The sequence below is a fragment of the Antechinus flavipes genome, chromosome 3, assembly GCF_016432865.1.
Source record: "Antechinus flavipes isolate AdamAnt ecotype Samford, QLD, Australia chromosome 3, AdamAnt_v2, whole genome shotgun sequence".
NCBI classification, from domain to species: Eukaryota; Metazoa; Chordata; class Mammalia; order Dasyuromorphia; family Dasyuridae; genus Antechinus; species Antechinus flavipes.
The window spans coordinates 391,325,787-391,469,965 of record NC_067400.1 but is presented as its reverse complement, the minus strand read 5'-3'; the positions used below and the strand labels follow the sequence as shown (position 1 = coordinate 391,469,965).

The following is a 144,179-nucleotide window of genomic DNA, read 5'->3' as shown; positions in this document are numbered from 1 at the left end:
TCTCACCTGTAAAATGAGCTAGAGCAAGAAATGTCACACTTCACTGTCTTTGCCAAGAAAGTCAGATATGGGATCATGAAAAGCCAGATATGATTGAAGTGACTGAATAACAATAAAAATTCCTTACATTGAAATAAAATTCAATTTCTTTTCAACTATGAGTCATGTACTTATATCTATTTTTCCTTTTCTAGGCCAGATGTAACAAGTCTATTCTATCTTTAAAATCACAGTCATTCAGTCAGTAAAAAGCATTTTAAGTGCTTACCATGTTCCTGGTTACAAAGAAAGGTACAAAATCCTTTCCCTTAAAGACAGATCATATTCTAATATGGGAGATACATACTTGATATAGTATACCGCCTAGATATAAGGTAAATGGCAGAGGAAAAGAAGTTGTAATTATGGTAAGGGAGAGCCAAGAAAAGTTGTGTAGAATCTTGGATGTAAGATGAAACCAAAGATACTAAGAGGCAGAATTGAAGTGGGATAGCATTCTGGGCTAATATTCTACTTGTATATACTTAGTATATACAGGATAATTTGGAGAAAAGAGTGCAATAATCTAAGAGATTATTTCTAATTATTATACAAAACTAGAGATTCTAAGAGGTGGAAGAAAGAAGAGTTTCATTCTTTCATTCTAGATATGAGAAAAACTCTAATTAAAAAGAGGAGCTAACAAGCATTTATTAATCAGTTTACATGTGCCATATACTGTGCTAAGATCTTTATAAATATTATGTCATTCAATGCTCACAACAACCTTGTGAGCTAGATGTTACTATGATATCTGTTATGTGTTAAGAAAATTGAGGCAAACAAGAGATTTGAATTCAAATTTCCCTGACTCCTGGTCCTGCCTACTGCTTCTGACTTAAATAATTGTATGCTATTCCTTGACTCTTTCTTTCCATTAAGCCTAAAAATTATTCCTAGAGTCATCTAAGATTGTGAAAAGCTTTATTTGACAAAATAAGTAGTTTACATACTAGAAGCAACATAAGGCTATCAAATATCCTTGGGTATAGCAGTGCTTTGCTTAAACTTGTGCTTTCAACAGTTCTATATGGAATTGATTGCCAATGTCTTTAAAGAAGAGTCAGGAGACTAAACAAGAGCATTTTTGATAAACAAATTGAAAGGGGAGTGCAGCATGAATTATAGTTGACAGTTATGCAAAGGGAGAGAAGGGGACAGATGAAGAAATACTGAGTAAATAGAAAGAACAAAATAGCAACTGCTTTTATATGAAAGTGAGGGAAAAGAAATATGGATGATGATGGCAAGATTGCTAACTTTGGTGACTAGAAGGATTGTGATAAATTTACTAGAAATATGAAAGCTTGGAGGAGGGTGAGTTTAGGAGAAAAGATTCTATTATGTTGGGGTCAATTAAATCTCTTAAATGCCAACTTGAGGAGTTTCAAAATTGTCTGATAAACATATTAACTGTGTGTTAAATGTGCAGTGATATTCACATAAATGACAAGTAGAGACAATTCTGAAAGAAATGATTTATGAAGCAGAAAATTTTAAAGGAGACTTGGAGTTTATTTAGCACATGGACTTTACTAAATTTATTTTTTCATTTATTTTTGTGCGCATTTATTTATAAAAGCTAGACTGACTAGATACTTGTTACAGAAATTTTGACTAAGATTCTGTCAAAGACTCATTTGCCTTGAGTAAATCAACCAACATTTTTTCCTTTATTCAAAGATCATAAACTTAGTAAACTGAGGTATCACCTAAAATAACATATTGTTGACCAATGCATTGAAGAGAAAAATTCATTGAAGGAGAAAGGGCAAATTGACTGTAGCATCACGGAATACAACTGAAGCTTAATCAGGAATGTATAAAATGTTTATGTCTAATTTTTCGCAGGATTACAAAACTTTAGCTCATCACAGAAATTACATCCCACTTTGGATCAGCTTCATCAGCCTTTTTAATAAGTCATACAAAACTTCAGCATAGTTCTGTAATAATGTAACATTTATAAATGTGTATATGTGGCAGACAGAGCCATCTGTGCTATGCCAATCAGAAGTGGAATATATTCTCTCCAATAAAGGTATTAAACAAGCCAATCCAGGAAATAGTGGACCACAGGCTAAAATTATTGACTCATCTGAGGGACTTTAAGACTTAGTGAAATTTCATATAGTATGGAGAGTTGGCTTTATGTGTGTCTATGTGCTTGTGGAAGGAATGTAGTATTTAGAAGTGTAAATATAGTAAATCACAAAGAATGTATATATTATTTCATTCATTTTCCAATATGGAATAGTTGTTTTGTTTCATTTTTTTAAATTAAAAAAAATAGTCCTTTCCTGAAATTTTGTTAAGTAAACCAAGGTATTGATTTCTGTAAAGGCAAACATGTGAACATGATATTGGCCCATTCCATATTCATTTTAAAATAATAAACTTCCCAGGATTTTCAAGCTACGAGAAACTTTTTTTTTTCTTATACAAAAGAAAGAATTTACAACTTTCTTTGAACAAATTCCATGAATCCTTTCCCTTGCAGAGCCACTTTTAAAGCATGCTTCAGAATTAATCCAAAATGAGTTAGACTTCCAGATCTATTGACTACTCAGAGTGATTAAAGATCCCATAGTATTCTTTGTTATACAGAAGTATTAACCCTGGAGTTTGGGCCATATTCCAACTGTAATAATTAAATTTCCCCTACCTTAATTCCCTATATATTTCCAATTAGGTAAATTATTTTTTCATTCCTTCTTGAAATTACTGCAGGGAAATTTTTCTGGCACAAGTCACCTGTGCCTTTTCTCCCTTGAATTCTAACCATGACCCTGCTTAAAGGTTTGGAAATTCAAGATAAAAGATGTTTTTAAATGGATGGCAGTAGCCTCAGATTGTAAAAACAGGCTATGGTAACATTTCCCACTGGACATAAAGGCAAGACAAATAAAACATAGATTCCTATTGTACTTGTCATAGCCAGGGATGTCACTAGGGAAGCAAATAGCCTGAGTGATCATTTCCAGAATATGTTAATATGGAAAGAAAGTAGAAGTTAATGCTTGTCAACACAGATCTAAAAAGTGCCAATGTTACTTTCCCCCCTTCTTCTAGTTTTAACATCCTACAGCTGGCAATGTAGTGGGAGAGCAGATGGGATGAATTATATATTTGAACAGTCTTTGACTTCACATCAAACACCTTGGGTTTTACTTTATGATGTGAGCTCTGCAATTTTTTCCACCTTTTGCTCTTAAGATAAAACTTGAGTACATATATTCACATGGGTGAGGAACAGTGGAAAAAGTATTATATATGATATAATACTTTAAGTCATACACACCAAACAATAAGAAATTGTAAAAGGAAAAATATTTGATTATACTAATTTAAGCAATACTAAATTCAATTATCTACTGTCTATTGATTAACATGATCTTTATTTCTGAAAGAGAAAATGTCATCCCTTCATCTTCTTTTATCATTCAGCCCATGTGTAAACTTTTATTTAGCTCATAGAATCAGAAGGGAACAATATTTGTAACTCCTGCTTATGATGCTCTCTACCAAACTCTGAAGAATAATCACTTGCTAATTGCTAGCACTTATATAGCATTTAAAAGTTTACAAGTTTTTTATTTATTTATTATCTTTTTGAATTTTAACAACAATCCTGTGAGCTTGGTGCCACTATTTATCCCATTTACAAATGAGATAACTAAATCTTAGAGAGCTTAATTGATTTTCCCTGAGTCACACAGCTAGGAAAAGTTTGAGAAAGGTTTTCAACTCAGATGGTCTTCAACTCTGGTTTGAATTCCACACACTGGATTGCATAGCTAATCAAAATTACTTAGAATCTATGGATACCCTTAAAACCCATAACATAGCATTTTCATTCTTTCTGCTATTGTTTGTTTGAATTTTTGTTTTCCTTCTCAGTTTTTTTTTCCTTTCTAGATCTGATTTTTCTTGTGCAGCAAGGTAACTGTATATATATATATGTATATATATATATATATTGGATTTAACATATAATTTAACTTATTTAACATGTATTGGACTACCTGCCCACTAGGGGAGGGGTTGGGGAGAGGGGAAAATTTTGAACAGAAGGTCTTGTAAGGGTCAATGTTGAAAAAAATTACCCATGCATATGTTTTGTAAATAAAAAAGATATAATAATAAAAAAAAATTTTAATTCTGAGAAGAAGTTTATGGGCCTAACCAGACTGCTCAAAGTGTTCTCAATACAGCAAAGGTTGAGATCCTTTGCTTAGAAGAGATGTGGTACTCAGCTGAAGCCCAAAAAACAAAACAAAGGAAAAAGAAAAAAATATATTTTTGGTGAAAGTACTAGAAAGTATTTTTTTAAAGAAGTCAAGAATTTTTAAGAACTTTACTCTTCCTCTTTAAAAAAAAATCATATGATTCAGATATTCAGGAAATACATCTTGGAATCAAAGTATCTCCACCAGAATGGATAAAAATAGTCCATAAATTTAAGAAGGAAACAAAAAAAGATTAAAATTATGTGTTCCATTTTTCAAAAATATAAATAGGAAAAAGGAGCTTGGCCTCTGAGGCATTAGGTTGCAGCAGTTAAAAGAACTGCTAATAAGTTCCTTGAAATGGTGAGGGTTGTTTCTTCTTGCTAGTTCTCCTCCTTGGGTACAAGTCAACTCTCTAGGCCTTCTTCCTCTGGCTCCATTTATGACAGTGCTGAGTGGGTGGGCACAAGGTAATCCAGAAAGAGAGGAAGCATAAATAGAAAGCTCTGAGTAGAACTCTCTCTCTTACTTCCTGCTATCCCCATTGAGCGGATGACTGAATACAGACTGTTTGCACCTCCAGGTTGGGTTATCTCCAAAATTAATCTGGGTATGTCCTTTAGACAGGTATATAAGGACCTGGCAGCCTAGAATAGTGTGCCCAGACAGTCTGGCACAAAAACTGAAAGCCATTAAAGCTAAGAAGCTTGTCAAAAGTATTAAGAGCAAGTATCAAAGGTAACACTGAACTCAGGTCTTCTGACTCAAGAGCTAGTATGAATCCCGCTATATTATTCAGCTTTCTAACTTCAGTTAAAAATTATTGGACTATGGGAACTAAATGTGGATCACAACATAGTATTTTCACTTTTTTGTTGTTGTGTGCTTGCTTTTTGTTTTCTTTCTAATTTTTTTTTTTTTGCCCTTTTTGATCTGATTTTTCATGTACAGCATAATAGTTTTGGATAAATATATAAGAATTGCACCATTTGACATATTATTGGTTTGCTTGCTGTCTAGATAGGGTGTGGCAGGAAGAGAGGGAGAAAAATTGGAACACAAGATTTTGTGGGCATGAATGTTGAAAACTATCTTTGCATATATTTTGAAAACAAAAAGCTTTTATTTAATAAAAAAGGAAAAAAAAAAACTAAGGAGAAACTGTTTATATTAGACTTACAATAAAACACTGGGAATTGATTGATCACTCCCAATTTCAAATTAAAAAAAAGAAGATAGAAATGATTTCATTTGAAGACATCTTTCTCTGACACTAGTGAATGGTTAAAATTAATAGGAAGGTTTTTTTTTTTAAATATATTGATGCAAAAAATGTCTCCTACATTGGTTTCCTAATTCTTTACCCTAAAAGTATTAGAAAAATATTAATAATTGTTTTAATTGTCTTGAAAAAAGCTATCATTTTTCTGCCCACTCACCACCCACCATCAGAAAATTATATTTAAAAAAAAAAACAAATTTAAATACAAGACTAACATGGTCTTCTAGGAAAATAATCTGGAGTTTGTAATTCATAATTCTTGAATACTATTGGATGAGAAATATATGTGAATTTTTCAAAGTTATGTCAAGGATAAAAGGGGAATAGAATATGAAATAGCATTATTGATTGTAATCCAATGGTAATTGATGAGATCATAAGAAGATGTACAATTTTGTAAATAGAAAATTAAAAGCTATCATATATAAGGAAAAGAGAAAACATTTAATTGTTCTAAAGTTTAAGTCACTAGATCCTATGAACCACATCACAAGATAGATAAAGAAGTAGTGCCTCTATTTTCTGAATCACAGTTAATGATCATTAAAAGATGGAACAAAGGAGTAGATATACCATAGGCTATGGACAAAGATGAACACAAGCAGACTCTATAACCCAACTACCCAATAACCCAACTTGGGAGAAACTTGTCCCTAAAACAACATTATGTTTCAGACACAAAAGATAGAGAGATAAGTAAATCAAGCCAAAGAATCAGTGACTATATACACACAGAAAAGGAAGAGTTACTCATTAATAACACTAAGTTGAGACTCAAAGACAAATATTGATCTTTCATAGTAAATATATAGAAGAAATGATAAGGAAATATAAAATGAAAGAAATACTTTGGAATAAAAAATAGAACAATAATTAAGAGACTTAGAAGGCCAAGTATTAAATATTACATAAGAGATAGACACCTTAAAACTCTAACAAACCAAACAGAAATAATTAATTCTAATAACATCCAGAAAAATTAGGATAAAATCAAAACACTTAAAACATCAAATAAAAATCATAAGTTAGATCATAACAAACATACATATAACATAATCTGAAAAAATTCCTGAAGATGATATATTTTAAAAACCATTAGACTCCTTAAAATCCATGAAAACAAGAAAAAAGTAAACTCTCCAGATCTAATAAGCTCATCAACAATGTGAAGAAATACAGAATTACAAGAGAATTGCAAAAGGAAAAGCCCAGAAATATTACAATGAAAATTTAGAATACATATGTAATGTGACATGTGTGTATGTGCTATATCTATGCACAAATATATGTTTATGTGTCCCTCTATAAATATCTATATATAAATACATATAGACACACACACACACACACACACACACACACACACACATATATCTATGGAGAGAGAGAGAGAGACCTGCTACATATATACACATGTATGTATATATATATGTATATGTGTGTGTGTGTTTTATAAGTTTTGTATATATATATATATATATATATATATATATATATACACACACACACACACAAAGTTACTTATATCCAAGTGTTTGTTCGTGTGTGTGTTTATCCAAAAAACTATGGAACTATCAAGCAACTCCCAACTGCGTGTAACAAGGCATGGCAATTTATCCAAAAAATAAAGTAATAGCTTTAAACATAATATTCCAAAGGAAAGTAAATGAACAAGAAACTGAAAATAATTTTAACCACAGAAAGTTATCATGGTAACAGGAAGATCAAAATACCAGCTCAGATGAGGGCAAAGTATCTATAGAGAAAATCTGAAAGAGTTATATGAATTAGTTTCAAGCCCAAAGAGTCTTCTTGGACTTGCTTATAAAAGATTTAAAAAAGCAAATAATAGAGGTTGAAGAAAAAATTGAGAAAAGCAATGAGAGGTATTCAAGAGAAAGTCAACACCTTGGGGGGGAAAGAGGGGAAAATTTGACTGAACAAAGCAATTCCTTAAAATATACAATTGATCAAATGAAAAAAAAAAATCCACCAAAAATCATTTACTGCAAAAACATAGTAGGCCAAGTGAAAAAAAAATTCCCCTGAAGAAAACACCACCTTGAAAAATTGAATTAATCAAATGTAAAAAGAGATACAAAAGTTAACTAAAGAAAATCATACATTAAAAACTAAAATAAGAAAATGGAAACTAATGATACTATGATACATCAAGCATCAATGAAATAAATTAAAAAGAATGAAAAAGGGAATAAAATGTAAAATATCTTATTGGAAAAGGAGCCAATCTGAAAAACAGATGCAGGAGAGACAATTCAGTAGAAAGCAGAAAATTTGTTTATTAAAACCTCTGGAGGATGAGTCATCCCATCATGAGATAAGAAAGAGAAAGCTCAGGGTAGGAGGGCTAAAGAAGTAGTAAAGATACATAGCTTTTATACAAGAGATTACATCACAAGTAAGAGAGCATTAAGAAGGGGAGGGGGAGGCATCTAATTGATTGTTGCTATTTGGAGAGATTGGAATGGAAGCTTTCTGTTTCCTTGAAATCTCCTGATTTCTAGGAAACAGAAAATCAGGCCTTCAGGCTTAATCAAGCAGATAGTGGTCAAGCTAATAGAATAAATATTGATAAATGTCAAATACTGATAAATTAAGTAAATGTGTTTATAGCTCACCAAGGTTCAAGTAAATATGAGCCTGCACTTATTATACAGGTCATAGGGGAAATACAGAGATAATGAAAATAAAATACAGGAAAAGAATTCATACAGTCCTGTAAATTCTTTACCTTATCTCTCCATTCCACACACTGTTTGGGGATAAAATTTTCTATTTACTTCTAATATTTTTCAATACAAAAGACTCTTACTTAATTGAAGCCCTCTTGCTAGTTAATTCTTGGTTGAATATCCATGAATTTTGACTTTTGGAGTACATTATTCCTGGCTCTTTGATCCTTTATTAATGAAACAGTGGGATCCTAGATAAACTTGACTATTTTTGCCTTGATACTTGAATTGTTTTTGACTGCAGCTTGCAGTGTTTTTTTTCTTTTCTTGAAATTATAGTTCTGGCATTTTGCAACAATGTTCCTTGGAGTTTTCCTTGTGGGATCTCTTTTAAGAGATGATTGATGGTCTCTTTCAATTACTATTTCCACCTCTAGTTCTAGTATATCAGGCTCTTTTGTCCATCACCTTTTGGTAGATCAATAACTTTTAAATTGTCTCTCCTGCATCTGTTTTTCAGATTGGCTCCTTTTCCAATAAGATATTTTACATTTTATTCCCTTTTTCATTCTTTTTTAATTTATTTCACTGATGCTTGATGTATCATAGTATCATTAGTTTCCATTTTCTTATTTTAGTTTTTAATGTATGATTTTCTACATCCCTCACAAGAGGATTCAAGAGAGGCATAAAAAAGGCAAAAAGGGTGGGTGGGGGGAATATTTATTATTTAAAGGTTAAATTGTTTACATCCTTGGACAGGAAAATGATATTTATAATCCTTATATCTGTTATTGGAGCATTAGAGGGAGCATCACAAGGTCAGAGGGTATAGCTGTGAATGTACTATGATGTGATATATTAAAGAAAAAGACATTGAGGAATATTAAAAGGATTATACTATGATAAGAGGAAAAGGGAGGCATGATGAGACAAATTGGATCACAAGAAGAGGCAAAAAGACTTATTATAATAGAAAGAAGGAAGGGAGGGGATGTGCATTTTTTTAAAGCTTAATCTCATCAGTTTTTTCTCAAAGAGGGAATATCAATCAGTTGGGAATAGAAAATTATCTTACCCTATAAAGAAATGAGAGGAGAAAGAGGAAGGAAAAAGGGAGGGGCTAGATAGAAGGGATAAAAAGATAACAAGGGATAAAAGGGATAAAAGGGATAAAAGGATAAACAAAGCGGGGAAGGATGATAGAAGGTTCAGCAGGTAGAGGGTGGAATGGGTTAGATATAAAACACTGGATAGGTTGGGCAGGGTGGAAAGAGAGAACAGAAATATATACAGGGAAGAAAATAGAATATAGGGAAATACAGAGCTTTAATCATAATTATAAATGTGAATGGGATGAACTCTTCCATAAAATATAGTGAATAGCAGAGTGATTAAAAAAAACAGAATCCCAGAATATGTTGTTTACAAGAAATATATTTGGCATGGAGAGATGTATACAAAATAAAGGTAAAAGGCTGGAAAAGATTTTATGATGCTTCAGTTAATGTAATAAAAATCAGGGGTAGCTATTCTGATCTCAGATAAAGCAAAAGTAAAAATGTAAATAATTAAAAGAGATTAAGAAGAAAAGTACATCTTTTTAAAGGGTATCATAAGCAATGAAGTATTATCAGTACTAAATGTAGATGCAAGAAATAGTAAAGCAACAATATTCCTAGAGAAGATAGTAAGCCAAGTACAGGAAGAAATGGACAGCAAAACTATATTAGTGTGGCACCTCAAACTTCTCTTCTCACAATTACACAAATCTAACTTCAAAATAAACAAGAAAGAAACTAGGGAGGTTAAGAAAATCCTAGAAAAGGTAGATATAGTACCCACTCTGGATTAGATATTGGAAAAATGGAGAAAATTGAATAGGGACAGAAATTAATATGCCTTTTTGTCAGCAGTACATGGGACCTACACAAAAATTGACTATGCATTGGGGCATAAAAAAACTTTACAATTCAATGCAGAGAGGCAGACATAGTAATTGCTTCCTTTTCAGATCACAATGCAACAAATATTATATTTAATAAAGGGCCAGGGAAAGAACTGGTACTAAACTGGTACTAATTGATACTAAAAACCAATTAAAAACAAGATAATTTAATAGAAAAGAATGAGTGACTCAAATAAATCATAGAAACAATCCATATTTTCATCTAAAAGACTGACAATAATGAGAAAACATACCAAAACCTATGGAATGAAGTCAAAGCAGTTCTTACAGGAACTTTTATATCTCTAAATAGTTTTATGATTAAAAAAGACAAACATAAAATCAATGAATTTGATATACAAATAAAAAAAAAAAACAAAAAAAGAACAAATTAAAGACTCCTAGTTAAATAACAAATTAGACATTCTGAAATGCAAAGAGATATTAAAAAAATTGAAACTAAGAAAACTTTTGAAATAATTAACAAAACTAAGAGTTGGTTTTATTAAACACTAACAAAATAGTTTAAATTTTGGTTAATTTGATTAGAAAAAGAAAAAAAAAAACAGATTACCATAATCAAAAATGAAAAGGTTGAGAAATTAAAGTAATAATTAGGAGCTACTTTGTCCAATTGTATACCAGCAAGTCTTACAATCTAAGTAATATGTATGAGTATTTACAAAACCATAAATTGTCCAGATCAACAGATGAAGAAATAGATTATTTAAATAGTCTCATTTTAGAAAAAGAAGTTGAACCAGGTATCAATGAATTCCCTAAGAAAAAATTTCTAGGCCCAGCTGGATTTAGGTACCACACTTTAAAGAACAATTAATTTCAAAGTTATATAAATAATTTGGAAAAATAGCTAATGGAATCTCTTAAATTCCTTCCATGACACAAATGTGATACTGATACCTAATCAGGAAGAGACAAAACAAAGAAAGAAGATTACAGGTCAATCTCCCTAAAGAATATTGATGCTAAAAGAATAAATAAAGTATTGGCAAAGAGAATACATCAACTTGTCAATAGGATAATATATAAGTACCAAGTGAGAGTTATACCAGGAATGCAGAGGTGGTTCAATATCAGGAAAATCATTCCCATAATCAACCATGTCATTAATAAACCAATAGAAAACATATGGCAGTCTCAATAGATGCAGAAAATGTTTTTGACAAAATACAATACCCATTGCTAATAAAAACACTAGAGAGGAATGACAGAGTGTAACCAAGATGGCAGAGAGGACATATGTTTCTTTCTAATTTCTTCTGACAACTGTCAGACTAACTAGCAAATCCAGCCTCTGAATTAGTTCTGAACTGGTAGGACTCACAAATATTAGGAGTGTAACAAATTACCAGCAGAAGATATTTCAGAAAAGGTCTGTTTTAATCTGGCACAGAAAGAGACTGGCCAAGAGCAAACAGGCTGAGCACAATCATCAGTGCAGGCAGCTTACAGACTCTGAGTGGTTTGGACTCCACATGCTGGAGAATCTATTAATAGCCTCTGTGTTATTGCTATGTGCTTGTGTAATACCTCCCATGCTGATGGGTTTGTGCATAATAAGACCCTTCAGCCCAGAAACCCACTAGCAACCTTCACTTCCCTTTGGTGCTTTTCATCTCCCTTCCTGAGATGTCAGGGGGGTCGTGATCACCTCCTTTTCGGTGCTTTCACCTCCTTTCCTAAGAAGTCAGGGAGGGTGTGATCACCTCCCCTTGGGGGCTCTGAACTCCCTGAGGAGTCAGGGATGGCATGATCATCTGTGTTCTAAAACAAAAGAAAGCGGGAAATGTAATGGGCTGAGGCTTGAGTTGATGCACTGAGGTCCCACGCACATGAGGCTAAATAGTAATTGGACCATACTTTATTAATATATATGCTTAGAGGACTTCCGGGGCGGAGCCAAGATGGCGGAGCAGGCATACACGACTCTCTAAGCTCCTCTCATTAACCTCATAACCAACTATTTAATCCAGCCTCAAAAATAACTCTTCACTGCTTAAATTCATGAAGATAAGAAGCACTTCAACTTACCAGCCGATCCGGAAGCTCGCCAGAAAAGGTTCCTGAGGGGCCAGGAACAGACTAGCACAGGCAGTGAGAAGCTAGCATCCTGAGCAGACCAGGGGCGGGGATGATCTCTGTGGCTAGAGAAGTTATAGAGAGGACTCTGCTATAGGCTAACTGCTCTGCCTTGATTACAAAGCAGTAAACTGGCAGAGAAGTTAAAGCCTAAACAGAGGGTCCTCTAAAAAACACAAGAACCTAATGAGATCTGGCTGTAACCCCTCAAACCCGGAAGTGACTCAGGCAGACTTTACCGCAGCCCTGCGGCCACATCCGGCAGTTTGGGGCTTTTGGGGGGCAGTTACTAATCTGCATGACAGTGGGGCACAGCCTGGGCAGCCACTAATCAGCAGAGTGGGGGGCTCGGCCTGGGGCAATAGAACTTCCCCAGCTGACTGCACCTCCTGGGCAGACACTTCCTGTCCCTGCAAATCCATTCACTGCTCAGCTGCTAATACCCATAGCCCCAGGGCAGGGTTTGGCTTGGGGTAGTGAAACTCTCACTGCTAAATGTCTAGCCCCAGGGCAGTCGTTATCTCACACAGCTGAGGTTCTTTGAAAGGCACTTTCCCAGCCTGACCCTGCAGGCTTGAGTTACTTTCCAGTGGGGTACTCTTTCCCAGAGCACTCCAGTACCTCACTGCTTTTTGTAGCCGGTTGGCAGGACAGCTACCCATCCATATACCTTTCACTGCTCTGCAGAGGGAGCTGGTAACCTCCTGGCTCTGAAGGCAGAACTTACAGGCTTTAACAAAATGAGTAAAAAAATCAAAAGAACGATTGATAGTTTCTACACAGAAAGAGAACAGCTTTTCAACCCTGAAGAGACTAATAGCAGACAGTCTCCAGACGATTGTTGGTCTCCAATACAAAAGGCTCTCCTAGGAGAGACTATTAAAAACCTTAAAAGAGAGCTAGAAGAGAAATGGGGAAAGACACATAACTCACTAAAAGAAAAATTTGATAAAGTGGAAAAAGAAAACGACTTCTTGAAATGTGAATTGGAAAAGGTAAAAAACTCCCAAGAAGTGCAGGGAAACAGAGTTTGCGAATTGGAAAAAGAAAATGACTCACTAAAAAAAAAAAAAAAAATTAGTGAAATGGAAAAAAAATTCCATAGAGCAAAACAACTCAATTGGACATATACAAAAAGAAGTAAAAAAAAGCTAATGAAGAAAATAACTCACTAAAAATTAGAACTGAACAAATAGAAATGACTGATTCATTGAGACATCAAGAATCAGTCAAGCAAAACCAAAAAAAAATGAAAGATTGGAAAAAAATGTCAAATATTTACTTGGAAAAACAACAGATCTGGAAAATAGATCTAAGAGAGATAACCTGAGGATCATTGGACTACTAGAAAATTATGATGAAAAAAAGAGCCTAGATACTATTTTACAGGAAATCATCAAAGAGAACTGCCCAGAAGTAATAGAACCGGAAGGGAAAATAGGCGTTGAAAGAATTCATCGAACACTTTCTGAAAAAGACGCTAAAATAAAGACTCCAAGGAATATTGTGGCCAAACTTCAGAATTTCCAGACTAAAGAAAAAATTTTACAAGCAGCCAGGAAAAAACAGTTCAAATACCGAGATGCAACAATAAGGGTCACGCAAGATCTGGCTGCCTCAACATTAAAGGATCGATGGGCCTGGAACCAGATATTCCGAAAAGCAAAAGGACTTGGAATGCAGCCAAGAATAAACTATCCAGCTAAGCTGAGTATTTTTTTCCACGGAAGAAGATGAACATTTAATGAAATAGAGGAATTCCATCTGTTTCTAAGGAAAAAAACAGACTTAAACAAAAAATTTGATCTTCAACAACAAGAATCAAGAGAAGTAGAAAAAGGTAAAAGGAACTCTTGAGAACTGTATTTCTGTTGTGAATATATATAAAAACCATATGCATAATTTGATCTTACCGATATAACATAAAAAAGGGAAGTAGAAATGGAAAGGGGGATAGCGTCAGAAAAAGGGAAGAAGGGAGATAAAAAGAGGGAAACTACATGCGACAATGAGGCAAAGGAAACCTATCATATATGAGGGAACTTAGAGAGGGGGAGGAACATTGTGTGAATCCTACTCTCATCAGAGTTGGCTCAAAGAGGAAACAATTGACATATTTGTTTTACTCAGATTCTTCTCTCACTTCATTAAAAAGTGGGAGAGGAAAAGGGAGAAGGAAAAAGAATAATAAGGGAAGGGTACAAGAAAGAGGAAGGGATTCAAAAGGAGGAGGGAGGGATACTAAAGAGGGAGAGCTACGCGACGTTAGTGGGACCAATAGGGAAGAAGGGAAGAGGGCAAGAAAAAGAAAAGTATAATCTGGGGATATTAGGATGGCAGGAAATGCAGAATTGGTTATTTTAACCATAAATGTGAATGGGATGAACTCTCCCATAAAGAGGTGGCAGATAGCAGACTGGATCAGAAGTTAGAACCCTACAATCTGTTGTTTACAGGAAACACATTTAAAACAGGGAGATACATACAGACTAAAGGTAAAAGGCTGGAACAGAATCTATTATGCTTCAGGTGAAGTCAAAAAAGCAGGGGTAGCCATCCTTATATCAGATCAAGCAAAAGCAAAGATTGATCTAATTAAAAGAGATAAGGAAGGAAACTATATCTTGCTTAAGGGTACTATAGACAATGAAGCAATATCAGTATTAAACATATATGCACCAAGTGGTATAGCATCTAACTTCCTTAAAGAGAAGCTAAGAGAGTTGCGAGAAGAAATAGACAGCAAAACTATAATAGTGGGAGATGTCAATCTTGCACTCTCAGATGTAGATAAATCAAATCACAAAAAAAAATTAGAAAGAAATTAAAGAGACAAATAGAATATTAGAAAAATTAGGTATGATAGATCTCTGGAGAAAACTGAATGGTGACAGAAAGGAATATACTTTCTTCTCAGCAGTTTATGGAACCTACACAAAAATTGACCATATATTAGGACATAAAGACCTCAAAATTAAATGCAGGAAGGCAGAAATAGTAAATGCTTTCTTTTCAGACCACAATGCAATAAAAACTACATTCAACAAAAAGTTAGGTGTAAATAGACCAAAAAGTAATTGGAAACTAAATAATCTCATCTTAAAGAATGATTGGGTGAAACAGCAAATTATAGACACAATTAATAATTTCACTCAAGATAATGACAATGGTGAGACATCATATCAAAATTTATGGGATGCAGCCAAAGCAGTAATAAGGGGAAATTTTATATCCTTAGAGGCTTACTTGAATAAAATAGAAAAAGAGAAGATCAATGAATTGGGCCTGAAACTTAAAAAGTTAGAAAATGACCAAATTAAAAACCCCCAATCAATTACTAAACTTGAAATTCTAAAATTAAAAGGAGAAATTAATAATATAGAAAGTAAAAAAACTATTGAACTAATAAATAAAACTAAGAGTTGGTTTTATGAAAAAACCAATAAAATTGATAAACCTTTGGTAAATCTGATTAGAAAAAGGAGAGAGGGAAATCAAATTGGCAGTCTTAAAAATGAAAAAGGAGAACTTACCACTGATGAAGAGGAAATTAAAGAAATAATAAGGGGTTACTTTGCCCAACTTTATGCCAACAAATTTGATAACCTAAGCGAAATGGATGACTACCTCCAAAAATATAGGCTTCCCAGATTATCAGAGGAGGAAGTAAATTGCTTAAATAGTCCCATTTCAGAAAAAAAAATAGAACAAGCTATTAATGAACTCCCTCACTAATGAACATTGATGCAAAAATCTTAAATAAAATATAAGCAAAGAGATTACCAAAAGTCATCCTTGGGGTAATACACCATACCAAGTAAGATTTATACCAGGAATGCAGGACTGGTTCAATATTAGGAAAACTATTAGCATAATTGACTATTTCAAAAAGCAAACTAACAAAAGCCCTATGATTATTTCAATAGATGCAGAAAAAGCAACTGATAAAATCCAACATCCATTACTATTAAAAATACTAGAGAGATAGTAACAAATAGACTTTTCCTTAAAATACTCAGTAGCATCTATTTAAAACCATCAGCAAGCATCAAATGTAATGGGAATAAACTGGAACCATTTCCAATAAGATCAGGAACAAAACAAGGTTGCCCATCACCATTACTATTAAATATTTTATTAGAAATGCTAGCTTTGGCAATAAAAGAAGAAAAAGAGATAAAAGTATTAGAGAAGGTAATGAAGAAACCAAATTATTACTCTTTGCAGATGATATGGAGAACTCTAGAGAATCAACTAAAATACTATTAGAAATAATCCACAACTTTATCAGAGTTGCGGGATACAAAATAAATACATATATATCATCAGCATTTTTATACATCATTAACAAAGTCTAACAGCAAGAGATACAAAGAGAAATGCCATTTAAAATAACTGTCAATGGTATAAAATATTTAGGAATCTATCTGCCAAGGGAAAGTCGGGAACTATATGAGCAAATACCACATTCCACACAAATAAAGTCAGATCTAAACAACTGAAAAAAAATATTAAGTGCTCTTGGATAGGTCGAGCAAATATAATAAAGATGACAACACTACCTAAACTAACCTATTTATTTAGTGATATACCAATCAAACTATTGGTTTGAATAGAACTATTCAAGTTCTATTTTACTGACCTAGAAAAAACAACAAAATTCATCTGGAGGAACAAAAGTTCGAGAAGTTCAAGGGAAAAAAATGCAAATGCAGGTGGCCTAGCTATACCAGGTCTAAAATTATATTATAAAGTAGCAGTTACTAAAACCATCTGGTATTGGCTAAGAAATAGACTAGTTGATCAATGGAATAGGTTAGGTTCAAAGGACAAAACAGCCAATAACTTTAATAATATAGTGTTTGACAAATGCAGACACCAGCTTTGGGGATAAAAACTCATGATTTGACAAAAACTGCTGGGAAAATTGGAAATCAGTATGGCAGAAACTAGGCATTGACCCATACCTAACACTTTATAACAAGATAAGGTTGAAATGGGTTCATGACCTAGGCATAAAGAATGAGTTTATAAATAAATTGGAAGAGCATAGGATAGTTTACCTCGCAGACCTGTGGAAGAGGGAGGAATTTATGACCAAAGAAGAACTAGAGATCACTATTGACCACTTCATAGAAAATTTTGATTATATCAAATTGAAAAGTTTTTGTACAAATAAAACAAATGCAGACACCAGCTTTGGGGATAAAAACTCATGATTTGACAAAAACTGCTGGGAAAATTGGAAACTAGTATGACAGAAACTAGGCATTGACCCATACCTAACACTTTATAACAAGATAAGGTTGAAATGGGTTCATGATCTAGAAATAAAGAATGATATTATAAACAGATCAGAAGAACATAGGATAGTTTACCTCAGACCTGTAGAGAGGAAGGAATTTGTGACCAAAGAACAAATAGAGATCATTATTGATCACAAAATATGTAATTTTGATTATATTATGTTAAAAAGTTTCTGTATAAACAAATTTAATGCAGACAAAATTAGAAGGGAAGCAATAAATTGGGAAAACATTTTTACATTAAAAGTTTCTGACAAAGGCCTCATTTCTAAAATATATAGACAATAGATTTAAATTTATAAGAATTCAAGACTTCTCCAATTGATATGAAAGGATATGAACAGACAATTCTCAGATGAAGAAATTGAAACTATTTATAGACATATGAAAATATGCTCCAAATCATTATTAATCAGAGAAATGCAAATTAAAACAACTCTGAGATACCACTACACACCTGTCAGATTGGCTAGAATGACAGGGAAAGATAATGCGGAATGTTGGAGGGGATGTGGAAAAACAGGGACACTGATACATTGTTGGTGGAATTGTGAACACATCCAGCCATTCTGGAGAGCAATTTGGAACTATGCTCAAAAAGTTATCAAACTGTGCATACCCTTTTATCCAGCATTGTTTCTTCTGGGCTTATATCCTAAAGAGATCATGAAGGAGGGAAATGGACTCCCACATGCAAAAATCTTTGTGGCAGCTCTTTTTGTAGTGGCAAGACACTCGAAACTGAATGGATGCCCATCAATTGGAGAACAGTTGAGTAAATTGTGGTATATGAATGTTATGGAATATTATTGTTCTGTAAGGAATGACCAGCAGGATGAATAGAGAAAGGACTGGCGAGACTTACATGAACTGTTGCTGAGTGAAATGAGCAGGATCAGGAGATCATTATATACCTCAACAATGATACTGTTTGAGGATGTATTCTGATGGAAGTGGATCTCTTCGATAATGAGAGCCTTAATTGATCAAAGATGGACAGAAGCAGCTACACCCAGGGAAAGAACACTGGGAAATGAATATAAACTGCTTGCATTTTTGTTTTTCTTCCCAGGTTATTTATACCTTCTGAATTCAATTCTCCCTGTGCAACAAGAACACTGTTTGGTTCTGCACACATATATTGTATCCAGGATATACTGTAACCTATTCAACATGTAAAGGACTGCTTGCCATCTGGGGGAAGGGGTGGAGGGAGGAAGGGGAAAAATCGGAACAGAAATGAATGCAAGGGATAATGCTGTAAAAAATTACCCTGGCATGTGTTCTATCAATAAAAAGATATTAAAAGAAAAAAAAAAAAAATATATATATATATATATATGCTTGGAGAAAAAATGACCCCCACCCATTCTTTGTGCAAGTCCTGATGTGTTGTATAAGAAATGACATTTTTGGTGTGTGGAGGCAAGGGAGTGGAAAGGGAAGCAGAAGGAGAGATGGCTGGTGTCTTGTCTTATCTTGTCTTGTCACAGCTGCTCGCATTGCTATTGCGGCGGCCCTTCATCTCCAATCTCCCTCTGCTAGCTGGCTTCCTGTTGCAGCTGCCCATATTGCTATCACAATCCTTCTTGCCTATATTGCTATTGCAATCCTTTTTCACCTCTTCACTTCAATAAAGATTGAAGATTTTTCCCTTAACCTGAATTCCTAACTCCAGCTGATTTTAAATATGTGGTCATTACATCTATGGAGAGGAATCAACAGCAGTGTTGACTATTCTGCCCTGGTTGCAAGATAGTAGATCAGCAGAGAAGTTTTAAAATAGCCAATACAAACACAAAAGGTAAATTGGGAACCCTGAAATGCCAGAATTTCATAATATCTGGCTATGTCCACCCAGCACTAGAAGTCAGTAAGCACTGATCCAGCACAGCCAGCACTGACCCAGTGCAGCCACTGCCAATGGTATGTATAACTTGGACAATCTCCCTTGCCCTAAAAGCAGTTCTCAACTTTTTTTTTAAAAAAATGAGTAAAAAAGCACAAAAAAATCTGATCATAGATAGTTTTTGTGGTAAAATAGAAAAACAGATTTCAACCCCTGAAGAGACTAAAAGCATTATCATTTCCAGATGAAGCCTTAAAGGGGGAGATAAATTGGTCCCCATTACACAAAGTTCTCCTAAGGGAAAAAAAAATTAAAAAGATCTTAAAAGAATTAGAAGAAAAAAATGGGGAAAGGAATTGAGAACTTGGCAAGGAGGTTTGAAAAGGAAACATAAATTATCTGAAGAAAATTCATGACAACATAGACTTAGTGAAATGAGAAAAAATCTATAACCCTTTAAAAATAAATTTGACAATAAATTTCCTGAAAAACAGAATTTATGAAATGGAAAAAAAATCCATAAAACAAAACATCTCATTTAAAAATTCAATTGAACAAATATAAAAAGAACTAAAAAAATAAGGTAAATGAAGATAATAATTTACTAAAAAGCAGAACTGAACAAATGGAAATGAAAGACTCAATGAGACATCAAAAATCAGTCAAGCAAAACCAAAAAAAATAGAAGAAAATGTAAAATATCTACTCGAGAAAGCAACTTATCTGGAAAATAGATCTAGATCAGACAATCTAAGGATTATTGGACTTCCTGAAAACCATGATGAAACAAAAATCCTAGACATTATTTTTCAGGATATCATCAAAGAAAGCTGCCCTGTTGTCAAAGAATCAGAAGGTAAAATAGCCATTGAAAGAATTTGCCAAACACTTCCTAAAAGAAACCCCAAAATTAAAACTCCAAGGAATATCATGGCTAAATTTCAGAAATATTGGACCAAGGAAAAAATCTTGCAAGCAGCCAGAAAAAAAAAAATCAAATACTGAGGAATCACAGTAAGGATTGGCCAGGAACTAGCAGCTTCCACCTTAAAGGACTGAAGGACCTGGAATCTGATATTCTAGAAGGCAAAGGAACTTGGATTATAGCCAAGAATAAGCTTTCCATCTAAAATGAGCATTATCTTTCAGGAAAGAAGATGAACACTCAATGAAGCAGGAAAATTCTGTTTATTTCTGATGAAAAGACCAGACCTGAACCAAAAAATTAGCCTCCAAATATAAAATTCAAAAGAATCATAAAAAAGGTAAAAAGCAAATAATTCTTGAGAACTCTATCTCTGTTGTGCGTATACATAGAGAGTGCAAGTAAAATTTAATTTTACTGTTATCATATAAAAAAGAAACTAGAGGTAGAAAGGGGATTGTACAGGGAAAAGGGGAATGTGGAGGTAGCTCTCACAAAGAGGCAAAGAAAAACTATTATAATAAAGGGAAAGATGGGCAGGGAATAAACTTAGTGTGAATCTTACTCTCATCATATTTTTCTCAAAAAGAGAATATTAGTCACATTTGGTTTCACAGAGAAAGTTCTCTTACCTTACAGGAAAGTGAGAGGGGAAAGGGGAAAGGGGGAGTGGTAGGTTAATAGAAGGTAAAACAGAAATATTAGGAGAAATAAATAAGAAAGGGGAAAGAACTCTAAAGGGGGTGGGCTGCTTGAGGCAAGTAGTGCTCATAAGTAAAATACTGGGGAGAAGGTAAAGGGGAAAGGAAAAGAGAAAAATATAATTTGGGGTAAATAAGATGACTGGAAATACAGAATTAGCAATTTTAACCATAAATGTGAATGGGGTGAACTCTCCCATAAAGAGGTGGCAGATAGCAGACTGGATCAGAAGTTAGAACCCTACAATCTGTTGTTTACAGGAAACACATTTAAAACAGGGAGATACATACAGACTAAAGGTAAAAGGCTGGAACAGAATCTATTATGCTTCAGGTGAAGTCAAAAAAGCAGGGTAGCCATCCTTATATCAGATCAAGCAAAAGCAAAGATTGATCTAATTAAAAGAGATAAGGAAGGAAACTATATCTTGCTTAAGGGTACTATAGACAATGAAGCAATATCAGTATTAAACATATATGCACCAAGTGGTATAGCATCTAACTTCCTTAAAGAGAAGCTAAGAGAGTTGCGAGAAGAAATAGACAGCAAAACTATAATAGTGGGAGATGTCAATCTTGCACTCTCAGATGTAGATAAATCAAATCACAAAAAAAAATTAGAAAGAAATTAAAGAGACAAATAGAATATTAGAAAAATTAGGTATGATAGATCTCTGGAGAAAACTGAATGGTGACAGAAAGGAATATACTTTCTTCTCAGCAGTTTATGGAACCTACACAAAAATTGACCATATATTAGGACATAAAGACCTCAAAATTAAATGCAGGAAGGCAGAAATAGTAAATGCTTTCTTTTCAGACCACAATGCAATAAAAACTACATTCAACAAAAAGTTAGGTGTAAATAGACCAAAAAGTAATTGGAAACTAAATAATCTCATCTTAAAGAATGATTGGGTGAAACAGCAAATTATAGACACAATTAATAATTTCACTCAAGATAATGACAATGGTGAGACATCATATCAAAATTTATGGGATGCAGCCAAAGCAGTAATAAGGGGAAATTTTATATCCTTAGAGGCTTACTTGAATAAAATAGAAAAAGAGAAGATCAATGAATTGGGCCTGAAACTTAAAAAGTTAGAAAATGACCAAATTAAAAACCCCCAATCAATTACTAAACTTGAAATTCTAAAATTAAAAGGAGAAATTAATAATATAGAAAGTAAAAAAACTATTGAACTAATAAATAAAACTAAGAGTTGGTTTTATGAAAAAACCAATAAAATTGATAAACCTTTGGTAAATCTGATTAGAAAAAGGAGAGAGGGAAATCAAATTGGCAGTCTTAAAAATGAAAAAAAAGAGAACTTTCCACCAAGGAAAAGGAAATTAGAACAATAATTAGGAGTTATTTTGCTCAACTATATGCCAATAAATCTGATAACCTAAGTGAAATGGAACAATATCCACAAAAATATAGATTACCTAGATTAATGAAAGAGGAAATGCATTATTTACATAGTCCTATTTTGGAAAAAGAAATAGAACAAGCTATTAATCAACTCCCTCACTAATGAACATTGATGCAAAAATCTTAAATAAAATATAAGCAAAGAGATTACCAAAAGTCATCCTTGGGGTAATACACCATACCAAGTAAGATTTATACCAGGAATGCAGGACTGGTTCAATATTAGGAAAACTATTAGCATAATTGACTATTTCAAAAAGCAAACTAACAAAAGCCCTATGATTATTTCAATAGATGCAGAAAAAGCAACTGATAAAATCCAACATCCATTACTATTAAAAATACTAGAGAGATAGTAACAAATAGACTTTTCCTTAAAATACTCAGTAGCATCTATTTAAAACCATCAGCAAGCATCAAATGTAATGGGAATAAACTGGAACCATTTCCAATAAGATCAGGAACAAAACAAGGTTGCCCATCACCATTACTATTAAATATTTTATTAGAAATGCTAGCTTTGGCAATAAAAGAAGAAAAAGAGATAAAAGTATTAGAGAAGGTAATGAAGAAACCAAATTATTACTCTTTGCAGATGATATGGAGAACTCTAGAGAATCAACTAAAATACTATTAGAAATAATCCACAACTTTATCAGAGTTGCGTGATACAAAATAAATACATATATATCATCAGCATTTTTATACATCATTAACAAAGTCTAACAGCAAGAGATACAAAGAGAAATGCCATTTAAAATAACTGTCAATGGTATAAAATATTTAGGAATCTATCTGCCAAGGGAAAGTCGGGAACTATATGAGCAAATACCACTTTCCACACAAATAAAGTCAGATCTAAACAACTGAAAAAAAATATTAAGTGCTCTTGGATAGGTCGAGCAAATATAATAAAGATGACAACACTACCTAAACTAACCTATTTATTTAGTGATATACCAATCAAACTATTGGTTTGAATAGAACTATTCAAGTTCTATTTTACTGACCTAGAAAAAACAACAAAATTCATCTGGAGGAACAAAAGTTCGAGAAGTTCAAGGGAAAAAAATGCAAATGCAGGTGGCCTAGCTATACCAGGTCTAAAATTATATTATAAAGTAGTGGTCATCTAAACCATTTGATATTGGCTAAGAAATAGATTACTTGATCAGTAGAATAGGGTAACAGGACAAAATAGTCAATGTCTATATTATAACTTAGTGTTTGACAAATGCAGACACCAGCTTTGGGGATAAAAACTCATGATTTGACAAAAACTGCTGGGAAAATTGGAAACTAGTATGACAGAAACTAGGCATTGACCCATACCTAACACTTTATAACAAGATAAGGTCGAAATGGGTTCATGATCTAAAAATAAAGAATGATATTATAAACAGATCAGAAGAACATAGGATAGTTTACCTCAGACCTGTAGAGAGGAAGGAATTTGTGACCAAAGAACAAATAGAGATCATTATTGATCACAAAATATATAATTTTGATTATGTTATGTTAAAAAGTTTCTGTATAAACAAATTTAATGCAGACAAAATTAGAAGGGAAGCAATAAATTGGGAAAACATTTTTACATTAAAAGTTTCTGACAAAGGCCTCATTTCTAAAATATATAGACAATAGATTTAAATTTATAAGAATTCAAGACTTTCTCCAATTGATAAATGTCAAAGGATATTGACAGACAATTTTAAGATAAAGAGATGGAAACTATTTCTAGTCACATAAAAAGGTTCTCTAAATCACTATTGAGCAGGGAAGTGCAAATTAAGACAACTCCTTGAGATACCACTACAGATGTCTCAGACTAGTTAAAATGACAGGAAAAGGTAATGGTGAATGTTGGAGGGAATGTGAGAAAACTGGTACAGTAATACATAATTGGTGGAGGTATGAACAGCAATTTGAAAAGCAATTTGGAACTATGCTCAAAAAGTTGTCAAATTGTGCATACCCTTTTATCCAGCATTGTTTCTTCTGGGCTTATATCCTAAAGAGATCATGAAGGAGGGAAATGGACTCCCACATGCAAAAATCTTTGTGGCAGCTCTTTTTGTAGTGGCAAGACACTCGAAACTGAATGGATGCCCATCAATTGGAGAATTGCTGTGTAAATTATTGTATATGAATGTTTTAGAATATTATTGTTCTTTAAGAAATAACCAGAAGGATGATTTCAGAGAGGGGGACTTACATAAGAGGAAAGACTTACATAAACTGATTCTAAGCTAAATGAGCAGAACCAGGAGATCATTATACATGGCAACAAGATTATATGATGATTGATTTTGATGGATATGGCTCTCTTCAACAATGAAATGATTCAAATTCATTCCAGTTATTCTGTGATAAAGAGAGCCATCTACACCCAGAGAGAGGACTTTGGGAACTGAGTGTGGTTCACAATATAGCATTTTAACTCTTTTTGTTGTTGCTTGCTTGCATTTTATTCTGCTTCTTTTCATATATATATATACATATACTGGTTTGATTTGATAATTTTTATGTAGCACACTAATTGACTAAATATGTATACATATATTAGATTTAACATATATATTCTACCATGTTTAACATATATTGGACTACTTACCATTTAGGGTGTGGAGGAAAAGGGAGAAAATTAGAATAGATAGCTTTACATAGGCTAATGTTGAAGAATTGTCCATACGTATGTTTGAAAAATAAAAGAAAATTTAATAAAAAAATAATAAAAAATTAAAGTAAAACAGTAGAAAGCACGGGAATAAATGGAGTCTCCTTAAAATTAAAAACAGCATCTATCTAAAATTATCTGCAAGTATTATATGTAGTGGAGATAAGGTAGAAACATTCCCAATAAGACCAGGCATGAAACAAAGTTATCCATTATCACCATTATTATTCAATACTGTACTAGAATTTTTTGCTTTTGCAATAAGAGAAGAAAAATAAATTGAATAAATTTGAGTAGATAATGAGGAAACAAAACTATCACTCTTTGCAGATGATGTGATGGTATATTTAGCAACTCCTAGACATGATCTAAAAAACCAAATACAAGTCATTAACTATTTTAGCAAAGTTACAGGATATAAAATAAACCCACATAAATCACATAGAAAGAAGTAATCATTGTTACTTCTCTATGTTACCGAGAAAAAAAAGTCCAGCATTGAGATAAAAAGACAAATCCCATTTAAAATAACTGTAGACTGTATAAAATATTTGGGAGTCTACCTACCAAAATAAACCTAGGAAATATATGACCACAATTACAAAACACTTCACACAAATAAAGTAAGATCTAAATAATTGGAAGAATATCAATTGCTCATGAGTAAGCCAAGCTAATATAATTATCAATTGCATCTAAATTAGTTTGTTTAATGCCATACCAATCAAACCTCCAAAAAATTACTTTATAGAGTTAGAAAATATATAAAGTTCATTTGGAAAAAAGAAATGGTCAAGAATGTCAAGTAATTCATGCAAAATTTTTCTATGGTTTTCTGAAATCAGACAACTCAATATTTCTCAGAGAGCAACAATATTCTATTACATTCATGTATTGTAACTTATTCAGCCATTTCCCAAGTGATGGGCATCCAGTTAATTTCCAATTATAAAATAATAGCAAAATTACATTATGATCTATTATGACAGAGTTAGTTTTTCTCAGCAATTCACTGATACATGACAATTTCAATAGATCTGGGATGGAAAATCCCCTCCAAAGAGTATAATTGAGAGTGAATGTGATCAAAGCATAGTATTTCATCTTTTTATTTTGTTTGCTTTTATTTCTTTGCATTTTCCCTTTTTGGTCTGATTTTTCTTTAATGACATATCAAATATGGTCAAATGTTTTGAATGATTGTACATATACAACCTCTATTATATTGCTTACTGTCTTAGAGAGGGTGTTAGGGAAGTATAGAGAAACTGTTTAAAACTCAAAATCTTACAAAAAAGAAAATTTTATCTTTATATGTAATTAGAAAAATAATATACTATTAAGAAAAAAGAAAGAAAAAATAGTTAAAGTTGGAATATTATTTTTGTGTAGGAAATGATGTGTTGGTGGATTTAGAAACATATGGAAAATGTTGTATGTATGCAGAAAAATGTTATCCATGTTCAGAGAAACAGAGGAGAAAAAACCATAATGAGGTCTTACAAAAATGCACATGTGTATGTATGTATGTATATGATTACAAAATTTATGCACGTGTGTATATGTAGATGCATGTGAACAAATCCCTATATAAATATGCGTACATGCTTATATATTATTAATACACACACAAACATATATATTCATGTATGTCCCCGTATATATGTATACAGACATATATGCATGTGTATTTTTTACTTTATTAGTTTATTCCATCTTTATTTCCCCACTCAAGAAGGCTACAGTTAAAAATTATGAATCCATGCTTTTTATCCATAGTACTCTTGGGTATGAGGGAGTAAATGAATTTTAAAAAGTACATAGCAGAGAACAAAAACAAAAAATACAAGGAAGCTAAGTAAAGATGGACAGCTCTGAACATAATGTGTAGTATCTATTATATAGGCATTATTGAAATAGAAATGTATTGCTTCATAATTTGAATCCCTTCTTATATTCTGCTGTAAACATGACATCTTAAAAAAAAAAAAAACTTTTCTATTTATGTTTTAAATAAATATTTTTTTTTAAAGAAAAGTATATATTGTCTGTCTACCTCTACTTAGACATACTTATTTCCCTGGTACCAGACTCACTATTTTTCATAAGTCCAACTCTCCTAGATAAAAACAGATTTAAAAATGTTCTATAAATTGTGTTTAAAAAATAAAAACAAATAAAACCGCTTCCTGTTTCAATTCTGTTAAACTTTCTATCTAACTTTTTCTTATCTGCAACCTGCTTCCTGGATCTTGTGTTTGACTTATCAACTCCTTATATCAAATAATTTTCTGATGGCAAATCTCTTGGTCCACATAAGGAATTCAACTTTTTAGCTTTTTGTAAGTGGAAAAATTTCTGATATCTGTCATATTCAATTCCTAACTGAGGAATTTTCAGCTTTACTTAGTAGTGCTTTCTGTTATAGCCCATGACATATATTGAAAATAGCTCCAGTCTTAGATGGAATAGTAATACATTTTGATAAAAATAAATAAAATAAAGTATTATTTAAATTAAAATAATTACATTAAATTAAATCCATGTTATTTTATCAACAAATAAGCCTGCAAAAATGTGCTTTTTTATGTGCATTATAATTATAGTTTTTTATCTTTTTGATTTTTTTTACTCTCTAACAACTTATATTAATATTAAAATATTTAATATAATTATACCTTTTTAATTCTTTCTCTCTGTTTGCTTTTCTCTTCCTTGTAAAACTGACACACCTACTGATTTAGGAGAGCAAAGAGACTTCATTAGATATTCTACCTTATGTCATTTATATTTTAAAAAATAATAGAGACAAGGTTGGAAAGAACAGAGCAGATTCAGAATTCATGAACTACTTCCAACCTCCATGCAGATTCAAAATTTCAATATCTCTTTCTCAATTAATAACAAGAAAAAAAAAAGAAAACTTACAATAAGTGGTATCATTCATTAGCTTAGCTGTGGGGGGAAATGGTATAAGGCAACCTGGATTTAAATGGATAATTTAAACTGACTTCTCACAGTTTGCTTAAAACTGACAGATATATAGGTAGAAAATAGAGGGGGGCAGATCACCAATGAAGTAATGTGTTTCTAAATTGTTGAAGGAAATATGGACATGTTTCAGAAACAGTATTGCTTTCAATTAAAAAAAAAGTTATCATCTCACAAGAATAGTATAGCAATAGTCCTACACTACTTTACTTTTTAGATAATAGATTTTAATAGAAAGTGAATAAACAAAATAAGGAAAGGTATGAGTTAATTATTTTGTTTCTCCTGTCTCATTTTCATTAACATCTTTCACTATTTCCCCTCAGGGATAAACATAAAGCCCTTTGTATGAAGACCAGTCCTATTTGATACCTACTTTGCAGAATCATTTTAGGAGCTGCAAGCCCAAAGACTTATCTAAATGTGACTTCAGACTTGTTAATTAAGTGAAGAAATTTTCTACATTAAATTTCTACTCTTAATTGACCTTTAAACAATACATCTTGAAACTTAAGGTATTTCTAATTAGTCAAAACACCACTTAGGTTAACGTGGTGGTTATAAAGTCCATGTAACTAATATCTGATTTGGACAAAAGGAACTAAAAGAATTCTTTTGATTTCCTTTGTTCAAAAACTTTGAAAAGGGGAAAGAAACCTTATAGTGTTGAATAATGATGAGAGGATTGTTTTAAAAATGTGACTATAACATTTGTGAACAATGAAAAGCTTGAAAATTGATTGGTATTTTTATTTTTAAAAAAAATGTTTTGTTTGTTTTGTAATGAAACAGTATAATAAGAAGAACATGTAAATGGGATTTAGAGAACTTGCATTATAGTCTTATTTATAATTGACTAAATGCATATAGAGTGCATAAATATTCTATTTAACCATTCTGGGACTCACTTTCACATAATAAAGCATAAAATATCTTAATAAGCTCTGTGGTCTCCAAAATCTTTAACTATCCTCAGATTTTCAACACCCTGTTTCTTTAAAGTGCAAGTGTTGACATCCCTACTCTTCATAAATTATATTAATTATAAACTAAACAATTATCTGAATTATATCTGAATTTCTATTTAGATTACTTTCCAGTCCTTCATTATACTGTTTAAAACATTTTATATTAATTATTTCATTGAAAATTGTCATAGCATATAATAATCTTACTATTTTTTTTGATTACTTTGCTATTTCAGTGGATGCCTGAGTCCATCAAGTGTGTTCTCATTTGTATTATTCTTATTCACATTTTCCCATATAACTACTATATAGGGCATCTTATCTATTTTAACAGAGAATTTTATCTCATTCATTTAGTATCTAAGGGTTGCAAATCTAACATCATATTGTCTGTTCATGGTAATTTTCTAAGCAAATGATCAGGCCAATCTTACTCCAATCAAAAGTATGAATTTTCCCTCTTATATGAAAGCCATTGGTATTACTCACAGTGATATCTCTTTCATTCACTATGTATCATGGAACTGCCTTTTAATGTTTTAACAATTTATTAGAAAACAAAAACATATTGCATACATTGAATAGAATGAAAACTTAAGAATACACACACGTGCATACACGCATATATGCAAATATATATGTCAGAAATAAACATCATCTAAGAAAGTGTATGTAATACAAAATCTGGGCTAAAGGAAAAGAAAAAAATTTCTATTTTCTTGTTTAATTCAAATTATTTTCAATAGATATTATATCAATTCAGAGTAAAACAAATACATCATTTAGCCTAAAAAAAAGAATTTGACAAGCAATATAAGAACACATATTCAGAAGAGGACAACTATTTTAAAATAGCTGTATTCAATAAACTGAAGGGGAATTTGAATTGATCTGAAGCCCATAAAACCTTCTTAAGAAAAACTCAAAAAGGATTATACAAATCAATTAAGAAAAGTAGAAGGAAATTTTAGAGAAAATTTCTGAGTTTTGCAATAGTTAACATCTTGGAAAGGGAAGGACAAAAATTGACTGAAGAAAACAATTCTTTTAGAAAATATGAGTGGGCAAATGGCATATAAAACATTGAAGAAAACATCTACTTTAAAAGTAGATTTGGACAAATGGAAAAGGAGTATAAAAACTTCCTATAATAAGCAGGATGATTTCAGAAAAGCCTAGAGAAACTTACATAATTCAAAAGCTAAGTGAAGTGAGTGGAACCAAAAGAACATTATACATAGTAGCAATAAAATTATACAATGATCAATTCTAGTGGGCATGGCTCTTTTCCACCATGAGGTCACACAGAGCAATTATAACAGACTTCTGATGGAGAGAGCCATCTGCAACAGAAAGAGACAGCTGGGATTGAATGTGGATGACAACATAATTTTTTCAATTTTATTTCTCTGCTGTTTGTTTTTTCTCATTTTTTCCCATTTTGATTTGATTTTTCCTGTGCAGCATGAGAAATGCAGAAATATATATAGAAGAATTGTACATGTTTTACATACATTGGATTACTTGCTATCTAAATAAGAGAGTGGAGAAAGGGAGGAGAAAAATTTGGAACACAAGGATTTGTAAAGGTAAATACTGAAAACTACATATAGATTGAAATTTTAAAAAATACTATTATTGAATAAAAAAGAAAATTTCTAAAAAAACATAATTGGCCAGATGGAAGCCAGTGATTCTATGCAATAATATGAGTCAATGAAATAAAATCAAAATAATGGAAAAAAAAAACAGAAGAAAATATAAATTGCCTCATGGGAAAAATAAGTAACATAGAAAATAGATCCAGGAGAGAGAAGTTACAAATTATTGGATTGCTTGAAAACTATGAATAACAACAACAAAAAAATAGCCTGGACAATACTTTTCTAGAACTTATCAAGGAAAACTACTTATTATAGAACCAGAATCACTGAGAGAATCTACTGATCACCTCCTCAGTGTTCCAAAATGAAAATCCAATAAACATTATAGTCCAATACTAGAACTATCAGATCAGGAAGAAAATACTGATAGTAGCAAGAAAAAAAAAATATCGAATATTATGGAGCCACTGTCAGAATTACACAGGATTTAATAGTTTTTTTCTTTTTTAAATTTATTTTTAAATCTTAAATGAAAAATAAACAATAGAAAAAAGAAAAAAAATATCCTATGCCATTAGAACATCAGGGAGGATTCAAAATATGTAACAATAAATTTCAGTTTCAAGAAATCATATAATCTGGCTTCAGACACTTGACATTTACTACTTGTGTGACCCTGGGGAAATTACTTAAACACAACTGCTTCAAAAAAAAAATAAAAAACAAGAGAAATTATATAGAATAACCTATTTGTAAAAGTAAAATACTATTGAACATCTAAAAAAAAAAAAAAAAAAAAAGGAATGCCAGGCCTAGCTGTGCTGTGCTGCTCTGGGAGAGAAGGAACCAACACATTTTGTTTTCTTTGAGGGGAAACTCAGGAGAGCTTGGAATTTTGGGATCCCACTCTGCTATCTTCTCAGAATCCTCTCAGCAGTTTCTACATTAAATTAGTAGAGATCTTAGAATATACTGTTCCAGAAGGTAAAAGAGTTGGTATGCCAATAAACCTGAAAATCTATGTAAAAGGGATGTCTATTTGTAAAAATATGAATGGCACAAATGAACAAAAAATTAAATAAAATACTTAAATCCATTTTAGAAAAAAAGAAATTGAAAAATTCTTAACATTTATATGTAAATACTAATATAATGTAAATAGTATTAATAATACCTTACCTGTATTTCATGTCTCTTTTATACTTTAATAAATTTAGTTGAGCAATAAATTAGAAAACCTAAGATTGTTTTTAAATATTAAATTTAAAATTAAAATATACATTAAAATTTATTAAAATGTTGAGTTGGTTTTTATTTCTAAAAGTATTAAAAGAATTATGCTTTGGAAAAGCCTATAAAGCAATATACTTGAAAAAAAGACGTGTACAAACGCACATGTACACACACGTAAATATGCATATGCACAAGTATGCATTTATACACACATGTATGTGTCTATATGCCATGTATTATTTCCATAAATATGCATGAATATATGTTCATATTTGTGTATATATGCATACACATACATGTATATGTGTTTGTGAAAAAAAATTGGATGTCATTTTGCTTCTCTGAATATTAGTATCTTCACATTTAAAATGGTGGTGATAATATTATCTTAATCAATCAGTTATTTCAAGAAATAACTGAGACCACATATGTCAAATGCCAGAAATAAATATCAGCTTTTACATTTACTATTGTCTATTTTCTGTTGGTTATATATAAAAATATGAGTCCCTCTTTTTAATGCATTCAAAACATTAAAAAAATTACATCATCTTTTCCTTTAATTATGATTCTCCCCTTAAATTATTGAAATTTCCTGCTATTCTAATTTACTACTTTTATCCATTTTCTAGTGAGGTTTTTTTTCCATTAATATTCATTGTTGTAAATATTCATTTCTATTTTTTGAAACTTTATTAAATAATTCTTCAAAAACTTCAAGACATTGTATATCCTGTTTGGAGCATTTGAAATATTTTATCTAGTTTCTTCACATACTTACATCCACATTTAAGGAAAACCACTGAGTCTTACTGAGCCCCCACTCCCATTTCTCCTTAATTTAAGGGAGGGGAGAGGCAAGAAGTAGACATGAGGACTGAGCTATGCTTATATCAATTTTGCATTTTTTTTGCAGAAAAGTATTTTCCTAACACCAACTTCCTCATGTAATTTTTAAACCTGGTATCATACAAATCTTAATCTTTTCTAAAGCTCTATTATTTTCAATCTTGTTTTCCTTAATAGATTATAAAGTGGTTCGTGAACTCCACTTTATTCTTTGTTCTTACTGAATATGTGAATATCATTGGTATCCTGTTATATGATGATCAACTGTGATAGACTTGGTACTTTTCAGCAATCAGGTGATTCAGAACAATTACAATAAACTTGTGATGGAGAGAGCTACCTGTATTCAGAAAGAGAACTATGAATACCGAATGTGGAGCTCAACATAGTATTTTCATCTTTGTTGTTTTTGTTTTTGTTTGCTTACTTGATTTTTTTTATCACGTTTTCCCCTATTGATCTGATTTTTTTTTAACAGCATGATTAATGTAGAAATATGTTTAAAAGACTTCAACGTGTTTAGCATATATTGAATTACTTGCAGTCTAGGAAAGAAAGGAGAAAAATTCAGAACACTTTTTGCAAGGGTGAATAATGAAAATTATCTTTGTATATATTTTGAAAAAAAAAGCTATTATCACATGTAGTATTATACATTATTTTTCTCTATTATTTTACTATTTTCTGATTACACATGTATATTAACTTTTAAAATACACATTTCTTTATAAATCATGTTGAGAAAGAAAAATCAAAATAAAAGGGAAAAACCATGAGAGAAAAAAAAAAGTAAACATAGCAAGTGTTGATTTAAAATTTCTCTCCATTGTTTTTTGTTTGTTTGTTTGTTTTTGTTTTTGTTTTTATACAGATGGTGTTTTCCATCCAAAATTTATCTAGATTGCCTTGGATCATTGAACCACTGGGAGGAACCAATTATTTCATAGTTGATTAGCACACAACCTTGCTATTGCTATATACAATATATTTGAAATTTTGCTTGTTTGGCTCAGCATCAGTTTATGTAAATCTTTCCAAACCATTCAAATATCAGCTTGTTCATCAAATTTTTATAAAACAATATTATTTCATTATTTTCATATAACATAATTATTTAACCATTCCCCAATTGATGGTCATCTATTCATTTTCCAATTATTTGTAGCACAAAAGATTTGCTACAAATATATTTACACATGTAGGTCCTTTTCCCTCCTTTATCATTTCCTTGGGACATAGACTAGTAGTGACACTGTAAGGGTCAAAAGGAATGCACAGTTCAATAATCCTTTAGGCATAGTTCAAAATAGTTCTCCAGAATTGTTGTATCATTTCACAATTCTACCAACAAGGCATTATTGTTCCACTTTTTTCACATCCCCTCAAACATTTATCATTATCTTTTCCTGTCATCTTAGCTAACCTGAGAAGTATGAGATAGAGGACTTCCAGCCAAGATGGCGGAGAGGAGGCACACAGCTGTGTAGCTCCGCATTTTCTCTCACAATCCATTTCATTACAAGCCTCTGAATTAATGCTTGACTGAAAAAAAACCCACAAATAGTTACAAAGAGAAGCCATCCTTGAGATTCTCCAAGAAAAGTCTGTTTTTACTGGAGGGCTGGGATGGTTTTAGATCGGGCACAGATGGCGGGCAGCAGCAGTGAGAGCACAGGAGCAGACTGGAGAGGGGGTGGGTAGTGATCACAGCTGTCTCTGCCGGGAGAGCTTGGCTACAGGACTGGATACTTTGCCCTGGCAGCAAGTCAGCAGCCTAGCAGAGAAGCTAAAAACACCGGGGGTGAAGAATACAACCCCAAACAGCTGGAGTCTCTCTGGACCTGGTCACCCTTCCCCCCGCAACAGTGACTCAGCACACTCTGGGATCTCAGAGTGCAGGCGCAGCACAGTAGGACCAGTGTCTCGGTGTTGCCCCCGCAGTCTGTAGAGGAAGCTCAGTAACACCATCCAGCCTCTGCCCCCAAAAAGCAGACTCCAAATTAGGGGTGATTTCTTTTTCTCTTTTTGCTAGTTTGTCTTTGATTCTTTGACATAATGAGCAAAAAACTGAAGAGGACTTTAAGCCCTGACAGCTTCTATACAGAAAGAGAGCAGACTCCAAATCCTGAGGAGACAAAAAACAGACAGTCCCCAGGTGAATCCCCAAAAGAAGAGATCATCTGTTCCTCAGCACAGATGAACCTCATAGAAGTAATTAAAAAGGCTCTCACGAGGGAGCTAGAAGAAAAATGGGAAAAGGAGAGGGAGGCTTGGCAAGAGAGCCTGCAGAAGTCATCCCACTCAGTTAAAGAGAGACTGGATAAAGAAATAAAATCCTTAAAAAATAGGATTGGTGAACTGGAAAGAGAAAATAGCTCTCTAAAAAACAAAATTGGTGAAATGGAAAAAAATTCCACAGAACAAAAGAACTCAATTGGACAATTAGAAAAAGATCTTAAAAAAGTGAGTGAAGAAAATACTTCACTGAAAATCAGGGTCAAACAAATGGAATTGAATGACTTGAGGAGAGAAGAAGAATCAGTCAAGCAAATCCAAAAAAAATCAAACAATGGAAAAGAATGTGAAATACCTTCTGGAGAAGACAACAGACCTGGAAAACAGATCCAGGAGAGACAATCTGAGAATCATTGGACTCCCAGAAAAGCATGATGAACAAAAGAGCCTGGACAGTATTTTCCAGGAAATTATCAAAGAGAACTGCCCAGAAGTCATAGGAACAGAGGATAAAATAGACATTGAAAGAATTCATCGATCACCCACTGAAAGGGATCCTAAAATCAAAACACCAAGGAATATAGTGGCCAAATGCCAGAACCCTCAGACGAAGGAAAAGATAGTGCAAGTGGCTAGAAAAATCCAATTCAAGTATCAAGGAGCCACAATAAGGACCACCCAGGATCTGGCAGCATCCACATTAAAAGATTGAAGGGCCTGGAATATGATATTCCAAAAGGCTAAGGAACTTCAAATGCAACCAAAAATAACTTAGCCAGCTAGAATGAGCATCTTTTGCCAGGGAAGAAGATGGACATTCAACGAAGTAAGCGAATTTCACCTATTTTTGATGAAAAAGCCAGAACTTAACAAAAAGTTTGATCTACAAATATAGAACTCAAGAGAAATCTAAAAAGGTAAAGATTAATCTTGGGAACTATATTTCGGCTATAAAGATTTATAAAGAATACATGTATACCTTGGTCTAGAAACTGATGTGGAAAGGACATTGTACCAGAAAAAGGGTAAAGTGGGGGTAGTACATCTCATGAAGAGGCATAGGAAACCTATTATATCTGAGAGAAAGAATGGAGGAGGATGAATATAGTGGGTATCTTACTGCCTTCAGAATTGGCTTTAAGAGAAAAATTTGAGACATATTCAATCTATGGTGAAACTTCTCCCACCTCATTGAAAAGTGAGAAGGGAAAAGTGAAAAGGGAAGGAATAAGCTAAGTGTAAGGGAATATGGAAACTGGGAGGGAAAGGGGTAAGATAGGGGGAGGAACTCTAAGGTGGAGGGAGGGATACTAAAAGGGGAGAGCTGTGAGAAGCAAATGGTGCTCACAAGCTTAATTCTGGGAAGGGGGGAAAAGGGGAAAGAAGGGAGAAAAACATAAACCGGGGTTGACAAGATGGCAAGTAATACAGAATTGGTCATTCTAACCATAAATGTGAATGGGGTAAACTCCCCCATAAAGAGGAAACAGTTAGCAGAATGGATTAAAAGCCAGCATCCTACAATATGTTGTTTACAGGAAACACACCTGAAGCAGGGAGATACATGCAGGTTAAAGGTAAAAGGTTGGAGCAAAATCTACTATGCTTCAGGTGAAGTCAAAAAAGCAGGGATAGCCATCCTGATCTCAGATCAAGCTAAAGCAAAAATTGATCTAATTAAAAGAGATACGGAAGGGCACTATATCTTGCTAAAGGGTAGCATGAATAATGAAGCACTATCTATATTAAACATATATGCACCAAGTGGTGTAGCATCTAAATTCTTAAAAGAGAAATTAAGAGAGCTGCAAGAAGAAATAGACAGTAAAACTATAATAGTGGGAGATCTTAACCTTGCACTCTCAGAATTAGAATAAATCAAACCACAAAATAAATAAGAAAGAAGTCAAAGAGGTAAAAAGAATACTAGAAAAGTTAGATATGATAGATCTCTAGAGAAAATGTAATGGAGACAGAAAGGAATACACTTTCTTTTCAGCAATTCATGGAACCTATACAAAAATTGACCATATATTAGGACATAAAAACCTCAAACTCAAATGCAGTAAGGCAGAAATAGTAAATGCATCCTTTTCAGACCACGATGCAATGAAAATTACATTCAACAAAAAGCCAGGGGGAAGTAGACCAAAAAATAATTGGAAACTAAATAATCTCATACTAAAGAATGATTGGGTGAAGCAGCAAATCATAGACATAATTAATAACTTCACCCAAGAAAACAATAATAATGAGACATCATACCAAAATGTATGGGATGCAGCTAAAGCAGTAATAAGGGGAAATTTCATATCTCTAGAGGCCTATTTGTATAAAAGAGAGAAAGAGAAGGTCAATGAATTAGGCTTGCAACTAAAAATGCTAGAAAAGGAACAAATTAAAAACCCCCAGTCAAACACTAAACTTGAAATTCTAAAAATAAAAGGAGAGATTAATAAAATTGAAAGTAAAAAAAAAAAAACTATTGAATTGATTAATAAAACTAAGAGTTGGTTCTATGAAAAAACCAACAAAATAGACAAACCCTTAGTAAATCTGATTAAAAAAAGGAAAGAGGAAAATCAAATTGTTAGTCTTAAAAATGAAAAGGGAGAACTCGCCACTAACGAAGAGGAAATTAGCGCAATAATTAGGAGTTACTTTGCCCAACTTTATGCCAATAAATTCGACAACTTAAATGAAATAGAAAAATACCTCCAAAAATATAGCTTGCCCAAACTAACAGAGGAAGAAGTAAATATCCTAAACAGTCCCATCTCAGAAAAAGAAATAGAACAAACTATCAATCAACTCCCTAAGAAAAAATCCCCAGGACCAGATGGATTTACATTAACTCCAATGCTAAATAAACTATTTGAAAAAATAGGGATTGAAGGAATCCTACCAAACTCCTTTTATGACACAGACATGGTACTGATACCTAAACCAGGTAGGCTGAAAACAGAGAAAGAAAATTATAGACCAATCTCCCTAATGAATATTGATGCTAAAATCTTAAATAAAATATTAGCAAAAAGATTACAGAAAATCATCCCCAGGATAATACACTATGACCAAGTAGGATTTATACCAGGAATGCAGGGCTGGTTCAATATTAGGATAACTATTAGCATAATTGACTATATCAATAACCAAAGAAACAAAAACCATATGATCATCTCAATAGATGCAGAAAAAGCATTTGATAAAATCCAACATCCATTACTAATAAAAACACTTGAGAGCATAGGAATAAATGGACTTTTCCTTAAAATAGTCAGGAGCATATATTTAAAAGCATCAGTAAGCATCATATGCAATGGGGAAAAACTGGAACCTTTCCCAGTAAGATCTTGAGTGAAGCAAGGTTGCCCACTATCACCATTATTATTTAATAACGTATTAGAAACACTAGCCTTGGCAATAAGAGTCAAGAAAGATATTAAAGTAATTAGAGTAGGCAATGAGGAAACCAAACTATCACTCTTTGCAGATGATATGATGGTATACCTAGAGAACCCCAGAGATTCTACTATAAAGCTATTGGAAATAATTCATAATTTTAGCAAAGTAGCTGGCTACAAAATAAATCCCCATAAATCCTCAGCATTTTTATACATCACCAACAAAACCCAACAGCAAGAGATACAAAGAGAAATTCCATTCAGAATAACTGTTGATACCATAAAATATTTGGGAATCTATCTACCAAAGGAAAGTCAGGAATTATATGAGCAAAATTATAAAAAAGTCTCCACACAAATAAAGTCAGACTTAAATATATTAAGTGCTCTTGGATCGGCCGAGCGAACATAATAAAGATGACAATACTCCCTAAACTAATCTATTTATTTAGTGCTATACCAATCAGACTTCCAAGAAAATATTTTAATGATCTAGAAAAAATAACAACAAAATTCATATGGAACAATAAAAAGTCGAGAATCTCAAGGGAATTAATGAAAAAAAAATCAAATGAAGGTGGCCTAGCTGTACCTGATCTAAAATTATATTATAAAGCAGCAGTCACCAAAACCATTTGGTATTGGCTAAGAAATAGATTAATGGATCAGTGGAAAAGGTTAGGTTCACAAGACAGAATAGTCAACTATAACAATCTAGTATTTGACAAACCCAAAGACCCTAACTTCTGGGATAAGAATTCATTATTTGATAAAAACTGCTGGGATAATTGGAAATTAGTATGGCAGAAATTAGGCATGGACCCACACTTAACACCATATACCAAGATAAGATCAAAATGGGTCCATGACCTAGGAATAAAGAACGAGATTATAAATAAATCAGAGGAGCATAGGATAGTTTATCTCTCAGACTTGTGGAGGAGAAAGAAATTTGTGACCAAAGATGAACTAGAGATCATTACTGATCACAAAATAGAAAATTTTGATTACATCAAATTAAAAAGGCTTTGTACAAATAAAACTAATGCAAACACAATTAGAAGGGAAGCAACAAACTGGGAAAACATCTTCACAGTAAAAGGTTCTGATAAAGGCCTCATTTCCAAAATATATAGAGAACTGACTCAAATTTATAAGAAATCAAGCCATTCTCCAATTGATAAATGGTCAAAGGATATGAACAGACAATTTTCAGAGGATGAAATTGAAACTATTCCACTCATATGAAAGAGTGTTCCAAATCATTATTGATCAGAGAAATGCAAATTAAGACAACTCTGAGATACCACTACACACCTGTCAGATTGGCTAAGATGACAGGAAAAAATAATGATGAATGTTGGAAGGGATGCGGGAAACCTGGGACACTAATGCATTGTTGGTGGAGTTGTGAACGAATCCAACCATTCTGGAGAGCAATCTGGAATTATGCCCAAAAAGTTATCAAATTGTGCATACCCTTTGATCCAGCAGTGTTCCTATTGGGCTTATATCCCAAAGAAATACTAAAGAAAGAAAAGGGACCTGTATGTGCCAAAATGTTTGTAGCAGCCCTGTTTGTAGTGGCTAGAAACTGGAAAATGAATGGATGCCCATCAATTGGAGAATGGCTGGGTAAATTGTGGTATATGAATGTTATGGAATATTATTGTTCTGTAAGAAATGACCAGCAGGATGAATACAGAGAGGACTGGCGAGACTTACATGAACTGATGCTAAGTGAAATGAGCAGAACCAGGAGATTATTATACACTTCGACAACGATATTGTATGAGGACATATTTTGATGGAAGTGGATTTCTTTGACAAAGAGACCTAACTGAGTTTCAATTGATAAATGACGGACAGAAGCAGCTACACCCAAAGAAAGAACACTGGGAAATGAATGTGAACTATCTGCATTTTTGTTTTTCTTCCTGGGTTATTTTTACCCTCTGAATCCATTTCTCCCTGTGCAACAAGAGAACTGTTCGGTTCTGCAAACATATATTGTATCTAGGATATACTGCAACATATCTAACATATATAAAACTGCTTGTCATCTAGGGGAGGGGGTGGAGGGAGGGAGGGGAAAAATCAGAACAGAAACGAGTGCAAGGAATAATGTTGTAAAAAAAATTACCCTGGCATGGATTCTGTCAATATAAAGTAATTATTAAATAAAAATTAAAAAAAAAAAGAGATCAAAAAACAAAAAGAGAGAGAGAGAGAGAGAGAGAGAGAGAGAGAGAGAGAGAGGTACGAGATAGTACTTACAGTTGTTTTAATTTGCAGTTCTCTAATCAAGAGCAATTTAGAGCATGTTTTCATATGACTAGAGATGGCTTTGATTTCATCATCTGATAATTGTCTGTTCATAAACTTTGGCCATTTATCAATTGGGTAAAATTGTGATTTTCAATGTTTACACATTGAAATAAATTTTGAAATGTATTTGAAATAAATTACAAATAGAGCATAAATTGTATGGACTTTTATTGAGCAAGTCCTTATATACATTTATAAGAAATACATAGCAGGACATTTCAGTGTTATATGGTTAATTAATGAAGCATCAATCAATAAAACATTACCATTCAGCATTTAATAGAAATAATGTAATGACTGAATCAACAACATTAAATTTATACATCAGTAGAAGGGAGCATCTGTTCATTTATTGCTAATAATTATATAACAACAGTTTTCAATATATTAAAACCTGAAGGCATCTATAGTGTAGATGTTAAAGAAATGTAGAAGTTTAAAGAAATATTATGCTAATGTTATGGATTATCTCTCTAATTTCAATGTTTTATTTTAATATGAGTTAGGCCATGAGATAATATCAAAATGGTGAGAAAATCAAATCTGGATTTATCAACTGTGAAGTTTCTAACCAAAATAAGGAAGGTAAATTTAAAGCTAAGTATAGGAAATGCAGAAATACCTTCAATGCTGCTAGTGGATAAGTAAAAAGAAGAGAGGATAACATATGATTGAAAAGAGAAGACCAAAATAAATGTACATGGTAGGAATCAGAGAGGCCCAACACTGACACCAGTATGGTAATACAACAACATCTCCCCCCAAAAGCTAACACATCTTCAAATGTCAAAAAGTATCTGAACATATTGCAAATAACTTACTTTACAAACAAACTTTATTTGAGTAAGCAGACATGGGGAGATTAAATTAATTGATCCATGTTAGAGTCACAATAATTAAGTGAAAGATTTATGATTTAAAGTCAGGTCTGCAGACACTAAATCCTTTCTACTATGTTTGAGTCATCAAATCACCATATCTCTAAAGAATGGGGAAAAGTCTTACTGATGGCACTTTCTGGTCAGAAATATTTAGTAGCAGGATGAGTAGAAGTAACAAATTTCAAATTACTACACTGAACATAGGGAATACAGCAAATTACAATATTTTTAGAAATTATTCTCAAAAGAGTTGTTTCTTAAACATAAAATATGCAGCTTAGATATGGTTAATTTACATGAAGAATAACATAAAACTAATGTTTAAGGTGGAAAATTAACACATGACTAAGGGCTTTATTTTAACACATCTAAAAAAAACCCTAAAACTGGAAATTAATCATTGTAGGAAAAAATTTGCCACGAAACTTACCAATGCATATTAGCAATTATTCTGCACATGACAGACAAAGAGTTTCATTGCACATTGAAAAGTTCCTGTTAAGAGTCAGAGGCAAAAAGTTTTATGTACAGGATTATATATTAAATTATCTAATATATTATAACATTAAATAATTAGAAAACATATAGAACTTATAATCATTATATATTTTGTGAGGAAAAGGCCAAGCAACAGAAGGAAATACATGTAAAGCTCCACAATTTTTCAAAGGCTTATGTTTTGTTTATTCCCAAGAAACATTCATGGAGCATCAAATGCCAGAAAACTAATGTTTAAAGTAATTCAGAATTGAGAGCTTTTAGAGGGCATGTCCCATATCTTCACACTGGATTTTTATATCTAATGTTAATAAAGATGTCTTTGAACCCTATATAAAAGTATCTTAAAGATTTGGGGAAAAAAACTTATTTCAAGCACAGATCTAATGGTCCATTCCTAGAGAGTTGCAGTGGAACTATACTTTAAAATGAATTTTTCAGAGAGAAAAAAAATCCCATGAATCATTGGTCATTTAAATTTTATTATTTCACGATTTCATTAAATAAAAGGAAACCAGTTAGATATGCTATGACATATCTGTTCCCTTATTCATAAAGCATTATATGTACTAGAATTATTTCTTCCTAAGATGATTTTTGTTTATTACTTCTGTCCATACATAATGGTTGAGTGTCTTAATTTAATTGTTTTTTCTAACAAATCATGTAATCAGAATATAGAGAAGTTTGTATAAATATTTTATATACCTATATCTATTTCTATCTAATAGCAATCATCTATCTATCTATAGACATTGATAAACAAAATATAAACATTTTTGTAAATATCTAAGTGATAAAATAATTTTAAAATTTTGTTTTATGCACTTTGTTTCATTTGTATTTTTCATGATTATTCACTATTATATTTTAATTGTTTTATTCACTTTGGTTTTATTCATTAGACTCTTTAATTCATTTAAAAAAAAGATGAGTTCCAAATTCTTCTACTTCAAGCTTGTTTCCATTCTTTGATAAGTTAAGCAACATGATATCCATTATATGTATTAAATCAGGCAAAACATATTTCCATATTAAGCATGTTAAAAATTTTGGAACAAGCTTGTTTGATAAAAGTCTCATTTCTAAACTATATAGAGAAATAAATTACAGTTATAGGAATACAAGTCATTCCTCAACTGATAAATGACCAAAGGATAAGAACAGGCAATTTTCAGACAATGAAATAAAAGCTGTCTATAAACATTTGGGGAAAATGGTATAAATCACTATGGAGAAGAAAAATGAAAATCAAAACAACTTTGAGGTACCACCTTACATTGATCAGATTGGCTAAGGTGACAGTAAAAAAAAATGATAAATGCTCGAGAATATTTGGAAAATTGGAACTCTAATGCATTGTTGGTGAAGTTGTGAACTGATCCAATTATTCTGGAGAGCAATTTGGAACTACATCCAAAGGATATTAGAAATGTGCACACCCATAAATCCAGCACTATCACTATTAGGTCTGTATCCCAAGGAAAGCAGTAAAAGGGGAACAAGGCTCATCTATACAAAAATAATTAAAGTAGCTTTTTATATGAATTGGAAATTTAGTGCATGTCCATCAATTGTGAATGACCAAATAACTTCTGGAATATGAATGCAATAGAATATCATTGTACTATAAACAACAATAAGCAGTTTTCTGAAAAACTTGGAAATATCTACAAGAATTGATGCTGAACAAAGCGATCAGAATTAAAACATTGTTCAAAACAATAGCCTGGATTGTGCAATGATTAACTATGATAGACTTTCCTTGGAAATACAATAATCCAAGACAGTTCCAAAAGACTCATGATAGGAAATACTTGCCATATCCAAAGAAAGAACTATCAAGTCTAAATGAAGATTGAAGCAGACCATTTTCACTTTTTTTGTTTTGTTTTGTTTCTTATATTCTTTCCTTTTTATTGTTATTCTCCTTTCAAAACAGGATTTATGTGAAAATGTGATTATTATGATTAGGCACATATAACCTAAAAATAAAAATACTAATCATACATTTTATTTTTAAAAATCAGTTTTAAATAATAGCATATTACATATGAGATCCTACTTCACTTATCTTTGGGCATGATATCTTGAGTATCTTCAAAAATGTCAAGGTAAAATTTAATAGCTACTTAAAAAGGGGACCTTCATTTGCTATGATTTCATTGAACATTTGGCATCTTAATATGACAGTTAAGAGTAATCAGAGTATTAGAAAACCATGATAGATTTATGTTTTGTATAGAACTGATAAAACATAGGTTCAATTATTGTGAAAAAATATAGATAATATAAAACTTTCAAGTTTAAATATTGAAGTGCTTGGTCTCCTGCATTTTAAAAAGAAAGTGAAATCTCCATAATTTCACATAAGGAAATATGGTAGTTTTCACATGACTGGAATACAATAGTAAATTACACTTATTTCAGTACTAAATATATTCATATGAATAATATTCTGATTCAAAATGGCTACTAATAGTCACATTATATATATAAAATATGCCACAAATTTTGCAAGTTTTTGCTTTTCAAAAACCATACAATTTTGCCAGATATAAATAATCTTGTACCAATTTTTGAACATTTTGAAAGGAAATTAAATTTACTCGATACTTATACTATTCTGCCAAAAAAAAAAAAAAAGAAAAGAAAAGAAAAAGAAAATTCCCTAAAAAATCACTACAGATTGAACATAGTTCCACTTTCTTCAAACATTGAACTTCTTCATTAAAATAGAATCCAACAAGTAAAAAATAAGCAAATGTTAACATTTTAAAGGAAGAAACTCAAAACATGGTTAGTAGTACTTACCAACATTTAGCCACAATTAGCAGTTTCTAAAATATGTCTGTTATGGTTAAAATTGTTGATGATTCTTGGGTGGTTAAAGCATTGTAAAACATGTTAAATTATAGTTTAACATCTAAAACATAGTTTTAGCATTTTGCAATGCTAGGAGGAGCAGCAGAAACAGCAATAATAACATAAAGAGAAGTTTATACTAAAGCCTAGTTAGCATATGTATTTCTTTATACACAACCAACCACAAAAGTATCACCTTGCTTACTAGAATATACTGATTTTGGCAATGGTGGAACTGTTTGTTGGCTGAGAAAAAATATTTGTTTTGGTGGAAGCCTATAACTCAGAAGATAGATCATTTGAACATTTACCTTCATCAAATAAGCACCACTTGGTGGTCCCTCTGGATATAGTTGAAAACCAGAAATGCTAGCTGATTGCATATAATATTATTAGTTCTGGAATTTTTAATTTTGGGGATTCTTTGGGTCTTTATTCATCAATTTGTTATATAATGAAAGGGCATCCATCATTTTAACATTGAGTTTTGAAAGATTTATTTACTGTTAATAAATTCTAGTTTTTCAGCCAAAGAACCATACCATTTAATGACAAAATGATTCCAGGTAAAACAGCTCTGATAAATATACTTGATCGCCATTTGGATTTGCATTTTGCACCATCTGCTGAAGATAGTCCATTTAGGCTAGGTCAGGCTCAGGCTCTACTGTTTCTACCTGAACTTCAATTACTTCTTAATGCAGTAAAGTCAGATGTCACAAAATGAGAAGGAAACAATCCTATCCCTTAATGAGTTTGACATTTCTCCCAGTTAGGATCATTATCATCAAAAATTGTAATGATTTTTTTCTAGATTAAAAGTTAATTATTTAATTATTTTCAGCAACTTCAATATCACACATATGGCAAATTGCTTGATGGTCATGTTGTTGGTTAGTTAAGAGACTTGAAGGCCTTGAATACAACTTTAAAAGTATGGTTTGCAATTGGCTTTGCTCCTTCAATGATAACTCAATGTTTTTTTCTAGATCTTTCTCTTCCTTTTTGGTGGCCACATGGTCAATATCCTCAGCTTCAAGAGCTATTGTTGCTTTTTCATGCTCTACAATCTGTTATCCAGTTACTGAAAAATGGAAGTTTTTGTTCTTTAAGTTTTGTTGTTGTTCTTGTTCTTTTATCATGACAGATAAGAGACTAAATTGTGGGTCCTCCATGAATTCATCTGTCCATTGCACCACAAGTTTTTAACTTTCTATAAACAATTGCTTAGAAACAATTGCTGCTTGCTTCACTAACAAAAATTTTTGAATGTACCATTAAATAAAAATATTGCCACAATCCAGACAAATGCTATTAGAACAGTCAATGCTTGCATAATTACATGAAATAACTTTCTTTAAAATAGACTAATAACATCTTGAATAAGTAACTTTTAGATAGAAAGTCATAGTAAAAGATTACCTACTTTGTTTTTATTTTTAAAATTTTTTTATTTAATATTCTCCCCAATTACATTCAAAACAATTTTTAAAAATTTATTTTTCAGATTTTTGAGTTCTAGATTCTCTCCCTTAACCCCAGCCACAATTAAGAAGCTACATGTAAAGTTATGCAAAATATTTCCATGAAAGTGAAGTTGTGAAAGAAAACAATTCTCCCACCTTAATGGAAATAAAAAGAAAAATTAAGTTAAAAATGAAAAGAGAGAGAGAAAGATAATAAGAGAATGCTTTGATCTATATTCAGACTAAATCAGTTCCTTTCTGAGTATAGACAGGATTTTTAATCATTAGTCCTCCAAAGTAAGTGTGGGTGATTGCAGTATGGAAAATAACAAAGTCATTTACAATTTATCATCCCAAAACATTGCTATTACTTTGAATACAGTATATTTTATTCTGTTCATGGAGGACTTATCAATTTGTTTTTTTCCTGAAAGCATCTTGCACATCATTTTTCAAAAAACAATAAAAAGTTGCTTCCTAAGAGAAGGAAAAAGAAATTAAAGGAATTAGAGTAGATAATGAGGAAACAAAAGTATCACTCTTTGCAGATGATATGACAGTATATTTAGAAAATCATTTTCTTTTATTTTTAATTAAAGTTTTTTATTTTCAAAATATATGCATGGATAATATTCTAACATTGACCCTTACAAAATCTTATATACCAAATTTTCTACTCCTTCCAACCACTCCCTTCTCTAGATGACAAGTAATTCAATATAAATTAAAAATATTAAATATACATTAAATCCAACATAGGAATATGTATTTATACAATAATCTTGCTGTACAAGAAAAATCAGATCAAAAAGGAAAAAAAAATGAGAAAGAAAACAAAATGAAAGCAAACAACAACAAAAAAGAGTGAAAATGCTATGTTGTGATTCACACTCAGTTCCCATGCTTCTGGGTGCACATGGCTTCTTCATCACAAGATCATTGAAACTGGCCACAATCATTCTACTATTGAAGAGAGCCATGTCCACCAGACTTGATCATCATATAATCTTATTTTCCTGTGTATAATGATCTCTTAGTTCTGCTCATTTCACTTAGCATCAGTTCATGTAAGTTTCTACAAGCCTCTCTTAAATTATTCTGCTGGTAATTTCTTACATAACAATAATCTTCCATATCATTTATATACCATAACTTATTCAGCCATTTTCCAACTTATGGCATCCACTCATTTTCCAGTTTCTTGCCATTTCAAAAAGGATTGCCACAAACATTTTTCACATGTGGGTCTCTTTTCCTCCTTTAAGATCTTTTTGAGATATAATTCCAAAACTTAGATAGAAACACTGCTAGATCAAAGGATGTGCACAGTTTGATAAGTTTTTGATGATATTTCCAAATTGCTTTCCAGAATGGCTAGATTCATTCACAATTCCACCAACAATGGATGTATCTCAATTTTCCCACATCCCCTCCAACATTCGTCATCACCATTTCCTGTCATCATAACCAATCTGAGAGGTGAGTAATGGTATCCCAGAGTTGTCTTAATTTGCATTTCTCAAATCAATATTAATTTAGAGCACCTTTTCGTAAGATTAGAAATGACTAATTTCTTCATCTGAAAATTGTCTGTTCATATTCTTTGAAAATTATCAATTGGAGAATGGCTTGACTTCTTTCAAATTTGAGTCAATTTGCTATATTGTTTAGAAATGAGACATTTATCAGAACCCTTAAATGGAAAAAAAATATTTTCCCAATTTACTGCTTCCCTTCTGATCTTGTCTATATTATTTTTTTTTGTATAAACCTTTTTAATTTAATATACTCAAAATTATCTATTTGGTTTCAATAATGAGTTCCAGGTCTTCTTTGATCACAAATTCCTTCCTTCTCCACAGATCTGAGAATTAAACTATTTTACTTTTTTTTAATTGCTTATAATATCACTCTTTATGTTTAAATCATGAAACCATTCTGAACTTATCTTGGTATAGGGTGTTAGGGATGGGTCTCTGACTAGTTTCTACCATCCTAGTTTTCAAATTTAAAGGAGTTTTTGTCAAATAGTGAGTTGTTATCCCCAAAGCCAGGGTTTTTGGGTTTGTCAAACACTAGATTAATGTAGTTATTGACTATTTTGTCATGTGTTACTAACCTAATTACATAATTGTACTGCTTTATAATCTAGTTTTAGATCTGGCACAGCTACACCACATTCATTGGCATTCTTTTCATTAATTCCCTTGAAATTAATGATGATTTGTTCTTCCAAAGGAACATTTGTTATTTTTTTTCCAAATCTGTAAAATAATTTCTTGGGAGTTTGATTGGTATGGCACTAAATGTCTTATACCAAATAAATTATATATCACTTCTCATCCTTTACAAACAACAACAACAACAAACAACATAGCAACAAAATATAAATTAAATAAAATATATATAAACAACAAATAATCTTATTATTTCAAACCAGAGTTGGCCTGTGTATAATATCATTATTCTTTATTCATATATATTCTTTTTTTTTTTGTCTAGAAATCCTGTGACACATAATAAGGAGTACAGATTCTGATACATACTTCAGATATCTTTATTTTCCCTCAATAGTGTATGACTGATCATCAATAAGGTCCTCAATATTAATCCAACAAATCAAGAAGTGTCTGAACTATGAAACCTTTAGGAATAAAGAATTGCATAGTTCAGTCAAATGTAGCACTGTTATCACCTTTAATGAAGAAACAAAATTAGATTTATAAAGTATTCATGACAGAGATGATTTAACAATTTCCATTTTGTTTTCATAGCTAATAAAATATATTTGTCATATGGAAGTGTAACTTTTAAAATTATAGTTAAGGGATGAAGCCAAGATGGAAGAGAAAAGCCATGAAGTTGCTTGAATGCTACCCAGTTTTCCCAGAAACAACATGAAACCAAGCCTTTGGATAGGTTCTGGAACAAGGGAATCTGCAAAGAAATGGAATGAAACAATTTCCAGCTTAGGATAGTTTGGAAGTAGTTCAGGAAAGATCATTTATACTAGGCTGAAAGGGAAGTGCAGCCAAGGGCACATGGCATTCAAGCAAGCCCTTGAACATGTCTTAATCACAGCACAGATAAGTAACTGAGACCCCTCTGTTATGCCTCAATACAACAGTAACACAGAAAGCCCAGTGCTGGCAAATTGCTAGCCTGGAAATCAGACACGAAAATGCAAACTAGCCAAGCCACAATGCTGTGAGCAAGTGCTCAAAAGAAGAGTTCTCTATGTTTAAAGTCAAAGTTTACAACATCCCAAATCTCAAGGCTGCAGAAGAATCTTGAAACAGTGCCTCATATCCTAGAAGCAGAGCTCCAATGTAAAAAGGAGTAGGAGGAGAGGGAGAAGGAAGAGGAAAAGAAGGAGGAGGAGGAAAAATTGGGGAGTTATAAATAGAGGAATAGAGGCAAGAAGGTAAGAAAGAAGGAGAGGAGGGGAGAAAAGAAGGAAGGAACAGAAACTGTTATAAAAAAGAAACTAGAAGGGAAAACAGGATTGTATTGGAAAAGTGGGAAAGTGGAAGTAGAATGAGGGAAAATACATCTCAAGAAGAGGCAAAAAAAAAAAAAAACCCTAATATAATTGAGGGAAAGAAGGTTGGGGAATGAGCATTGTGTGAATGTTATTCTCATCAGATTTGGATCAAAGAGAAAATATTAGACATATTTAGTTTCAAAGAGAAATTTCTCTCACCTTATATAAAACTGGGAAGGGAAAGGGGAAAAAGGAAATGTGTAGGCTAAATAGAAGGGGGGAAAGAAATAGTAGTCAAAAGGTAAAAGAAAGGATGAGGGACTCCAAAGGGTGAGGGTTGCTTGAGGCAAATAGTGCTAATAAGTAAAATACTGGAGAGGAGGGAAAGGGGAAAAGGAGGAAAAGTATAATTTGGGGTTAATAAGATGGCAGGAAATACAGAATTAGAAGTTTTAACCATAAATGTGAATGGGATGAACTCTCCCATAAAATGGAAGTGGATAGTAGACTGGATCAAAATCCAGAAGCCTATAATATGTTGCTTACTGGAAACACATTTAAAGCAGGAAGATACATACAGAGTAAAGGTAAAAGGCTGGAGCAGAATCCATTATGTTTCAGGTGAATTAAAAAAAAAAAATGGGGGTAACCATCCTTATCTCAGATCAAGCAAAAGCAAAAATTGATCTAATTAAAAGAGATAAGGAAAGGCACTATATCTTACTTACATAGACAATGAAGTAATATCAATACTAAGCACATATGCAACAACTAGTATAGCATGAAAATTCATGAAAGAGAACTTAAGAGATCTGCAAGAAGAAACAGACTGCAAAACTATAATACTGAGAGATCTCAACCTTGCTCTCTCGGAATTAGATAAATCAAAACATAAAAGAAATAAGAAAGAAGTTAAAGAGGTAAATAGAATACTAGAAAAGTTAGGTATGATAGTTCTTTGGAGAAAATTGAATGGAGACAAAAAGACTAAACTGTCTTCTCTGCAGTTCATGGAACCTATACAAAAATTGACCATATATTATGACATAAATACCTCCCATTTAAAAAAAGAAAATAGGAAAAGCTATTAATCAACTCCGTATGAAAAAATCTCCAGGACCAGATAGATGTACATATAAATTCTACCAAATATGTGAAGAACAATTAATTTCAATATTATATAAAAAAATTGGAAAAATAGGGAAGGAAGGACTTCTACAAAATTCCTTTTATGACACAGACATGGTACAGATAACTAAACCAGATAGGCAAAGGAATTTAGAATGCAGCTAAGAATAAACTACTCAGCTTTTCTTCCAGGGAAGAACATGGACATTTAAGGAAACAGATGAATTCCATTTGTTTCTAATGAAAAAAAAAAAAAAACAGAGCTAAACAAACAAAAAAAAAAAGTTGAACTCCAAATATAGGACTCAAGATAAGCATAAAAAGGTAAAAAGAAATTTTGGGAACTGTATTTTTGGTATGGGTATTCATAGAGAGTGCATATATAATTTGATTTTACTGTTATAATATAAAAAAAGGAATTAGAAGTGGAAAAGGATTGTATCAGAAAAAAGGAAAAGTGGAGGTAAAAAGAGGGAAATTACATCTCACAAAGAGTTGAAGGAAATATCATATCTGAGGGATTGAAGGGAGGAGAAGGAACATTTTGTAAATTTTACTCTCATTAGATTTGGCTCAAAGAGAAAATATTACACATATTTGGTTTACATAGAAACTTCTCTCTCCTCATTGAAAAGTCAGAGGGGAGAAAGAGAAAAGGGAAAAGGGGAGGGGTAGGCTAAATAGAAGGAAATACAGAAATAGTAGATGGAAGGTATAAGAAAAGGTGAGTGACTCTAAGGGGGAGGGAAGGATTCTAAAGAGGGAGAGCTTCATGAGGCAAGTGGTGCTCATAAGTTTAATATTTGGGAGGAGGGTAAGAGGTAAAGGAAAGAGAAAACTATAATCTGGGGATAATAACATGGTAGGAAATAAAGAATTAGTAGTTTTAACCATAAATATGAATGGGATGAACTTTCCCATAAAGCAGAGGCTGATAGCAGACTAAATCAAAAGCCAGAATCTTACAATATGTTGTCTACAGGAAACACATTTAAAGCAGGGTGATACATACAAAGTAAAAGTAAAAGGCTGGAGCAGAATTTATTATGCTTCAGGTGAAGTACAAAAAGCAGGAGTAAATCATCCTTATCGCATATCAAACAAAAGTAAAAATTAATCTAACTAAAAAGGTAAGGAAGGAAACTATATCTTGCTGAAGAGTAACATAGATAAGGCAGCAACATCAATATTAAACATATATGCACGAATTGGTATAGCATCTAACTTCCTAAAGGAGAAGTTAAGAAAGCTGCAATAAGAAATAGAGAGTAAAACTATAATAGTGGGAGATCTCAACCTTACACTCTCAGAATTAGATAAATCAAACCACCAAATAAATAAGAAAGAAATTAAAGAGGTAAATAGAATATTAGAAAAATTAGGTATGCTAGATCTTTGGAGAAAACTGAATGGTGACAGAAAGGAATTCACTTTCTTCTCTGCAATTCAGGGAACCTATGAAAAATTGACAATATATTAGGACATAAAGACCTCAAAATCAAAGGCAGAAAGGCAGAAAAAGTAAATGCATTCTCTTCAGATCAAGATGCAATAAAAACTACATTCAATAAAAAGCCAGGGGAAAATAGACCAAAAAGTAATTCGAAACTAAATAATCTCATCCTAAAGAATGAAAGTGAAACAGCAAATCATAGACATAATTAATAATTTCACCCAAGAGAATAACAATAATGAGACAACACACCAAAATTTGTGGGATGCAGCCAAAGCAGTAATAAAGGGAAATTTTATATCTCTAGAGGCTTACTTACATTAAATAGAGAAAAAGAAGATCAAGGAATTGGGCTTACAACTTTAAAATCTAGAAAAAGACCAAATTAACCCCCCACACACAATCAAAGTAAACTTGAAATTCAAAAATTAAAAGGAGAAATTACTAAAATTGAAAGTAAGAAAACTATTGAATTAATGAATAAAACTAAGAGTTGGTTTTAGGAAAATACCAATAAAATAGATAAACCTTTGGTAAATTTGATTAGAAAAAGGAAAGAGAAAAATCAAATTGTTAGTCTTAAAAATAAGGGAGAACTCTCCACTAATGAAGAGGAAATTAGAGCAATATTAAAGAATTATTTTGCTCAACTTTATGCCAATAAATTTGATAACCTAAGTGAAATGGATGAATACCTTCTAAAATATAGGCTTCCCAGATTAACAGAGGAGGAAATAAATTGTTTAGTAGTTCCACTTTAGAAAAAGAAATAGAACAACCTATTAACCAATTCCCTAAAGAAAAAATCCCCAGGACCAGATGGATTTATACATAAATTCTACCAAATTAAAAAAAAAAAAAAAACAAACAATTAATTCTAATGTTATATAAACTATTTGAAAAAATAGTGAATGAAGGACTCCTATTAAATTCCTTTTATGATGCAGACATGGTACTGATACCTAAACCAGGTAGGATGAAAACAGACCAAGAAAATTATAGACCAATCTCCCTAATGAATATTGATGCAAAAAATGTTAAATAAAATATTAACAAAAAGATTACAGAAAATCATGCTCAGAATTATATACCATGACCAAGTAGGATTTATACCAGGATTGCAGGCCAGTGTTAGCCAAGAGAAGGGAAGCAAAACAAGTCTAGTCAAGTTTATAAGGGAAGTAGAAAGCTGGGTAATATTTTTTTTTTAACATCAGTGTAAACCAGTGGTTCTGATAAAGGCCTTATATAGGGAACTGAGTCAAATTTATAAGAATACAGCTCATTCTCAAATTGTTAAATGACCATAGGATGTGAACAGACAATTTTCAGATGAAGAAATGAAATTCATCTACAGTCTTATGAAAAATAGTCTACATCACTATTGATTAGAGGAATGCAAATTTAAAAATATTCTGAAACTAGTGTATTAATTAGGAGTTATTTTGCCCAACTATCTATCAATAAATTTGATAATCTAAATGGAATAGAGGAATATCTACAAAAATATAGATTTTCCAGGTTCATAAAACAGGAAATAAATTTATTTAAATAGTCCCATTTTAGAAAAAGAAAAAGCTATCAATCAATTCCCCAAGAAAAATTCTCCAGGGCCAGGATTTTACATGTGAATTCCACCAAATATTCAAAGAACACTTGATTCCAATACTATATAAAGTATTTGAAAAAAATAGGGAAAGAACGAGTCCTATCAAATTCCTTTTCTGACACAGATAGGTGCTGATAGCTAAATCAGGCAGGATGAAAACAGAAAGAAAATTATAGACCTGTTTACCTATTGAATATTGATGCAAAAATCTTAAATAAAATATTAGCAACAAGATTATATAAAGTCATCCCCAGGATAATACACTATGACCAAGTAGGACTTATACCAGGAATGTAAAGCTGGTTCAATATTAGGAAAACTAATAATCAACTATATCAATAACTAATCCAACAAAAATCATATGATTATCTCAATAAAATCATTTGATAAAATCCAAAACACATTCCTATTAAAAATACTATAGTGTATAGGACATTTATTCCTAAAAATTCCTATATTCCTTAAAATGATCAGTAGCATCTATTTAAAACCATCAGCAAGCATCCTATATAATGGGGACAAACTAGAACCATTCCCATTAAGATCAGGAGTGAAATAAGGTTGCCCACTATCACCATTACTATTCAATATTATATTAGCAATGTTAGCTTTGGCAATAAGAAAAGAAAAAGAGATTAAAGGAACTAGAGTTGATAATGAGGAACCCAAATTATCACTCTTTGCAGATGATATGATGACATACTTAGAAAAACAAGCAACTAAAAGAACTATTAGAAATAATCCACAACTTTAGCAAAGTTGCAGAATATAAAATAAATGCACACAAATTATCAGCATTTTTATATATCACTAACAAAGTCCAGCAGCAAGAGATAAAAAAAGAAATTCTGTTCAAAAGAATAGTCAATAGCATAAAATATTTGGGAATTTATCTGCCAAGGAAAAGTCAGGAAATATATGAGCACAACTTCAAAACACTTTCCACACAAAGAAAGTTAGACCCAATCAGTTGGAAAAAATAACAAGTGCTCTTGGATAGGTTGAGTGAATATAATAAAAATGACAATACAACCTAAAAACTACTGAATTATCATCTAATACCTATCAGATTGCCTAAGATGACTGGATAAAATAATGATATGCTTTGGAGGACATGTCAGAAAACTGGGACACTAATGCATTATTGTTGGAGTTATTAACTGATCCAGCCATTGTGGATAGCAATTAGAGATCATGCCTAAAGAGCTTCAAAACTGTATATACTCTTTGATCCTGCAATGTCACTACTGAGTTCATAAATTATGGAAAGAATAAAAGAGGGAACAGTATCCACATGTGCAAAAATCTTTGTAGCAGTTCTTTTGTGGTGATAAGAATGCAAAAATGAGTGGATGCCCATCAACTGAGGAATGGCTGAATAAATTACAGCATATGAATATAATGGCATTTTATTGTTCTATAAGAAATAGACAGCAGGCAAATTTTGGAAATGCCTGAAAAGACCTACATGAACTAATGCTGAATGAGGAGATCAGACAAAGGAAAACATTTCATACAAACACAAGCAAGATTGAACTTCAACTATGATAGACTTAGTTCTGCTCAACAACCCAGTGCTCCAAGATAATTTTAATAGACTTTGGATGGAAAATTATCATCTGCCTCCTGAGAGAACTATGGAAAATGCATGTGGGTCAAAACATACTATTTTCACCTTTTTTGTTTCTTTTTATTCTTTCTCGTGTTTTTTCTCTTTTTAATCTAATTTTTATTTCCCAATGTGACTCATATAGAAGTATGTTAAAAATGATTGCAAGCGTGTAAGATACATCAAATAGCTTTCTATTTGTGGGGGAAGGTAAGGATGAAAAAAAGAAAAAAAATGCAAATCAAAATCTCACAAAACTGAATGTTGAAAACCATTTTTGCATATATTTGGGAAAATAATATATTTTAATATATTTTTTTAAATAAATTCAATCAATGGTGAACATGTATATATATATATATATATATATACACACATACATATATATATATATATGTATATATGTATGTGTGTATGTATATATCCAGCTTAGTACATTTTTAAGAGACAATGTTGTTTTTTTCTTTGTATTTGAAAAAGCCCAAATGATATTAATGATGTTGGGGCCAAGGTACAGTGTGATTAACTGTGTCTGATCTGTATACAGGTCAGAAAGAAACAATTTGAACATTTGAAGTATAGTATTAAAAATATATTCGGAACTATGCTTTAGTAAAGTAAATCAGAGGCAATCATGATTAATATTTTTTCTTTGTGTATGATAGGAATAAATTTAATTAGTTTCATTGTAGGGTATTTTGGTTTGCAATTATGAGTATATTATGAAATTAATTCTTCACAATTTTGTGTTCAATTCAACACACCTTGTTTTAAGTTTGATAGCTTGCACAATATTCTATGAAAGAGTAGGTATGTACTCCCCCCAAAATTCAAGTTCCTACTAATTCATACACAATACCAGTTTTATTATAAACTTCTAAATAGAGTAGAGACTTAGCAAAAGTTTGTTTTAGTACTATTATGTAATACATTTTCATAATAAGAACACAAATAAAGTCTTGTACACATTTACAGAAATTGAACTCCCAAAAGATAAAAGTTTAATGCAGTTATAATGAATGAAAAATAATACTACATTGTTCATTAGAATACAGGCATCATGAGTCATATGTTTGTAATCTTATCGTACTTGCATTCCTTTCATTTAAAATCCTTTTTTCCCCCTTTTCCTCTTGCCTTTTTATCCAAAAAAAAAAAAAAAAAAAACTTTCTTTGATTTCCTATTTAAGTTTGAGCTCTTCTATACACATCCCTCTGCCTAAACAATCTGCATTTAAAAGAAATCTTCCTGGAGGCTGGACAGTAAAACAGGACCTTTCCTACTTCCAGACCCTTGACATTATCATCATGTTTTTAGCAACACCTTAAACCAATATATCTGGCTAGTCATATTAGAAGTAAAATTTCCCATCCAAATTGTGGAATGTAGCAAAGTTCCAGATTGTCTTTTTTTTACTTCCTTGCTAAACCATGCCTGAAGACATGAACAAAGAATTGCATACATAAAAACAATACTTTTCTTTAGGCTATGAAAATTGGACAGAGCAGTAAACCTGACATGGTTATACAGTTATCAGAATTCAAGTAGCAAGTGGTGGCAGTCTCTGCAAGTGATGACTTATGCATAAATCAAATAAAGCCATAGATAAGCTTTACACACACACACACACACACACACACACACACGCATACACACACACACATATATATACATCATTTGAAAGTAATAGCTGAGAATTCAAAATATTATATTCTAATAAAGGGGAGGATATATCATAACCATGTTTTCAATCTTAAAAGAGATTAAGCTTAAAATGTGGCAGAACTTTGCTATTAAAATGGTAAATCAATATATTGATAACACAAGTGATATTTTTTAAACATATAGAGCATAACATGACCCTAAATTTTAACTTGTGTTAGAATTTTTCTATATCACTCTTCATTAATGTACAAATCTTAAATTAAAAAATTTTTAAATTCTCTTGAAAATTATTACAGTTTTAGAGATGAATAGAAGGTACATTTTGAGATAAGGAGGCAGAAGAGGGAAAATATTATTTCAGGAATGAGAAACTGTACAAAGACCAGGATGAAGGAGAATAAGACATCTAGGTGATACGAGATGGGAATGAGAGAAACATTGAATATATAGTAAAGATACTCATTTCTGCAAGGCAGCCCATTTCTGTGCCATATTCAGAAATAAATTTCTGGGGTCGGATATTTTGTGACAACTGTTTTAATTTTGCTCCTACTCTTCATATGAATATAGGTAGTATGGCAAAGAATGTGTTCCCACATGTGTGAGGGGGGAAGTTTGGTAGTTCTATTTTCTACTACATCCCTTTAGTAAAGTTAATTTATATTAATAAAATAATGCTGAGGAAAGCACCTTGAAATTTCAGCTCAATACAGTAGCATTAGCAAGACACTTTAAGCCCCCAGGAGTACCATATATTCTTTAGCAGAGGGAGTAGTAGTTAGCTATTTCTGGGGACTTGACTTGTCAGTGAGAATGGGAGTTAAGGCTCCTCAAAGTTCATATCAAATAGACAGGAAAATAAAAGAAGGGTGAAATTGAGAATAAAAGCCATTTTATTTATCTGAGTCATTCAGAAGAAGTCATTAATAATTGCAGTATAATATTTTTTTCCTTATTATATAAAGCTCAAATACAGTTTATTTCCAAGAATAGGAAGGATTTTAGTAGGCAGTAAGACATGTAAATCGAGTGAAGATTATTTTGCAACAGCATTTTTAAAGGTAGGCAACTGTAAGGTTCAGAGATAGGAATGTGAATAAACATGAAGCATTAATAAGGATTATACTATATGGTTAGAGAATATTAGATCATAATTTTAAAGATAAAATAATAACAATATGAATAACAAATGAAGATTATGCTAGTCCAATGTATTTTGGGCTTTAATTATATTTGATTCTAAAAGATGATTGCAGTTATAAATTTTATACACACACACACACATATATATATATATATATAAATGTTTAAATATACATATGCATAGACACACATATATATTTATGGTCTTCTATATTGTATATGTGTGTGTGTGTGTGTGTGTGCGTGCTTAAGCTTATTAAATGTTTTTAATGTAATAATCACAAATTATTGAGATTCTCAAATCTACACCCGGAAATATGGAATCTGATTTTAGTCTCAAAAAGTAGGGGGATGTAATCTAGTGATGTTATGATCAAATTAAACACATGTTTCCTTGGCCCAAAATGTGGAATATATATGTGTTGTTAAATTCATACAAAATAAAAGCAATATCGTAATTCAATTTAATCATTTGAAAAGTTAACATAGTTCTTTTCTCTTTTCACAATTTTGTGAAAGCCATCTTGGTAGACTTGGAGAAAAGAAGAGGATAAATCTTGGTTTGATTCTATTAGCTATGTGATCTAAGAGAAGTTACTCACTAACTTGTCTTTCTATCATCATCCAAAAAGTGGACATTATATCTTTTTTTTTATTTTATTTATTTAATTTTTAAATTTTTAATAGCTTTTTATTTACAAGTTATATGCATGGGTAATTTTACCCATTGACAATTGCCAAACCTTTTGTTCCAAGTTTTTCCCTCCTTCCTCCACCCCCTTCCCTAGCTGGCAGGATGACCAATACATGTTAAATATGCTAAAGTATAAATTGAGTACAAAATAAGTATACAGTAGACATAATCTTAAAGAAATTATAAAATACTAAGTACTTAGTAAAAAATAATGTAATATGTGGGTGGAAAACATTCTCTTTATATGCTTTATTCCAGACATAGTAGGTAACTTATAAAACAAAACCCATAAAAATACAACATGGAATAATAGATTTCAGTAGTAACTACAGTGATATAAGAAAGAATTAGGACAAAAATAAATGGGTGGATAGATAGATATTTAGATAAACAGGTGTATAAAATTTATAGATATTTAGGTTATTTTTAATATTTGTTAATTCATTTTACTATCCAACATACCCATTTGCTATACTTATTTAGTTAACATGATTTAGCATGAAATTCACAACATTTTTGACATGTTTTTGGATTGTGATATATGACATTGTGTAAGGTTGTGTTGTATGATTGTATTTCCATTAATGAATATCTGTAATTCTAAAACAAATCAGCTTTTAGTGTTTGTATACATTGAACATATTTAATTTACAATATGCACATATTTACACACTCGTGAATATATATGCATGTATATGTATGTTAATATATGTATAAATTGTACCTTTTCAGTAAGTGATATTATTTCATATAGGCTTGAGTGATTCTTGAAAATGTTATTATCAACACCAACAGCTACTACAGTTATCTCCAACAACCTTTTAAAACATGAAAACATAGTTTTTGACCATTTTCTTGAATATGTTTGTGTGTGTAAAAATCATAGAAATTAGAATGTACATATGAGAAAGCAATGGAAGGTATATTCCACAAAATCTAACACAACTAACAAGATATCAAAGTATAGGTGAAGAAATTATATCAATGCTGTCATCTGATTAAGATCGATGATTAAAAAAAAAAAATCAAACAACAGCAACTACAAAACAGGATCTTTTCAGTTAAGCACTTATATTGTTTGTCCCAGTCAATTTGTACACCACTCTAGGGAATGAGTTTGGTTAAAATATAAACTATTAAAAGTTATGATTCTAAATGTATGGAAATGTAAGTGAAATCCTAATTGTGAAGAACTTTCAATATTTCCCTGCAAGAATTCACTGAGTGAAAACTCTAGTAAAGAAAGAAAGAAGGAGGTTGTGGAGAGATTAAACAGATGTGATTATGGGGGAGGGAAGTGTAGGATATATGTGGGCATATGTAGAAAGTGAAATGATCAATTGTAAAAGCTCTTGGAGGATACACGATGATGTAGGAGGAGATATACAAGTAGAAGTTATTCTTGACAAAGATAAGGGGCACTTCCTATTCTGAGGCTGATGCAAAGGAAGAGAGGAAGGAGGAAGATGTGAAAGGTGCAGAGGAATTGAGAGCTCATGATAAGTGGCTTTCCATTATCAGAGAATGACTTTTAAAAAGAAACAATGGAATCAACTCAAACTACAACTACTACTATTACTACTACCATCACGATCATTTATGACCTCCTTCCACCTTCTCTTTCATAGTAATAACCCAGAATTTAATTTATCTACTTTTTATGTCATTTATTTTTATCCACTAATTGCTTTGTTAGCAAATCTCATTCTGTTTGTTTCTATTTGTTTCTTTTTTATATATGTCACTTAGAATTCAAATCCACTTTTCTTTCTCAAGGTATTGGTCATTTCCCCAAGCTTGGCATGATCTTTAAACTTAATGAACATATTTTCTGTTCTATTAGCCAAGATATTAGTGAAAACATTAAAACTTAGGTTTAAAACCTCACATTGGGCATCTTGTCCCAGCTGACCCAATGACCAAATCGGGGTATACTTCCATTACTTGTGACCACTTATGTGCCCACATAATATCTATGCAGTCTAGACTGTATATATACAAGCATATTAGTACATTTATTATATAATAATTTGTTATATAGTAAAGAATGCAGTGCCTTGCTATTCTGGCTTTAATCTTGAAACATCTTTCATTTCACAATGGCATCTATGTAAGCCTCTAATCCCATGGAGTTTTGCTTGGCAGTAGTTCAGCGTACAGTATTTCTGTCACCAACCATCTGTCAATACAGCTGGCTGAGGGTAACAAGTTCATAACAATTGGGGGAAAGTGGAAACCAATGGGTGGTCATTGGCGACATTTACAAAAAATAAGTTTGGATTGGCATACACTGTTGCTTAAGTCCAAATGCTTCTCCCAGAACATCTGATTAATTCCTTCTTTCTCTGTTGTTGACCATTCCAATAATACATTTTAGTTAATCATCTCATAATAATAGCAAAGCAAACCAATATTTCTCTGTGCTTTCTTATTTCCAGAGGGAATATTAATTGGCATGTCTTCTAGTATATATAAATTTATTTCCTTCCTTGATCTTTTCATTTCACCTTCTCTCATTAACTGAAACATTGCCATCAATAGTGAACAATTTCATATAGTTGAACATTATTCATGTGAGAGAAATTCTTTTACATATTTACTGTAAAATAAAAGACCAGAGGGAGAATAAACATGTTTTTCTTGCCTCCATACCAAACTATTACTCTACTCAAACCATTAACCACTTCACCTTTGAAGGTTATTTTATCTGTTTATGTCATCTTTTCACTATCCTTATTCCAGCCATCTGTTGAATCTCCAGGATACATCCCATCTTCCTCAGCAACATTAAAACTTGGCTTTGATATTTCTGTCCCATTCATTGCTATTGTTCTTAATGACTTCCAATTTTATGATCTTTCTAAAATCCTTTTTGATCTTTTTTTTTTTTTGCTTTTATTTATAATCCCTATGATCTCTTTTCTTCAGGAACTATACTTTCTATGACAATCACTTAGAGGTATTTAATTTGTAAAACAAACTATTTTGATTAGTCTCTTTTCCTATCAATCACTTTTCTAATACTTTCTTCTACCACATTTCCTTTTTCCCTCTTATTTTCATCTTTGGTTTCTCAATATTATTGTAAGCTTTTAATTTTATTTAATTTTATTCTAGCTCTTTTTACCTTTCTAATCAGCATTAATAAATATTTCATTTATGATTAATAATTTTAACAAATCTTGAATCGATAGTCCCACGAAAAGTCTACTGTTTTCAAACTGTAACTAACAAACAAGACCAAATAAATATTACCATATATCAGTCCATTTATAACCAAAATTTTCTGGAGAAAATCTGTTAACTGATTCTATTATAGATACATTTCCTTATTTCAACATTGCCCTTTCTGCACTTGGAAATTCTTATGCTTATATCCTATAAATACTTTTAGGAAAAAAGAAATACCTCTCAGCTGTTTTAATAAAGTTTTATGATTTTCTTCAAGATCATATTTTAGCTTGATGAATAGTAATGAATCTATGTTTTGTTCTATTTTGTTTTTGGACTTTCTCTCCTTAAGTCAATAAAGGACAACTTCCACGATTTATCTTAACTTTCCTTCTGTGCATCTCAAGACCATGATTTCATTGTCCATTTTATCTCTTCCTATTTTAACTGGAACCATAAAATCCAAAAGTTAGAAGGAAGTTGAGAAGTTAATTAATCTTGACTACTTAAACAAGGATTTCTCCTCCACCAAATTTAGTCAACCATGTGACAGCAAATAAGCTGAGTATTTATGACTATATAACAAATGAAGCATACTATCCAGAAATGGGTAAATGCTAATTTCTTCATTTTTTCCCCAGGTCTAGTTTCCTTGTTCTAAGAATGATGCAGTTAAGACAAGATCTCAAATATTTTGGTCACAAGACACATTTATATGCATATATTACTTAGGACCCCAAAATTATTTGGATTATAGCTACAAAAATTTGCCATAATAAAAAATAAAATAGATACACTGAAAATCATGCTTTTATCAATTGCTAAAATGACAATAAAACACACTTATGATAGCATATATAATATTTTTATTAAAATGATTATAAATTCAAAAAATGAAGAGCTAGAAAAATGTCATTATTTTATCTATTCTAACAAAATTCCCTAATATCTTGTTTAGTGCAAGAAAATTGTTTTGGTAGAAACTTATGAAGAAATTCTTTCCTATACAGATAAGTATTTGGAAAAGTGAGAGAATTTTAATGAGAAAAGTTTTGTTTAGTGTTATTATAAAATTATTTTTCTATATTCCAAATGTATTTATTTAATATTTTCCCAATTAGATTCAAAACAATTTTTATGTTTGTTTTTAAAGTTTTTTAATTCTTAAAGATCATTATTGATCATAAATTAGATATTTTTTTATTATAGCTTTTTATTTACATGATATAGGCATGGGTAAATTTTCAGCATTGACCCTTATAAAACCTTCTGTTCCAAATTTTCTCCTCCTTCCTCCCCATTCTCTGCCCCAGAAGGCAGGTAGACCAATACATGTTAGATATGATACAGTATATGGTGAATACAATATATGTATACATATACATACAGTTATTTTGCTGCACAAGAAGAATCAGACTTTGAAATAATGCACAATTAACCTGTGAAGAAAATCAAAAATGCAAGCAGACAAAAACAGAGGGATTGGACATGCTATGTAGTGATTCACACTCATTTCCCAGAGTTCTTTCACTGGGTGTAGCTGGTTCTATTCATTATTGAACAAATGCAACTGATTTGGTTCATCTATTCTTGAAGGGAGCCACATCCATCAGAATTGATCATTATAAAGTATGGCTGTTGAAGTATATAATGATCTCCTGGTCCTGCTTATTTCACTCAGCATCAGTTCATGTAAGTCTCTCCAGGCCTTTCTGAAATTCTCCTGTTGGTCATTTCTTACCGAACAATAATATTCCATAATATTCATATACCACAATTTATTCAGCCATTCTCCAATTGATGGGAATCTACACAGTTTCCAGTTTCTGGTCACTACAAAAAGGGCTGCCACAAAGATTCTTGCACATACAGGTCCCTTTCCCTTCTTTAAGATCTCTTTGGGATATAAGTTTAGTAGTAACACTGCTGGATTAAAGGGTATGCGCAGTTTGATAGCTTTTTGAGCAAAGTTCCAAATTGCTCTCCAAATTGGCTGGATGTATTCACAATTCCACCAATAATGTATCCCAGTTTTTCCACATCCCCTTCAGCATTATCTTTTCCTGTCACCCTACCCAAACTAACAGTGTATGTAGTGGTATCTCAGAGTTGTCTTAATTTGCATTTCTCTGATTATCAGTGACTTGGAGCATCTTTTCATATGGCTAGAAATAGTTTCAATTTCTTTGTCTGAGAATTGTCTGTTCAGATCATTTGACCATTTATCAACTGGAGAATGGCTTGATTTCTTATAGAGTCAATTCTCTATATATTTTGGAAATGAGGCCTTTATCAAAACCTTTGACTATAAAAATGTTTTCTCAGTTTATTGTTACCCTTCTAAACTTGTCTGCATTAATTTTGTTTTGTGATCAATAATGATCTCTATTCTTCTTTGTCATAAATTCCTTCCTCTTCCATAGGTCTGAGAGATAAACTATACTATGTTCTTCTAATTTATTTATAATCTCATTTTTTATGTCAAGATCATGAACCAATTTTGACCTAATTTTGGTGTATGGTGTTAAGTGTGGGTCAATGCCTAGTATCTGCCATACTAATTTCCAATTTTCCAAGCAGTTTTTGGTCAAACAGTGAATTCTTATCCCAAAAGCTGGGGTCCTTGGGTTTGTCAAACACCAGATTATTAAAGTTATTGGCTATTTTGTCCTGTGTACCTAACCTATTCCACTGATCAACTAGTCTGTTCCTTAGCCAATACCAAATGGTTTTGGTGACTGCTACTTTATAATGTAATTTTAGATCTGGTACAGCTAAGTCACCTTCATTTGTTTTTTTTTTTTTCATTAGTTCCCTTGAAAGTCTTGACCTTTTGTTCTTCCAGATAAATTTTATTGTTATTTTTGTAGGTCATTAAAATAGTTTTTTTGGAGTCTGATTGGTATAGCATTAAATAAATAGATTAGTTTAGGTAGTATTGTCAATTTTTATTATATTAGCACTTAATATCCAGGAGCATTTAATAATTTCCAATTGGTTAGATCTGACTTTATTTGTGTGGAAAGTGTTTTGTAGTTTTGCTTTACATAACTCCTGACTTTTCTTTGGCAGATAGATTCCCAAATATTCTATACTATTGGCAGTAACTTTAAATGGAATTTCCCTTTGTAACTCCAACTATTGGATTTTGTTGGTGATTTATAAGAATGCCGATAATTTGTTTGGGTTTATTTTGTATCATGCAACTTTGTTAAAGGGGCGAATTATTTCTAATAGCTTTTTAGTAGAATCTCTAGGGTTCTCTAAGTATACTATCATATCATCTGCAAAGAGTGATAATTTGATTTGCTCATTACCTACACTAATTCCTTTAATCTCTTTCTCAACTCTTATTGCCAAAGCTAGCATTTCTAATACAATATTGAATAGTAATGGTGATAGTGGGCAACTTTGTTTCATTCCTGATCTTACTGGGAATGGTTGCAGTTTTTCCCCATTACATATGATGCTTGCTGATGGTTTTAAATAGATGTTGCTGATTATTTTAAGGAAAAAGTCCATTTATTTCTATATCTCAAGTGTTTTTAATAGGAATGGATGTTGGATTTTATCAAATGATTTTCTCTATTGAGATGATTGTATGGTTTTTGTTAAATTTGTTTATTGATATAGTCAATTATGCTAATAGTTTTACTAATATTGAACCAGCCCTGCATTCCTGGCATAAATCCTATTTGGTTATGTTGTATTATCCTGGGGATGATTTTCTGTAATCTTTTGCTAATATTTTATTTAAGCTTTTTGCATCAATATTCTTTAGGGAGATTGTTCTATAATGTTCTTTCTCTGTTTTCAACCTAACTGGTTTGGGTATCAGTACCATGTCTGTGTCATAAAGGAATTTGGTAGGAATCCTTCATTCCCTATTTTTTCAAATAGCTTATATAACATTGGAGTTAATTGTTCTTTAAATATTTGGTAGAATTCACATGTAAATCCATCTGGTGCTGGGGACTTTTTCTTAGTTGATTAATAGTTTGTTCTATTTCTTTTCCTAAATTGGGACTATTTTAGCAATTTACTTAAACTTCTGTTAATCTGGGAAGCCTGCATTTTTGAAGGTAGACATCTATTTCACTTAGGTTATCAAATTTATTGGCATAAATTTGGGCAAAGTAACTCCTAATTATTGCTTTAATTTTCTCTTCTTGGTGGAAAGTTCTCCCTTTTCATTTTTAAGACTAATAATTTGATTTTCCACTTTCCTTTTTCTAATCAGATTTACCAAAGATTTATTTATCTTATTGGTATTTTCATAAAACCAACTCTTAGTTTTATTTATTAATTCAATTTTTTTATTTCAATTTCATTAATTTCTCCTTTTAATTTTAGGATTTCAAGTTTAGTATTTGATTAGGGGTTTTAAATTTGGTCTTTTTCTGGCTTTCATTGATCTTTCTTTCTCTATTTTATTCAAGTAAGCCTCTAAAGATATATAATTTCCCCTCATTACCACTTCGGCTGCATCCCACAAATTTTGGTATGACGTCTCAACGTTGTCATTATTTTGAGTGAAATTATTAATTGTGTCTATAATTTGCTATTTCACCCAATCATTCTTTAAAATGAGATTATTTAGTTTCCAATTAATTTTTGGTCTATTTACCCCTATTTTTTTTGTTGAATGTAGTTTTTATTGCATCATGATCTGAAAAGAAAGCATTTACTATTTCTACCTTCCTGCATTTAATTTTGAGGTCTTTATGCTCTAATATATGGTCAATTTTTATATAGGTTCCATGAACTGCTGACTTCTTTCTGTCTCCATTCAGTTTTCTCCAAAGATCTATCATACCTTACTTTTCTATTTACCTTTTTAACTTCTTTCTTATTTCTTTTGTGGTTTGATTTATCTAATTCTGAGAGTGCAAAGTTAAGATCTCCCAGTATTATAATTTTGCCATTTATTTCTTCTTGCAACTCTTTTAGCTTTTCCTTTAGGAAGTTAGATGATATACCACTTGGTGTATATATGTTTAGTATTGATATTGATTCATTGTCTTTGCTACAATTTAGCAAGATATAGTGCCTTTCCTTATCACTTTTAATTAGATCAATTTTTGCTTTTGCTTGAGCTCAGATAAGGATGGCTACCTCTCTTTTTTGATTTCACCTGAAGCATAATAGATTCTGCTCCAGCCTTTTGCCTTTATTCTGTTTCTATATTCCTGCTTTAAATGTGTTTCCTATAAACAACATATTATAGGGTTCTGGCTTTTGATCCAGTCTACTATCCACCTCTGCTTTATGGGAAAGTGTGGTGTTCTCTTTTCTCAAATATAATGGTTTTCTAGGAGCAGGTTTCTTGGAGAGCTTCTGGAGGCAGCCTTAATTTCAGTTCAGATCAATAATCATCTAAAATGCAGCCAGCTGTTAAAATCCACTCCTTTATTGTCTCTTCTGAAATAGCCTGGTTAGCTTTCCTTGGTTCCAAGAGCTCTTGTTGCTAGTCCTTTGCCTCTGCCAGCTTCAGCTTCCAGCTCCTTCTGAATCTAAAGCCTTCAGCCAGCACAATGATGGATTATTGAATAGATCTGACTCCTCCGAGAGAGAGTGGGCTTGTGAGAGCTGTGACTTATGAATCTCCTCCACTGAATCCTGACTTGTGAATCTCCTGAAGTCTCTAGTTGGCTTTTGGGAGCTCCTTATATATGATCTCTTAAAGGTGTGAACTCTAAAGGTGTGAGATATAAGAACTCTAATGTGTGAGCTAATGTGTGAACTCACCCAAAGGTGTGAACTCCAAAGGTGTGAACCAAGTACATAAGCATTGTTTCTATCAAACCAGTGAATTAGTACTTTGTTTCAAGTTTTGGCACACAAGAGAAATGTTCATCCCATTCACATTTATGGTTAAAATTACTAATTCTGCCATCTTATTATCCCCAGATTATGCTTGTCTTTTTATTTTTTTAAATTATAACTCTTTTATTGAGAGAACATATGAATGGGTAATTTTTACAACATTTTCCTTTGCACTCACTTCTGTTCTGACTTATCCCTTTTCTCCCTACAACCCTCCCCTAGATGGCAAGCAGTCTTATACATGTTATATATGTTACAGTATATCCTAGATATAATATATGTGTGCAGAACCGAACAGTTTTCTTATTGTACAAGAAGAATTGTATTTAGAAGATAAAAATGGCCTGGGAAGATAAAATAAATGCAAGTAGCACACATTCATTTCCCAGTGTTCCTTCTCTGGGTGTAGCTGATTCTGTCCATCATTGATCAATTGGAAATGAACTTCATCTTCTCTTTATCTAAGATATCCACTTCCATCAGAATATATCCTCATACAGTATTGCTGTTGAAGTGTACAATGATACACTGGTTCATTGTAATTTAAATCACTCAGCATCAGTTCATGTAAGTCTTTCCAGGCCTCTCTGAAATCATCCAGCTGATCATTTCTTATGGAACAATAATATTCCATAACATTCATATACCACAATTTACCAAACCATTCTTCAATTGATAGGCATCCATTCATTTTCCAGTATCTAGTAACTACAAAAAGGGCTGCCATAAACATTTTGGCACACACATACAGGTCCCTTTCCCTTCTTTAGTATTTCTTTGGGATATAAGCCCAGAATTAACACTGATGGATCAAAGGGTATGCACAGTTTGATAACTTTTTGGGCATAATTCCAGATTATTCTCCAGAATGGTTGGATTCGTTCACAACTCCACCAACAAAGCATCAGTGTCCCAGTTTTCCCGCATCACCTTAAACATTCATCATTTGTTATGAGTTCAAATGTTGGAGTTCTTGTTCTTTTCAAAACACAGCCGGTTTAGCTTAGGGCCCTCCGAATATCTCCAAATCCAAAGGTTCTGTCCTTCAGCCTCTGCCTCTGCTTTCTTCAGCCTCCAACCAGCACAGAGATGGAATGAATCTCTTGTTTCCTTCTCTTGGAGCTCGGCTAGCTTTCTGGTGAGTCTTTCAGACCAGCTTGGTCTCAGTGGGGGGGCGTGCAGGAGCCCAGCCACCTACCACAGTGGTGTGAGATGAAGATGAATCTGGTTGTCCACTGAACTCTCACTCGTAGCTTTATTATTGAAAACTCTTCGTCTGCCACCAGCCAGCCAAGTGGAATATATTCTGCCTTGCCTCGAAGAGAGGGCTTCTGGCGTAATTCTGCAAAGTGCTCTCTGTCTACACCAGAGTTACTCCTCTCCAGTCCAGCTGAACTCTCCTCTGCGACCAGCCAGCCAAGTGGAAATAATGTATTCTGGAATAGCTCTCTCGCCTTATATGTGAATCTTCTGAGAGAAAGGGATTATGGGTTTTCTTTCATAGTGCTCTCTGGCCCAAAGAGCTTTAAGGGAGGTGTGAACTCCCTTGAAGTTAGAAAGTTTACTTTGTGAAGTTGGCATACTTGTGAACTCCAATGAGTAAAGGTGTGAACGCTAGCCTTGTATTAGTTCTACTTAGTACCTTGTTTCAGGTTCTGCCTAAAACATCTCCTTGTAAGATTAGATCAACTCTAATTAGTTAGCAGTTTGTAAAGATTCCAACAATCATTATTTTCTCCTGTCATTCTAGCCAATCTGACAGGTATGTGGTCGTATCTCCGTCTTGTGTTAATTTGCATTTCTCTGAGTAATAGTGATTTGGAACATCCTTTTATATAAGTAGAAAGAGTTTCTATTTCATCATCTGAAAATTGTATGTTTATATCCTTTGACCATTTATGAATTGGAGAATGATTTGATTTCTTATAAATTAGAATCGATTCTCTTTATATTTTGGAAATGAGACTTTTATCAGAACCTTTGTCTATAAAAATGTTTTCAAAGTTTATTGTTTCCCTTCTAATCTTGTTTGCATTAGTTTTCTTTGTACAAAGGCTTTTAATTTGATATAATCAAAATTTTGTATTTTGTGATTAATAATGATCTCTAGTTTTTCTTTAGTCACAAATTCCTTCCTCCTCCACAAGTCTGAGAGGTAAACTATCCTATGTTCTTCTAATTTATTTATTTATAATCTTGTTCCTTATGCCTTAATCATGGACTCATTTTGATCTTATCTTGGTGTACACTATTAAGTGTGAATCCATGCCTAGTTTCTGCCATACTAATTTCCAGTTTTTCCAGCAGTTTTTATCAAATAATGAATTCTTAACCCAATAGTTGAGATCTTTGGGTTTGTAAAACACTAGATTACTATAGTTATTGAATATTTTGTCCTGTGAAATTAACCTATTCCACTGATCAACTAATATATTTCTTAGCCAATACCAAATAGTTTTGGTGATCCCTGCTATATAATATAGTTTTAGATCTGGCACAGCTAGGTTATCTTCATTTGTTTTCTTTTTTCATTAGTTGCCTTGAAATTCTTGACTTTTTATTCTTCCATATGAATTTTGTTATTATTTTTTCTAGGTCTTTAAAATAGTGTCTTAGGAGTCTGATAGGTATAGTATTAAATAAATAAATAAGTCTAGGTAGTATTGTCATCTTTATTGTATTTGCTCGCCCTTTCCAAGAGCACTTAATTTTTATCCAGTTATTTAAATCTTACTTTATTTGTGTGGAAAGTGTTTTGTTATTTTGCTCACATAATTCCTGACTTTCCTTTGCTGCATAGATTCCCAAATATTTTATGCTGTAGACAGTTATTTTGAATGGAATTTCTCTTTGTATCTCTTACTGTTGGGTTTTGTTGGTGATGTATAAAAATGCTGAGGATTTATGGGGATTTATTTTGTATCCTGCAACTTTGCTAAAGTTGTGAATTATTTTGAATAGTTTTTTAGTAGAATCACTGGTGTTCTCTAAGTATACCATCATATCATATGCAAAGAGTGATAATTTGCTTTCCTCATTACCTACTCTAAGTCCATTAATCTCCTTCTCAACTCTTATTGCCAAAGCTAATGTTTCGAATACAATATTCAATAGTAATGGTGATAGTGGACAACCTTGTTTCACTCCTGATCTTAGTGGAAATGGTTCCAATATATCCCCACTACATATGATGATTACTGATGGTTTTAAACAAATGCTATTCACTATTTTAAGGAAAAGTCCATTTATTATTATACTCTCAAGTATTTTTATTAGGAATGGATGTTGGATTTTATCAAATGCTTTTTCTGCATCTGTTGAGATGATTATATGTGTTTTGTTAATTTGGTTATTGATATAGTCAATTATGCTAATAGTTTTCCTAATATTGAACCAACCCTGAATTCCTGGTATAAATCCTACTTGGTCATAGTGTCTTATCCTGGGTATGATTTTCTGTAATCTTTTTGCTAATATTTTATTTAAGATTTTAGCATCAATATTCATTAAGAAGATTGGTCTATAATTTTCTTTCTCTTTTTTCATTGTACCTGGTTTAGTTATCAGTACCATGTTTGTGTCATAAAAAGAATTTGGTAGGACTCCTTCATTGCCTATTTTTTCAAATAGTTTATATAGTATTGGAATTAATTGATTTTTTAATGTTTGGTAGAATTCACATGTAAATCCATGTGGTGCTGGGAATTTTTTCTTAGGGAGTTGATTAATAACTTGTTTTATTTCTTTTTCTAAGAAGTGACTGTTTAACCAATTTACTTCATTCTCTTTTAATCTGGGCAAACTATATTTTTAAGGTATTGCTCCATTTCATTTAAGTTATTAAATTTCTTGGCATAAATTTGGGCAAAGTAACTCGTAATTATTGCTCTAATTTCCTCTTCCTTAGTGGCAAGTTCTCCCTTTTCATTTTTAAGACTAATAATTTTATTTTCCTCTTTCCTTTTGTAAATCTGATTTACTAAAGAATTTATTTATTTTGTTGTTTTTTTCATAGAAGCAACTTTCATTAATTCCATTAATTAATTCAATAGTATTTTCTTAATTTCAGTTTTATTAATCTTTTATTTTTAGAATTTCAAATTTAATGTTTGACTGGGTGTTTTAATTTGTTCCTTTTCTAGCATTTTTAGTTGCAAGCCCAATTCATTGGACTTCTCTTTATCTAGTTTATACAAGTAGGCCTCTAGAGAGATAAAATTTCCCCTTATTACTGCTTTGGCTGCATCCCACACATTTTGGTATGATGTCTCATTATTGTCATTTTCTTGTGTGAAGTTGTTAATTATGTCTATGATTTGCTGTTTCACCCAATCATTCTTTAGTAAAAGATTAATTAGTTTTCAAATATTTTTTTTTATCTATTTTCCCTTTGGCTTTTTATTGCATCATGATCTGAAAAGGATGCATTTACTATGTCTGCCTTTCTGCATTTGAATTTGAGGTTTTTATGTCATGATACATGGTCAATTTTTGTATAGGTTCCATGAACTGCTGAGAAGAAAGTATACTCTTTTCTGTCTCTATTTAGTTTTCTCCAAAGATCTATCATATCTAACTTTTCTAGTATACTATTTACCTCTTTCACTTCTTTCTTTTTTATTTTGTCATTTGATTTATCTAATTTTGAGAGTGTAAGGTTGAGATCAACCACTATGACAGTTTTGGTATATATTTCTTCTTGCAGCTCTCTTTATTTCTCTTATAAAAATTTAGATGCTACACCACTTGGTGCATATATGTTTAATATTGATATTGCTTCATTATGTATGTTATTCTTTAGCAAGGTATAGTGTACTTCCTTATCTCTTTTAATTAGTTCAATTTTTGCCTTTGCTTGCTCTGAGATAAGAATGGCTACCCCTGCTTTTTTTTTTTATTTCAGAGTAAATTCTGCTTCATGCTTTTTTTTTTCTTACCCCCCCCCCCCTTACCTCTTTCTCCACTGTTAAACTTATGGGCACCACTTGCCTCACACAACTCCCCCTCTTTAGAATACCTCCCACCCCATTTGTGTCCTTTCCCCTTTCTTACCTGTCCCTTATTACTCTTTTTCTTTTCCCTTTTTCTCTCCCACATTTTAATGAGGTAAGAGAAGTTTCTCTGAAAAACAGATCTGTCTATTACTTTCTCTTTGAGCCAAATCTGATGAGAGTAAGATTCACACAATTTTCCTCCCTCTCCCTTAATTCCCTCAGATAAGATATGTTTCCTTTGCCTCTTATGGGATATAGTTTCTTTCTTTTTATCTCCCTTTTACCCTTTTTCTGATACTATTCCCTTTCCATTTCTACTTTCTTTTTTTATATTATAACAGAAAAATCAAATTACATATACACTCTTTATGTATGTTCATAAAAGAAATACAATTCTCAAGATTTCTTTTTACCTTTTTCTGCTTTTCTTGAGTCCTATAGTTAGAGGTCAAATTTTTGTTTAGCTCTGTTTTTTTTTTCATTTGAAACAAATGGCATCACCTGTTTCACTAAATGTCCATCTTTTTCCCTAGAAGAAAATGCTCAGCTTAGCTGGGTAATTTATTCTTGGCTGCATTCCAAGTTCTTTTGCCTTTTGGGATATCAGATTCCAGGCCCTTTGATCCCTTAATGTGGAAGCAGCTAGATCCTGAGTGATCCTTATTCTGGTTCCTCAGTATTTGCCTATTTTTTTCTGCTGCTTGTAATATTTTTTTCTTTAGTGTGATAGTTCTGAAATTTAGCCACAATATTCCTTGGAATTTTTGTTTTAGGGTCTTTTCTAGAAGTTGTTCGATGAATTCTTTCAATGCCTATTTTACTTTCTGATTCTATTACATCTGGGCAGTTCTCTTTGATAATTTCCTGTAAAATAGTTCTAAGCTCTTTTTTTCATCATAATTTTCAGGAAGTTCAATAATCCTCAGATCATCTCTCCTAGATCTATTTTCCAGGGCTGTTGTTTGTCTAAGTAGATATTTAACATTTTCTCTATTTTTTTTTTTTTTTGCTTCACTGATTCTTGATGTCTCAATGAATCATTCATTTCTATTTGGTCAGTTATGATTTTTAATGAGTTATTTTCTTCATTAACTTTTTTTTTACTTTTTGTCTATGTCTAATTGAGTTTCATGATTAAAAATTCAAGGCTTTTTTCTATTTTTACATTGCCATATTTCTGAATTCAAAATTTGTATTATTAATGTTTAATATCAATTTCTTTTCATGAATGAAAGTACTGAGATAAAGCAAGTAGAACACAATTAGCTGAAGCTGATTGTGCTGAACTGGGTTGTCCAAGGAACTAGGAGGAGTGCTGCCTTTTTATGCAAAAGATAGCCAGAACTATTGGGCTGGGTGAAAGGAAAAGGAAAACAATAGAAATAGCATATAGATATGTAAATACACATGCATATGCATCCATACATAAAATCATAATCTATTTTTTGGAGATTTTGGCTTCAGGTTTCCTCATTTCTTTGACTTAGCAAAAAAGCAGGCCCTAAATCTGCCAAATATCATCACTACATCAAATGTCTTTGTAAACACCAGATTTGCCTTAGTGGACAGAGATCTATTGTAGAAATGTTTGTCCTCCAAAAGATGACACTAATGGATACATTTTGGAAATAGTCCCACAATTTAGAGAAGAGAAGAAGCTTTTACATGGACTAACTTAGTATGTCAAGGCAAAAGAAGTTACTATACAGGTCTCCTTTTATATCCCAAATGTGACCCTAAAAAGCTATTCTTATAAAATTAGGGTTGGGTTTTATTTTATAAATCAAGGCTTTTGCTTGAAAAAAAGCATGTATCATAACCACAATCATGTATCAGGGAAGAATTTTTTCTAGGTTTGCTTATACTTTTGAAAATAGTTTAAAATTAATTTTCTCATTTGCTTTTACAATGTAAGATAATTAAGAATTTTTTTGAAAAAACATTATTAATTGAAAGAGATGAAGTAATATTTATGCTAAAATATTTTTTTTGGCTTATTTCACTTTTTTTTTCTCCTTTACCCATTTTTCATTCTAGTAAAATTGCTACTTTTGCACATTTAATGTGATGTCTGCTACCTCCATTTATGGTACATTGGCTTCCATACCTAGAATGAACTTTCTTTTTCTCACCATCCTGAAATATCTTAATCTCCTTGCATAATGATTTCATCACCTCCTACATGAATCCTTCTTCCCCTTTTACCTGAAGACATCCTTTCATGATAACCCACTCAAAAATTCTTGAGTTGTTCCCTTTAGAGCTTTCATTTTTAAAAATCTTTTTACCCTTTAATGATAAAATTATATCATTCCCGATGTAATATGAGTTCATTGAGAAAAGGGATTGTTTAATTTTGTACTTAGCATAGTAGACAATTAATGACTGTGTATTGAATGTTGATCAGCTGACAAAGAATATACATTCATTATTGCAAGACTTATGGTTTTATTGTGTTGCTTAAGAAATTAGAAGTTAAAGAAGAAATGACAGAAGTACATTTTGCTATTTTTTCTCCTGAATTAATGTCTTGGATTAGATGAATTCAAATATCCTTTCCAATGCTAAAAGTCAATGATTTCTATCAAATTCTTTTTTTTTTTATAAAGGGGTCAGTTAAGATTGTGCTTCCCTATGTAGGCAGAAATTAAGATATAAAATTTAATAATTCTTTTTCAAGATCAAAAAGAGAATTCACCATTGTTCTTAAATTGGATGTATAAAAGCTTTTTTGAGAGGTCATTGAAATTATATGAAAAACTGATTATACACACTTGTTAATCAATGACAAAAATCTTAAACACTTTTGTTCTTCCTTGTTCTTCCTGCAATCATCACTTAAAAAAAAATCCTTGCTTCCTTGTATGATGTTATATGTGTAGTCGATGTTATCTGAAAGATGCAAGTAAGTCATGATTTCAAAAACATACAGAAAAAAAAAATATGCCGAAGCTGTTGTGATCCTAGAGATGACTGCTAGACATACAGTTTTTCAAGAGAAATGAATACATATTTCTAAAGGCTTCACACTCAAAAGAGAAAGACCATAGAATTATCTTAAAGAAAATATCTTTCTTAGTGAAATATCAAAAGATCTAGACTTTTAGCTTTTGAGTTAAAGCATTAATAAATGATAAGACTGAAATATTGCTTTTAAGAAGAGTCATCAAGGTATTTTATTTAGTGGTCACTGTGAGAGTTATGATGAATATGTGCTATAATGCAACACTAAATACAAGATATGATATATTAATAAAGTGTTTTGAACTTTATTGAAATCTAGGACAAATCTACAGCAAAGTAATACCTTTTTAAATGATAGTGTGACATTTTGCTATTGAAAATACCAAATATAATGAAATGGACGCAAAGTTTTCTTCTGTCCAATAGAAAACAACATTATAAAAAGAGAAAGAGGTATAGAGACAGAAAAAGTGAGAGAGAGAGATGGAGATAAAATGAAACAAATAGAGATAGAGACATTGGGACATTTTTATATGTATCCATAAACACAAAAATTATTAATGTCTCTGTTCAGATAACAATGTCTTGTCATTCACAACAGAGAAAGAAAAAGAAAATATAATTTATAGAGAGTTTTAGTTTTTTTTTTTAATCTTCTTCCTAGAAAATTGTGGAGTTTGTCTAATATTATAAAAAAAGAATCACCAGTTTTTACTTGAATTCTGTTGCAAAATAGAAATATAAATTGTATATATGTGGTTAGTTGTTGAATTGATTTAGTATGGCTGTGGCACACATGGATTGATTAATTTTTCCCCCAGATAAATGAATGAAAATGGAACAAGGAGAAGTGTTATAATCTGAAATGAAATATATTGAAATTACTGTTAGGGACTTATATCAATTAACTAACCTGATTATGAGAGAGCAACAGATATTAGAGTGTGTGAACTGATTGGAAAAATAATGTCTACTGGAACACTTAAGCATTTGAAACAGTAATGGTCCAGAATCTCAGAACATAAAAAGTATTCAAGAGTCTTGGGAACTCAGGATGTGAGCCTAATTTTTATTCTCTCTGCGGAGTATATTCTATGGTTTATCAATACTATCCATCATAATCAAGGAGGTCATGGAGCTAATATGAAAATAAATGAACATATAGAATGCTGAATTGCAAGAATTTAAATACATACTTCAGAAAAAAGGAAAAAAAAACAAAGAAATTACATAAAAGAGATTATGAGTGGCTGTTTATGTATGTGCAAACTTCTATCATTTGTGCATTCTTATTCTAATAACAAGATATTGATATTGCATTTAACACAACTGTTATTCTTCCATCAGTTTTCTTCGTGTCATGACTCTTTTTTAACCTTATTTTCTGTGAATGTAATAGTTATCTGTTACTTTTATGGTCATTTTTTGTCACAGAGCTACAGTTGATGTGTGTTGCTTTTTGTGGTTAGTTTTCCTCATTTTTGAATTATGAATAAAATAATCTTACTTCTTAAGAAGACATTTTTAAAAAGTGATAAAATATATACCAATTCTCTTCAAAACAGGCAGAATACACCTATTATATTTCAGAGGAAAAAAGAACTTCCTTTACTTTCATCCAAGAATAGCAGGTGTTCACTAACTCAGAAAAAACATAGTAGATTAAGTTTGTCAAAAGAAAAGGCCCAAAATGTCTGTGGCAGCCCTTTTTGTAGCAGCTAGAAACTGAAAAATGAATGGATGTCCATCAATGGGAGAATGGTTGGGCAAATTGTAGTATATGAATGTAATGGAATATTATTGTTCTGTAAGAAATGACCTGCAGGATGAATATAGAGAGGCTTGGAGAGACTTACATGAACTGATGCTGAGTGTAATGAGCAGAACCAGGAGATCATTATAGACTTCAACAACATTACTGTATGTGGATGTATTCTGATGGAAGTGGATTTCTTCGACAAAAAGATCTAATTCAGTTTCAATTGATCAATAATGGACAGAATCAGCTACACCTAGAAAAGGAACACTGGGAAATGAATGTAAACTGTTTGCATTTTTGTTTTTCTTCCCAGGTTATTTTTATCTTCTGAATCCAATTCTTCCTGTGCAACAAGAGAACTGTTCAGTTCTGAACACATATATTGTATCTAAGATATACTATAACATATTTAACATGTATAAGACTGCTTGCCATCTAGGGGAGGGAGTGGAAGGAGGGAAGGGAAAACACGGAATAGAAGTGAGTGCAAGGGATAATGTTGTGAAAAATTAGCCATGCATATGTACTGTCAATAAAAAGTTATAATAAAAAACAATAAATAAATAAACAAACAAAGAAAAGGCCCCAGGACTGGTACTTGTATAATATTACATAACACTTGTAATAATTTCTCAATGAAATAGATTTTTTTTTAAATTTTAAGGATACCTTCAATAAAATTATCTTTAAGTGAAAGGTAGTATCTTCACAGTATACAGCTTGTTTGCTCCACTGTGAAATAAGAACCCCTGGAGGTTGCGTTCAGCAAGACAAGGAGGGAAAGTGCGCCTGCGTGTTCTTATCCCTTAATTAGGAATAATGCTCTCTACCTCTAAGCCACAGTCGCCAGATGCTCGCGCAGCTTTCTTTTCACAGATGGCGGGACCCTACGGGGCGGAGAGCTGAAACAGAGCGCTTAATTCTAGGGAAGGAGGTGAGGCGAGGAGTCTAGTGCAGTGCGCGCTCGGGCGCCCGTTCCTGAGCAGGAGACCGTGCTCATGTCCCACTGTGTTGAATCCGAAGAAGAAAAACAATTCAGAAATAAATATGATTATATAGCTAATAAGTATCAAACAGTCAAGTATTTGAGACCCTACCAGATACTAAGTACTAATGATAGAAAAACATAAATGAAATAACCTGGCAATTAAGGTGCTAACATCACAAGAAAAGATACACTATCTTCCTGAGATTATATAAAAATAAAGCAATTTGGGGGTTAATTTCTTAGGATATAGAGAAAAGATTCTATTAGAAAGTAGCATTTTAAGGGGCAGTTAGGTGGTACACTGGATAGAGCACCATCCCTGAAATCAGGAAAACCTGAATTCGAATCTAGTCTCAGACACTTAAAAGTAGCAGTTGAATTGCTCAAGAGTTCAGGGAATAACCAAAATAAATACAATGCCTTTGTTCACGTGTATCCAAATTAAGGGGTGAGGAAAGAAACAAAAGGAGTTTTTAAAAAATTATTATTATAATCAAGAAACCAAAACTGAATATTAACAGTAAACATTACTCAAAAAAAAATTAGGATAATACTTGTCCTACTTATTGCATCACAAAATCATTGTGAGCAAAACTCTTTGTAAACCTCGATGTGCTAGAGAAATGAGTGACATGATTGGTATTATATGATGATACTATTTCACTTTCTGATAAATTGATAAAGCTATAGAAATTGTCTTCTATATGTGATATATTTCTTTTGAATATTATTTTGAATAATATAGACTACAACATAATAAAATGTAATATTTTGAATAATAAAAATTTAAATGTACAAGATTTTGCAGCTTTTAACAATGCCTTTATATCCACTATCTGCCTTTACAAAAGACAGCAAAGTGGTACTGTGGATAGAGTGGGGGGCCTGAAAGTTAGGAGGATATGAGTTCAAAATTGACTTGAGATATTTACTAGCTATGAAACCTTTGAAAAATGAGGAAACTGGGACTCCAAGAAGTCCAGTGATTTCTCCATTATCATAGGATGAGAGGATCACAGTTTTAGAGCTAGAAGGTTACTTAGAAATCACCTAGTCTGATTGCCTCATTTGCAAGATGAGGAATCAAAGCTCAAAAAAATGACTTGCTCCAAAACATACAGATATAGTTGTAAATGTCAGAATCAAGATTTAAACCTAGGTCCTCTGGCTCTAAAGCCAGAATGTTATATGCTACCTTACACTGCAGTGTCAGAGTTGGATTTCAAATACAACTCTTATGCTAGATGCAGTGCTCTTTCTACTATGCCATTTCTTTTATGTCAACAGGACATTCTTTTCCCATCTGTAAATAATTGTTTCCTTCATTGAACTTTGTGAATAGTGTTCTTTGAAAGACGGTTGCTGCTGACTTCCACTGGAGGGTGTTATAAAGTTAAATGGAAGATGGAGGTGCCATGTAGTAAAATTCCTTGATTTTTTTGGATGGTGGTGGTTAGCTAGAGTTGCTAAAAACTCTCTAAGTGAAAACTTCTAACTATGTCTAACAGAAGAAATTCCATAGAAATCTGATAATTGGCAGCTATTGTATAACCTAGCATTAAACTTGTAATAAAAGAAAAAAAAAGTAACAGTTGAACTGAGATTTGAAGTAAAATAAGGATCTTAAGAGGTGGATGCCAATGCAGGAGTGTACAAAGACATGCAGATAGGAGATGTTATGTTTGAATTATATATAGCAAAACCACATGTTGGACAAATGCATATAACAATGGACATTTTAAGACTGGAAATGCACATTATTTTCATTTTGTGAAGGACTTAAAATGTCAGAAGCATTTTTTGCTTGATTCAAGAAATAAATATGGCATCATCAGAGTTTAATAAATGTTGGAGTGTTATGGTAAAATACTTCCTAGGTCTAGTAGCCCTATGGAGGATATATCAGAAATGAAAAAAAGTTGAGAAAGTGAGATGAATCAAATTTTTGCAATGGTCCAAGAAGAGTTGATAAGAGATTAAACTAGGGTGATAACTTGAACTATGAGATGTTTTGTAAAAGTAAAATGAACTATATTTAAGCAGAATTAAAAGAATGTTAATACCCGAGTACCCTAAAGTTCTATCAATATTTATTGATATTGTCATAGCTGTCATAGACTACTGAATTATAATTTTATATTCAACCAGTTTTATATAATTTCTCTGTCATGACAAGGGAATTTTGCTCCTATTTTTTTTTTCCAATTCTGATTATAAATATTTAATCAAATGCTCATTTTGCTTCTTTCTATGTGTTTAAAAGCTAAGTACTTACTGGTGAAATAATATTGATAAAAAAAAAAAACTTATCTGTTAAAGAAAGGGGTCTGTATATGTAATGATACAGTTTCTGATTCTACTCCCTACACATGTGTTCAAAAGTAAACATCTTTCTCTAACAATATCCTATCTATCAATGCAAATTACCATCTAAACAATCCATAATCTGCTTCCTCTCCCAAATCATATTTCCTTTCAGTTTTCTTTTTATTTTCCTTCTTTAGGATAATCTTTGACATAATTTATGGCCCTTTTTTACCTTTCATACTCAATATCTCACAGATAAGAAGATCATAGATTTAGAAAAAAAGAAGGGACCTTAAAGGTCAACTATTTTGTGGAAACTGAGATTCTGAGACATTAAGTGACAGGTTCAAGGACATATTGTCAATCATTAGTGATGATATTTGAACCCCTCTGATTCTATACCTTTTATGATCTAGTCATAATTAACTTGTGAAATAGTTGCTTTTATTATCTACATTTTACAAGTGAGGTTTGAGAGGCACTCCTTGTTTTAAGTCATCACTTAAGGTTCATATCTTGTTCTCCTGATCTGTTTCTTGCCACTGGATCCAGATGACTCCACAGGAGAGAATGAGACATGGTTCTCAAGATCTATCCTTTTGCCAATAACTTTAATAATATAGTGTTTGACAAACCCAAAGACAACAGTTTCTGGGATAAGAATGCATTGTTTGACAAAAATTGCTGGGAAAATTGGAAATCAGTATGGCAGAAACTAGTCATTGACCCACACTTAACACCGTACACCAAGATAAGGTCAAAATGGGTTCATGACCTAGGCATAAAGAATGAGATTATAAATAAATTGGAAGAGTATAGGATAGTTTACCTCGCAGACCTGTGGAAGAGAGAAGAATTTATGACCAAAGAAGAACTAGAGATCACTATTGACCACAAAATAGAAAATTTTGATTATATCAAATTGAAAAGTTTTTGTACAAACAAAACAAATGCAGACAAGATTAGAAGGGAAACAATAAATTTTTATTAGAAGGGAAAATATTTTTACAATCAAGGGTTCTGATAAAGGCCTCATTTCCAAAATATATAGAGAATTGACTCTAATCTATAAGAAATCAAACCATTCTCCAATTGATAAATGGTCAAAGGATATGAACAGACAATTCTCAGACGAAGAAATTGAAACTATTTATAGACATATGAAAATATGCTCCAAATCATTATTAATCAGAGAAATGCAAATTAAGACAACTCTGAGATACCAGTACACACCTGTCAGATTGGCTAGAATGACAGGGAAAGATAATGGGGAATGTTGGAGGGGATGTGGGAAAACAGGGACACTGATACATTGTTGGTGGAATTGTGAACATATCTAGCCATTCTGGAGAGCAATTTGGAACTATGCTCAAAAAGTTATCAAAATGTGCATACCCTTTGATCCAGCAGTGTTTCTACTGGGCTTATACCCCAAAGAGATACTAAAGAAAGGAAAGGGGCCTGTATGTGCCAAAATGTTTGTGGCAGCCCTGTTTGTAGTGGCTAGAAGCTGGAAAATGAATGGATGCCCATCAATTGGAGAATGGTTGAGTAAATTGTGGTATATGAATGTTATGGGATATTATTGTTCTGTAAGGAATGACCAGCAGGATGAATACAGAGAAGACTGGTGAGACTTACATGAACTGATGCTAAGTGAAATGAGTAGAAGCAGGAGATCATTATATACCTCAATAACAATACTGTTTGAGGATGTATTCTGATGGAAGTGGATCTCTTCGATAAAGAGAGCTTTAATTGATCAAAGATAGACAGAAGCAGCTTCACCCAAAGAAAGAATGTTGGGAAATGAATATAAACTGCTTGCATTTTTGTTTTTCTTCCCGGGTTATTTCTACCTTCTGAATTCAATTCTCCTTGTGCAACAAGAAAACTGTTCGGTTCTGCACACATATATTTTATCTAAGATATACTGTAACCTATTCAACATGTAAAGTACTGCTTGTCATCTGTGGGAGAGGGTGGAAGGAGGGAGGGGAAAAATCAGAACAGAAGTGAATGCAAGGGATAATGCTGTAAAAAACTACCCTGGCATGTGTTCTATCAATAAAAAGTTATTAAAAAAAAAAAAGATCTATCCTTTTGACCAGATATTACTACACACCTTCAGATTGCCTAAGATGACAGGAAAAGATAATAACGAATGTTGAAGGGGATATGGGAAAACTTGGACACTGATTCATTGTTGGTGGAACTGAATTGATCCCTCCATTCTGGAATTTGGAACTATACTCAAAAATTATGAAACTATGCATATCCTTTGATTCAGCAGTACTTCTATTGGGCCTATATAGTAAATAGATCTTAAACAAAGGAAAATCATCCACATGTGCAAAAATGTTTGTGGCAGCTCTTTTGGTAGTGGCAAGAAACTGTAAACTGATTGGCTGTCCACCAATTGGAAAATGCCTGAGTAAGTTATGGTATATGAATGTTACAAAATAGTATAGTATTGTTTTATAAGAAACAATCAAGAAGATGACTTTAGAGAGACCTGCAGAGATTTACATGAATAAAATGAGCAGAACCAGAAGATCATTGTATCTGGCAACATCGATATTATAGAATGATTAATTCTGATTAACATGACTCTTTCCAACAATGACATGCTTGATACCAGTTCCATTGATTTTTTGATGAAGAGAGCCATCTGAAGAAGATTGTAGGAATGGAATATGTACCACAACATAACATTATCACTTTTTTGTTGTTCACTAGTGTTTTGTTTTCTTACTCGTTTTCTTTCCTTTGTGATCTGATTTTTCTTGTGCAGCAAGAGAATTGTATATATATATATATATATGAACATATTGGATTTAACTTATATTTTAACATGTATAACATATATTGGAGTGCTTCCCACTTGGGAGAGAGGATGGGAGGAAGGAGGAGGAAATCAGAACACAAGGGTTAATGATGAAAAATTATCCCCACATATGTTTTGAGGGAAAAAAAAGGTTTAAAATAAAAAAGAGGGGAAAGGGGAAAAATGATTGTTCTTATAAAATTAAACATATTTGCTTATGTTGCTCAAAATGAAAAAAAATATATATATACTGAGGAAGAAGTTCAAGAGTATATATCTAGGAGTCAATTAAATATTACATAGAGTGATGGTCATATCAATATCTAACATAAATATTTTAAAGAAAGGTGAACTAATTTATTGACTGTGCCTATTCTTGCCTATGCATTTTCTAGGTTTCTCAGGGGAAAGTCTTTTGTGTGTTTGTTCTTCATAGGTGAAGGCAAAGAATAACCTATGGAAATTAATAACTATGATCCCTTAGAAACAATTAAATATCTCAAATGAGAAGTTTTGAGCAAAGGGAAGAGTTTGAATATTCATCATCAAATAATTAGCTTTCTTTATTACTATATTTGAAATCTTAAAAATCCTCTATGAAATTCTTAAACTGATATTTAAATTCAAGGGTTGAGTTCTGGGGGAATGGAGCCAACATGGTAAAAAGAGTACAGAAAGGAGCTTGGACTCACCCAGTTTTCCTCAAAAACCACTTGAAACCAAGGCTCTGAACAATCTGGCTGAATGAAACCACTCTGTTGCATTTTGGACATGGGGTTTGGGGTCTTGTTCTCCCACCTTGTCTTCCCATTCTATCTCTATACCAACATTGAGCTTTCAGATGTCCTACTTTTCCACACTGAAAGCATCTACGAGTCTCTCTGGAAGTCCCTTGCCAAGAGGGATTCTGTCTTCTCATGTTTGGATTTTGGGAAGTCTGCATCATAGCCTGGCTATAAAAGGCACCTGTGCCCACTGTGGCACAGCATCTTATGAGTTCCTCTAAAGGAGCATCCTTGCGCAGTCCTAGTATAATTCTTCTGCAAACCTCATTAGCATTTTCCTTAGCAAGTTGCCTTATCAAAATGTCTGTTATTGCATTTTCTCCATTTGTTCTTATGATAGCTGTCTGCAAGCGTCCCACAAAGTCAGCGAAGGGTTCATTTGGCCCTTGTGTTATTTTTGTGAAGGCCCCCCCCTTGTCGTCTTTATTGTGAAGAGAAGCCCACGCTTTGATAGCATTATCAGCAATTTGCTGATATGCTGCTACAGAATAACTAATTTGTGCTGTGACATCTGCATAAGGACCTGTACCTGTTAGTAGGTCACAGGTGATTGCAGTATGAATTCCACTTTGAATATTTTGTTGGGCTTGTATCCTACAGAGCTCACTATATTCAGAAAGCCACAAGTAGTTCTGTCCAGGTTCTAGGCATATTTTTGCTATCGATTTCCAGTCATTAGGGGTCAAGATTTCAAAAGACAAATTTTGTAATAGCATCTTAACATAAGCTGATGTAGCCCCATAAAGAGTGCAAGCTTTTTTCAGGTCTTTGAGGATTTCTATATCAAAAGGTGAGTATCTTCTACTTTCTTGACCTGAAGAATTAAACTGTTGAATTACAGGAAAAATGTGGTGTTGAAATTCTAATACATTTTTCCCTTCTTCTCTGGCCTTAATTAGTCCCTTTTGCAATCTACTCAAAGGAACAGCTGGATGCTGGGGGGGAGGTGCTGGATGCCGGGGGGGGGGGGGGGGGGGGGGGGGGGGGAGGTGCTGGATGCTGGGGGGGAGGTGCTGGATGCTGGGGGAAGGTGCTAGATGCTGGGGGGGAGGTGCTGGTGCTGTCACTGCCCCCCCACTACCCCTCCTCCCTCCATCCCGGAGGGTGGAGTTGATGAAGGAGAGTCAATTACCTGCTCCTCAGGTGGGGCTGAGGCTGCCTCAGATTCACCCCACCCTTGAGCCTCACTTAAGTCTCCCTGCCCTGTGGGGATATGGCCATTAATCTGTTCTTTGTCTTCCTCCTTTATCTCAGGCTTCCCCCTTTGGCTATCCTGGTATTTTAAGGCCATCTGTATTGTATTGTATAAATAGAACACTGCAATGGAAACTGAACGAGGACCGTTTTCATTGTTATATGCAGAGATCTGTTGACCAACCAATGCCCAGTTTTTTAGAGAGATTTGCTTTTCCTCTAAGAACCAAGGGGAGGTGCGTTTTAATGTAGCCAGAAGTCTAGCTGTCTGTCCCAAGTTACAAGTAGCCCTTGATCTTCTATCAGCTTAAGCAGGCTTTCTATAGCACCACTCTTGGGTGGGTCTGGGGTTGGGGGGGTTGGGGTGGGGGATGGAGAATCTTTACCTAGGATCTGTCCATTTCAGCCAAAAAAGGTTGTACTCACTCAGTTCCTGGTCACTGGAGACTTCTTCAGTGAACGTAGGGTCCTTGGTTCCCACGCTTGGGCGCCAAATGTTAAGAGTTCAAATGTTGGAGTTTGTTCTTCTCAAAGGCACAGCCGGTTTAGAGGCTTAGAGCCCTTCGGATGTCTCCAAATCCAAAGGTTCTGTCCTTCAGCCTCTGCCTCTGCTTTCTTCTGCCTCCAACAGAGATGGAAGATCTCTCTTATCTCCTTCTGGGGAGCCCAGCCACCTACTTGCTGCGGAGAGAGGGCTTCTGGCGTAGCTCCACTGAAGTCCGTCAAAAGTGTTCTCTGCAGCAGAGTCGTTCCTCTCAAGTCTAGTGCGATCAGCCAGCCAAGAGGAAAAAAATGTATTCTGGAATGGCTGTCTCGCCTTATATGTGAACCTTCTGAGAGAATGGGATTATGGGTTTTCTCCCATAGTGCTCTCTGGCCCAAAGAGCTTTAAGGTGTGGTGTAGAAAGTGTACTTTTTGAAGCTAGCATACTTGTGGAGTCCAGTAAAGGTGGGAACACAAACCTTGTCTTGATTAGTTCTACTTAGTACCTTGTTTCAGGTTCTGGCCAAAACAACTTCTTGTAAGATTAGATCAACTCTAATTACTTAGCAGTTAGTAAGGATTCCAACACCAGATAGATTGGAAAAATTTCAAGAAAGGTCAGTCTCAAAAAGTTAAAAGGGTTTTCAGCCCAGCTCAGAGTCTGGAAAAGTAAGTGAGAGGGTTTTAATCACAATGATCAGCAATTGTAATCCTTGGTCCCGGCTAAGTGGAGGAGCAGATAAGTGGTGCAGTCTCCAGTCCCTGATTAGAAGGCAAATTCTAGGAAACCAAACTCTTTCCTGGAAAGATCAGATAAAGCAACCCCCTGCAAACACAAGCCACCTCTGTGCATAAAGTGAAGGCTCAGAGCTGCACATGAAGCTTGGCACAGTGCCCCTTTTTCCCAGGAGCAAAGCTCACTCATGAAAGTTAATAAAAAGAAGAAGAAATACCAAAAGAAAAAGGGAAAATATGATCAAGAAACAGAAAAGAATTTTGATCACAAAAAACTACTATGTTGAATGGGAAGACCAAAACACTAATTCAATGGAGAACAAAATATCCACAGAGGAAATCTCAAAGAGGGATATGAATTCTCAAGTCCAAAGAGGTTTCTTGAAAGTTCTCATGAAAAAAAAAAAGTTAAACAAGAAAAGTAGAAGAAAAATGGGATAAAGAAATGAGAGGTATGTGAGAGAGTCTAAAGCTTGGAAGAGGAAGGCAATTCCTTAAAAAATAAAACTGCTCAAATGAAAAAAAAAAAAATCCTTGGAAGAAAACTACATCTTCAAAAGTACAATTAATCAAATGGAAAAAGAGATAGTAAAATTAATTGAAGAAAATCATGTTAAAAACTAGAATGGGGCAATTATATGCTAATGACTTTATGAAATATCAAGAATCTAAAACTTTATGAAATGTCAACAATCTAAAAAGAATGAAAAAAAATGGAAGAAAGTGTAAAATACCTCACTAGAAAAAGAGCTGACGTAGAATATAGATCAAGAGGAGACACTTTAAAAATCATTGCTCTATCTGAAGGCCATGATCAAAAAATAAAAAGAGCCTGGATAATATTCCTCAAGAAATGATCAAGGAAAATTGCTCCAATATTTTAGAAACAAAGGAGTAAATGAAAAGAATTTCATTTAAAGTATCCATCAATCACCTTCAGAAAAATATCCCATAAGGAATACCCCAAGGTACATTAATGCAAAACTCAAGACCTACAATTTTAAGGGGAAAAATACTGCAAAGTGCCAGACAAACATAATTCAAATATCAAGGAGCAACAATCAGTATTACCCAGGATCTGGCAGTTTCTACAATATAGAATCAGAGTGTTAGAACACCATTTTCTGGAAGGCAAAGAACTTGGGGTTACAATCAAGATTTAACTACCCAGTGAGACTGAACATCATCTTTCACAGGACTTGATGGATCTCCAAAGACTTTCAATTATTCCTGTTGAAAAAAATAGAAGTAAACAGAAAATTTAATCTTTAAAGACAGACTATAAGAGAAGCATGGAAAAATATACAGGGGAAAAAAATATATATGTGTGTGTGTGTGTGTGTGTATATGTGTGTGTTTGTGTGTGTATGTGTGTGTGTGTGTGCATGTGTATATATTTTCCCTTGTATATTATATATATATATGTATATATATATTTCCCCCTGAACATATATATATATTTACATATTTACATATATATTATTTAAAAGTTAGTTTACATCCCTAGATAGGAGCATTGTAATTGTAACTCTTAAGAACTGTATCTGTTTCGGGAGCAGATAGACAGCAGCATCACATGGATGGAGGTGTGAAAAGAGGATGATGATGTCTGAAGCCTGATCTCATCAGTTTTGGCTCAAAGAGGGAATAACTTAATCAATCAATTGAGTATAGAAATATATCTAAACTCATAAAGAAGTAGGAGGAGAAAGGAATGAAAAGGGAGGGGCCGGATTGAAAGGAAGGAAGAAACACTACAATAAAAGATAAGAGAAAGGGGGAGGGGAGCAGGGTAGTAGGTAGGGTGAGTTTAAAAAACAAAATACTGCTGAGAAATGGGGGAGGGGTAATAAAATATAAGTGATAATGGGAGTCAATTGAAAAACAAAATAGTACTAATTACAGGATGGAAAAAGAGAACGAAATTATATCCAGGGAAGAAAATAGGATGGAAAAACAGAATTAGTAATCATAATTGTGAATGTAAATAAGATATACTTTCATATAAAAAGGAAACTATAACAAAGTGAATTAAAACATAATCCCATAAAACATTTGACACAAAGAGATACCTATAAAGTAAAGAAAAAGAAAAAAAAAAGCTGGAGTAGAATTTATTATGATTCAGCTGAAGTAAAAAAAAAAAAAAAAACAGGAGTCAGAAGTAGCAATTCTGATGAAAAATAGAACTAATTAAAAGACATAAGGAAGGAAAGTTCATATTGATAAATTGTACTTCAAACAATGAAATAGTAATGTTAAAAAATATATTTATTAAGTGGTGTAGCGTACAAAGTCCAAGAGAATATATTAATCCAATTGCTGGAAGAAATAGAGCATAAAACTATATTAGTGGAGCACCTCAACCTTCTTTTCTCAGGATCAGATAAATCTAATAAAAAAAAAAAAGAAACTAGAGCAGTTAACAGAATTTTTAAAAGCCTCAAAAAAATTGAATTGAATAATTATAAAAAGGAATATATCATTTTCTCCCCAGTATGTGGCACCAGCAAAAAAACAAAAAAACAAAAACAAAAAAAACCTGACCATGCATTTGCCCATAAGAACATCAAAATCAAATGTGGAATGTGAAAAAATGTTTATGGCAGCACTTTCTGCAGTGGCAAGAGGCTGGAAACTTACCTATCAATTGGAGAATGGCTGAATAACTCATGGTGTATGAATGTTATAGAATACTATTGTTCTATAAGAAAGAATCAGCAGAAAGATTTTAGACAGGTCTGGAGAGACTTATAGGAACTGATGCTAATTGAAGTGAGTAGAACCAGAACATCAGTTCTCATGGCAATAGCAAGGTTATATGATTATCTATTCTGATGGAGGTGGTTCTTTTCAACAGTGAGATGATACAGGATGCCTCCAATAGACTTGTGATGAAGAAAGCCATCTGCACTTAGAGAGACGACTGTGGGGACTGAACGTGAATCACAACATAGTATTTTCACTTTTTTGTTGTTGTTAGCTTGTATTTTGTTTTCTTTTCCATTTTTTTCCCTTTTTGATATGATTTTTATTGTGCAGCACAATATTTGTGGAAATATGTAGACAGGAGTAGCACATGTTTAACATATATTGAATTACCTGCCATCTAGGTGGTGAGAAGAGAGGGAAAAATTTTGGAATACACAATTTTGCAAGGTTGAATTTTGAAAATCACCTATGCATATGTTTTGAAAATGAAAAGCTTTAATAAAAAAATCAAATGTAGTAAGTCAGAAATAGTAAATGCTTCCTTTCCATAACACAATACAATAAAAACTATATTCAATAAAGGCTCAGGAAAATATAGACTGAAAATAAATTGGAAATTGAAAAAAATCTAATCCTAAAAAATGAGTGGGTCAAACCTCAAATCACAGAAACAACCCATAATTTCATCCAAGAGTATGGCAATAATGAGATAAGCCAAAACCCATGGGATGCATGCAAAGTAGTTCATAACAAAAATTTTATTTCTCTAAATAGCTACATAAATATAATAGAGAAAAAAATAAATGAATTCATATGCAACTGAAAAAGCTAGAAAAAGAACAAATTAAAACCCCCAGTGGTCTCTCTGAGTGCAGATGGCTCTCTTCATCACAAGTCTTTTGGAAGCATCCTGTATCATCTCATTGTTGAAAAGAACCACCTCCATCAGAATAGATAATCATATAACCTTGCTATTGCCATGAAAACTGATGTCCTGGTTCTACTCACTTCAATTAGCATCAGTTCCCATAAGTCTCTCCAGACCTGTCTAAATAAATAAATTGAAATTCTGAAACTCAAAGGAGTGATAAATCAAATCAAAGCTAAGAAAACTATTGAACTAATTAATAAAACTAAGTTGATTTTGTGAAAAAAAAATAGGTAAAATTTTGGTTAATTTGTTCATAAAAAAGCAAAAAAGAAAAAGAAATCATCAGCATCAAAAATGATAAGGGAGAACTTACAGCCAATGAAAAAGAAATTAAAACAATAATTAGGAGTTATTTTGCCCAACTGCATGGCAGCAAATCTGAAAATCTAATTGAAATGGATGAATATTTAAAAAATATATAAATTACCCAGTCTAATTGAAAAGAAAGTACATTTGTTAAATATAGCTCCATATTAGGAAAAGAAATTGAACAATCCATTAATAAACTTATGAAAAAATCTCCAGGGCCAGATGGATTTAAAAGTAAATTCTAGCAAGCAATTAAAGAATATTACAATAGCATCTACATTATTTGGAAAAATAGGTAAAGGAGTTCTGCCAAATTTCTTCTATGACACAAATATAGTACAGATGCCTAAATCAGGAAGAGCCAAAACAAAGAAAGAAAATTACTGACCAATATATCTAATACATATTGATGCAAAAATGTAAATATAATATTAGCAAAGAGATTACAGCAGCTTATCAGCTGGATAACACATTCTGACAAAGAGGGGTTTATACTTGGATTTCAGGGACAGTTGAGGAAAGTTATTCCATAATTGACCACATCAAAAACAAAACCAATAAAAATCATATAATAATCTCAATCGATGTATGAAAAGCTTTTGACAAGATACAGTATCCATTCCTATTAAAAACCTAGAGAGCATAGAGACAATTCTACAACATTAGCTCTTGAAAAATCTTATGTTCCAAACCCACCGTCCACTAAATGGCAAGTAGTCCAATATATGTTAAACATGGTAGAAATATATGTTGAACCCAATATATGTATACATATTTATACAATTATCTTGCTGCAAGAAAAATAAAATCAAACTGGAAAAAAATAGAAACAAAAAAAAAAGCATGCAAACAACAGCAAAAAGCACTCAATTCCTACAGTCTCCTCTCTAGCTAGAGATGGCTCTCTTCATCACTAAAAACACTGAAAATGTTCTGAATCATCTCATTGTTGAAGAGAACCAAATCCATGAGAATTGATCATCATGCAATCGTTGTTGCTGTGTATGATCATCTCCTGATTCTACTCATTTCACTTATCATCACTTCATCTAAGTCACTCCAGGTTTCTCTGAAATTATCCTGCTGGTCATTTCTTACAAAACAATATTTCATAGCATTCATATACCATAATTTTTTCAACCATTCTTTAATTAATGTGCAACCATTAGGTTTCCAGTTTCTTGCCATTACGATAAGGGCTACCACAAACATTTTTGCACATGCAGATCCCTTTCTCTCTTTTAAGATCTCTTTAGGATACAAGCCCAGTAGAAACATTACAAGTCAAAGGATATGCAGTTTGATAACTCTTTGGGCATAGTTCCAAATTGCTCTCCAGAGTGGTTGGAGCCATTCACAATTCCACCAACAATGTATGAGTGTCCCAGTTTTCCCATATCCCCTCCAAGATTAGTCATTATTTTTTCCTGTCATCTTAACTAATCTGACATATGTGTAGTGGTATCTCAGAGTTGTCTTAATTTGCATTTCTCTAATCAATAATGATTTAGAGCACCTTTTCATATGACTAGAAATACCTTTAATTTCTACATCTGAAAAGTGTCTCTTCATATCCTTTGACTATTTATCAATTGGGCTAGGGATGAGTGCTTATAAATTTGAGTCAATTCTCTATATATTTTGGAAATTATTTCTTTATCAGAACTTTTAGATATAAAAATGTTTTCCCAGTTTCTTGTCTGCATTAGTTTTGTTTGTAAAACACTTTGAAACTTAATATTCAAAATTATTTATTTTGTGATCAATAATGATCTCCAATTCTTCTTTGTTCACAATTTCCTTCCTTCTCCACAAATCTGAGAGGTAAACTATCCTATGTTCTTCTAATTGGTATATAATATTACTCTTTATGTTTAGGTTATGAATCCAATTTGTTAGCTATGGGTTCTTGTTACTTCCATATTCGTTTCCAATTTTTCTAGCAGTTTTTGTCAAATAGTGAATTCTTATCCCAAAAGCTTGGGCCTTTGGGATAATCAAACACCAAATTAATATAGCTATTGACTATTTTGTCCTGTGAACATAAGCTATTTCATTGATCAATTACTCTATTTCTTAGCCAGTACCAACATTTTTTTTTTAATAACGCTGCTTTATAATATAGTATTAGATCTGGTATAGCTAGGCCACCTTTATTTGCATTTTTCCCCATTAATTCCCTTGTAATTCTTGACATTTTGTTTTTCCAGATGAATTTTGTTGTTATTTTTTCTAGATCTGTAATTTCTTGGAAGTTTGATTGGTATAGCGCAAAATAGTATTGTCAGTTTTGTTATATTTACTCAATCTATTCAAAAGCAGTTGTTATTTTTCCAATTGGTTAGATCTAATTTTTTGTGTAGAAAGTGTTTTGTAGTTATGTTCATACAGTTCCTGACTTTGCCTTGGCAGATAGATTCCCAAATATTTTATACCATTGATAGTTATTTTAAATGTGACTTCTCTTTGTATCTCTTGTTGTTAGGTTTTGTTAGTCATGTATAAAAATGCTGATGATATATGTGGATTTATGATGTATCCTGCAACTTTGCTAAAGTTGTGGATTGATTCCAATAGTTTTTTAATTGATTCTCTAGGGTTCTCTACAAATATCATCACATCATGTCAAAAAGTGATAATTTGTTTATATACTCTACTTCCTTTTATCTCTTTTTCTTTTCTTATTGCCATAGCTGGCATTTCTAATACAATGTTGAATTGTATTGAATTGTAATGGTGATAGTTGGCAACCTTGTTCCACCCCTGACTTTAATGGGAATGGTTCTAGTTTGTCCCCATTGCATATGATCCTTGCTGATGGTTTTAAATAGATGCTACTGATTATTTTAAGGAAAAGAACACTTATTCCTATACTCTCTAATGTTTTTAGTATGAATGGATGTTGGATTTTATCATATGATTTTTCTGTATCTATTGAGATAGTCATATTTTTTTTTGATACTTTGGTTATGGGTATTGTCAATTATGCTCACAGTTTTCCTAATATTGAAACAGCATTCCTCATATAAATCCTATTTGACCATGGTGTATTATCCTGGGGATGACTTTCTGTAATCTCGTTACTAAAATTTTATTTAAGATTTTTGCATCAATATTCATTAGGGAAATTGGTCTATAATTTTGTTTTTTAAATAATTTAAACTTATTAAAGGATTTATAGCATGGTTTTTATGGTATTACTTTGCAAGAAACAGAATTAACTAAGAAGTATAATAGGCAAATTAAAAAGGAAAAGTACATTTAAATGATTCTTCTTTCACTAAATCTTAGAATATCCTACAAAAGAACGATATACTAGGGGAAAAATAAACAGAACATAGTTAATTCAAACAACAGCTAACAAGCTTTAGGATCTAACAATTTGAAGTACAAACAAAACTTGAAATTTTACACTTGACTATTAAAACAAGTTCACTTTTTGTCCCTCTTCCCTTCATGATGATCACTGTGAAGGATGATTATCTTTTTACTCTTTTTAAATTTTTCAAGATAGATGACATTTTACCCACTTGGATTTCCATCATGAATTATTCTTTCTTTTTATAGCTGCTACTTTTAACTCTGCACATCTATCCTTTGGAAATTTTAACAATCATATTTTAAAAATCTTATCAACCACACAACTACATCTAAATACTTAATCTAAATACGTGTTATAATCTCCTTCAAGAAATTTTTTTCCCCTCATAATACAACATGTATGCATAGCCAGTGGAAATTCTATGTGTCTATCTATATATGAGTCAATTACATTTATTAAAAATATAAAATTCATGTTTTTGCCCTACTCTCTGAATACAAATTATTTAGAATTAATTGAAGAATTTGAATATAGAAGATTGCAGGTATACATATTTTTGTTCAATAATTTTGCAAAGCCTTTTAACTAAATAATACGGTGACATTTTATATAATTAGGTTCAAAACCTATCATGAAATGCCATCCATTTAACAGTTTGTATTTAACAAATGACCACAGTTCTAGAAAAAATAATCATGATGAACAATTAAAGCAAATGTCATCTCTTACTCCATCCAATTTTATTTATTTAGTAGAGAAAACATTAATAGAAATTCAGGTACATTAAGACATCATGATACTCCTTTCCACTAATAATGAAGATGGCAGAAAGAGCTTAATTACTTTTAAAGTGAACATTTTTATTCACTATAATATAGTGTTCTTCCTTTAAAAAATCTGCTTACTCCAACTTCAGACACATAAACACCTTCCTTTTCTCTCTTCTTCCACCAATATACCATTTATAGTTATATAGAACTTCAAGATAAGAAAAATAATGTTTAACTTATTAACTCTCTAAGGGGAATAAAAGAGAATTTTTATATTTAAAATTTTTAAAGTATATTTTTAAACCATGCATGTGACATTCTACAGTGGGGCATTATTATAAATTTAATTTTATTTTTATGTTTTCCTTTTTCAAGTTTTTGGTCTTTTGACTTTCATTGAGATCAGGCTCCTTCTTGCTGACAAAATCCTCTTGCTGATGTTCTAGAAATGGTTGTGCTTTCTCTCATTATCTTCAATTCATTGGAAGTTAGGTTATTCCTTACTTCTTATTGCTACTTCTATGTTTCTCCCTAGCAAATCACTCAGTAGCTTTTCTTTCAAAGTTCACTCAAGGATTGCACATGCTTAACATATATTGCATTACTTGCTACCTGGGTGAGCTCTAGGGAAAGGAGGGAGAAAACATTTGGAACACAAAATTTTGTAAGGATGAATATTGAAAATTTTCTTTGTATTTTAAAAAATAAAATGCTATTATTTTTTTAAATGAAGGTCATTAAGCAAAAAAAAAAAGTTTACTCATTTTGTAATCTTCTAATTCTACATATTTACATTGTCTTAATCTCTCTCTCTCTCTCTCTTTCTCTCTCTCTCTCTCTCTCATCTCCATCTCTCTCTTGGACTCTCTCTCTCCCTCAATATGTAGAAAGACAAATGATAGATAGATAAATACATGTGTGTATTAATATGAGCAGATAGAGAAGTATTTATCTATCTATCTATCTATCTATCTATCTATCTATCTATCTATCTATCCATGAAACCATGAAGCTGAAAGAGGGTTCAAAGAAACTTTTATTATTTTTGGAAATCTAAGGATGAACATTAATGGAAAGGGTATAAGCCACAAAGGAGAGTCATGAAGTAATAAAACAATATCTTGATAAGATAATGAAAAAGACTCAATAGCAAGTTGCTTATGATCCTGGAAGTTAACATACTTTGAAATGAAGAATCAAAGCAGTAAACCAGAAAGAACATTGCCATTGTCTAATGAAATGTCAAGAAACACATTTGGAACTCATGTTTTATGCTGTAGTTTCTCTTACTCAAAATTAAACAAGCATAGCCTTCAATGTTCTATATACCCAAGAAAAAAACAGGGTACATGATATATGCAACATACTTAGGATTTCTTACCATGATATAAAAGAAATATTATTTACAAGATTTGTTTGAAAGAAAAATCACCTATTTCATGATATTCCCTGTTAATATTGTTTATCTGCAATGAGCTAGAGAAAATTTTAATCTAAGTATATATACGGTGATAAGTCCAAGATATTTATGTTGCCAAGATTTTAAGACCTATCTACATGTTGAGGGACTGATGACTTATGGAACATTATATAAAGCAACAAGATTATACAATGATCAATCCTGATGGACATGAATCTTTTCAACAGTGAGATGACTTAAGCTAGTTCCAATGAACTTGTGATGGAGAGAGCTAATTGCACTTGAAAAGTGAACTATTGGGACTAAGTGGATCACAACATGATACTTTAACTTTTTTGTTGTTGTTGCTTGCTTACATTTTGTTTTCTTTCTCATTTTTTCCATTTGAATCTTTTTTTTTTTTGCAGCATGATAATTTTGGAATTCTGCATAGAAGAATCACACATGATTGACATGTATAGTGCTTCTAGACATCTAGGGAAGGATGTTGGGGAAAGGGAGGGGGAGAAAAATATTGACATAAGGTTTTGCAAGGCTGAATGTTAAAAACTATCTATGTATATGATTCAAAAACAAAAAGCTTTAAAAATAAAATTAAAAAAGCCAAAATTTAGCCCCAAGATTATGGTTTTAAATAATCACTTAGGAAGAATTGTAAGGGTGGAGCCAAGATGGTAAAGAAAGCACCAAAACTCTCCCAATAAAATAAACTATAAAATCATGCTTCTAATTGAATCCTGCTGAGTAGTGATGCCAAAAGTTTAGGGAAAGATCAACTTATGTTATCCAAAGGAGATTTATGTGAAAGTGGATTCAGGATAAACTGGGCCATGTGGGAGCAAAACCAGATGCCAGGTATGGAGGTGGGAACAGTAGTGGTAGTAGCAACAGTTTTGGAAGCTTTGAAACCAGAGACATTAAGGGATCAAGCAAATGTTTTCAAAAGAACTACTGACTTTGAGTAAATGTCATTTTGTCCATTATAAGCTCCCAATTTAACTATAAAAGAATATGAAAAAAAGATACAATCTTCATTCAGAAAAAGAACTGGGAAATAGATGTATAGAATACAATTTTACATGTACACACATAGCTATTTAAAACTAATATAAACATTATCTAGGATGAATCAGGGAAAATTACCAAGGACCCTGTACTACAATCAGGTAAAGGTCAAGGTATTCAATGGCTTAAATCTACTTGCAGACATAGCTCAGAAGAAAGAAGCACTTGTTGTCCCAAATAAACAGGAATCCTGAGGGACAGTACCATCTTAAGTCAAACGGTGACAGGCACATTGAAGACCCGTATTGACTCATCTGAATGAAGAGCAGAAACCTTGAGGAGCAATCCTATTTTCATTCACTAGGGAATACTGAACAAATTTATCTTTGGATCAACTTGGAAGCACTAAAAAAAATCTACATTCATAGAACTAACTCTTAAAACAACAGTAAGAAAAAAGCCTGAAGCTTGGTACAGTAACCCTCCCCTCAATGCTGTTTTCCTCTGTGAACAGAGCCCGATTTTAACAAAAAGTTCAATCTCAAGAATTGGAGTGGAGAAAATGAGGAAACAGCAACAACAAAAATTGACAATAAAAAATTAATATTGTTGGCCCAACTAAGTAGTGCAATGGATAGAGCACCAGCCCTGAAATCAGGAGGACCTGAGTTCAAATATGGCCTCAGATACTTAACACTTCTTAGCTGTGTTACACTTTATCCCATTTGCTTCAGGAAAGAAAGGAAAGAAGGAAGGAAGAAAGAAAGGGAGGAAAGAAGGAAGGAAGGAAGGAAACTTTCCAGTACAAACTCAAAAGACTATGTTGTGATAATAACTATAAGCAAAGTCATAAAGAAAAAAAAAATGAATTGGAGGAATTGGACCCAAACCCAAGACAAATTTTTGGAAGACCTAAAAATGAATTTCAAAATCAATTAAGAGTACTAACAGGAAAAATAGTGAAAGAAATTAAGACAAAGGAAGAAAATTATGAAAAAAAATAACAATAAAAGAGATACAAAATACCAACGAAAATATCTCCATAAAAAGCAGTATTAGTTAAATGGAGTGGGGAAGGTATAAAATCTTACTAAAAGAAAATAATTCTTTGGAAATTAAAATTGGCCAAGTAGAAGCTAATGACTGCATGAGCCTTTAAGGAATAATAAAACAAAATAAAAATAATGAAAAAATAGAAGGAAATGTGAAATATTTCATTGGAAAAGCAAATAATTTGGGAAAAAAAGATTGAATAGAAATCATTTAGGAAATTGGATTACTTAAAAGTTATTATCAAAGAAAGAACATAGACATCATATTTCAATAAATAGAAAGAAAAAACTTTCCCCAAACCCTAAAACTAGAAGATAAAACAGAAATTGAAGGAATCCATCAATCACTGTTGAAAGAAAAGCCAAAATGGAAATTTCTCAAAATGGTATAATACTCCCAGATCAGAGAAAAATGTTATGAACAGATAAAGAAAGAATTCAAACTTTATGGAGATATAGTCAGGATTACATAGTATTTAGTAGTTTGGAAATTAAAGGCATACAGGGTTTGGAATATTATATTCTGGAAGGCAAAGAAGCTAATATTATAACAATTTTCCCAGAAATATTGAATGCAACCCATCGGGGGAAAAATAGACATTTATTTAAAATTCACTAATGGATGTTCAGGCAAGCTTGATGAAAAAGGGATGAATAGAAAATTAGACTTTCAATTATAAAATACAAGGGAAGTCTAAGAAGGTAAACATAAAGAAAAGATCACAAGAAACCTAAACAAGGTTAAATACATTTATATAGGGAAAGAGAATCCATGTTAGTCTTACAAACTCAATATTTATTATGACAATTAAAAGAATTCTACAAAGAGAGCAAGGGGATGAATCAATTATTTCAAAAGAGATTATTAAGCAAGAATTGTCAAAGTGGAGGGAAAATGAAGAAGGGGCAAGAAATATTTGAATCATACTCAAATCTAAATTGATTCAAAGAGTCAAAACACATATACACATTTAATTTTGTATAGAAATTTATCTTAAACAATAGGGAAGTAGGAGAAGGGTAGAAGATGAAAGGAAGGTAGTGATAAAAAGATGAGAAGAGTAAAGAAGTCAGTGGTCAGGAACAAAACAGAACTTTTAGGAGGTACATTATAAATGAAGAGAATGAGACAAAAATAAAACAGAATAAAATAGAATGGAAGTAACTACAGAGTTAGTAATCATACCTATGAATCCACCCAAAAAAGAAAACCAGACAGCTGAATAGATTAGAAACAAAATTCTAACAGTATGTTTATTTAAAAAACGCATTTAAAACAAACAAAAAAAAGATATATATACATATATATATATATATATATATATATATATATATATATATATATGATGTTAAAATATAAAGTTGGAAGATAAGCTATTATGCTTCAGTTGAATTAAAAAAATAAGCTTAATATGCTAGATCTTAGAAAAAGTAAAAACAAAAATAAACCTAATTTGAAAGATTAAGCAGAAAATCTACATCTTGTTGGAAGGCACAAAAAAAATTGAAGAATTTGTCAATATTAATTATAGAAGACTGTGTATGTTTGTAGGTGCACCAAATATTGTAATATCCAGATTCTTAAAGAAACATTTAAAGAAGTTATAGGAGAAAAAAAAAGAGTATAACTATACTAATGGGAAATCCTGACTTTCCTTTTTTTAGAATTAGATAAATCTAACTATAAAATAAGGAAGATGTTGAAGAAACCAACGAAATTGATTTTTATGTGTCATTTAAAAGTTGTAAATAAGTCCCAGCCTCATCTATGCTCATAAATAACTAGATAAAAATAAAAAAGCAATAATTTATACCCATGCTGCAATTGTTAGAGGTCATTTGAAAATATGTTTATTTGCCAATCTTCTTATTATAAGAATGCCATTGCTTTAGCAAAAAATAATAAAATACAAATATGCCAATTACCTTAATGTGAAATCTATAATTTTGCATACATTACTATGAAGTTACAGCTTTTTTGTTTACATTTCATTTCTAAAATTCTCATTTATTTTATATAATAGTCATGTATGTCTGTCACTCCTCTTATCCTTCTAAAATTGAATAAATAAAAAGTTGAGCAAATATTCAATATTTATATTAATATTAAATAATTTCATGGTGCATTAGAATTTGCAAAGCATTTTTAAATTGTCTATTGTATTCTCATTATAATCCCATATTGTCAATGTTATTGTAATTCCTATTTAATAGTTGAGGAAACTGAGGCATATGGAGGTTCACATAGCTAGTGAATCTTTAAGGGCTGATTTGAACTTATGTCTGAATTCCAGATTTAGAGCTCCATCCATTAATAGATTGAATAAGTGACTTTGTAGTTAGTTCCAATTTTAATGACTATGTTTTCTAATATATGCATTAGTCAACTCCAGTAGTTTGTTACTCCTCTACAGAAAATAAGTCTTTATTTTTGTTATCAATAATGATTTTTCAGTTTTTTAAAGTTTAACTTCCTTTTAGATAGATACCTTTTCATATTTTATGATTGCAAAAATCATGAATCTGGTTCTTATTCTGCATTTCTCATTATGCATTAAGTTTACACAAATTTGTTTCCCATTCTCTAAATTGCATACTGTTAATATTTTTACTAAATACAATATGATGCTACCTTCATATGCAAATTTTTTAAAGTTTTGTTCAAACAGGTCCAAGTTCCTAGGAAACCACTTTATCCCTAGATCTCATGGTGAAATATGCTGCTATAAATAATTTGGTATATATTTTGCCTTTTATTTCTATCTTTGACCTCCTTTCAGAATAACTTATTGCTGTAATCTCTGAGTCAATATGTATAAAAACTAAGTCATTTTTCTTGTACAATTAAAAATTGAAATCTAAATGTTTGGAACAATTACCAATTCCACGAACAGTACTTTAGTAAGCAAGTTTTCTAATAACAAATCTCACATTATATTTCTAGGTTTTTGTTGTTCTTATTGTTGTTAAGTCTATGTTTTATATGAGGTGAAACCCAAACTTTTTATTTGCACTTATTAAAGATTATTTTCTTATGATCATGTATAATTCATAATCCTTTTAAAATCTGTTTATATATATTAATACACATTTCTTTGTAAATCATTTTGGGAAAGAAAAATCAGAACAAACAGTAAAAACAATGAGAGAGAAAAGAAAGAGAAAAAAAAAAAGTGAGCATAGCATGTGTTTATTTAGATTCAATCTCCATAGTTCTTTTTCTAAATGCAGATTACATTTCCTGTCCAAAGTTTATTGGGACTGTTTTAAATAACTGAAGCACAGAAAAAAGCAAATCTAACATAGTTAACCATCACACATATTCCTGGTTCCTCTTCTTTTGTTCAGAATCAGTTCATGTAAATCTTTTCAGGACTTCTTAAAATGAGCCTTTTCATCATTTTTATAAAACAATAATATTTCATTATCTTCAAATACTACAACTTATTCATCCCAGATAATTGATGTGCATCTACTCATTTTCTAATTCATTATTACCAGAAAAAGAATGACTACAAACATGTTTGTAGATGTGAAAAATTTCTGTCCTTTATTCTTTCCTTGAGTTGAACACACAAAAGTGGCTGTGTTGAGTTAAAATGTATCCATAGTTTCAAACCTTTTTGGGTTCAAGATTGATCTCCAGAATGGTTGGATAACTTCACAACTCCAACAACAATGCATTAGTCACACACAATTTTTTTTTCCCCACATGCCCTCCAATATTTATTATTAACTTTTCCTGTTATTTTATCCAATCTGAGAGGTGTGAGGTCCTGCTTCAGAGTAGTTTTAATTTGCATTTCTCACTACTGATTAGAATGATCTCTAATTAGAGTGTTCTCTAATCAGAAGTGAGTTCAACCATTTTTATGTGAGTATAGATGGCTTTAATTTCATCATCTGAAAATGATCTGTTCATATTCTTTGACCATTTGTCAATTAAAGAATGACTTGTTCTTATGAATTTGAGACAATTTTCTAAATATTTTAGAAATGAAAAATTTATCAGAACCTTTGGATGTAAAAATTTTTATTAAGAACTTTTCTTTAAAATAACCAGTAGCATATATTTAAAACAATCAGAAGGCATCATATGTAGTGAGGAGAAGTAAAACCATTCCCAATAAGATAAGAGGTGAAACAAAGGTGCCAACTATTATCAATACTATTCAATACTGTATTTAAAAAGTTAGCTTTGGCAATAAGAAAAGAAAAGAGATTAAAATAATTAGAGTAGCTAATGAGGAAACCAAATTAATACTCTTTGCAGATGATAGCATGGCATTCTTACAGAATCCTAGATAATTAACTAAAGACTACTAGAAAAAACTCACAACTTTAGAAAAGTTGCAGGATACAAAATAAATCCACATAAGTCATCAGCCTTTTCATATATTACCTACAAAATCAAACAGCAAGAGATACAACAAGAAACTCCACTTACAATAACTGTGAATATTAATAAAATATTTGAGAATCTATAAAATAAAAGTCAGGAACTATATGAACACAACTGCAAAACTTTCCACATGAATAAAGTCAGATCTAAGCAGTTGGAAAAGTATCAAGTGCTCATGGATATATAATAAACATTACAACACAACCTAAATTAATCTACTTATTTAGTACCGTACCAATAAAATTTCCAAGCAACTATTTTACAGACCTAGAAAAAAATAATAACAACATTCATCTGGAAGAATAAAAGGTCAAGAATTTCAAGGGAATTGGTGGAAAAAAATGCAAATAAAGGTAGCTAACTTACCAGATCTAAAACTATATTATAAATCATGAAAAAAAAATGGTACTGGCTAAGAAATAGAGTGATAAATCAGTGGAATACATTAGGTTCACAGGACAAAATAGTCAATGACTCTAGCAATTTAGTGTTTGGCAAACCCAAAGACCCCAGCTTTTGACTTAAGAACTCATTATTGACAAAAACTGGTAGGAAAATTGGAAACTAGTATGACAGAAATGAATCATTTACCCACACCTAATACCACATACCAAGATAAGATTGAAATTGGCACATGATTTACACAGAAAGAGTGATATAAACAAATTAGAAAAATATAGGATATTTCTCAGATCTGTGAAGAAGTAAGGAATTTTTGACCAAAGAAAAACTGGAACTCATTATTAAAAACCAAACTGATAATTTTAATTATTTTAAGTTAAAAAGTTTTTGTACAAATAAAGCTAATGTACATAACATTAGAAGGAAAACAATAAATTGGGAAAACACATTTACATTTAAGTGTTTGGATATTTCTAAAATATAAAGAGAATTGATTCAAATTTATGAGAATTCAAACCAGTCTCCAATTGATAAATGGTCAAAGATATGAAGAGATCATTTTCAGATGAAAAAATTGAAACCATTTCTATTCTCTAATCTACATCACTATTAATTAGAGAAATGAAAATCAAGACAACTCTGAAATACCACTACACATATCTTGGATTAGCTAAAATGACAGGAAAAAATAATGATGAATGTTGGAGGGGATGCAGGAAAACTGAGACACTAACATGTTTTTGGTGAAATGGATCCAACCATTCTGGAGAGCAATTTGGAACTATGCTGAAAAAATTATCAAACTGTGCATACCCTTTGATCCAGCAGTTTTCTACTGGGCTTATATCCCAAAGAAATATTAAAGAAGGGAAAGGGACCTGTATGTGCCTGAATGTTTGTGGCAGGTCTCTTTGTAGTGGCCAGAAATTGGAAACTGAGTGGATGCCCATCAATTGGAGAATGACTGAATAAATTATAGTAGGCGAATGTTATGGGATATTATTGTTCTATAAGAAATGAGCAGCAGGATGATTTCAAAGAAGCCTGGAAAGACATATATGAACTGATACTAAGTGAAATGAGCAGAATCAAGAGATGAGTATATCCCATAACAAGATTATATGATGATCAATTTAGATGGATATGGGTTTGTTCAGTAATGAGATCATTTAGACCAATTCTAATGTTTAGTAATGAAGAGAACCATCTACATCCAGAGAGAGGATTGTGGGAAATGAGTGTGGATCACAATATAGCATTTTCACTCTTTGTTGTTGTTTGCTTCTATTTAATTTTGTTTTTCTTTTTTCTGGTTTGATTTGATTTTTCTTGTGTGGCAAGATAATTGTATAAATATGTATGAATATATTGGATTTAACATAAAATTCTACCATGTTTAACATATATCGGACTTAAATGGAATGTGGGGGATGGGTGGGAAAATTGGAACAAAAGGTTTAGCAAGGGTTAATATTGAATAATTGTCCACACATGTGTTTTGAAAAAACACAAAGCTTTAATAAAGGAAAAAAGAGAAATAGTTTCCTCAACTCTTTTAATTATTATATCTATTTTTGATTTTGCTTGGACTGAAATCAGGATCACTACTCCTGATTTTTTTACTTCACCTGAAGCATAATAGATCCCATTCCAGATTTTTTATCTTTATTCTAACTATAGCACTCTGCTTTAAATATGTTTCTTATAAACAACATATTCTAGATGCTATACCAATTAGTGCATATATATTTTTGTTATTATAGCTTTTTATTTACAAGATATATGCATGGGTAATTTTTCAGCATTGACAGTTGCAAAACCTTTCGTTCCATTTTTTCCCTACCTTTTCCCAGTGCCTCCCTTAGATAGCAGGTTAGACCAATGCATGTTAAATATGTTGAAGTATATGTTAAAAACAATATATGTATACATGTCCATGCAGTTATTTTGTTGCACAAGAAGTAGACTTTGAAATAATGTATAAAATCATTTTACAACATCTTTCCCTGTCTTTCTAGGCAATGTGACAGGTGTGTAGTGGTATCTCAGAGTTATCTTAATTTGCATTTCTCTGATTAATAATGACTTGGAGTATCTTTTCATATGGCTAGAAATAGTTTCAATTTCTTCATTTGAGAATTGTCTATTCGTATACTTGACCTTTTGTTCTTCTAGATGAATTTTGTTGTTATTTTTGTAGATCATTAAAATAGTTTTTGGGGAGTCTGATTGGTATACCACTAAATAAATAGATTAATTTAGGTAGTATTGTCATCTTTATTATATGTGCTCACTCTATCCAACAGCACTTAATAATTTTAATAGGAATGGATGTTTCATTTTATCAAATGCTTTTTCTGCATCTCTTGAGATGATCATATGGTTTTTGTTTGGTTGGTTATTGATATAGTCATTTATGCTAATAGTTTTCCTAATATTGAACCAGCCCGGCATTCCTGGTATAAATCCTACTTGGTCATAGTGTATTATCCCGGGGATGATTTTTTGTAATCTTTTTCCTAATATTTTATTTAAGATTTTAGCATCAATACTCATTAGGGAGATTGGTTTATAATTTTCTTTCTCTCTTTTCAGCCTATCTGGTTTAGGTATCAGTACTATGTCTATGTTGTAAAAGGAGTTTGGTAGGACTCCTTCAATCCCTCTTTTTTCAAATAGTTTATATAGCATTGGAGTTAATTGTTTTTTAAATGTTTAGTAGAATTCTCATGTAAATCCATCTGGTCCTGGGGATTTTTTCTTAGGGAGTTGATTAATAGCTTGTTCCATTTCTTTTTCTAAAATGGGACTACTTAAGCAATTTACTTAATCCTCTGTTAATGTGGGAAGTGTATATTTTTGAAGATAGTCATCCATTTCACTTAGGTTATTAAATTTATTGGCATAACATTGGGCAAAGTAACTCCTAATTATTGCTCTAATTTTCTCTTCTGGGTGGAAAGTTCTCCCTTTTCATTTTTAAAACTAACATTTTGATTTTCTGCTTTCCTTTTTTAAATCAGATTTACCAAAGATTTATCTATCTTTTTGGTATTTTCATAAAACCAACTCAATTTTATTTATTAATTCAATATTTTTTACTTCAATTTCATCAATTTCTCCTTTTAATTCTAGAATTTCATGTTTAGTATTTGATGGGGGTTTTAATTTTTTTCCTAGCCTTAAGTTGCAAGCCCAATTCGTTGATCTTTCTTTCTCTATTTTATTCAAGTAAGCCTCTAAAGATATAAAAATTTTCCCTTATTACTGCTTTGGCTGCATCCTACAAATTTTGATATGATGTCTCATCATTGTAATTTTCATGGGTGAAATTAATAATTGTGTCTATGATTTGCTGTTTCACCCAATCATTCTTTAAGATGAGATTATTTAGTTTCCAACTACTTTTTGGTCTATTTACCCCTAGCTTTTTATTGAATGTAGTTTTTATTGCATTATGATCTGAAAAGAATGTATTTCTGCCTTCCTGCATTTAATTTTGAGGTCTTAATGTCCTAATATGTGATCAATTTTTGTATAGGTTCCATGAACTGTTGAGAAAAAAGTATACTTTCTGTCTCTATTCAATTTTCTGCATCTATCATACTAATTTTTTTCTAGTATTTTATTTACTTCTTTAATTTCTTTCTTATTTGTTTTGTGGTATGATTTATCTAATTTTGAGAGTGCACGGTTGAGATCTCCCACTATTATAGTTTTATTGTCTATTTCTTCTTGCAAATCTCTTAACTTCTCCTTTAGGAAGTTATGCTATACCACTTGGTGTATATATGTTTAATATTGATATTGCTTCATTGTCTCTGCTACCTTTTAGCAAGATATAGTTTCCTTCCTTACCTCTTTTAATTAGATCAATTTTTGCTTTTGTTTGATCTGAGATAAGGATGGCTCTGCCTGCTTTTTTTTACTTCACCTGAAGCATAATAGATTCGGCTCTAGCCGTTTACCTATACTCTATATGTTTCACCCTGCTTTAAATGTGTTTCATGTAAACAACATATTGTAGGATTCTGACTTTTGATCTAGTCTGCTATCCACCTGCTTTATAGGGGAGTTCATCCTATTCATATTTATGGTTAAAATTACTAATTCTGTATTTCCTGCCATCTTATTATCCCCAGATTATGCTTTACTTGTTCTTACTTTTTACTCCCTTCCTCAGTATTAAACGGATGGACACCACTTGTCTCACACAGCTCTCCCTCTTTAGAATCCCTCCTACCCCCTTTGAATTCCTTCCCCTTTCTTATACCTTTCCCTTATTACTCTTTTACTTTTTGATTTTCTTCCCCCATTTTTAATGAGGTGAGAGAACTTTCTCTGTAAATCAAATATGTCAATTATTTTCACTTTGAGCCAAATCTGATGAGAGCAAGATTCACACAATGTTTTCCCCCTCTCTAAATTCCCTCAGGCATGATAGCTTTCCTTTGCCTCTTCTTGGAATGTAGTTTCCCTCTTTTTATCTCCCCTTTTCCCTTTTTCTGATACTATTCCCTTTCCATTTCTGCTTTTCTTTTTTTTTATTAATAACTTTTTATTTACAAGTTATATTCATGGGTAATTTTATAGCATTGACAATTGACAAACTTTTTGTTCCAATTTTCCCCTCTTTCCTCCCACCTCCTCCCCTAGATGGCAGGATGACCAATACATGTTAAATATGTTAAAGTATAAATTAAATACAGACTAAGTATACATGTACAAATCGTTATTTTGCTGTACAAAAAGAATTGGACTGTGAAATAGTGTACAATGAGCCTGTGAAGGAAATCAAAAATGCAGGCAGACAAAAATATAGGGATTGGAATTTGATGTAATGGTTCTTAGTCATCTCCCAGATTTCTTTCGCTGGGTGTAGCTGGTTCAATTTGTTACTGCTCCATTGGAACTGATTTGGTTCATCTCATTGCTGAAGATGGCCAGGTCAATCAGAATTGATCATCATAGAGTATTGTTGTTGCAGTATATGATGATCTCCTGGTCCTGCTCATTTCATTCAGTATCAGTTCATGTAAGTCTCTCCAGGCCTTTCTGAAATCATCCTGTTGGTCATTTCTTACTGAACAATAATATTCCATAATATTCATATACCACAATTTGTTCAATCATTCTCCAATTGATGGGCATCTGCTCAGTTTCCAGTTTCTGGTCACTACAAAGAGGGCTGCCATGAACATTCTTGTACGTACAAGTCCCTTTCCTTTCTTCAGTATCTCTTTGGGGTATAAGCCCAATAGAAACACTGCTGGATCAAAAGGTATGCACAATTTGATAACTTTTTGAGCATATTTCCAAATTGTTCTCCAGAATGGTTGGATGTATTCACAGTCCCACCAACTATGTATTAGTGTCCCTGTTTTCCCATATCCCCTCCAACATTCCGCATTATCTTTCCCTGTCATTCTAGCCAATTTGACCGGTATGTAGTGATATCTGAGAGGTGTTTTAATTTGCATTTCTCTGATTAATAATGACTTGGACCATCTTTTCATATGACTAGAAATATTTTCAATTTCTTTGTCTGAGAATTGTCTGTTCACATCCTTTGACCATTTATCAATTGGAGAATGACTTGATTTCTTATAAATTAGAGTCAATTCTCTATATATTTTGGAAATGAGGCCTTTATCACAACTTTTGACTATAAAAATGTTTTCCCAGTTTATTGCTTCCCTTCTAATCTTGTCTGTAATAGTTTTGTTTGTAAAAAAGCTTTTCAATTTGATATAATCAAAATTTTATATTTTGTGATCAGTAATGATCTCTAGTTCTTCTTTGGTCATAAATTCCTTCCTCTTCCATAGGTCTGAGAGGTAAACTATCCTGTGTTCCTCTAATTTATTTATAATCTCATTCTTTATGCCTAGATGATGAACCCATTTTGACCTTATCTTGGTGTACGGTATTAAGTGTGCATCAATGCCTAGTTTCCACCATACTAGTTGCCAATTTTCCCAGCAATTTTTGTCACACAGTGAGTTCTTATCCCAAAAGCTAGGGTCTTTGGATTTGTCAAACACTAGAGTATTAAAGTTATTGACTGTTTTGTCCTTTGAACCTAACCTATTCCACTGATCAACTAATCTATTTCTTAGCCAATACCAAATGGTTTTGATAACTGCTGCTTTATAATAAAATTTTAGATCTGCTTACAGCTAGGCCACTTTCATTTGATTTTTTTCATTAATTCCCTTGGAATTCTTGACCTTTTGTTTTTTTCATATGAACTTTGTTGTTATTTTTTCTAGGTCATTAAAATAGTTTTTTTGGGAGTCTGATTGGTATAACACTAAATAAATAGATTATTTTAGGTAGTATTGTAATCTTTATTATATTTTCTGGGCCTATCCAAGATCATTTAATATTTTTCCAATTGGTTAGATCAGACTTTATTTGTGTGGAAAGTGTTTTATAGTTTTGCTCATAAAGTTTCTGATTTTTCCTTGGCAGATAGATTCCTAAGTATTTTATACTATCAGTAGTTATTTTAAATTGATTTTTTCCTTGTAGCTCTGTTTGATTTTGATAGTGATATATAACAATGCTGATGACTTATATAGGTTTATTTTGTATCCTGCAACTTTGCTAGAGGTGTGGATTATTTCTAATAACTTTTTAGTTAAATGTCGGAGGGGATGTGGGAAAACTGGGATACCAATACATTGTTTGTGGAATTGTAAATGGATCTAACAATTCTGGAAAGCAATTTGGAGCTACGTTCAAAAGTCTATCAAATTGTGCAGTTTTTTGATCCAGCAGTGTCTCTATTGGGTCTGTATCACAAAGAGATCTTAAAGGAAGGGGAAAGATCCACATGTGCAAAAATGTTTGCAGTAATCCTTTTTGTAGTTGCAGGACACTGGAAAGTGTGTGGATCCATATCAGTTAGAGAATAACTTATTAGAATATAGCATATGAGTATTATGGTATATTCTTGTTCTATAAGAAATGATCAGCAGAATGATTTCTTTTTTTAATTTTTAATAGCTTTTTATTTACAAGTTATATTCATGGATAATTTTACAGCATTGACAATTGCCAAACCTTTTGTTTTAATTTTTCCCCTTCTTCCCTTCACCCCCTCCCCTAGATGGCAGGATGACCAATACATGTTAAATATGTTAAAATGTAAATTAAATACAAAATAAGTATATATGTCCAAACTTATTTTCCTGCACAAAAAGAATTGGATTCTGAAATATTGTACAATTAGCCTGTGAAGGAAATCAATAATGCAGGCAGACAAAAATATAGGGATTGGGAATTCAATGTAATGGTTCTTAGTCATCTCCCAGATTTCTTTCGCTGGGTGTAGCTGGTTCAGTTTGTTACTGCTCCATTGGAACTGATTTGGTTCATCTCATTGCTGAAGATGGCCAGGTCAATCAGAATTGATCATCATATAGTATTGTTGTTGCAGTATATAATGATCTCCTGGTCCTGCTCATTTCATTCAGTATCAGTTCATGTAAGTCTCTCCAGGCCTTTCTGAAATCATCCTGTTGGTCATTTCTTACTGAACAATAATATTCCATAATATTCATATACCACAATTTATTCAGCCATTCTCCAATTGATGAGAAATTTACAATTTCTGGCCACCTCAAAGAGGGTCAGCAGAATGATTTCAAAGAAGACTGGCAAGATTTTTATGCACTGATGCTTAGTGAAATGAGAACAAGGAGATAATTTTTCACAGCAATAGCAAGATTATGCAATGATCAATTCTGATGAACATGGCTCTTTTCAACAATGAAATGATTCAAGCCAGTTTCAATGGTCTTTTCATGAAGAGAGCCATCTGAATCCAGAAAGAGGACTGTGGGAACTGATTGTGGATCACAACATAATATTTTTACTCTTTTTGCTATTGTTTGCTTGCATTTTGTTTTCTTTCTCATTTTTTCCCTTTTTGATTAGATTTTTCTTGTGTAGCATGATGATTGTAAAAATCTGTATTGAAGAATTCCATATATTTAATATATATTGAATTACTTGACCTCTAGGGATGGGAAGAAGGGAGAGAAAAAAATTTCTAACACAAGGTTTTGCAGTGGTGAGTGCTGAAAATGATATATGCATATGCTTTGAAAATAAAAAGCTTTATTAATAATAATAAAATGAAAAAAAAAAAAGAAGTTAGACATCAGGTTGAAGGGAAATTTCAACCGTTTGAAATTTCAAGGAAGATCATTTTGGCTAGGAGGGTCTTCATTTTTTTAGAACATTTAAGTTAACTTAAAATATTAAGCAAAAGATAAGCTGAGACAGAATACAAATGGGGAAAGTTTACAAAGCTTATTGACACAGGAATTGATAAAGATCAGGATTGTTCTCCTGGGAAAGTATTTCTCTATACTTAGTTTCATCATAATTCCTATTGTTGGCAGGAAAACTACAAGACTGTAGTGACTTCAGCAAAATCATTCCTGTTCATCCTATTGTGATCAATGATGAAAAAAAAATAAAGAATAAAAATCACAGTTCTGTTTTCTTGAGTTCCAAAATTAATTTATCTTGTAATCGGTATTTCCTCCAAACTCATTGTAGTTAAATTCATCCATCTCTTCTACAGCAGCTTGATATCAGAATAAAAACAAAATAATATATTTAAATCATTTTATAAAAGAAAAATAATATATGATTTACATTCATGTCTAGTATAATCAACAAATTAATTTATTTTGACTAAGCTAACATTCTGTTTTGAACCAAATGAACCAATTACCAATAATAGAATAATAGCTGGGTTTGTTTGTTTGTTCTGTTTTGTTTTTTGCTTTGGCAATTGGTGTTAAGTAACTTGCTCAGCGTCACACAGCTAGGAAATATTAAGTGTCTAAGGTCAGAGTTGAACTCAGGTCCTCCTGATTTTAGGGCTGGTTCTCTATCCACTGCACCACATAGATGCCGCTATGGCTGGTTTTCTCAGAAAGGGTTTATTAGATCAAATTGTTGCTTTTTTTTTTTTCCTATGGACTGGTAAAGATTTTTATCTGTTTTTTTTTTTCATATAATAAAAGCATGATTGTAATTATGATAATCTCAATAATAGGCTTTGTAAAGCAAAACCAAAATACCTTTGTAATATGGAATGAAAAAGCTGTATTCATGACACTGGAGTAGAAAAGTCACACAGAAATAATTTAGAGTTTACTAATACATATTGGCTAGGGACATAAACCAGTAGATTTTTGCTTTAACATTGATCATTTCCTATAAATGTGCTCTCTCTGTAGCAAAATAATAGAACAAAAATAAATATAACATTACAAATTTTTTTCTTCAAGTAACACCATTAATTTTTTTAAAATAACTCAAAGGATCTTAACATTTTTGGTATCTGTGTGTGGAACGTTTATGTAGTCTGGAAAAAGCTAATAATTTGATTTGTTGCCTACAGTTGTAATTTAAAGAAATGCTAAATTCCAGTTGAATATGCATATTCCCCCAAACATATTTGTTGAAACCCTGAAATCTATCCACAGATTCTGTTGCTGACGGGCCCCTATTTGAATGTTTTCAATTATTTAATGAATATATATACTACATACTAGTCTAATGCTCTCAAATATCTGTGAAGAGATAAAAAAACACACAGAGAGATACATAACCTGAAATACTCCAGGGATTCTAGTTTTTAGCAGAAAATGCTGACTTAAAGAATAAACATAATGCTTAATTTCACATAACTTTTTATTTTTAGAAGAGATGATCCTTGCACTTAGGTCTTCAGACTTCAAGTCCAATGTTTTACCCAGGAAAGTTTCCAAATTTGAAACCTTTCAAAGAAAATGGAGTGAATACATTGTTCATATATTAGCTCTACCCTCAAAGAGTCAGGATGTGCAATATTCAGAGGAATCAAGCTCTGCGTGGCCCAGTGACCTTCAATGCCCTTTTGGTTCACCTTGTAAGCAAGTCATTTAAGCATCACAAAGATTCCACCTCGGTCCCAGCTGTAATTCATATGATGTACAGCTGAGATAGACCCACCAGATGGGAAATTTAATAATTGGTAATTATTTTTAATGATAATTCTTCTCTCATCCTTTAACACTGCTCTAGCTTCATCATCTGCATGAAGATTTTCTGTTATGCCCTCCTTTCCAAAATACATTATATTCAACTAGTTTACATAAATCTATTTATTTGATTTGTTATTTATACTGAATATATATATATATATATATTCCAGTTTTATATATATTTATTTATATATTTATATAAATTTATATATTCATATAAATTTATATATATATATATATAATATGCATATTATATGAATATATATATAATTATATCTACATATAATTATATATATATATATAAACATATATATAATATGTATATATATATGTTTTGTGTGTGTGTGTGTGTGTGTGTGTGTGTGTGTGGATGTGTGTTTGTAGATACATAGACATGACAAAAATCTTAATGCAAGTTTTAAGCTGCTAAATAAAGCTATAAACTTAGCTAAAAACCTTAGAATTTCATGTTATCCCTAGCTTGTTCCCTCCATATGAATATAAGCAATATAAGTTCCCTCATAGGATCAGAGCCAAGATAGCAAAGAGTACATTGGTCTATGTCTGAGCTTTCCCTGTTTTTCCTTAGAGTCAACCTGGATTCCACAAGTTTGAACAGGTTTTGGAGTCACAGAATACACAAATATTTGAAGTCCAAAAAACTTTCAGCAGAAGATATTTGGAAGAATTTCAACAAAGATCTTTCTCAACTGGGCAGGAAGAAACACAGCCAAGCCTATGTGCAGTGTAGGAAGACCCAGAGCAGAGAGGCTTCAATGGAACCTGTGGAAGACTCAGCCAAAATACAGAAGCATTGCTACTCTGTACTGGATCAGAAGCCAGTGGATGAGCAAACTATCTGTGAGACTTTCAATGCAACTACAGAAGGTAAATAGTAAACCCCTGAACCCCAGGATAACAAATAAGTCTTGGCCATGCTGATCCATCATGGGAAGAAAGTCTGCTGCTCTCATCCCAGGACACTTTGAAATAACTGTCATTGGAAGAGGAAACTTGGGAAATCTTCCCTTTGCCCTAAGAGCAGAATTGAAACCCTGAGAATGTTAAAGACAGATCAACTCCACAAGAAGTGTCAAAGGGTGATGTGAGTTGCTCTCCAATTCAAAAGACTCTCTTGAAAGAATTAAAAAGAATATTAAAAGAAAGAAGAAATATGGGGAAAGGAGTTTTTGGGGGAAAACAACACAGAAATTGTCTGAAGAAAATTAGTCCTTAAAAATAGATTTAGTGAAATGTAAAAAGAAAACAACTCCCTAAAAATACAATTAGTATAATGGGAAAAAAATCCAATGAACAAAACAATTAATTTAAAAGCTAAATTGACTAAATGTAAAAGGAGGTAAGAAAGATAACTGAAAAAAATAATTCACTAAAAAGTTATGACTTTTTCACAGCCAAACCAAACCAAAAGAAAAACGGAAAAGTAGAAGAAAATGTGAACTACCTCATCAGAAAAACAACTGACCTGGAAAACCACAATAAAAAATAGCTTAGGGAAGGATGGAAAGGAAAGCGAAAAGTAGGAATTGGGAAAAATAAGATGACAGTAAAATAGAATTAGTAATTTTATCTGTGAATGTGAATGGGATAAACTCTCCCATAAAATGCAAGCAAGCAAGTCTAACAATCAAAGTGAAATTGATTTAACAAAAATATAAATTTTAGAAAAAGAAATTTTAAAAGGGCCATATGAATTTAAAAGTTAATTCTACCAAATATTTAAAGAACAATTAATTCCAATACTATGCAAACTATTTGGAAAAATAAGAAAAGGACTCCTACCAAATTCCTTTTATGACACAGATATGATACTGATACTTAAACCAGGTAGGGTGAAAACAGAGAAAGAAAATTATAGATCAATTTCCCTAATGAATATTGATGCAAAAATTTTTAGATAAAATATTAGCACAGAGATTACAAGTTATCACCAGGATAATAAAACATGACCAAGTAGGATTTATGCCAGGCATGCAAGGCTTGTTAAATATTAGAAAATTATTATCATGATTCACTATATCAATAAACAAAGTAATAGAAATTATAATTACCTCAACAGATGCAGAAAAATCATTTGACAAATCTAATACCCATTTCAATTAAAAACAGTAGAGAACATCAAAATAAATGGAGTTTCTATAGGGCTTGTATTCCAAAGGGATCTTAAAAGATAGAAAGCAACCTACATGTGCAAAAATGTTTTTGATAGCCCTTTTTGTAGTGGCAGGAAACTGGAAACTGAGTCAGACAGTTAGAGAATGGCTGAATAAGTTATGGTATATGGATGTTACAGAATATTATTTTTATATAAGAAAAGACCAGGAGAATGATTTTAAAGAGGCCTGAGAAAGCTTGAATGAACTGATGATAAATGAAATGAGATCAATTTACATGTCAACAACAATATCATACTTTGATCAATTCTTATGCATATGACTCTTTCCAACATTGATCGAGTTCCAATGATCATGTAATGATGAGAGCTATATATATCCAGAGAGATGACTGTGGCAACTAAGTGTGGATCACAATATAGCATTTTCACTTTTTGTTGTTGTATGCTTAGATTTTCTTATTCTTTTTTTTTTTCCTTTTTGATCATATTTTTTCTTGTGCAGCAAGGTAATTATTTAAATATGCTTACATATTTACATACATACATATATTTTAAAATGTATTACATATATTGGCTTGTTTGTCATCTGGGGGAGGACTTGGGAGAAAGGATGGGAAAATTTGGAATACAACGTTTTGCAAGGATCAGTGTTGAAAAATTATCCAATCTTATTTTTTGGAAATAAAAAAAATAATAAAAAATATATATATTTAGATGAAATTCCTAGAATAAAGTGATAATATTAGTTTTCTTAAATAATAGTAACCAATATTTCTAGAATATTTTAAGCTATTCAAGATACTTCACAAATATTATAACATTTAATCTTTATTGCAACCTTAGGGGCTAGATAATATTATCATCTTTCATATTATAGATGAACTAACTATGGCAGAAAGAGATTAATTGACTTGCCCATGGTCATACTAGAAAGTGGTTATGGCTAGTTTTGAACTTAGTTCTGTTCTGCATTTCAAGTCCTGAGCTCTATCCACTGTAGCATGTAAATGACTCTAGCATTTCAAAAAATAAAATAATTGCACAAACAAAAACTAACAAACACATAAAAAGAACAACCATCATAGTTGATCATCACATAGCCTTGTTGTTACTGGGAAGTGTTTTATTGGTTTTACTCATTTCACTTGGAATCAGTTCATATAAGGTTTTCCAGACCTTTCTGAAATTATCCTGTGGATTGTTTCTTTTAGAACAATAATATTCCATTACATTCATGTATCATAATTTATTCTGCCATTCCCCTACTGATGAGTATCCACTCAATTCCTAGTTCCTGGCCACAAAACACAAAAACTGCTTCTACAAACATTTTTTCTTCACATATAGACCATCCTCTCTTCTTTTTAAAAAATCTCTTTGGGATACAGACCTCATAATGAGATCAAAAGTTATGCATAATTTATAACCTCTTAGGCATGGTACCAAATAGTTCTCCAGAACTGTTAGATCATTTCACAATCCTACCAACAATTTATTAGTATCCCAGTTTCCCCACATCCCTTCAAACATTTATTATTCTCTCCTGTCACCTTAGCCAATATGAAATATGTGACTTGGGTGATTTAGAGCATTTTTTCATGTGATTAGAAAAGGTTTTTAATTTCTTCATCTGAAAATCATCTGTTCATATTTTTGATTGTTTATCAATTGAGGAATAACTTATATTCTTACAAATTTGACTCCAATCTCTATATATTTTAGAAATGAGGACTTTATTAGAAACACTGTTTCCCCAAATTTTCTGCTTCCTTTCTAATGTTGATTGCATTATTTGTTTGTGCACAAACTTTTTAATGTAATCAAAATTACATATTTTGCATATCATTATGTTCTCTTGTTCTTCTTTGCAATAAATTTTTCCCTTCTCCACAGATCTTATAGGTAAACTATTCCTAGCTTTTCTGATGTGCTTATAGTGTCTTCTTTTATCTCTAAATGATGAACCCATTTTGATCTCATCTTGCTATAGGATATTAGATGTTTGTAATGTCTAGCTTGTGCCATGCTACTTTCCAACTTTCCCAGAAATTTTTGTCAAATACTGAATTCTTATTCCAGAAACAGGAACATTGGATTTATTAAACAGTAAGTTACTATAGCAATTGACTGTTGCGTTTTGTGTACCTATCCATGTGTGCTTATCCATGATTCTATTTCTTAATCAGTACCAAATGGTTTTGATGACTGCTTCTTTATAATATTGTTTTAGATTTGGTAGTGCTAAACCACCATCTTTTGTAAATTTTTTCAGTAATTCCCTTGATATTCTAGATCTTTTTTTCTTCCAGATGAATTTTGTTATTATTTTCTCCTAATAATTTTTGGCTGTGTGATTGGTGTGGCTCTGAATAAGTAGGCCAATTTAGGTAAAATTGCCATTTTATTATATTAGCTTGGCCTATCCATGAGCAATTGAAGTTTTGACAGTTATTTAGATCTAATTTTATTTGGATGAAACTAATTGTTTTTCTAATTGTTTTCATATAGTTCTTAGCTTTGTCATGGCAGATAGATTAAAAAATATTTTATATTGTCTATGGTTATTTTAAATGACATTTCTCTTTCTATCTCAAGCTGCCTAGTTTTGCTGGTGACATATAGAAGTATTGATAATTTATATGATTTATCAAGTATCATTTTTAAATCATTGCTGTTAAAAGTTAATTTGGATGAATTAAGAGAAAGGAATCAGCTTTGTTCATCCTCTTAAACCTCTTCCCAATCATGATCATCAGCATGGTAAAATGAGATCAAGCAGTGGTCTATCAGAATTGATTTTTATCTTTTACTTTTTAAATCTATTTTATTGAGCAACTACTGGGGATGTTGACATTTTACTAACAAAATTTACATTTTATTACATAATGAAGTAACATAAATGGCAAACTGAAGGATATTATTTTTAAGATAAATTATTTTGTTATATAGTTGTGATTCTTTTGAAGATGAAAACATTATGGAAATCATTTATATTATCTAATTTGAATCACCTTAAGTCATGCCAATACTTACTAATAGGAGAACCAAGATTTTTAAGAGCATCTTGAAAGACCAAGCATGTGTGTGTGTAAATTCGCAAATCTGATCCTTCTATGGTTAAACTCTTTTCAATTCAGATTTTTAATATGTAAAAGAAAAAATAATACCCTTTATGTACCTTGAAAGCTTATCCTGAAGATCAAATGTATATATGTAAATGATACAAATCAACCAATAGGCATTTATGAAGTTATTGCGATGTGTCAAGCAATGAATTAAGTGTGGAGAATACTAAATACATATATGTGTGTGTGTATCTATATATATATGTATATATATATTTAAATGTACATGTGTGTAGAGACACATACTCATGTATACATACTTGTGTGTATGTATATATGTATTCACATACATTTATAATGATATATTTCCATACTCAACAAAACAGTCACAATCATAAGCAATATAACTTCTGAGTTTCTGTTTCTTCATTGATAAATGAATAATACTTGCTATCACTACTTACCCCAGAATTGAATAGTTATCAATGACGTCATTGAGGTGAAAATAGAAATATCTACATACTTTGTAATTAAAGCATTCTGTAAACCGTAACACATTATATAAATGTAAAACTTTATGTTTTTGATGTAAAGGATCAAGCTTTTACAAAAAGAAATACTTGCAACATTTGGTATTTGGCTTATTGTTTGACAATATTCAAAATAAAGCTAAAGTGAACTAAAATAGCAACATTCTTATGATACCTTAGTGAACCCAAAGTATTATAGTCAGAATAATAGTTATTGACAAGGTGATGCATTTCCAAATTGTCTAACTTACAGCAAGGGAGCAATTACAAATGGGGAGCATCTGGATGGTTATTTATTAAAGGCCCCCAGGTATGGATGTTGCTGTGTTTGGCATTATTCAGAGCAACTTCTAAAGATACGATACCTCCTCTGTGGAAGATTGCTTTACAAAAAGCATTACTAGAACTCTTCTAAGTCATAATAACACACAAACCATTTAGGGATTCATTGCAAACCTGGGAAATGAAGACAACATCCAATATTAGTAAAATTTTTATATAGCTATTTTGTTATTAATCATATTTATTTATTTGATGAAGTTTTCTTCTAAAAACTTGCTTTGAAAAGACCATATTCAGATATTTCGTGTGTGTGTGTGTGTGTGTGTGTGTGTGTGTGTGTTCCTTTTATAACAGGGAATTGAAGGGACATAGTAGCTATGAGAATTGTCTATTCATATAAGGTTGAAAATATAAAAGTAGAAACTTGGTTGTCTGGGAGAATAGAGGCTTCCGGAAATAAGGTGGTTGGGAGTGGGAGAATAGTTAGAAGAATAGAGGAAACAGTGGTCTAACCTATAAATATATTCAGGAGGGAAGACCTTTTTTCACATGTCATACTTTACTCTTGTGTATTTTTTATTACATTCAGATCCTGTAAAATGATAAAAAATGTTTTTTTTTTTTTTAAATAGGCTCTTTTAGTAAACACTTATGCAGGTTTAGTACTTCAGGAAACAAAAGTTTCAAATTGCAATGCATGTGTTTTTAGATCTATTTTCCATGCAGTTGTGTTTCCTAGGAAATATTTCATATTTTCTTCTATTATTCTTTTTTTGTTTGTTTGTTTTTGCTTAATTGATTCTTGAAGTCTTATTGAGTCATTTATTTCCATTTGTCCAATTCTATTTTTTAGTGTATTATTTTCTTCAGTTATCTTTTTTACCTTCTTTTGTAACTGGCCAATTTAATTTTTTTGTTCATTGCATTTTTTTTCCAGTTCACAAATTTTGTTTATCAGTGAATTGGTGTCTTTTTCATATTTCTTTTGTAGGGCATTATGTGCTTTTTCCAGTCCTTCTTTCAATGATCTCATTTCATTTCCCCATTTTTCTTCTAACTCTCTTTTAAGATCCTTTATGCAATCTTCCAAGAAAGCCTTGTGAAATGGAAACCAGCTCATATCTCCTTTCGGGGCTTCATCTGGAGTTGCTTTGCTTTTTGGAATCTCAGGATTTGATGTCTATTCTCTCTCTCCATAAAAGCTATCTATGGTAACAGTCCTTTGTTGTTATTATTATTGTTGTTGTAGTTGTTGTTTTGTTTTGTTTTGTTTTGTTATTTTTTTTCTCATTTTCTTAAGGTTCGAGGTCTATTCAATGCAAAGGAGCAACAGCTGCTTTAATTTGTCTGGGCCATTTTATTGATTGATTTCCAGTGCAGGGTAATCATGTTGGGTCCCTGTGTTCTTCTGGAGCTCAAAGATTTATAATTTGCCATTTGTAACAAATCTGCCAAACCACCTGCCTACAACCAGGATAGAGTAGCTTAAGAGACAGAAAATTCCCAGTTGTGTGAAAGGTGCAATGCTCTGAATCTCCACCCAAGCTCCTTGCCCTAGTCTCCCTGTGCTGCAATCTGGGCTTGTCCCTCTGGCCACTTGAAAGAGACCTGTTTTGAAGTTCTTCCAGGTATATGCTTTTGCAAATGTGTTGTACTCCAAATATCTGTGGGCTCCTTAACTTCAAAACCAGTTTAGAGGCTTAATCTATTGTTGGTTTGAGAGAAAGTCAGAGGAGATCACAAAAATCATGTCTGCTCCCTGCCATCTTGACTCTGCCTCTCCAATGTATTTATTTTTTAAATGTAAAGATATTACATAAAATTAATTTAATTCTTAAAATAAATAAAAGGGGCAAAAGGTGTAACTAGGTAATGCAGCGGATAGATCAGACTTCCTTGGATTCAGGAAGGTCTGATTTGAAATCCAGCCTCCGGCACTTGACACTAGCTCTGTGATCCTGGGAAAGTCACTCAGTGCTTAATGAATCACTAAGCAGTTATATGAAGAGAAGAGTCATGTTTTCTTTTCTTCCTGGGGAAATTATGTTTACCTATCCATCTCCAGCTTCCCACTCACTGCAGCTCTTGACTTATTTTTTGAAGTCCTAGCATCCTGTTACTATGAGACGTTAAATTATAATAAAACTCCTTAAATTGATGCAGCCTATAGTTCATATGGCTCAGGAATTCAGAAATTAGAAGAGAATTCTGTTCCATACAAGATATTCACAAAATGTAGGTAATTAAATATTAATTGCTCACCACAGTAGATAATTGAGAGGAGAATCCTTTGCAAAATACAAGCTATATACTGTTGGAATCCTTACTAACTGCTAACTAATTAGAGTTGATCTAATCTTACAAGAAGATTTTGGCCAGAACCTGAAACAAGGTACTAAGTAGAACTAATTAATACAAGGCTTGTGTTCACACCTTTACTCATTGGAGTCCACAAGTATGCTAGCTTCACAAAGTACACTTTCTAACTTCAAGGGAGTCCACACCTCCCTTAAAGCTCTTTGGGCCAGAGAGCACTATGGGAGAAAACCCATAATCCCATTCTCTCAGAAGATTCACATATAAGGCGAGACAGCCATTCCAGAATACATTTTTTCCTCTTGGTTGGCTGGTCGCAGAAGAGAGTTCAGCTGGACTCGAGAGGAGCGACTCTGGTGCAGAGAACACTTTGACGGATTTCAGTGGAGCTACGCCAGAAGCCCTCTCTCCACGGCAAGGCAAGACAGAATACATTTTTCCACTTGGCTGGCTGGTGGCAGACAAAGAGCTTTCAGAGGATAAAGCTACGAGTGAGAGTTCAGTGGACAACCAGATTCATCTTCATCTCACACCACTGTAGCTGGTGGCTGGGCTCCTGCACGCCCCCCACTGAGACCAAGCTGGTCTGAAAGATTCACCAGAAAGCTAGCCGAGCCCCGGAGAGCTCTAAGCTAAACCGGCTGTGTTTTGAGAAGAACAAGAACTCCAACATTTGAACTCATAACATTTGGGGGGCGCCAAACGTTATGAGTTCAAATGTTGGAGTTCTTGTTCTTCTCAAAACACAGCCGGTTTAGCTTAGAGCCCTCTGAATATCTCCAAATCCAAAGGTTCTGTCCTTCAGCCTCTGCCTCTGCTTTCTTCAGCCTCCAACCAACACAGAAATGGAATGTCTCTCTTGTCTCCTTCTGGGGAGCCCAGCCACCAACTACAGTGGTGTGAGATGAAGATGAATCTGGTTGTCCACTGAACTCTCCACTCATAGCTTTATCCTCTGAAAACTCTTCGTCTGCCACCAGCCAGCCAAGAGGAAAAAATGTATTCTGGAATGGCTGTCTCACCTTATATGTGAATTTTCTGAGAGAATGGGATTATGGGTTTTCTCCCATAGTGCTCTCTGGCCCAAAGAGCTTTAAGGGAAGTGTGGACTCCCTTGAAGTTAGAAAGTGTACTTTGTGAAGCTAGCATACTTGTGGAATCCAATGAGTAAAGGTGTGAACACAAGCCTTGTATTAAGTTTCTGGCCAAAATCTTCTTGTAAGATTAGATCAACTCTAATTAGTTAGCAGTTAGTAAGGATTCCAACAATATACATTTAACATTAATGCACCACATTTTCAATTGAAACCCCAAACTCCTCCTGAAGTTCAAAGGAACAGAATAGGTTATGTAACATTTATGCTATCACACATAAACTATCTATTTGCAAAATGACAATAACAAAAAAGTGACAATGACTATCTTTGCTGGCTATATGCTATGGATCACTGAGTCCACTCTATTCACGAAATTAAGAAAGTTTAGCAGAGATGTTTACCCAAATAGCATAGTATTAAGTTTATATAAATTTACAGTTAAAACAACAGAGTTCTGATTCTGACCCTAGCTTCCACAATGATCCTAGTGTCATTTTGTAATTTCCTTGTTCTTTCATTGTTTTGTGACTTTTATTGTTACTGCTGAATTGTATACAGAAACAGAGACAGGTATATCCTACAAATATGTGTTTAATAAATAAAAAAAATAGTTGACTAACAAAAATAATCCCATTCTACTATTATCAGTTGACAGAGAAGAGGCAAGTTTTAACTGCCTCATTGTTAACAGGAAGTAGAATTAACTTGTTGAATCTTTCCCACAAATTATCAGAAATCTTTCTTACTTAAATGAGGATAAGGTTTATTTTATTCCTGTTAGGATTAGAGCTGATTGGTTTCTTAATATCTAATGTAGAATAACATAAATCACAGGAGTTTGGAAGAAGATTCCAAGCCACCCATCCTTGAAAAATCATCCCTTCTACAAAATTTCTCCACAAATGATCATTTTTTCTTAAAGCCTCCAATGGAAATGGAAGCTGTACCTTCTTACAAAGCTTATCCCAATTTAGTACAATTCTAATTATTAACAAATACTAGTTCATATTTTTTCTTACACAAATTACTAATTTGTCTTATTGAAAATTCAACACAGTGTTCCTAGTTCACTCTTCTAAGGTAAACAAAACAAACAAAACCTACAAATAGAATTCCTTTCCGTTCAAATATTTGAAGAAATCAATCACATCACTTCTGAGTCTTCTCTTGTATTGACTGACTATACATAGTTCCTTCAATTTATTCTGAGATGTGTGAACTCAAGATATATGGCCATTCCAATTTTTTTGGTACATAGTCCACAATTTTTTTTCATAAAAACCCCACTACCAAAACATTTAAAAACAAAAATGTAGTGCTCAGAATTGAATACAATATCCAAGATGTGGTCTGAATCGGTCTAAGGAAAATTCAACACTGATCTTAATTTTACCCTTCAATCTCATTTTAGGATTCAATTGTCTTAACTTCCTTGCTAGTGAGTTTGCAATCCACAATTAATCCAAAAATCTTTTAGGTGATCTTTGCAGTTTAACTGCTTTTGCCTTCTTCAGGTTGTCATTTTTTAATATGTATGTCCATCCCAAAGTCACTGAGATGTGTGGACTAAAAATTATGTCTAGAATAATTGAACAATAAGAAATAATGATGATATTATTAGATAAAATATTCATCTCAGGCAGTGTTACATAGCAAAAAGAATTCTAGCTTTGGTATGAGAAAAATTTATATTGAAATCTTGCTTGGACAAATACTAACTGTGATGCTCAGCAAGTCTCAATCTCTAAATGATCGAAGCAACTGTCTAAGACTGAGTTACAGAAAAGGTGCAAATCCACATTACTAGATATTATCCATTCTGGTAATTTCCTATACCAAATCCAGCTCCTATCACTATTTACTTCAAAAATATGTGGTTTGGAAATTGACAGTATTTCTTCCACAAACTGTTCATAATAAATCTTACTAAACAGTATTTCAGATTATTGGGGTCAATATTCAATCATTTGTGTGTAAACTGATGATTGGTTAAATCCAATATATGGACATATATCCATACAGTTATCTTGCTGCACAAGAAAAAATAGATCTAGAAAGAAGAAAAAAACCTGAGGAGGAAAACAAAAATGAAAGCAAACAACAACAGAAAAAATGAAAATTCTATGTTATGGTCCACATTCAGTTCCAACAGTCCTTTCCTTGGGTATAGATGGCTCTCTCCATTACTGAACATTTGGAACTGGTCGGAATCAATTCATTGTTTTTTATGTTTGTTTGTTCGTTTGTTTTTTAAACAGCTTTTTATTTACAAGTTATATGCATGGGTAATTTTACAGCATTGGCAATTGTCAAACCTTTTGTTCCAATTTTTCCCCTCTTTCCCCCCACCCCCTCCTCTAGACGGCAGGATGACCAATACATGGTAAATATATTTAAGTATAAATTAAATACAAAATAAGAATATGTGACCAAACTGTTATTTTGCTTCACAAAAAGAATCGGACTCTGAAATATTGTACAATTAGCCTGTGAGGGAAATCCAAAATGCAGGCAGGCAAAAATACAGGGATTGGGAATTTAATGTAATGGTTCTTAGTCATCTCCCAGAGTTCTTTCACTGGGTGTAGCTGGTTCAGTTAATTACTACTACATTGGAACTGATTTGATTCATCTTATTGCTGAAGATGGCCAGGTCCATCAGAATTGGTCATCATATAGTTGAATCAATTCATTGTTGATGAGAGTCATGTCTATCAAAATTAATCATTATATAGTCTTTTTGTTGCCACATACAATGATCACCTGGTTCTGCTCATTTCATTTAGCATCAGTTCATGTAAGTCTCTCCAAGCCTCTCTGTATTCAATTTGTGGATCATTTCTTACAGAACAATAATATTCCATAACATTCATATACCACAATTTACCCAACCATTTTCCAATTGATGGGCATCCATTTATTTTCCAGTTTCTAGCCACTACAAAAAGGGCTGCCACAAACATTTTTGCACATGTGGGTCTCTTTCCCTCCTTTAAGATCTCCTAGAGATATAATCCCAGTAGAAGCACAACTGGATCAAAGGGTATAAACAGTTGGATAACTTTTTGAGCATAGTTCCAAACTGCTTTACAGAATGGTTGGATCTATTCACAGTTTCACCAACAATGTATCAGTATCCCAGTTTTCCCATATCCCCTCCTACATTTGTCATTATCTTTTCTTGTCATCTTAGCGAATCTGACAGATGTATAGTGATATCTCAGAATTGTCTTAATTTGAATTTTTCTGACCAATAATGATTTGGAGCACTTTTTCAAGTGATTAGAAATAATTTCAATTTCTTCATCTGAAAATTGTCAGATGACAATTTTCATATCCTTTGACCATTTATCAATTGGAGAATAGTTTGGTTTCTTATAAATTTGAGTAAATTTTCTATATATTTTTAAAAATAAGGCCTTTGTCAGATCCTTTGGTTGTAAAAATGTTTTCCCAATTTATTGCTTCCCTTCTAATCTTATCTGCATTAGTTTTGTTTGTACAATTTTTTTTAACTTAATATAATCAAAATTATCTATTTTGTGATCAATTATGATATCTAGTGCTTTTTTGCTCACAAATTCCTTCCTCCTCGACAAATGTGAGAGGTGAACAAGAACATAGTTTCTTGTAATGTATTTATAATATAATTCTTTATGTCTAGATCATGAACCCATATATACCTTATCTTGGTATATAGTGTTAGATATGGGTCTCTGCCTACTGTCTGCCATACTAGTTTCCAATTTTCCCACCAGTTTTTGTCAGTTAGTTAATTCTTACTCCCAAAACTGGGGCCTATAAGTTTATGAAATACTAGATTGCTATAGACATTGACTATTTTGCTCTGTGAACCTAAGCAGTTCCACTGATCAACTTCTTTATTTCTCAGCCAGTACCAGATGGTTTTGATGACTACTGCTTTACAATTTAGTTTTAGATCTGGAACAGATAGTCTATCTTAATTTGCTTTTCTCTTCATTAATTCCTTTGAAATTCTTGACCTTTTACTGTTTCAGATGAATTTTGTTGTTAATTTTTCTAAAATAGTTTCTTGGGAGTTTTATTGGTATAGCACTAAATAAATAGATGAGTTTGGGGAGTATTGTCATCTTTATTATACTTGCTTGGCCTATGCAAGAGTGCTTGATATTTTTCCAATTGCTTGGATTTGATTTTATGTGTGTGAAAAGTGTTTTTGTTCTTTTGCTCTTATAGTTCTGGACTTTCCCTTGGCAGAGAAATTCTCAAATGTTTTATCCTATAGACAGTTATTTTAATTGGAATTTCTCTTTGTATCTCTTGCTGTTGGATTTTGTTAGTGATATACAAAAATGCTGATTTATGTGGATTTATTTTGTATCTTGCAACTTTGCTAAAGTTGTAGATTATCTGTAATAGTTTTTTTTTTTATTATTGTTATTTTACTTGATTCTCTATGGTTCTCTAATATACCATCATATCATCAGAAAAGAATAATAATTTGGTTTCCTCATTACCTACTCAAATTCTTTAGTCTCTTTTTTTTTTTCTCTTATTGCCAAAGGTAGCATTTGTAATACAATATTGAGTGATAATGGTGATAGTGGGCAAACTTGTTTCACCCTGATCTTACTGGGAATGGTTCCAATTTATTTCCAATACATATGATGCTTATTGAGGGTTTGAAATAAAGGCCAATGACTGTTTTACAGAAAAATCCATTTATTTCTATACTCTATAGTATTTTTAATAGGAATAGGTGTTGGATTTTATCAAATGCTTTTTCTGCATCTATTGAGATAATCACATAGTCTTTGGTAAATTGGTTATTGATATAGTCAATTATGCTTCTAGTTTTCCTAATGGTTTTGATGATTGATGCTTTATAATATAGTTTTAGATCTGGTACAGCTAGGCCACATTCATTTGATTTTTTTAAAAATTTGTTTCCTTGAAATTCTTGATCTTTTGTTCTTCCAGAAGAATTTTGTTGTTCTTTCCTCTAGGTCAGTAAAATAGTTTCTTGGGAGTTTGATTTGTATAGCACTAAATAATTAGATTAGTTTAGGTAGTATTTTCATCTTTATTATATTCCTTGACTTATCCAAGAGCATTTGATATTTTTCCAATTGTTTTGATCTGACTTTACTTCTGTGGAAAGTGTGTTGTAATTTTGCTCATAAAGTTCCTGACTTTCTCTTGACCGATAAATTCTGAAATATTTTATGTTATTTACAGTTATTTTATTTTTTATTACTATTATAGCTTTTTATAGATAAAATATATGCATGGGTAATTTTTCAACATTGATCCTTGCAAAAACTTCTGTTACAACTTTTCCTGTCCTTCCCACCACCCCCTCCACTAGATGACATGTTGCATGTTAAATATGTTAAATATGTTAAAAGTATATGTTAAATAAAATATATGTATGTATATTTATACAATGTTGCACAAGAAAAATCAGATTCAGAAAGAAGGCAAAAATAACCTGGGAAAAAAACAAAAATGCAAACAAACAGTAACAGAAAGAGTGTAAATGTCATATTGTGGTCCACATTCTTTTCCTAATGTTCTTTCACTGAGTGTAGCTGGTTCTGTTAAGTTGGAACTGATTTGGATCCTCTCATTGTTGAAGATAGCCATTTCCTTCAGAATTGATCCTCATATAGTATTGTTGAAGTTTATAATGATGTCCTGTTTCTGCTCATTTCACTTAGCATCAGTTCATGTAAGTCTCTCCAAGCCTCTCTGTATTTATCCTGCTAGCCATTTCTTACAGAACAATAATATTCCATAACATTCATATACCACAATTTACTCCACCATTCTTCAATTGATGGGCATCCATTCAATTTTCAATTTCTAGTCACTATGAAAAGGGCTGCCACAAACATTTTTGAACATAGAGGTCCCTTTCCCTTCTTTAATACCTCTTTGGGATATAAGCCAAGTAGAAACACTGCTGGTCAAAAGGTATGTACAGTTTGATAATTTTTTGAGTATCGTTCCAAATTTCTCTCCAGAATGGTTGGATCCATTCACAACTTCACTAACTAATACATCACTCTCCCAGTTTCCCCACATTCTCTCCAACATTTGTTGTTATCTTTTCCTGTCATCTTAGATAATCTGAGAGGTGTACAGTGGCATCTCAGAGTTGTCTTAATTTGCATTTCTCCGATCAATAATAATTTGGAACATCTTTTCATATGAGTAGAAATAGTTTTAATTTTTTCATCAGAAAATTGTCTGTTCATTTCCTTTGACCATTTATCAATTGGAGAAGGACTTGATTTCTTGTAAATTAAAGTCAATTCTCTACATAATTTGGAAATAAGGCCTTTATCAGAACCTTTAACTGTAAAAATGTTATCTCAATTTATTGCTTTCCTTCTTATCTTGTCTGCATTAGTTTTGTTTGTACAAAAGCTTTTTAACTTGATATAATCAAAGTTTTCTATTTTGTGGTCAATAATGATCTCTACTTTTTCTTTGGTCACAGATTCCTTCCTCTTCTACAAGTCTTAGAGGTTCCTATGAGAGGTATCCTATGTTCTTCTAATTTATTTATAATGTTGTACTTAATGCCTAGACCATGAACCCATTTTGACTTTATCTTAGTGCCTAGTTTCTGCCATATTAATTTCCAATTTTCCCAGCAGTTTTTTGTCAAACAGTGAATTCTTGTCCCAAAAGTTGGGGTCTTTGGGTTTGTCAAACATTAGATTGCTATAGTTATTGAATATTTTTGTATTGTAAATTTAACCTATTCTGTTGGTCAACTAGTCTATTTTTTAGTCAATACTAAATGGTTTTGGTGACTGCTGCTTTATAATATAATTTTAGATAAGGTACAGCTAGGACACTTTCATTTATTTATTTTTCACTAATTCCCTTGAAAATCTTGACTTTTTGTTCTTTTCGATGAATTTTGTTGTTATTTTTTCTAGGTCATTAAAATAGTTTTTTGGTAGTCTGATTGCTATAGCATTAAATAAATAGATTAGTTTAGGTAGCATTGTCATCTTTATTATATTCTCTCAACCTATCCAAGAAAACTTAATAATTTTCCAGTTGTTTAGATCTACCTTTATTTTTGTGGAAAATGTTTTATGGTTTTGCTCATATAGTTCCTTTCTCTTGGTAGATAAGATTCCCAAATATTTTATACTATCAACATTTTTTAAAATGGAATTTCTCTTTGTATCTCTTGCTGTTGGATTTTGTTAGTGATCTATAAACATGCTGAATATTTATGTGGATTTATTTTGTATCCTGCAACTTTGCTAAAGTTGTGGATTATTTCTAATGGCTTTTTAGTTGATTTTCTGGGGTTCTGTAAGTATACCACTGTGATGACCGCGCATTTAAAATCAGCCGGAGTCAGGAATTCAGGTTAAGGGGAAAATCTTCAATCTTTATTCTCAGTAGAGGTGAAGAAGGATTGCAATAGCAATATGGCCAGCTGCTACAGAAAGCCAGCCAGCAGAGGTGAAGGGGGATTGGAGGTAAAAAGGGGATCTGAGGTGAAGGGTGGTCGTGATAGCAATGTAAGCAGCTGTGTCAAGATGCCAGCCAGCAGTCTCTCTTTCCACTTCCCTTTCCACTCCCCTGTCTCCACCCATCAAAATTGTCATTTCCTATACAACACATCAGGACTTGCACAAAGAGTGGACGGGAGCCATTCTTTCTCCAAGCATATATATTAATAGAGTATGGTCCAATTAGTATTTTGCCTCATGTACTTGGGACCTCAGTGCATCAACTCAAGCCTCAGCCCATTACACCTTCTGCTTTCTTTTGTTTTAGAACACAGGTGGTCATGCCATCCCTGACTCCTCAGGGAGGTCAGAGCCCCCAAGGGGAGGTGATCACACCCTCCCTGACTTCTCAGGAAAGGAGGTGAAAGCACCAAAAAGGAGGTGATCACGACCCCCCTGACTTCTCAGGAAGGGAGGTGAAAGCACTGAAAAAGGAGATAATCACACCCTCCCTGACATCTCAGGAAAGGAGATGAAAAGCACCAAAGGGAAGTAGGGTTGCTAGCAGGTTTCTAGGCTGAAGGATCTTATTAGAAACAGGTATGAGCAAACCCATTAGCATGGGAGGTATTACACAAGCACATAGCAATAATGCAGAGGCTATTAGTGATGACCTTCCCCACAGTCAGTGCAGGCTCGATGTGGTGTAACAAACATGAATTGTACATGCAAGTAACGGTATAACAAACAATATAAATCAACATGGTGTTTAAAAGATTGCCAGAAGTCCTAGAAGAAAAGTATGTAAACAGCAGTCACACATACGCCTTCTTCAGCAGCCAAGAGATAGTCCAAAACCAATCTATTGTCCATTGCTACACATGTCAGGGAATCCAATGTCCCTGCAAGTTTTTGAAGTCCTGCAAAAGTCTTTTTATGTATTAGGGAATCCAATGATTCCAGCAGATTTTGAAGTCCTGTAAGAATCTTATCATTTCTCAGAAAATTCAATGATTCCTGAGGGCTTTCAAGTCTTATATCCCAGAGAATCCAATGATTCCTGAGTGTTTCAAGTCCTACAACAGTGTTATGTCTCAGAGAATCTAATGATTCCTGAGGGTTTTCAAGTCCAACAATTTTCTATGTCCATGAGTCAAACGCCATAACTGCCACATTATTTCAATGGTGAGCACAATCAGCAATGGAACCACCCAATATTTCCTGGTCTTCTTTGTTTCAAGGGTCTGCTCTGTCTCTCTGCGATGGACAAGGCAAATACAGTTCATTGGCACCCATCTGATTCCTTCTCCACCTGTAGAAATACAAGCAAACCCTCTCCCCCAAGCAGTTAGCCTATCTGGTCCCTTCCATTCACCACTTTCTGGGTCTCTCCACATCACCTGGTGATCATCTAAAGATAGTGGAGCTGCTTGCACTGGACACTGCCTTTCCAGTGAGTTATAAAACCTGTCTGCTGGAGCTAGTGCATCTTTTTCAAAAATCAAGAAGTTTATAGTATAAAGGGTTAGATTTAGGTTTAGATCTAGGGTTACCTGTGGCTCCCCCTTTCTTTTGTTTTTGGAGCAGCATCTTAATGTTTCTGTTTCTCCTCTCTACTATTGCCCGTCCTTGAGGATTAAAAGGTATGTCAGTGGTGTGTAAAATCTTATACTGTGCACAAAAGTGTGCAAAATGTTTGGAGGTATATGCAGGAAAATTGTCTGTTTTTATTGCTTGTGGCACACCCATAATGGCAAATGCTTGTGTGAGGAATTCAGTGACCACTCGGGCTGTCTCTTTTGCTGCTGGTATTGCAAAAGTGAATCCTGAAAAGGTGTCTACCACAATGTGGATAAAAGATAGACGACCAAAGGATTTATAATGGGTCACATCAAATTACCAGATTTCATTGGGTCTCAAACCATGAGTGTTCTTCCCTGGAAGCAGTGTAAGAGTGTGGAAAGGAAGGCAAGCCATACAGGCTTTTTGCTCCTAGCTTCCTCTCTTGTTATTCCAAATTGTAAGTGTAAAGCTTGAGCAGCCTGATGATATTTATAATGAGATGCCTGGGCTTCTTGAAATAAAGGAGTATTGACCAACATAGTTAGAAGGCTATCTGCCTTTGAATTACCATCAAAAATGGGACCTGGAAGTCCACTATGAGAGTGGACATGCAAAATATAAATCTTACCTGGATGCTTTCTCACTTGCTCTTGAAGTTTCTTAAAGAATTGATATATATTAGAGTATGCAAATTTTATTTGGGCTGTGGCAATTCTTTGTACTACACCTACTGAATAGGCCGAATTAGATATTATATTTATGTCTCCTGGATAATAAGTAAGCGAAAATGATCACATACAATTCATTCTGCTGAGTGGACTGACTACTCTCTTTATAGTTAAGTCATGAGAGTATACAGCATAAATATTATGTTTGGATGCATCTGTAAATATAGTTGGTCTTTTAAGAGGAACTTTAGAAAATTTTTCTTCAAGAATCCATCACCAAAACATATTCACAGTTAAAGGTTCTGATAAAGGCCTCATTTCCAAAATATATAGAGAACTGACTCTAATTTATAAGAAATCGAGCCATTCTCCAATTGATAAATGGTCAAAGGATATGAACAGACAATTTTCAGAGGATGAAATTGAAACTATTACCACTCATATGAAAGTGTTCCAAATCACTATTGATCAGAGAGATGCAAATTAAGACAACTCTGAGATACCACTATATACCTGTCAGAATGGCTAAGTTGACAGGAAAAAAATAATGATGAATGTTGGAAGGGATGCGGGAAAACTGGGACACTGATGTATTCTTGGTGGAGTTGTGAACGAATCCAACCATTCTGGAGAATAATCTGGAATTATGCCCAAAAAGTTATCAAACTGTGCATACCCTTTGATCCATCAGTGTTAATTCTGGGCTTATATCCCAAAGAAATACTAAAGAAAGGAAAGGGACCTGTATGTGTGTGCCAAAATGTTTATGGCAGCCCTGTTTGTAGTGGCTAGAAACTGGAAATTGAATGGATACCCATCAATTGGAGAATGGCTGGGTAAATTGTGGTATATGAATGTTATGGAATATTATTGTTCTGTAAGAAATGACCAGCAGGATGAATACAGAGAGCCTTGGAGAGACTTACATGAACTGATGCTAAATAAAATGAGCAGAACCAGGAGATCATTATACACTTCGACAACGCTATTGTATGAGGATGTATTCTGATGGAAGTGAATTTCTTTGACAAAGAGACCTAACTGAGTTTCAATTGATAAATGATGGACAGAAGCAGCTACATCCAAAGAAAGAACACTGGGAAATGAATGTGAACTATTTGCATTTTTGTTTTTCTTCCCAGGTTATTTTTACCTTGTGAATCCAATTCTCCCTGTGCAACAAGAGAACTGTTCGGTTCTGCAAACATATATTGTATCTAGGATATACTGCAACATATCTAACATATATAGGACTGTTTGCCATCTAGGGGAGGGGGTGGAGGAAGGGAGGGGAAAAATCGGAACAGAAGTGAGTGCAAGGGATAATGTTGTAAAAAAAAATTACCCTGGCATGGATTCTGTCAATATAAAGTTATTATAAAAAAAAAAAAAAAAAAGAATCCCTCGCCAATCATGTAATAGTCTGGTTATCTTTAATGGAGACCCATGTGGAAAATTTGGAGCCATGGCTAATAAAATTTGCCATTCTGGGATGGTCTCACAGCACACATTAATTTGTGTATTGGTGTAAAAGATGTATATCTTGTCAGGTCTTGTCCTAGATAATTGTACTGCTCGCTTAATGGCCTTTAATAAAATTCTAGCCACAAGCACTGGGTAAGGAGTAAGGCTTTGTTCTGGTTGTGCCAGGAGGTTCACCCACTCTGTCACACTGTCTCCTTGATGAAGGACTGCTGTGGGTACCTCTTGTTTGGCAAAAACTGATATTTCCAAGGGTTTTTGAGTGACTCTTTCAACCACATTGGATAAAGTCAGTTCAACTTTTCTCAAAGCCTCTTGAGCTTCTTTTGTAAGCTGATGTGGTGAATTTAAAGCACTGTCTTCCCTTAAAATGTCATATAATAGTTGTAACTGCTAGGTAGTGAAGCCTAACACTGGTCACATCTATTGGATATCTCCTATCAATTTCTGAAAATCATTTAAGGTGTTTAGCTGCTCTGTTCTTAAGGACAGTTTTTGTACTGTAAGCACCTTTGGGTATACTTCATATCCTAAATATTAAAAAGGAGCATGTCTTTGAATTTTCTCTTCAGCTATGTATAATTTGTAGTATCTTAGTGTTTCTATGGTCTTTTGTAAACATGCTTCTAACATTTGTTCCTCAGGTGCACATCCCAATATATCATCCATATAATGTAATAGCATAACTTTTGGAAATGCTTTTCTTATTGGAGCAAGAGCAGCAGCAACATACATTTGACACTTAGTGTGGCTGTTTTTCATTCCCTGCGACAAAACTGTCCATTCATATCTTTTATAAGGCTCAGCTAAGTTAATGCTGGGCACTGAAAAGGCAAATCTTTTCATATCCTCCTTATCCAGAGGGATAGAATAGAAACAATCCTTAATATCTATGACCCAAAGAGGCCATTCTCTAGGCAACTGAGTAGGAGATGGCTGAAGAGTTCCCATTGTTTCCATCTGTTCATTCACTTTTCTTAAATCAGTGAGCATCTTCCATTTTTCAGATTTCTTTTTTACAAGAATACTGGGGAATTCCAAGGACTTATAGAAGGTTGTAAATGCCCTTGTTCAAGCTGCTCCTGTACTATATCTTATAAGGCCTGAATTTCATCACTACCTAAGTGCCACTGTTCTTCCACACTGGTGTATCAGTATTCCATTAGATAGGAACAGGTGAAAGTGTTGGCAGGCCTTCAACAGCAGCCCTGCTTAAAAAACTGAAGTACTCATTTTTAACCCTAATTGCTGTACAATGTCTTTTCCCCACAGATTGATGGGGATTTTTTCAACTATAAAAGGAGTAAAAACTCCTGTTTTGCCTTGAAAAGTCCATCTCATAGGAGCAGCACTAACTTCAGCTGCTATTGATCCTCCTACTCCAGACATATAGGTATCTGCTTTAATCTTTGGCCAGTGACTGGGCCAACTGGCACCTCTAATAACTGTACGATCCGCACCTGTGTCTACCAATCTTTCCAAGGGTAGGCCATTTATATAGATAGTGAGCATAGGTCGGTCAGCTGTTACAGCTGCTGTCCAGTCAGCTGTATTTTGTGGTCTGGAGTCAGAACCTGACTATTACCAGGCTGCTTATTAGGATTCTGTATAGGTAAACCTGATGCTACTACATCTCCTGGGTGATAAGTCACACATTGTCTACCTGTATTAGTGACTGGGATATTATCTACACATTCCCCAGTTTCCCACATCAGTGTGTGGATGGACACTGTTTTGTACATACAAGGAGGTGAAATGGTCAAGCCTACTGTGCCTGGAGGTAGGGGATCCATAGGCTGGAGAGGAACAGATTTCACCTCTCCAGGGGGTATCTCAGTTGTCCCAGCTGCATACAGCTCTATTCTCCCCAATTTTAATTCCCTTCTGCCATCAGGTTGCTTCCTGGCTGATTGATTGTGTAATCCCCTTCTCCCATCATATGGCTTTCTGGCTGATTGGTCATGTCTGGGTACTGGACTTGTAGGCACTCTCTGGATGCACCATTGGCTGCCATCATGCCCCAAGTGTTTTTTGCCTTGGGCCCTGGGGCTGGGCCCCTCATCCCATTTCCCTGAATCTGCTTACATTCTGAGGCCCAATGGAAGCCTCTGTTGCATTTTGGACATGGATTATTGGGTCTTGTTCTCCCACCCTGTTTTCTCATTCTGTCTCTATACCAAAATTAACCTTTCAAATGCCTAATTTACCACACTGAAAGCATTGACAAATCTCTCTGGAAGTCTCTTGCCAAAAGGGACCCTGTCTCCCCATGTTTGGATTTTGGGAAGTCTGTATCATAGCCTGGCTATAAAAGGCATTTGTGCCCACTGTGGTACAGCATCTTATGAGCTCCTCTAAAGGAGCATCCTTGTGCAGTCCTAGTATAATTCTTCTGCAAACCTCATTAGCATTTTCCTTAGCAAATTGCCTTATCAAAATGTCTGATACTGCATTTTCCCCATTCGTTCTTGTGATAGCTGTCTGGAAATGTCCCACAAAGTCGCAAAGGTTTCATTTGGCCCTTGTGTTATTTTTGTGAAGGCCTCACCTTTGTTGTCTTTATTGTGGAGAGAAGCCCATGCTTTGATAGCATTAGCAGCAATTTGCTCATATATCTGCACTGTGACGTCTGCATAGGAACCTACACCTGTTAATAGGTCACAGGTGATTGCAGCATGAACTCCACTTTGACTATTTTGTTGGGCTTGTATCCTACAGAACTCACTATATTCAGAAAGTCACAAGTAGTTTTGTCCAGGTTCTAGGCATATCCTTGCTATAGATTTCCAGTCATTAGGGATCAAGATTTCAAAAGCCAAATTCTGTAATAACATCTTAACATAAGCTGATGTAGCCCCATAAAGAGTGCAAGCCTTTTTCAGGTCTTTGAGGATTTCTATATCAAAAGGAGTATATTTTCTCCTTTCTTGAGCTGAAGAATTAAACTGTTGAATTACAGGAAAAAATGTGGTGTTGAAATTCCAATACATTTCTCCCCTCTGCTTTGGCCTTAATTAGTCCCTTTTGCAATCTAGTCATAGGAGCGGCTGGAAACTGGGGGGGAGGTGCAAATACTGTCACTGCTCCCCCACTACCCATCCTCCCTCCATCCCGGAGGGTGGAGTTGATGGAGGAGAGTCAATTACCTGCTCCTTAAGTAGGGCTGAAGCTGCCTCAGATTCACCACACCCTTGAGACTCACTTAAGTCTCGATGCCCTGTGGGAATATTTTCATTAATCTGTTCATTGTCTTCCTCCTTTATCTCAGGCTTCCCCATTTGGATATTCCTAAAGCTTTTTCCTTCTCTTCTATAACTTATCTGATTTCTTAAGGCCAGCTGTATTATATTGTATAAATAGAATGCCTTGATGGAAATTGAATGAGGACCATTTTTGTTGTAATATGCAGACAGCTATTGCCCAATTAATGTCCAATTATCTAGAGAAATTTGCTCTTCTTCTAAGAACCAAAGGGGGTGGTGTTTTAATGTACCCAGAAGCTGTCTGTTCCCAAGTTAAAAATAGCCCTTGATCTTCTACTAGCTTAAGCATGCTTTCTATAGCACCACTCCTGGGTGTGGGTGAAGGGGGGTGGGGTGGGGGATGGAGAATCTTTAGCTAGCATCTATCCCATTTCAGCCAAAAAAAGGTTACTAGTTTAGTCTTTAAGAAAATAAGTTCCCTGTTTGTCTATTATACTCACCTAAGTTTCTGGTAATTGGAGACTTCTTCAGTGAAAGTAGGGTCCTTGATTTCCACACTTGGGCACCAAATGTGATGACTGCGTATTTAAAATCAGCCAGAGTCAGGAATTCAGGTTAAGGGGAAAATCTTCAATCTTTATTCTCAGTAGAGGTAAAGAGGATTGCGATAGCAATATGGGCAGCTGTGACAGGAAGCCAGACAGCAGAGGTGAAGGGGGATTGCAGGTGAAAAGGGGATCATAGGTGAAAAGGGGATCTGAGGTGAAGCGTGGTCACGATAGTAATTTGAGCAGCTGTGCCAAGATGCCAGCCAGCAGTTTCTCTTTCTGCTTCCCTTTCCACTCCCCTGCCTCCACCAACCAAAATCAGCATTTCCTATACAACACATCAGGACTTGCACAAAGAGTGGGCAGGGGCCATTCTTTCTCCAAGCATATATATTAATAGAGTATGGTCCAATTCTTATTTTGCTTCACGTGCTGGGGACCTCAGTGCATCAACTAAAGCCTCAGCCCATTACATACCACCATATCATCTGCAAAGAGTGATGATTTTGTTTCCTTATTACCTACTCTAATTCCTTTAATCTCTTTTTTAATGTCTTATTTCCAAAACTAGCATTTCTAATACAATGTTGAATAGTAATGGTGGTAGTGGGAAACCTTGTTTCACCCCTGATCTTATTGAGAATGGTTCCAGTATATCCCCATATATATGATGCTTACTGATGGTTTTTAACAAATACTACTTACTATTTTAAGGAAAAGTCTATTTATTCCTATACTCTCTTGTTAAGAGTTCAAAATGTTGGAGTTTGTTCTCAGAGGACAGCCGGTTTAGAGGCTTAGAGCCCTTCGGATGTCTTCAAATCCAAAGGTTCTGTCCTTCAGCCTCTGCCTCTGCCTTCATCTGCCTCCAACAGAGATGGAAGATCTCTCTTATCTCCTTCTGGGGAGCCCAGCACCAACTTGCCGCGGAGAGAGGGCTTCTGGCGTGGCTCCACTGAAATCCCAAAAGTGTTCTCTGCAGCAGAGTCGTTTCTCTCGAGTCTAGCGCGATCAGCCAGCCAAGAGGAAAATATGTATTCTGCCATAGATCCTTCATCGCTGGCTTTTTATCTGCCTCTTCTGAGAGAATGGGATTATGGGTTTTCTCCCATAGTGCTCTCTGGCCCAATGACTTTAAGGGAGGTGTGAACTCTCTTGAAGTTAGAAAGTGTACTTTGTGAAGCTAGCATACTTGTGGAGTCCAATGAGTAAAGGTGGGAACACAAGCCTTGTCTTGATTAGTTCTACTTAGTACCTTGTTTCAGGTTCTGGCCAAAACAACTTCTTGTAAGATTAGATCAACTCTAATTACTTAGCAGTTAGTAAGGATTCCAACATCTCCCCCTTTCTTTTGTTTTAAAACATAGGGGGTTTCTGAGGGGGTACACATAAATCCATCAATATGGGCCAGAACTTTGTAACAGATATACATGGTATACATAAATCCATCAATATGGAGGCATTATACATAATTTACATGAGCACATAGCAATATAACACAGGCTAGTAGTAATGTAACAAATAACAAGAATCAATCTGAAAATTTACACATGTCCATAAGTCCTAGAAACAGTCCAATAGGATTCCATTGTCCATTAGTTCATGTGCCAGGAATCTAATAATTCTTATGAGCACAATCAGCAACAGAACCACCCGATATTTCTTGGGTCTTCTCCTTTGTTTCAAGGGTCTGCTCCATCTTTCTGCGATGGACAAGGCGAATGCGGCTCGTAGGCACCCATCTGATTCCTTCTCCACCTGTAGAGATGCAAGCAAATCCTCTCCCCCAAGCAGTTAGCCTATCTGGTCCCTTCCATTCACCACTTTCTGGGTCTCTCCACATCACCTGGCGATTATCTAAGGATAGTGGAGCTGCTCGCACTGGACACTGCTCTTCTGGTAGGTTATAAAACCTGTCTGCTGGAGCCAGTGCATCTTTATCAAAGATTAAAAAATTAATGGTATAGAGAACTAAATTTAGAAGTTCTCTAGGGTTACCCGTGGCTCCCCCTTTCTTTTGTTTTTGGAGGAGTGTCTTAATGTCTCTGTTTCTTCTTTCTACTATTGCTTGACCTTGAGGATTGAAGGGTATGCCAGTAGTGTGTAGAATCTTATACTGTGCACAAAAGTGTTCAAAATGTTTGGAGGTATATGCCGGTCCATTATCTGTTTTTATTTCTTGTGGCACACCCATAATTGCGAATGCTTGAATGAGGAATTCAGTGACCACTCGGGCTGTCTCTTTTGCTGCTGGTATGGCAAAAGTGAATCCTGAAAAGGTGTCTACCACAATGTGGATAAAAGACAGACGACCAAAAGATTTATAATGAGTCACATCCATTTGCCAGATTTCATTGGGTCTCAAACCACGAGGGTTCTTCCCTGGAGGCAGTGTAGGAGCGTGGAAGGGAAGGCAAGCTGTACAGCTTTTCACTATGCTCCTAGCTTCTTCTTTTGTAATCCCAAACTGTAAACGCAAAGCTCGAGCAGCCTGATGGTATTTAGAATGGGATTCCTGGGCCTCCTGAAATAAAGGCGTACTGGCCAACATAGTTAAAAGGCTATCTGCCTTTGAATTTCCATCAAAAATAGGACCTGGAAGTCCACTATGTGAATGGACATGCAGGATATAAATCTTTCCTGGATGCTTTCTCACTTGCTCTTGAAGTTCCTTAAAGAGCTGATATATATTAGAAGCTGCAAATTTTATTTGGGCTGTGGCAATTCTTTGTACCACACCTACTGAATAGGCTGAATCAGATATTATATTTATGTCGCCTGGGTAATAAGTGAGAGCTAGCATGATCGCATATAATTCGTTCTGCTGAGTGGACTGAAAAGGAGTTCTGACTACTCTTTTTACAGTTAGATCATGAGAGTATACAGCACAAATATTTTGTTTGGCTGCGTCTGTAAAAATGGTTGGTCCTTCAAGAGGAACCTTAGAAACCTTCTCCTCAAAAATCCATTGCCAATTATGCAGTAGTCTGGTTATCTTTAATGGAGATCCATGTACAAAATTTGGAGCCATGGCCAATAAAATCTGCCACTCTGGGATGGTTTCACAGCATACATTAATTTGTGCATTTGTATAGAAGGTATATATCTTGTCAGGTCTTGTCCCAGATAATTGTACTGCTCGCTTAATGGCCTTTAATAGAATTCTAGCCACAAGCACTGGGTAAGGCGTAAGGCTTTGTTCTGGTTGTGCTGGGAGGTTCACCCACTCTATCACACTGTCTCCTTGATGAAGGACTGCTGTGGGTGCTTCTTTCGTAGCAAAAACTGATATTTCCAAGGGTTTTTGAGTTACTCTCTCAACTACATTGGATAAAGCCAGTTCAACTTCTCTCAAGGTCTCTTGAGCTTCTTTTGTAAGCCGGCGTGGTGAATTTAAAGCAGTGTCTCCCCTTAAAATGTCATATAGGGGTTGCAATTGATTGGTAGTTAAACCTAATACTGGACGCATCCATTGGATATCTCCTATTAATTTTTGGAAATCATTTAAGGTGTTCAACCTCTCTGTTCTTAAAGACAGTTTTTGTAGTGTAAGTGCCTTAGGATATATTTCATATCCTAAATATTGAAAAGGAGCATGCCTTTGAATTTTTTCTGTAGCGATATGAAGTTTGTAGTATCTTAGTGTTTCTATGGTTTTTTGTAGAAATGCTTCTAGAATTTGTTCCTCAGGTGCACAACCCAATATATCATCCATATAATGTAATAGCATAACTTTTGGAAATGCTTTTCTTATTGGAGCAAGAGCAGCAGCAACATAAATTTGACACATAGTGGGGCTGTTCTTCATACCCTGTGGCAAAACCGTCCATTCATATCTTTTATAAGGCTCAGCTAAATTGACACTGGGCACCGAAAAGGCAAATCTCTTCATATCCTCCTTATCCAGAGGAATGGAATAGAAACAATCCTTGATGTCTATAACCCAAAGAGGCCATTCTCTAGGAAGCTGAGTAGGAGATGGAAGTCCAGGCTGAAGAGTTCCCATAGTTTCCATCTGTTCGTTCACTTTTCTTAAATCAGTGAGCATCCTCCATTTTCCTGATTTCTTTTTTACAACGAACACTGGTGAATTCCAAGGACTTAGAGAAGGTTGTAAATGCCCTTGTTCAAGCTGCTCCTGTACTATATCTAATAAGGCCTGAATTTTATCGCTACTTAAGGGCCACTGTTCTATCCACACTGGTGTATCAGTTTTCCATTGGATAGGAATAGGTGAAAGTGTTGGCAGGCCTTCAACAGCAGCCCTGCTTAAAAAACCGAAGTACTCATTTTTAACCCCAATTGTTGTAAAACGTCTCTTCCCCACAGATTGATGGGGATTTTTTCAACTATAAAAGGAGTAAAAACTCCTGTTTTGCCTTCAAAAGTCCATTTCATAGGGGCAGCACTAACTTCAGCTGCTATTGATCCTCCTACTCCAGACATATAGGTATCTGCTTTAATCTTTGGCCAGTGACTGGGCCAACTGGCACCTCTAATAACTGTACGATCCGCACCTGTGTCTACCAATCCTTCCAATGGTAGGCCATTTATATAGATAGTGAGCATAGGTCGGTCAGCCGTTACTGCTGCTGTCCAATATATTTCTGGTTTTTGTGGTCTGGAGTCAGAACCTGGGTGACTATCACGAGGCTGCTTATTAGGATCCTGTATGAGTAAACCTGATGCTACTACGTCTCCTGGGTGATAAGTCACACATTGACTACCTGTATTAGTGACTGGGATATTATCTACACATTCCCCAGTTTCCCACATCAGGGTGTGGATGGTCACTGTTTTGTACATACAAGGAGGTGAAATGGTCAAGCCTACTGTGCCTGGAGGTAAGCGATCCATAGGCTGGAGAGGAACAGATTTCACCTCTCCAGGGGGTATCTCAGTTGTCCCAGCTGCATACAGCTCTATTCTCCCCAATTGTAATTCCCTTCTGCCATCAGGTTGCTTCCTGGCTGGTTGACTGTGTAATCCCCTTCTCCCATCATATGGCTTTCTGGTTGATTGGTCATGTCTGGGTACTGGACTTCTAGGCACTCTCTGGGTGCACCATTGGCTGCCATCATGCCCCAAGTGTTTTTTGCCTTGGGCCCTGGGGCTGGGCCCCTCATCCCGTTTCCCTGAATCTGTCTGCATTCTGAGGCCCAATGGAAGCCTCTGTTGCATTTTGGACATGGGGTTTGGGGTCTTGTTCTCCCACCTTGTCTTCCCATTCTATCTCTATACCAACATTGAGCTTTCAGATGTCCTACTTTTCCACACTGAAAGCATCTACGAGTCTCTCTGGAAGTCCCTTGCCAAGAGGGATTCTGTCTTCTCATGTTTGGATTTTGGGAAGTCTGCATCATAGCCTGGCTATAAAAGGCACCTGTGTCCACTGTGGCACAGCGTCTTATGAGTTCCTCTAAAGGAGCATCCTTGCGCAGTCCTAGTATAATTCTTCTGCAAACCTCATTAGCATTTTCCTTAGCAAGTTGCCTTATCAAGATGTCTGTTATTGCATTTTCTCCATTTGTTCTTATGATAGCTGTCTGCAAGCGTCCCACAAAGTCAGCGAAGGGTTCATTTGGCCCTTGTGTTATTTTTGTGAAGGCCCCCCCTTTGTCGTCTTTATTGTGAAGAGAAGCCCACGCTTTGATAGCATTATCAGCAATTTGCTGATATGCTGCTACAGAATAACCAATTTGTGCTGCGACATCTGCATAAGGACCTGTACCTGTTAGTAGGTCACAGGTGATTGCAGTATGAACTCCACTTTGAATATTTTGTTGGGCTTGTATCCTACAGAGCTCACTATATTCAGAAAGCCACAAGTAGTTCTGTCCAGGTTCTAGGCATATTTTTGCTATCGATTTCCAGTCATTAGGGGTCAAGATTTCAAAAGACAAATTTTGCAATAGCATCTTAACATAAGCTGATGTAGCCCCATAAAGAATGCAAGCTTTTTTCAGGTCTTTGAGGATTTCTATATCAAAAGGTGAGTATCTTCTACTTTCTTGACCTGAAGAATTAAACTGTTGAATTACAGGAAAAATGTGGTGTTGAAATTCTAATACATTTTTCCCTTCTTCTCTGGCCTTAATTAGTCCCTTTTGCAATCT

At 33.0% G+C, this 144,179-nt stretch overlaps 1 long non-coding RNA gene across 1 annotated transcript; it reads right to left on the bottom strand.

The window, feature by feature from the left end:
* Window positions 1-39,787: 39,787 nt before the first annotated feature.
* LOC127558000 (uncharacterized) lies at window positions 39,788-134,218 on the bottom strand. The gene is made up of 2 exons (XR_007952689.1): window positions 133,868-134,218; window positions 39,788-40,307 (listed from the first exon to the last, which is right to left on the bottom strand). It is a non-coding gene; the product is annotated as an uncharacterized LOC127558000 (long non-coding RNA).
* Between the last annotated feature and the right edge of the window lie 9,961 nt (window positions 134,219-144,179).